The sequence below is a fragment of the Heloderma suspectum genome, chromosome 5 (genome assembly GCF_057233095.1).
Source record: "Heloderma suspectum isolate Gila_16-S chromosome 5, 16-S_ref, whole genome shotgun sequence".
Taxonomy (NCBI): Eukaryota; Metazoa; Chordata; class Lepidosauria; order Squamata; family Helodermatidae; genus Heloderma; species Heloderma suspectum.
The window spans coordinates 234,746,792-234,883,950 of NC_139462.1; the positions used below are offsets into that span (position 1 = coordinate 234,746,792).

Sequence of the window (137,159 nt, forward strand, 5' to 3'; positions counted from 1 at the left end):
TCACCACCACTACCCTTCCCTGTCCTGCGGGTCAGAGCCCGCGCTTAACGTTCCAAGCCTGTTTCAGAGCTCAGGCTCGGCCCCACCAGCAGCCCCCCCCATCTCCATCCTCATCCCTCCCCGCCACCATACTGGCGCTGTGCGCTCCCACTGGCTGCCCTGCGCGCCTTGGCTCCGCCCCAGCCAGGCTGTCCCTCCGCCCCCCACCTCACCCCCCCCCCCGACCCTCGCCGCGCCTCGCCGCCGCGCCCGGGACCAACGGAGCCGCGCCCGGTGGCATCGCACGGCCCGCGCGCCCGACCGGAGCGGCACCGCCAAGCTCCCCGCGCGCAGCCTCCTCCGCCTCCCGCCGCCGTGGCCCCTCCTCCCGCGCTGCCTGGCTGCCTGGCTCGGTCCCTCCCTCGGCTTTCTCTCGCCAGCCGCCGCCGCCGCCGCCGCCTCCCTCGCCTTTGCCTAAATAAGGGCGCTGCCGCTGCCGCCGCCGGGCCGGGCCGGGCCGGGCCGGGCCCGTCCCGTCGAGCGAGCGAGGCGCGCGCCCGGCGCGCGCAGACAGCTGGCCGGGCGGGGGCCGACCAGCCCCAGCCTGGGCAGCCTCCGCCGCCACGCCGAGGAGCCCCTGGCGCGCCGCCCCTCCCGCAGCAGCGCGTGAGCGCGAGGCCAAAGGGCTGCTCCGCCCCGGCACCTGCGGGAAGCGCGCCGCCTGCAGCAGTCGACAGCGCCCAGGCGGCGCCGGCCCCGGGCCGCGGCCTCCTCCTCCTCCTCCTCGGAAGCGCCGCGGGCCGCCCCCGCCCGACGGGCTCTCCCGCCGCCCCGCCTCCCGGCAGAGGCTGCCGGCCGGATTCCCTCGCCAGTGCCGGCGCCTCGGATGGCCCCCGCTGCCCGCTGACGGCCGCCGCCGCCCGGAGAGCCAGAGAGCTGGGCGGGCGGGGGGCGCCCCTTCGGCCGCGCCGCAAGAGGCCCAAGGCTACCGCGGCGCCTCGACCTTGCGGCTGCCCGCGGGCTGGGGGGCCCCGAGCTGGGCCGCTCCTTGGACGTGGTCGGCGCACCGCGAGGCGTGCTGGGCGCTCCCCCATGGGCTGACAGCATGCCTGTCCGGCGCGGGCACGTGGCCCCACAGAACACCTTCCTGGACACCATCATCCGCAAGTTCGAGGGACAGAGTAAGTGTCGTGGCGCCCGGCGGGCGGGGCTGCCGCCCCGGGATGCACCCCAGGCGCCGGCGGGGCCAGAGCGTGCCAGGCAAGGGGGGGTGCGAGGGGGGAGCAGAGTGGAGCCTCGCTCATGGTTTGGGAGCCTGCATGGAGGCGCGCCTGGGGGATACTGGGGAACCCCGCAGTGCGAGAGCGCGGGTGTTGCATGGCCGGGGTGAGGGGATCTGTGCAGGACTGCAGGGTTGCTCATGCCCAGGTCCTCCCCAGCGGCAGGGGGTGTGCTGAGTATGCTGGGACTGGAGGTGGCTTGTGCACTGTGCTGTGCCTGGGGTGGGGGTGGGGGTGCATAAGTGCATCAGGGAGCGTGAGTTGGCTCCAGCATGTGCCCACTAGCAAGTGTGTCTGTGATTGTTCCTGGGCACCTTTGGGGGTGGGGGAAGGACAACAAGCGCATCTGTGTTGAGAAGTGTGCGTCTATCACAGCAGTGTTTTGCACATTGGCCAGTATGGAGTGTGCATGGAGTCACAGTCTGCCTGGGGGAGGTGGGACGTGGCACTAGGGTGTGTTCATCTGCGCTGGGGACTTGTGTTCATGCTTCCAGCAGGTGCTTGCTTGCAGACGGCTGACAAGCATGGGGCTGCCCACCAATCCTGCCCTGCTGGATGTGGCCTGTCCACACCCTAAGCATGGAGGGGGGTACATAGGGGTTCCCTGGGACCATGGCTCCCCCAGCTTGCAAGGACCCATAGCGACCTCCATACAGGTGGCGATGGGCCCCGTGTCCGTCTGTCCCCCAGTGACTCAGGCTCCAGGAGGTAACTGTAGAACACAGGCCTGTGTTGGGTTGTAGGAGTCGTCAGCGTGTGACGGAGCGGGGACAGAGGAGGGCTTCTCACGTGTCTCTGGGGCATGGAAGGGGGCAGAGGGGATGCTGGCTGGGGCGGGAGAGATGACGAGTGTGCCGACATCCATGCCAGGACACTCAGAGTTGCACTGGGGGCCCTCGGGAGATGAACAGCGCTGTGGAGGAGCACATGGCACGGTGTGAGAGTGAGCGTAGTGGCGGGGCCCGGAGTGTGCCTGCCTCACGACGTTTGTGTATCTGGGAAGAAGCTGCATAGGAGGGTTGCGCAGGGTGGGAGAGCACACACGTGCTTATTCCGGTGTTTATTCGTTGCTGCTGGTGGGGCGCTGTAGGGATGATGCCAGGGGCTCGTAAGGCACAGGGCCCCTGCCAAAATGTCCCTTCTGCCATCTGCCTCTCCCGCCTTCTGCTCGCCGTGCAGCTCGTGAGACGAGAGTTTCAGACAAGGCTGTGAGAGAAACAAGCCGCGCAGACTGAGGTGACACCGTGACCTGTCTGAGTGGTGTGTGTTATTTTTCCACGTCTGCAAGCACATGAGCGCGCCAAAATCCTTGCTCCCGGCGGCCTCTCATGCGGGTCGTTCTGGCCGCGTGCCGTTTGTGTCCCGAAGCATCACGGCCGGGGTCTGGAAGGGGCCTCCGCCTCCCGCAGCCCTTCCACAAGGCCGGATTTCCCTCCCCTGAGCGAACGCACCCGTGGCTGGCAGATGCTTGGCTGACCTCTCCGTGGAAACCCCCGCGGAGCTCCTCCGCCGTCCCTGGGCAGCCCGTGCCAGGGCCGGCGCGGCTCGCGCGGCAGCTTCTCTCCGTCTCCGCGCGCTCCCCCTGCAGTGCGCTCCCGTTGCCCGGCTCTCCGTGCGGCATCGCTGCAGCGCAGCCGCCGCTTCCTCGCCCTCGCCCTCGCCCTGCGCCCTGCCCCTCTTCTTCGGGGCCGGCAGCCTTCAGCCGGCGGGCGGGACTCCTGGAGAGCGAGCGGCTGTTCTGCCCCGGCCAGGCCTCTCTTCTGCCGCGTTCAGGCCGAGGCAGACAAACGAGAGGGTCCCGGGAGAGCGAGAGAGAAGGCCGCGAGCGAGCCTGCCGCGCGAGGGAAAGCTGAACAGTTTGCGCTGGGGGTGTTTGGCCTTGAGAAGCGCGAGGAGGAGGTCGATAACCATCTCCGCATACTTCGGCAGTGGAATTTTACGGAGGAAAAACGGGCTGAATAAACATCACAGGCGAGAGCAGATCTGGGACATCAACGGGGAGCGGGATTTGGGGGTGGGGTGGGGTAAGGCCGGCAGGGTTGTAGCTCACAGGCTCGGCTCCTCTCCTGGGGACTGACGGCCGGTTCTGGCTGCTCCTGCCTTCCTTCTCTGGCCGAAATTTCAGCCAGAGCCCACAGAGTCCAACAGCCCAGGTAAAGGCTGGCTCTGGGGATATCTTGGGAGGGAGCCAGCTTGGGGTATGAGAGAGCCCCTCTTGAACTCACTGGGCCTGCCTCACTTTTTTTGGATGGGGGGGCACAGCTCAGTGGTAGAGCACATATGTCCATTAAAAAGAAGGGCCCAGAGTCAATGCAGTGCCCCCCTCCATGGCATCTCCCACGCATAGTGAGGCTGGGAAATGCCTCTGCTAGTGTGGTGTAGTGGCAAGAGTGTTGGACTGGGAGTTGGGAGATCCAGGACCTCCTTTCATCCTTCGGAAGATGTGACAAAGAAAGCTCTTCTGAGCACGTGCAGAATGCCCTTCTTCCAGGCACTGGGGGTTCTTCTCCCTCTTGCAAATTCCTGGGCTGGGAAGGAATGTCTGTCCTAGCAAGGTGGGGCTGGGGCTGGGGCTGGGGGCTGTGCTGTGCGGTGCTGTGCTGTGCGGTGCGGTGTGTTGAGCAGGAGCCTGGGCCCTGGCAGCCGTCCAGAGCTGGGCCTCCTGCGCCTTCTCACCTGAGTTGTGCAGGGAGCAGCGCGAGTGTTGACGTGCAAGAGATCCAGGTCCGAGCCGCAGGAAGAGTCATCTGTTGCCGCAAGGATGCTTTTGAGAGGCTCTGCCATGACAGAAGCCGCTGCGGGAAGGGATTGCCCCTTTGCCCCTGCGTGATATTGGGAAGGGAGTCCGATCTGGTCCAGTGGAGCCGGGGGGGGGGACGTGAGGGGCAGTGATGGGGGGTGGCCTCGCTAGTAGATCCAGGCTGGTGTTTCCACCTTGAGGCTGGGATGCCCTGGCCACCTGCTTTGCAGGCGAAATGGCTCAGGCCTGGAAGGTTTCCCAGCCACTCTGACTTGCGCCGTTGTCTTTGGGGCTCCCACCTGCATGCTGGACCTCTGCCCGTCCAGGCTCACGAATGCCAGCTGGAGGGGCCACGTGGCTGGGGTGATTAAGGCCTCATATGGGAAGGGAGGGAAGGGTGCCAAGGGGCCTTGGGTCAGTGCTCCCTTGGCCCTTGGTCAAGCCGTCTCACCTGGAGCGGAGAGAGAGCTGTGGCTGGCTGTGTGCCATGGGCCCCTTCGCGGCCTGGGTGGCAGCCTCTCCTTCCAGCATGCCGGAGTGCTCCTGGCTCTCTAGGTCCCTGGCTGCCCTGGGGTTTGGCCTGTGTGGCCTCGAAGGAGAGCCTGTGGCCTTTGGGCATGAGCGCTGCCTGTTGCCCAGGGCAAGTTCACCCCATGGCTCTTTTGGCAGACCGTTTTCCTTGCAGTCCTTGATAGCCTGGATGGCGAGGAATTCTTGGCAAGGGGCCATAGCTCAGTGGCTGAGCACCTGCTTTGCATGGAGAAGTTTCCAGGTTCGCTCCCTGGTGTGTCCAGGGAGAAGGGCTAGGTAACAGGTGATGGGGAAGCAAAAGATCATTCCCTGCTGGAGACTCTGGAGAGACAATACTGGCCCAGATGGACCAAGTCCAAGGGGCTCTTTCTCCCTCGCTGCTGTGGCAGGTATTTGGAGCATCCTTCACTGATTATGCTGATGGGTTTTGCTCATCCCTGGTGGGGCGGGGGGGGGGAGAGTGGTGAGCCAGTGCCCTCCTCCTCCCTGGCATGGACCCGGTGGAGTCCCACGTGGCTCCGTCCTCCTCCCCTGCTCCTGGTGTAATTCCCAGTTTACCGATGTGTTACTGAGGCAGAGAGAAAGGGGGGGAGAGATTTGAACCCAGATCCAAGTCCAGCTTTTTAGTCCCTGAACTACACCAGCTTGTGCCTTTGGGGACACCCCAGGGTGATCGTGCTTCTCCCCAAACCTTCCATGAGAGAGCTCCATTTGTGCTGCTGTGGGGGTCTGACCACACACCTTGCAGCCTGCCTTCAGTGTCGCAGGGCCTCACCTCGAGGGCACCCAGAGCTGTGTGGATTCATCCCTGGCCCTGTGGTAAGCTTCTCCGGCCCCATTTCTAAAATGGAGAGATGTCTGACCCACAGTCAGCCTCTCTGCCTTGGGTGCTTTGTCTCTAATCCTGGGGACATGAGGATGGGTGATGCTTATCCACTTTGCACATGCTCAGGGGCACCCTCTTCTTTATAGTTGCACCACATATGCTGTTCCTGAGCCCTAGGACTGAAGACGAATGCTGGAGCCATGGCTTCTGATCCTGGGGGAGGGGGGAGGAGGTTTCCCCGAGTTAACCCATTGGCCCCCAGCACTTCAGTCCAATTTGGAAAAGCAACAAAGTGAAATGTGTACCCAGGAAAGGGTTAAGGGTTACAAATGGCGCGCACAAAGAAAATATCAAGCGCAGACTTGCCGTGTGTCCTTTGCTGTTTCCTGAGATTTTCTGGGGGGCCTGGTTCGTGTGGTGCCTCAGTATCTTACGCTGGGCTCCCCGGCTCCTCCAGCCTGCACCCCAGGTTTCGCCTTTGGAGTCTGCCTGCATATGCTGCCATGGCCCCCCTTCTCCCCTCACTCCCCTCCTCTAGCATGGCATTTCTTCCCACCTTCTCACCCACAGCCCAGCACGCCATCCTGGCCTGGCACTGCGCTTGGCAGAGAGGCCTCCTGCTGTGCCTCCCTCTGGCGGGGGGGGGGCGTTCCTCCTGGCAAGAGAGCTGGGGAGGCGGCGAGGCTGTGGCTGCCCCAGGGTGGCCCCTGCGCTTGGGACTGGGCACCTCCTGCCAAGCCAGGCATGTGGTGCCGTCTCAGGGGACCCTGCACCAAAGTTGCCCCTGGCCTGGCGGCGGCGGGGGCTTCTCTCCAGAGACGTTGCTCCACAGGCTCCAGCCTCAGAAGCCCCAGCCTCGAGCTGCACGGAGAAGGGCCGTGTTTGGGGCACCTGGGATGTTTCCAGTCACAGGCTGATTCTGCCTAGCAGACAGGGGGGTGGTGGCTGTGCCCAAGGCTTGTGGACTGGGAGCAGGGGCACTCTTGCTTTCCCCCACCCCAGCCTATGCACCCATTGATGGCAGCTGTGTGGGGTCCTCCAGTTGGGACACATGGGGGGGACGAGCACCAGGCCCTACTTCTGCTTAAACACACGCCTCCCTTTCAGCCAGACATGCTACGGGGGCAGGCAGAGTGCAAGTGGGCCACACATGTTCAGCTGTGCAAGTGCACGATGGGGGCGGGGGGGGGGGGCAGCACTGCAGTGCATGAAGAGATGCTGCAGCCCAGTCCGTGAAAGCGGATTCCAGCTCAGGGCCTCCGGTCAATGTAAATGGGTTTAGGAGAAGGGGTGTGTGAGTGTGTGTTCAGCACACCCAGGTTCATTCAGAACCAATTAGTCATCCACAGACTCACTGCAATTACAGTGCTGTAGATGCAGCCAGGGCAGGAGGATAAGCTGGCAAAATGGGTGGCTTTTTGGCACTGAGGGATTATTGCTTTTATGTGCAGTGGGTCAGTCACAGGAGATGGTGGTTCATCTGGTTTAATTTGACATCAGAGGCAGTGATCTCATAGTCCCCCACAAGGGCCTGGGAGACAACGGGGGGCTGTCGCTCCATGGGGGAGCCCCTGCTTTGCACGCAGAAGGCCCCAGGTTCAATCCCCAGCAGCACCTGCAGGGCGGGCTGTGTGAAACCCTTGCCTGAAGCCCCAGAGAGCTGCTGCCCAGGATGGTGTCATGGGCAAGAGGGAGCAAGGTGGGCCAAGTGGCTGGCTCAGCAAGAGGCAGCTTCCAGGAGTCCCCTGCAGCCACCACCCTACCCACCACCCCCTGACTCTGCTCCTTCCCTACCTCAGGCACAGCGCTGCCTTCACCCTCTGGAGCGGCATGGGGCGCCCCGGTTCTGTCCAGGTGAGGGGGCAGAGCCCGCAGGCTCCTCCAGATGAGAGGACTGGGGCCTGTCCCAGCCCAGCCCGAGAGGCTGCTCCAGGCATCCTCCGTTGCCAGAGAACTGGAACAGATCAGCCCTTCTGCACTGCTGCTGCTGCTGGAGCAGTGGCTGCTGACGCGCATCAGCCCTTTCCCAGCCGCGGTCTCCCCACACACACACACAGAAGCCTAGTGCTGGAAGGGGCCATCGAGCCCATCTAGTTCAGTGCTCTGCTCAGTGCAGGAATCCAGTTCAAAGAACCCCTGGCAGATGGCTGAGGTTCGACCAGAATCTGCCTACCTATAACTTAAGCCCATTATTTCATGTCCTACAGCCTTGGATGATAGAGAACAGGTTGCGGCCCTCTTGTGTGCGACAGCCCTTTGGCCACTTGGAAAGTGCTATCATATCTCCCCTCACTCTTTTCTTCTCTAGGCTAAGCATACCTGGTTCCTTCAATCTTTCCTCATAAGATGTAGTTTGTTGTCCTCTGATCATCTTTGTTACCCTTCTCTGAACTTGTTCCAATTTATCTGAATCCTTCTTAAAGTGTAGTGTCTAGAACTGGACATAGCATTTGAGGTGTAGTATGACCAGCACAGAGTAGAGTGGAACTATTATTTCCCTTGATTTTGAAACTATACTTCTATTGATGCAACCTAAAATTGCATTTGCCTTTTTTGCAGCCACATAACACCGCTGACTCGTATTCAACTTGTGATCAACTAGAACACCAAGATCCTTTTCACATGTACTATTGCCCCTCTTATATCTGTGTTTTTTATTTCTTTTTCCTAAATGGAGAACTTTGCACTTGTCTCTGTTAAATTGCATTCTGTTATTTTCTGCCCAGTCATCTAAACTATCAAGATCATTTTGAATTTTGTTTCTGACTTTTAAGGTATTAGCTCTCCCTGCAAAATGTTGGGTCATCTGCAAATTTTATAAGCATTTCTTCACCTCTTCCTCCAAGTCATTAATAAAAATGTTGAAGAGTACAGGGCCCAGGACCAAGCCTGCAGCACCCCACTCAATACCACTCTCCAGTTTGATGAGGGACCATTGGTGAGCACGCTGTGAGTACGGCTCTCCAGCCCCGCTGTGGATCCACCTGGTAGCAATGCCATCCAGCTCCCACTGAACTAGCTTGCTAATCAGGATTTCATGGGGCACTTTGTCAAATGCCTTGCTGAAGTCAGGTTATGTTATGTCCCCAGCATTTCCATGATCTACTAAGGAAGTTACTTGACTGTAAAATGAAATAAGATTAGTCAGAGAGCTTTGGCTATTGGGTGGTATAGAAATGAAATGAATGAATGAATGAAAGAAAGAAAGAAAGAAAGAAAGAAAGAAAGAAAGAAAGAAAGAAAGAGTCTGGCAGGACTTGTTATGGACAAATCCATGCTGCTTTGTAGTGATCACTGCATTCGTGTCAAGGTGCCTACAGACTGAGTGTTTATAAGAACTTAAGTACCTTTAAAAAGCCATGATGGACCAGAGCAAGGTCCAGGTAGTCCAGCATTCTCTTCACACAGTAGCCAACCAGCTGCCCACAGGAAACCCACAAGGTGGGCATGAGTCCAACAGTGCCCTCCTGCCCATAATCTTCCCTAGAATCTTCCTAGGTATTGACAGTTCCCTGGATCTTCCTTTTTAAAGATAGGGACAATTTTTTCCCTCCTCTGGAACTTCACCTGTTCTCCAAGATTTTGCGAAGATAATAGACAGAGGTTCCAAGATTCCATCCACTAGCTCTTTCAACACCCTAGGATGTAATTCATCTGGACCTGGGGACTCGAACTCTTAGAACCTCTATCTATTATCTTTGTGAAAACCTGGAGAACAGGGGAAGTACCAGAGGAAGTGAGGAGGGCAAAAATTGTCCCTGTCTTTAAAAAGAAAGACATTCCCTGACTGTCTCCCTATCATCCTCAAGATCACTCCTACCCCATTAGCCAGTTTGTCAAATATGCCAGAGGGGGCACAGATCCACTTGAGCAGAAGACTGAGCCAAAATAGGGGTTGAGCAGTTTTACCTTTTCTTGTCACCTATCAGCATTTTGCCATCCAGGGCTCAGTCCTGGGCTCTGTGCTCTTCCACATTTTTATGAATGACTTGGAGGAGGAGGTGCAGGGAATGCTGATCAAATTTGCAGATGACACAAAATTGGGCAGGATAGCTAATACTTTGGAAGACAGAAACAAAATTCAAAGTGATCTGGATAGACTGGAGTGCTGAGCAGAAAACAACAGAATGACATTGAATAGGGATCAATGCCAAGTTCTGCACCTAGGAAAACGAAACCAAATGTACACTTACAAGATGGGGGATACATGGCCCAACAACACTACAAGCGAGAAGGATCTTGGAATTGTTGTCGATCACAAGCTGAATATGAGCCAACACGGTGATGTGGCTGCAAAAAAGGCAAATGCTGTTTTGGGCTGCATTCACAGAAGCATTGCTTCCAAATCCCGGGAAGTATTAGTTCCCCTCTACTCAGCACTGGTTAGGCCTCATCTGGAGCACTGTGTCCAGTTCTGGGCACCACACTTTAAGAAGGATGCAGACAAACTGGAGAGGGTTCAGAGGAGGGCAACGAAGATGATCAGGGGACTGGAAACAAAGCCCTATGAAGAGAGACTGAAAGAACTGGGCATGTTTAGCCTTGAGAAGAGAAGACTGAGGGGAGATATGATAGCACTCTTCAAGTACTTGAAAGGTTGTCACAGAGAAGAAGGCCAGGATCTCTTCTTGATCATCCCAGAGTGCAGGACACGGAATAATGGGCTCAATTTACAGGAAGCCAGATTCCAGCTGAACATCAGGAAAAACTTCCTGACTGTTAGAGCAATACAACAATGGGACCAATTAACTAGGGTGGTGGTGGGCTCTCCCACACTGGAGGCCTTCAAGACGAGGCTGGACAGCCATTTGTCAGGGATGCTCTGACTTGGATTCCTGCATTGAGCAGGGGGTTGGACTCGATGGCCTTGTAGGCCCCTTCCAAACCTACTATTCTATGATTCTATGATTCTATGATGATCAGGGGACTGGAAACAAAGCCCTATGAAGAGAAACTGAAAGAACTGGGCATGTTTAGCCCTGAGAAGAGAAGACTGAGGGGAGATATGATAGCACTGTTCAAGTACTTGCAAGGTTGTCACAGAGAGGAAGGCCAGGATCTCTTCTTGATCATCCCAGACTGCAGGACACGGAAGAATGGGCTCAAGTGACAGGAAGCCAGATTCCAGCTGAACATCAGGAAAAACTTCCTGACTGTTAGAGCAATATGACAATGGAACCAATTCCCTTGGGAGGTGGTGGGCTCTCCAACACTGGAGGCATTCAAGACGAGGCTGGAGAGCCATCTGTCAGGGATGCTCTGACTCGGATTCCTGCACTGAGCAGGGGGTTGGATTCGATGGCCTTGTAGGCCCCTTCCAACCCTACTGTTCTATGATTTTATGATTTTTGCTGAGCAGCTGATCTACCTCCTTTTGTCCTCCTCTTACTTTGAACATATCTGAAGAAACCCTTTTTGTTATTCTTAGCTTCCCTCACTAACCTCAGCTCATTCTGAACTTTATTCTTCCTGTCACCATCTTTGCAATTCTGGCTATCCACTCGCTCGTAGGCTTCCTTAGTGACTTGTCCCTCCTTCTGCCTCTGCATGTGTCCTTTTTGATTTTCAGATGATGCCTATACTTCTTCTGTAGCCATATTGACTTCTTCTGTTATCTTCCATTTTTTTCCTCATTGGGAATGTTTCTGATTGTGCCTTTAGTGCCTCCTTTTTAGGAACTCCTCTTCCCTCTTGAACTCCTCTTCCTTTAAGGTTTTCCTGCCATGGAATCCCATCTACCGTTGGTCAGAGTTTATTAAAATCAGCTTTCCTGAAGTCCAAGGCACGTGCTTGGCTACACTCAGCTGTAGTTTTCCTTAGAACCCAGAGCTCAAACACTGCGTGGTCACTTTCCCCCAGAGTTCCTGCTACTTCCACCTCATCAGCTAACGCTTCCCTGTTGGTCAGAATCCAGTCAGCACATATATTGGTGGCTGCTCTAGGGCGGCTGGGTAGCCACCCCTGTAGTCATGGGGGGAGGGGGCTGTGGATGGCTGGCAGAGGGGATGCGGCGCTGGCCACCCCAGGACAAGACCTCCTCCCCACCGCAGCACCCTGCGCCGGCTCCTCCAGTAGAGTTTCCAGGCGTGGGCTGGCGTCCACCCAGAGTGGTAGGCACGGGGCAGAGCAGCCCGCACCAGCCTAGCTAGGGAGCCCTCTGCAAAGGTTTGCCTCACAGTTTCCTTCTCTCCTCCGCCTCAGGCCGCAAATTCGTCATTGCCAACGCACGGGTGGAGAACTGCGCCATCATCTACTGCAACGATGGCTTTTGTGACCTCTGTGGCTACACCCGGGCCGAGGTCATGCAGAAGCCCTGCACCTGCGACTTCCTGTACGGGCCACGCACACAGAAGAGCTCCGTGGCACAGATCGCGCAGGCCCTGCTGGGCTCGGAGGAACGCAAGGTGGAGATCTGCTTCTATCGGAAAGACGGTAAGGCGCGCCAGCGAGGCTGGCGTCTGTACAGCCCGCTGCCCTGCTTTCAGGTGTCTGGTACCTCTGGCCGGGGCTCGTCATCCTCGGCCGTAGCGTTTCCCAGTGACTGTGTCAAGATCAGCCATGGTTTGCAACCTGGGTGAATTCTGCAAGGGAGCACGCCCATTCCGTCTCCCGCGTGAGAGCCCATCCGATGTTTGGAGACCAGCCAGCCATGTCTCCCTTTAATCTTTTCTTCTCCGGGCTAAACATGGCCTGCAATCTCAACTGCTCCCCATAGGACTTGGTTTCCAGACCCCTCACCATCTGGATGAGCTGAGGTGTCCCAGATGCCCCTGGGAGCCTTTGAACGGGGCAGCGCCCATGGGCGCCCCCTCCGCTTACTCCCTGCCCCCCAGCAACGCCAGAGGCCAACAAGATGTTCAGAGAATGGGGCTGGGCGGCGGGAGGGGTGTCTTCTGACTGTGTGGGGTGGGGGTGCTGGCCTGTTCCCTAGCTCCCTTTGCAGCATGGGTCTCACTCCAGGGCTACCAGCTGTCTTGTCTTGGAGAAACCCCACCTGGGGAATGGGGAAGTGTGGTGGGAGGGCTAAGAGGGTGAATGAGAGGGAGGCAGGTCTCCAGGAGGTGAATCCAACGCCCCCCCGCCACTATGCTTTTTGACAGTGCAAGTGCGGGGGCGGGGGAGTGTCTTTCCACACTAGGCATCTAGCATGCAGTTGCCACAATTCATTCACTCGCTTTTCATGGGGCTACCACACAATGCCCTCATCCAGTCACTGCCACCCTGGTTTTTCCCCAAGGTGCTTCCACCTGTTCTCAGACCACAGAAAGTCCAACTTTTTCCTGAAGAATGGAAGGGCAGCACATTCTGCACAGCCGTGCATGCCTCTAGCGCTGCCCTTCCACCTTTGCAAAATCGGGGGCAGGAGTCAACGTGGGCAGTGAAGTATTGGGAAAGTGACCCTGTCCCCGCTCAGCACTCATTCGTTATGACCCTTGTGGCGGGTGCCATTTTATGACCCTGTTTACCCTTTTAAATCTTTAATTAGTGCTAAAACAATTCTTTGGACAACACTATACTATGTGTGTGTGTGTGTGTGTGTACACACACACACACACACACACACACGAGAAATATAGTGTTGTAACACCATAATGCTATAACGTTACTTCCCCACACTTTTTTTTTAAAGAAAGGAATTTTAAATCCTTTTTCTGCTCACCACTATTAACCATGTTGCTAAAGTAGTGGTGACTTGAAAGTTTTTACAAAAACATTTTTTAAAATTAGCATGTATTGTATTGTAGTGTTATGGCATTATAACACCATAATACAAAAATTAACATTATAGCATTATGGTGTTACAGAACTATACCTCCTTCATTCAAAAACAAATATAGCCAGAAAAGCATTATAGAGCTAATTTAAAGACTGACTTTAAAAAATAAACAGGGTCCTAAAATAATGCCCACCACAAGAGTCATAGTGAATGTGTGCTGAGCGTCAAATGGCCCCACCCACAGAAGCTGTGTCATGCTGACTGGCATGGACAGAACTAGCAGGATGCGCACACAGGAGAAGTGTAATACTCCTGAGAGAGTGGCAAGTCAATTGCAATTCTGCTTACAATGGAAGAGCCATTATTGGTTGGCACTACAGTTTACCTGTCTGGAAGCGGCCAAGGATATAGGAGGAAACGGGATGCTGCCATCCACCAAGTCAGACCATCTCTACAGCTAGCCCAGTTCTGTCGACACTGACTGGCAGCAGTAGCTCTCCTTTCAGGCTTTCAGGCAGGAGTTTTGCCATCTGGAGATGTCAGGAACTGAACCTGGGACTGTTTCCATGCAAAGCAGGGCCTCTGTCCCTGCTCTGTGGCTTTTTGCTTATTTTGCACAACGTGCGTTGCTCTGGAAGCAGTGGTGGAGGCACACGGGACTATGCAGGGTGCTGGGCCTCTTTTGCCCAGTCCGAGGAATCCTGCTTGGTCACTCTGGTTTCTGAGATTCACCTGGCAGTGCTTACAGCCATAAGGACCAGTTTCTGCTATGTACTGAATCTGTGCACAAAGTGTTTGTTTTCCTGTACCACTGCTGTTGGTAAACAAAACAAAAAACAAAACAGCAATCACCTGTCTTACCTAGGAACTGCTTCTCTCACCACAGTTGGCATGTATTGAGTTCTGAAATTCTGAACATTTGAGTAGTATTTTGAAAGTGAGGTCGTGGTGCTAGGATTTTGCGGGCCCACAAGCTTGGTACTTCCAATGGGGCAAGTGGGGAGGAAAGCAGAGAACTAAGTCTCTCTCTCTCTCTCTCCCCTGCCCCCTCTCTCTGCACCTTTGAGCTTCTGAGGTGTCCTGTGAGAGTGGTGAGGGGGTACTGGTGACTTCAAGGGCCCAGCAAGCACCCAGCCTCACTGCCTTCTGGACAGCTGTCTATCAGGGATGCTTTAAACTGGATTCCTGCACTGAGCAGGCCTCCATGGCCCCCTCTGACTCCAGGACTCTGGAACTCTAGAGCCAGGCCTCTGGGCCATGACAACAAGAATGTTCAAATCTATGGCACAGTAAATGTGCATAATGGCTGGCTTGATTTTGATATGATAGATGGTTTATTTAAAAATGCAGCATTCCTGGGACTTGGGCAGGCAACCAGAACCTATCAAGGATGCCTGTTAACAGGAGCACCAGAAGTCTCTTTCCTAGCTAGAAGAAATATTTCAAATTCTTAGGCCCCACCAGCATGAGGGGAGGCCAGAGTCCTGTGGAAGAGTGCAGGCTTTGCATGCTTGAAGTCCCAGCCGTGGCCCCAGGCAGCGTTCCAGCCAGGCCAGCTGGGAAGTGTCCTTGGAGGGACGCTGCCAGTCAGATCAGGCAAAACAGGGCTAGGTGGACTCTGCCTGTGCAGCGCCTCTCCAGGCTCACGGCTCCGGCATTTCGGGATCCCCACTGCAGGTCAGGGCTTCAGCCCTCTAGAGGACTGGGGAGAGTTTCCATATGTCTAGGAGCCAGAAGAAAACATCCAGGAGCCCCTGTGGCACCTGGGGCCTTCTAGCCCTTGGCAGTATGGGCAGTGAAAGTGAGAGAGATTTTCTTGTCAAATGCTCAGAGGGCTGGCAGGATCCAGAGCCAGCGCGGCGTAGTGGCGAGAGTGTTGGACTGGGAGCCGGGAGATCCGGGTTCTAGTCCCCGCTCGGCCATGGAAGCTCACTGGGTGACTTTGGGCCACTCGCAGACTCTCGGCCCAACCCACCTCACAGGGCTGTTGTTGTGAAGATAAAATGGAGAGGAGGAGGATTATGTACGCCGCATTGAGTTCCTTGCAAGAGGAAAAAAGGCGGGATATAAATGCAAGCAAGCAATCCTCGTGGCAGACCGTTGGTGGTATGGAAGGCCTTTGCCTGTTCCTTGCAAGGCTGACTGATTTTGGAAACATTTCTTTCTGGCCTCTCCCTGGGCTTGATGCATCATGCGCACAGTTGCACGCTCTCTTGACTCACTTTCTGCCCATTACAGTGCAGAGGAACATTTGGGATTGTGCTGCGGGGGGGGGGGGTGGAGGAACTTGCAGGAGGGAGGGTCGTGGTGGCTAGGCAGGGCTAGCTAGTGATCTGGGTAGCTAAGCAGATGGACCTCTTTCCCATGAATTTGTTGTATTCTTTAAGAATTCATTTGGGCTAGTAACTATTGCCACATCTTGTAACAGAGAATTCCATAGTTTCACTTTGTCCTATGTGAAGAAGTCCTTTCTCTTGTCTGTCCTGAATCTCCCCCCGCCCCCTCCCCATTCAGCTTCATGGGGGGACCCCTTTGGTTTCTGGTATTGTGAGAGAGGGAGAGAAATGCCTCCCTGTGCCCTTTCTCCACACCGGACATACGTGCATGTGGCCCCATCAGGCTCCCTCTTGCTTATTTCTTGTTGCATTTTAACTGAAAAGGGCCCAAGCTCCCTCGTCCTCGCACAGATCCAAGCACCTCCTTGGGAGGAACATGTTTCTGGATTTTCCAGACTGGGGCTTCTGCCATGCCAAGTAGGATGCAACAGTGGGTGCCAGAAGTCTGGGCTGGGGGCTTTTGAGCTGCATTTTGGGATTGGGTGTCAGATTCCTTCTTACCTCTTCTACCTTCTCACAGCATCCGATGCCTCTTGCTTCCCTGCGGTGCTGGTTTCACTGCTGTGTGGAGGGTGGGATTAAGGGAGACTTGGTTGCTTGATTCCACACTCTCCCCAATGGGTGGCTTCCCAAGGGCCTTGATTTCGGAGGGTCCACAGTGCGGCAGGGCTGCAGAGGGCGATTGTGGGCCGGTGCTTCAGTGCCCTGATGAGGGCCGGGGAGCCGTTTGTGCCATTTCGAGGGTCCAGCTTTCAGAACAAAGGCATAACACAGGAGGATGTCGTTTCAGCAGAAGCCCAGCTTGGAACCTACTGGCCAGTGATGGGAACCCTGCCAGTAGCCCCTTGATCGAGACCCCTCCCACTCATCCAACCATGCTTAGTGGAGTTGCTGGACTAATATTTTGGCCATCCCCATGGAGATGCGGGTGCAGCTGGCCCACCTGCACATGGATTGCGCTTTGAGGAACACACTGAAGGGAGATCATAGAATCATAGACTAGTAGGGTTGGGAGGGGCCTACAAGGCCATCGAGTCCAACCCCCTGCTCAATGCAGGAATCCAAGTCAGAGCATCCCTGACAGATGGCTGTCCAGCCTCGTCTTGAACGCCTCCAGTGTGGAGAGCCCACCACCTCCCCAGGTAATGGGCTCCGTTGTCGTATTGCTCTAACAGTCAGGAAGTATTTCCTGGTGTTCAGCCAGAATCTGACTTCCTGTAACCTGAGCCCATGATTCCGTGTCCTGCACTCTGGGATGATCAAGAAGAGATCCTGGCCTTCCTCTCTGGGACAACCTTTCAAGTACTTGAAGAGCGCTATCCTATCTCCCCTCAGTCTTCTCTTCTCAAGGCTAAACATGCCCAGTTCTTTCAGTCTATCCTCATAGGGCTTTGTTTCCAGTCCTCTGATCATCTTTGTTGCCCTCCTCTGAACCCTCTCCGGTTTGTCTGCATCCTTCTTAAAGTGTGGTGCCCAGAACTGGACACAGTACTCCAGATGAGGCCTAACCAGTGCTGAGTAGAGGAGAACTAGTACTTCCCGGGATTTGGAAGCTATGCTTCTATGAATGCAGCCCAAAAGAGCATTTGCCTTTTTTGCAGCCACATCACCTTGTTGGCTCATATTCAGCTTGTGATCGACAACAATTCCAAGATCCTTCTCGCTTGTAGTGTTGTTGAGACATGTATCCCCCATCTTGTAAGTGTGCAGTTGGTTTCGTTTTCCTAGGTGCAGAGCGTGGCATTGATCCCTATTCAATGTCATTCTGTTGTTTTCTGCCCAGCGCTCCAGTCTATCCAGATCACTTTGAATTTTGTTTCTGTCTTCCAAAGTATTAGCTATCCTGCCCAATTTTGTGTCATCTGCCAATTTGATCAGCATTCCCTGCACCTCCTCCTCCAAGTCATTCATAAAAATGTGGAAGAGCACTGGGCCCAGGACTGAGCCCTGCGGTACCCCACTTGTTACCTCTCCCCAGTTTGAGATGGTCCCATTGATAAGCACCCTTTGAGTCCGATTCTGTAGCCAACTGTGGATCCACCGAATCGTTATTTCATCTAGCCCACTTTGAGCTAGTTTGCTCATCAGGAGATCATGGGACACTTTGTTGAAAGCTTTGCTGAAGTTGAGGTATATGATGTCTACAGCATTCCCACGGTCCACAAGGGAGGTGACTTGATCAAAAAATGAGATCAGATTTGTCTGGCAGGATTTGTTCTTGACAAATGCATGTTGGCTTCGAGTAATCACTGCATTGTTTTCAAGGTGCTTAAAGATGAATTGCTTTATCATCTGCTCCAGAATTTTCCCTGGGATTGATGTCAGACTGACTGGTCTGTAGTTCCCAGGTTCCTCCTTTTTACCCTTTTGGAAGATAGGGACCACATTAGCCCTCCTCCAGTCATCTGGCACTTCAGCTGTCCTCCATGATTTCCCTAAGAGAATACACAGTGGTTCTGAGAGTTCTTCTGCCAGTTCCTTTATTACTCTAGGATGCAGTTCATCTGGCCCTGGAGATTTGAACTCATTCCAAGTCATTAGGTGTTCCTTGACCATATGCCTATCGATCTCAAGCTGCAATCCTGCCCCTTCAGCCTGTATTTTGCCTTTGCCAGGGGGGTCATAGACCCTCTTTTGGGAGAAGACTGAGCCAAAGTAGGAACTGAGCACCTCTGCCTTTTCTTTGTCATCTATGATCATTTTGCCATCCTTATTTAATAGCTGAACCATTATGAACCATGTGCTTCATAGTCTGGCTTTCTTCCTACATGTGTCTGAACACTATTATTGGGCCCTATCAGAGCTGTTCTCTCCGTTGCAGTGCAGGCACCTACGTCCATTGTTACCCCCAACATTACATCTCCCTTCCCCGTAGGATTCAGTTTAAAGCCCTCCTGATGAAGTTCTTCATGCTGTGGCCAAACACATTCTTCCCATCCTTTGTGGGGTGCAACCCGTCCCTAGCCAACAGCCCATCTTCCAGGAAGTATAGCCCGTGATCCCAGAATCCAAATCTCTCGCGTCGGCTCCGCCTTCACAGCCAGTCATTCACCCGGAGTATTTTTTGTTCCCTTTCTATCCCTCTTCTAACCACTGGAAGGATGGATGAGAAAACTATCTGGGCCCCAAAGTTCTTGAGTTTCCTTCCCAAAGCTTCAAAGTCTGACGTGATCTCTTCGTAGCTCCGCTTGGCGGTATCATTTGTTCCCACATGGATGAGAAGAAAGGGATACCTGTCAGTGGGCTTTATAAGTGCAGGCAACCCTTCAGTCACATCTCTAATCTGTCCTCCCGGGAGACAACATACCTGGCGAGTCCACGGGTCTTCGCGACATACTTGGGTCTCGATCCCACGCAGCAAGGAGTTTCCCGCTACCACTCTTCCCTTCTTCTTGTTGTAGGCCTGGGTTTTGTCGCCTCTGTTTACTGACCTTCAGCCTCTTGCTCACTCTCGTGCGGGGTCCCCTGTGATTCTTCCTCTGCAGGCTGTCCTCCAGTCTCATCCGCAAGTACCTGGAATCGGTTCCACAGCTCCACGGCTTCCACTGGTGCATAGTGGCTTCTAGTTCTTCTGCTCCTGTCACCCTTTCCCAAGGAGTATCCTCTACTCCATTTTTCTTCACCTCAGCATTTCCCACTGCCTCCTCTTGCTGCTGCTCTTCAAGCTTCTGGTGGATGGATGATTGCCTGTGCATGTGTGAAAGCTGATACCCACGCGCGCAAACAGGCCCTGAACTTAAGAGGCTGGAGGTGGGGGGCACGTTGATCTGGTGACTTAGCACAGCCAGAGATGACTGGCTAGCATGCAGCATCCTGGCCAGCCTGCCAAACGTGCCCTGGGGCTGGCCGCCCAGTGCGGGTGTGTCTCTCCTGTGCAGGTGCATCAGAAGCTGCCTGAGACTGAGTCAGGCCACTGCCACTGTCCGCCCGGGAAGCTGCCTGAGACTGAGTCTGACCCTTGGTCCACCTAGCCCAGGACTGTTAACTCTGACTGGCAGGGGCTCTCCTGGGTTTCAGGCAGGAGTTTTTCCAGCCCTACCTGGAGATGCGGGGGATTGAACCTGGAACCTTCTGCATGCAAAGCTGGGGCTCTGCCACTGAGCTACAGTCCCTCCTGGTCTGCACTGACCACCAGCAGTGGCTCCCCAGGGTTCCAGGCAGGAGGTGCCAGGGACTGAATGAGGGACATTTTGTAGGCAAACCGCGTGCTCTGACTGCCACTGACCTACAGTCCTGCCACCTTTGTGGTCCTGCTCAGAGGATGGTGGTCCTAGCAGTAATTGATGTGGTTACCAATATTTGTTTTTATCTGTCCATAAAGATGCTTGGCATATGCCCACCAGTGTCGGTATCTAAATTTGTGCTCCAGGATACACTGAAAGCTGGAATTTGGTGTGCATGTTGACCAACAGAGCCTGATTAAGAAATGCATCTGAAAACAGGCATGAAGCCTGCCTCATAAGACTGGCACACCTCAGCACAGAGCACAGTAAGGCACAGGTGGGGAAGAAGTGGGCTTCAGTTTCTGGAGTCTCTCTTTCATGTTTATAACCACCTCAGATTGCAGGAGGAGGAGGACCCTGGCAGCGAAGCACTTCAGGCTGAAGCTGGTGCAAGCCACGGATGGCCAGGTCACCTCCCTCCGCCTGGCCTAGCAAGGCTTGGACTTGGGCAGGCGGGGTTGCCGGGGCAGTCAGCAACACCTCTCTTCTGTTTTTGTGTTTGTTTGTTTGTTTATTTATGAAACGTATATGTTGCTCAAGTGGCAGATTCCCTCAGAGTGATTTACAGTCATTAACAACAAACCCAGAACAATAACATGACAACCAAAACAATAAATACCACAGTGAAAATATCAAAATATTAAAACATTAAAAAAATTAAAGAGCTGTCTCTCAAGTCAATAACTAGAGGACCAGATTAGCAATGAAATGCCTGCTGGAAGAGGATGGTCTCAATCCCGTGTCTAGCCGTATACCGTGGAGAGGCCAGGAGGGTCTCCGTGGGAAGGGCATTGCGTGGAGGGCGTGGAGGAGGCACCCAGAGAAGGCTCTTCCCCTCCTCTTTTGCACTGTGGGCAGCAGCAGCCAGGGAAGCTGAGCCACTGGTCTGAGCCACTGGGCAGGAGCAGAGGGAAGGAGGCCCTCCTTTGGGGAGACGGGGCCTGAGCCATTTGGAGAGCAATCCTGTGGTCTCTGGGCAAGCATCCCAGGGACCATAGGGTGGCTTGTAACACCCCTTCGGGTCAGAGACAGCACCCAAGATCCCTCCCCCTCACAGCCGGCACGGAAAGAACCATGCTTCACCAAGGTCGGAAACTCAACCTCAGAGAGGGGGGAAAGGGGGCGTTTCAGTGGGTGGGGAGGGGAGGGGAGGAGATCAGAAAGGGCAGGATATGAGTTATCCTGAGCCTCCTGCAGCCCCCTTCCCTCCTCCTCTGAAGCATCCTTGCTAGATGGGCTGGAAAGCCCCCCTAGAGAAAATACTGGAGATCGGAGAACGAGGAGGCGAAGATCGCCTCTGCTGCTCCTACTGCCATGCCGGCTTCTGCCCGGCCAGGCATAGGGAGCTCGGAGGCCTCCAAGGTCGAGGGCTTCCCAGTGGCAAGGGTGCAGTTGACAGGATGGCACCCTGACGGCTTTAAAGGTCAGCACCAACACCTTGGATCAGGGCCAGAAACTGACTGGAAGCCAGTGCAGTTGACACAGCCCTGGAGTGATATGTCTGAAATGGTTATATATGGCCCGTCACCTTGGTCTTGCAAATTCACTGGGGTCTTGGTAGGTTGATTCTACAACAGATAGAAATGGTGCACATGTTGTCCAAAACGCCCTGATTACTAGCGAAGACTGAAAACGGGACATATTTTGACTCATAGCAGGCCAAATGCATGGCATGGTGCCTCCTTCATAACAACAGCTGGTGCTCCAGTGGAGAGCAACAAACCAGACCTGCAGCAGAACAGAGGACTGTGGGAAAATCTCCTTCTTTCTACCTGTGATCCAGCCTGGAATTGTGTAAGCAGCAACTTCTAGCAACAGTCTGCAGTGCATTTAAGTCTGAAGAAGGCCCACTGAGTTTATTAATAATTTATGTTAAAACATGTTTAGCATGAAAAGTGCACTTAATTATATTTGCCCTCATAAAAATGTTGTAGAGCCATTATTATACCCATTTTGCAGATTGGGGAGACTGAGGCTGGGAGTCATTCAATAAAGTTGGCCTTTAATCCAGGTCTCCCAGATGCAATTTCTGCTCTTTAGCCCTGGACCACCGCTGCAGCTATGTGAGGTTGTGACATGAATGCAACAGATGTGCTGATAGGTCTCTGGCAAGGAGATGTTATTGTCTTTCCCTGATTGCAATAGGTGTCACTCAGCATAGAATTGGGCCCTGGGGGTAGGGCCCTTGTGAGCCAAGATGGGTGGAGAAAGCATAGAAGCTGCGGTGCACCTTGAGGCTATCTAGCCATGTTTATCCCGAAAGTTTCCCTGCCACACTTCAGCTTGTTCCAACAGAATCCTCATCATAAGATATGTGAAGTGGACCAAGCTAGTGGAAGGTTTATAAACGCAAGGCTGCTGGAGGTATACTGCTTACGGATATGTGAATTCATTTAGAGTGTTTCTGTACTGTCTTTTCTGAAAACCACCAAGGAGATGTACAACAATTCACAGAACAATAACAGAAATGACAGCATAAAACATTGAAACAGTGATATCTATCATAAAATATTAAAAACAGCACTAAAAAAACCACTTAAACTATTTTTAAAAGCTACATTACAAAGAGGTGCCGTGACATCTTTTTGAAAAGCGAGAGAGTGGAGACTGAGCATAGCTCCAGGGGGAGCGTGCGTCCCACAACTTGGGAGCAACAGAGAAGAAACTCTTCTCAGGTGTGCCTGCCAAGTGCGCCTCTGTAAGTAACAGTAGCCTCAAAAGGGCTTCTCCGGCAGAACTCAGTAGCGGCACCGTTACTGAGTAACTGCATACTGACACAGCCAGGCCCTTGGACAGCCAGGCCCTAAGCCATTTGCAGCTTAAACCCAACACCCTGGCTGGAGCCCAGAAAACAATTGGCAAGACATCCACTGGCCATGATCCCTTCCTGCTGATCCATATGGGAGCAAGTGATCTTGCCAGACACAGCTTTGAATGACTTGTAAGTGACTAGAGGCCCTGCATAGGAAGGTGAAAGGACGTTGGGGCACCGGTGGTGTTTTCGTCTCTCCTTCCTGTTGAAGATCATGGCCTAAGAAGAGAGTGGAGAATTCTGCAGGTGGGTTGCACCTCAGGAGACCTGGGAAGACCTGGGGCCTTGGCAGGACTCTGGCACACCTGGCCAGGAGCAGTGAAATCCCTGAGGACAGAAGTACAAACAGAAACTGGAATGGCCACGTGGCCATCCACAAATATTGAAGAAGAAACAGGGAGGAAGGGAGGATTACGGTGTAGAATTCATGATTTCTGATGTCTCTCTGTCCCAGTGCAAAGAGTAGGGGGAAACAGGATGAACTTGAAATTTTAATACAGGAAGGCATATATGATTTAACGGGCATGACAGAAATCTGGTGGGCTAAGGCTAATGATTTCAATGTAGGGATAAATTCATTCTTACATTTATATCCTGACGTTTTTCCCCTTGCAAGGAACCCAAGGTGGATAATATAGTCCTCCTCTCCATTTTATCCTCACAACAACCCTGTGAGGTAGGTTAGGCTAAGAGTCAGTGATTGGTCCAAAATCACCCAGGGAGCTGCATGACCGAGTGGGGACTAGAACCCAGATTTTCCAAGTCCCAGTCCAACACTCTAACCACTAGGCAACACTGCTTTATAAGAACGTATGTGAAGGGAATAGGCCAAATAGGAAAAGAGCAGCCACCACAGCATGAGATATAAAGCAGGCTCCATTTGGGCCGGAACCCAGCAGCAAAGATGTCAGGGGCTGCCTGCCCGCCTCATGTCATCGTGTCACACCTGCCCTGCAGCGCCTGCACTGGTTGCCAAAATGCTTCCAGACACAATTGAAAGTGTTGGTATTGACTTGGATCCAGAACACCTGCGGGATCACCCCCTTCCATATAAGCCTGCCTCTCCCTAAGGTGAGAAGGCCACAGGTCTTTCTCCATCTCCCACTTAGGGTGGTGGCACCATGGATGCTGATGAGAGACCAGGCCTTCTCGGTGGCTGTACCTTGCGGCATGACGTGTGCTGGGGGCTCTCGCTGAATAGCTTTGTATGGTTGGTGAACACATGGCTGGTCTGGTGGCTCTTGCCTGCCAGGCATTTGTTTTGTTCAAAGGTTCCTGCCTTTGTATTTGCATTGTACTTCTCCTAGAATGTATGGTTTTGTGTTGCATTTTGGTTTTACATTGTTGCGAGCTGTTCCGGCTGGTGCATGGGGACTAACTGGGAGGGCAGGATATAAATTTCTGTAGATACTTATTTCATGATTTGGGCTTCCTCTGTCCCCACCACCCCCTGGATGATGCCTCCGAGACTGTGCTTAAAGAAGGCTACACTTCTTCCAAACTTCTCTAGCCTTCCTAGTGCCAGGTCTGTGTTAGAGTGTTCACATGGGTGCTGACAGCATCCTGCTTCTAGGTTCTCCATGTCATGGCCCAGGACTTAGACCCCCCCCCTTGCTGTCAGAGAAGGGGCATGGGGGATGGAGAGGACAGGATTCAGGCACCACCACAGGACACCACTTCTGAGGTCGCCCTTCCCAGAGACTGCAAGGGAGAGCAGTGCCTCCATCATCAGCAGCTGTGTCCCCTTCCCCAACTAAGAGGATGGGCAGGTTCATCTGCAGCATATGTGTGTGTGTGTGTGGGGGGAAGCTGCAGTCTCCCTTTTCAAGGGCTTTCCACTCGCCTTATGAAGGTTCCAGGATACAAGGGATGTGCAACAGCCTCTCATTAGTTATAGATGCGGTCTGTGCCAAGTTGGCCAAGGAAATACTAGAACATACTGCCAGCCTGTTGGCTCCATGACCCCTGCCAGACGCAAGCGTCTCCCAGCTGGCAGGGGGGGGGGGTGTCCCGAAGAAGACACAGAGAGAATATTGCATCCCACACACCCCTTTATCCTCCCCTCCCCGGGGAATTGGTGAATAATGTGATTCCTCGGCCTTAGGCTTCCTGATCTCTTTTTTGTTACTGGCCTGGTAGATCAGCGAAATGCTTAGATGGTACATCTTGATTTCAGCAAGGATTTCAACAATGTCCTTCAGTGTCTTTTTCTTGTCCTCTCCTTCTTTGCAAAGCAGATGCATAAATAAATGGCGACATCCTACAAGGGGCCAAACCAGACACACCTGCAAGAGCTGAAACTGGACCTCTTCCAGCCATTTTTTTCTTTACTTCAGAATAGCTGCGGGGGGCGGGGGGGGGTGCTAATTTGATCCATGCTGGAATGGGGCTGGGGTGTGTTAAACCTTCCCCGTGTGTTGTTTCCAAATCTGCCTCCCCCACCCCGGAACAGAACAGGAGCCTTTTCAATGTGCCATCTTGCAGCATCAGCTCAGGGCCTTCGGAGGACAGCTGACATCTCAGGTCCTGCTGTGGCCTCCCGCACAGGCCACGCCTGCAGCACGGCAGCACGAGCTCTCGCTGCGTCTCCAGGAGGCGAGTGCTGCTGCTGCAGCAGCGGCCCTGCAGCAAGAGTGCACCTCGCAGAGGGCGCTGCTGGGGATCTGCCTCCCTTGCTGCTTTGTCAGCATTGCCAATGCCATGTGCCCTAGACCCCACCGCTCTTCTTCTCTCCCCAGCCCTGGCTGCTCCTCCTCGTCATGCCTCCTCGCCATGAACTGTTGAGCATTTAGTTATTTGATTTATGTCCTGCCTTTCTACAAAAAATGGCACTCAAAGCCACCATGTTGCCACCCCTCTGTCACACAGGCACAGGCAGCCTTCGTTGCTCTGGGATTCCCCTCCTTCATTTCATCTTTTGCCTGTCAGTACGTCATCTCACTTCTCTGGCCAAACTACAGCACCTGCTTTGCATGCAGAAGATCCCAGTTTCAATCCCCAGGAAGAGCTGTTGCTGCCAGTCAGTGTCAACAATTCTGGCCTAGATGGACCAAGACTCTGACTCAGGATAAGGCCGGTTCTGTGAAACCTTTTGTGTATATGAAAACCTTTTCCACACAACCTTTAGAACAGCCCCCTAGGCCTGCACCCCACAGCAGTCAAGGCCATGAACTAAATGCATCTAGTTCCTCGGTTTCCTCCGCCTCCATCTTTCCCCTTCCCCTTAGACCTGCCAAACTTTAGACCACAAAATTTACGGTCTAAATTTACGGTCTACCCCCTACTGCGGGCAGGGATCTTTCTTTTTTACATTCTGTAAACTAAAGCACCATGCACACTGATGGTACAATAACAACAATAATAATGGGTTTTTTTATTATTTCCAGAGGGTATCCATGTTAATCTATTGCAGCAAAAAAAACCAAGAGCCTTGTAGCACCCTAAGGCTAACAAATTTAAGCCTTGTAGCACCCTAAGGCTAACAAATGGGTTGAAATAAATGGAGCAAAGAATAAAAGGAACCTGGTGGTTGGAGTCTACTACCGGCCACCCAATCAAGGAGAAGACAAGGATGAAACTTTTGAAAATCAAATAGCCAATGTTTTAAGGAAGCATGATGTAGTAGTAATGGGGGACTTCAATTTCCCCGATATTTGTTGGGAGACAAATTCTGCAAAACATGGCCCCTCCAGGAAATTCCTGACTTGTGTGGCGGATAACTTCCTCCTACAGAAAGTAGAGGAAGGAACTAGAGGATCGGCTATCCTTGACTTGATCCTAACCAACAGAGATGACTTAGTGGATAAAGTAGCAGTTACAGGAACTCTGGGGGAAAGCGACCATGTTGTACTTGAGTTCTTGGTTCTAAGGGAAGCAAAAGCCGAGTGTACTCAAACGCGTACCCTGGATTTTAGGAAAGCTGATTTTAATAAACTCAGAACAATGATCAGTAAGGTCCCATGGCAAGCAATGCTAGCGAGAAAAGGAGTCCAAGATGGGTGGGAACTTTTAAAAAAGGAAATTCTCAAGGCACAATCACAAACAATTCCAACAAGAAGAAAAGGTGGAAGACAACAGAAGAAGCCAATGTGGCTTCACAAAAAGCTTAGGGATGACCTGAAAACAAAAAAGGACACATATAGGAAGTGGAAAGAAGGCCAAGTAACAAAGGAAGAGTACAGGCAGGTAGCACAGAATTGCAGGGATGGCGTCAGGAAGGCTAAAGCGGAGAACGAGGTGAGGTTAGCGAGGGATGCTAAAAACAACAAAAAGGCTTTCTTCAGCTACGTGCATAGTAAAAGGCAGAGGAAAGAAATGGTTGTTCAGCTATTAAATAAGGATGGCAAAATGATAACAGAGGACAAAGAAAAGGCAGAGGTGCTCAATTCCTACTTTGGCTCAGTCTTCTCCCAAAAGAGGGTCTATGACCCCCCTGGCAAAGGCGAAGTACAGGCTGAAGGGGCAGGATTGCAGCTTGAGATCGACAGGCATATGGTCAAGGAACACCTCATTACTTTGAATGAGTTCAAATCTCCAGGGCCAGATGAACTGCATCCTAGAGTCATAAAGGAACTGGCAGAAGAGCTCTCAGAACCGCTGTCTATTCCCTTTGAGAAATCATGGAGGACCGGGGAAGTGCCAGATGACTGGAGGAGGGCTAACGTTGTCCCTATCTTCAAAAAGGGTAAAAAGGAGGAACCTGGGAACTACAGACCAGTCAGTCTGACATCAATCCCTGGGAAAATTCTGGAGCAGATCATAAAGCAATCCATCTGGAAGCACCTTGACAACAATGCAGTGATTACTCGAAGCCAACATGGATTTGTCAAAAACAAGTCCTGCCAGACAAATCTGATCTCATTTTTTGATCAAGTCACCTCCCTTGTAGACCGTGGGAATGCTGTAGACATCATATACCTCGACTTCAGCAAAGCTTTCGACAAAGTGCCCCATGATATCCTGATGAGCAAACTAGCTCGAAGTGGGCTAGATGAAACAACGATCATGTGGATCCACAGTTGGCTACAGAATCGGACCCAAAGAGTGCTTATCAATGGGACCTTCTCAAGCTGGGGAGAGGTAACGAGTGGGGTACCGCAGGGCTCAGTCCTGGGCCCAGTGCTCTTCAATATTTTTATTAATGACTTGGAGGAGGAGGTGCAGGGAATGCTGATCAAATTTGCAGATGACACAAAATTGGGAGGGATAGTTAATACTTTGGAAGACAGAAACAAAATTCAAAGTGATCTGGATAGACTGGAGTGCTGGGCAGAAAACAACAGAATGGCATTTAATAGGGACAAATGCCAAGTTCTGCACCTAGGAAAAAGAAACCAAATGCACAGTTACAAGATGGGGGATACGTGGCTCAACCACACTACGAGCGAGAAGGATCTTGGAATTGTCGTCGATCACAAGCTGAATATGAGCCAACAATGTGATGTGGCTGCAAAAAAGGCAAATGCTATTTTGGGCTGCATTCATAGAAGCATCGCTTCCAAATCCCGGGAAGTACTAGTTCCCCTCTACTCAGCACTGGTTAGGCCTCATCTGGAGTACTGTGTCCAGTTCTGGGCACCACACTTTAAGAAGGATGCAGACAAGCTGGAGAGGGTTCAAAGGAGGGCAACAAAGATGATCAGGGGACTGGAAACAAAGCCCTATGAAGAGAGACTGAAAGAACTGGGCATGTTTAGCCTTGAGAAGAGAAGACTGAGGGGAGATATGATAGCGCTCTTCAAGTACTTGAAAGGTTGTCACAGAGAAGAAGGCCAGGATCTCTTCTCGATCATCCCAGAGTGCAGGACACGGAATAATGGGCTCAAGTTACAGGAAGCCAGATTCCGACTGAACATCAGGAAAAACTTCCTGAGTGTCAGAGCAATACGGCAATGGAACCAATTACCTGGGGAGGTGGTGGGCTCTCCCACACTGGAGGCCTTCAAGACGAGGCTGGACAGCCATTTGTCAGGGATGCTCTGACTTGGATTCCTGCATTGAGCAGGGGGTTGGACTCGATGGCCTTGTAGGCCCCTTCCAACCCTACTATTCTATGATTCTATAAATTTATTCTGGCATAAGCTTTCATTGACTATAGCCACTGCATCAGATGCATGGAGTGTTATGAAATGTTTCAGGTTTATATACAGTACAGATGGTGGTGGTACAGGGGGAGAGTCATAAACAGTGAGGTTAGAAGGAAAGGAAATGCAGAAAGTGACAATCACCTTATTAACACTGGTCATTCACAGTGCAGTTGTTGCTGATGACACAAACATTCTGGCCCTGGGTAAGCCAAATACCACATTTGTTGTTCAGTCATTAAGTCGTGTCTGACTCTTCGTGACCCCACGGACCATAGCACGCCAGGCCTTCTTGTCCTCCGCTCTCTCCTGGAGTGTGCTCAAGTTCATATTCATTGCATCAGTGATGCTATCTAGCCATCTCATCCTCTGCCGTCCCCTTCTCCTTTTGTCTTCAATCTTTCCCAGCATCAGGGTGTTTTCCAGGGAGTTTTCTCTTCACAGTAGGTGGCCAAAATATTTGAGCTTCAGCTTCAGTACCTGTCCTTCCAATGAGCACTCAGGGTTGATTTCCTTTAGGATTGACTGATTTGACCTCCTTGCAGTCCAGGGGACTCGTAAGAGTCTTCTCCAGCACCACAGTTCGAAAGCATCAATTCTTCAGCACTCAGCCTTCCTTATAGTCCAGCTCTCACAGCCATACGTTGCTACTGGGAAAACCATAGCTTTGACTAGACGGACCTTTGTCGGCAAGGTGATGTCTCTGCTTCTTACTATGCTGTCTAGGTTTGCCATAGCTTTCCTCCCAAGGAGCAAGCGTCTTTTAATTTCATGGCTACAGTCACCGTCTGCGGTGATCTTGGAGCCCAAGAAAGTAAAATCTGTCACTGCTTCCATTTCTTCCCCTTCTATATGCCAGGAAGTGTTGAGGCCAGATGCCATGATCTTAGTTTTTTTAATGTTGAGCTTCAAACCAGCTTTTGCACTCTCCACTTTCACCCTCAACAAGAGGCTAAGATGCTCTTTGCTTTCTGCCATTAGGGTGGTATCGTCTATGTATCTGAGGTTGTTGATAATTCTCCCGGCAATCTTAATTCCAACCTGTGATTCATCCAACCCGGCGTTTCTCATGATGTACTCTGCATATAAGTTAAATAAGCAGGGAGACAATATACAGCCTTGTCGTACTCCTTTCCCAATTTTGAACCACTCGGTTGTTCCATGCCTGGTTCTTACTGTTGCTTCTTGTCCCTCGTACAGGTTTCTCAGGAGACAGGTAAGGTGGTCTGGTACTCCCATCTCTTTCAGAATTTGCCACAGTTTGTTGTGATCCACACAATTAAAGGTTTTAGCATAGTCAATGAAGCAGAAATAGACGTTTTTCTGGAATTCTCTTGCTTTCTCCATGATCCAGGGAATGTTGGCAATTTGATCTCTAGTTCCTCTGCCTCTTCGAAACCCAGCTTATAGAATCATAGAATAGTAGGGTTGGAAGGGGCCTAGTGAGAGAGAGAGAGCCTCGTGTGGCGCAGAGTGGTAGGCGGCTGTATAGCAACCAAAGCTCTCCCCACGACCTGAGTTCGATCCCAGCGGAAGCTGGGTCCCAGGTAGCCGGCTCGGGTTGACTCAGCCTTCCATCCTTCCGAGGTCGGTAAAATGAGGACCCAGCTTGCTGGGGGGAAAGGTAGTCACGACTGGGGAAGGCAATGGCAAACCACCCCGCTACAGCCTGCCACAAAAACGCTCGCGCAAGCGGCGTCCCTCTAGGGGTCAGCAATGACCCAGTGCTTGCACAGGAGGAACCTTTCCTTTTCATGGATCACTGCCTTGTTCATGGATCACTGCCTTGTTGTGGCAAAGGGGCTTGCGTAACTCAGTGAAGCCATAAGCTATGCCGTGCAGGGCCACCCAAGACGGACAGGTCATGGCAGAGGGTTCTGACAAAATGTGGTCCACTGGAGAAGGAAATGGCAACCCACTCCAGTATTCTTGCCAAGAAAACCCCATGGAACGTATCACAAGGCTAAAAGAGATGACGCCGGAAGATGAGCCCCTCAGGTCGGAAGGTGTCCAATATGCTACTGGGGAAGAGCAGAGGGTATTTCCAAGTAGCGCCAGAAAGAGTGAAGCGGCTGGGCCAAACCCGAAAGGACACTCAGCTGTGGATGTGTCTGGCGGTGAAAAGAAAATCCGATGCTGTAAAGAACAATATTGTTTAGGAACCTGGAATGTCAGATCAATGAATCAAGGTAAGCTGGAGGTGGTCAAACATGAGATGGCAAGATTGAACATCGACATCTTGGGAATCAGCGAACTAAAATGGACAGGCATGGGCGAATTTAATTCAGGTGACCATCATATCTACTATTGTGGGCAAGAATCCCTTAGAAGAAATGGAGTAGCACTCATAGTCAACAAAAGGGTGGGAAAAGCAGTACTGGGGTACAATCTGAAAAATGATAGAATGATCTCAGTACGAATCCAAGGCAAACCATTCAACATCACAGTAATTCAAGTTTATGCCCCAACCACTGAGGCCGAAGAAGCTGAGGTTGATCGGTTCTATGAAGACCTACAACACCTTCTCGAACTAACACCAAAAAAAGATGTCCTCTTCATCATAGGGGATTGGAATGCTAAAGTAGGAAGTCAAGAAATCACCGGGATAACAGGCAGGCATGGCCTTGGTGTACAAAATGAAGCAGGACAAAAGCTAATAGAGTTTTGCCAAGAGAACATGCTGATCATAGCAAACACTCTTTTCCAACAGCACAAGAGGCGACTCTACACATGGACGTCGCCAGATGGTCAATATCGAAATCAGATTGATTATGTCCTTTGCAGCCAAAGATGGAGAAGCTCCATACAGTCAGTAAAAACAAGACCTGGAGCTGACTGTGGCTCAGATCATGAGCTGCTTCTTGCAAAATTTCGGCTTAAATTGAAGAACGTCGGGAAAACCACTAAACCGTTCAGGTATGACCTCAGTCATATCCCTTCTGAATATACAGTGGAGGTGAGGAATAGATTTCAGGGATTAGACCTGATAGACAGAGTGCCTGAGGAACTATGGACGGAGGTCCGTAACATTGTTCAGGAGGCAGCAACGAAATCCGTCCCAAAGAAAAAGAAATGCAAGAAAGCCAAGTGGCTGTCTGATGAGGCTTTACAAGTAGCTCACAAAAGAAGGGAAGCGAAAAGCAAGGGAGAAAGGGGAAGATATACCCAACTGAATGCAGAGTTCCAGAGAATAGCAAGGAGAGACAAGAAGGCCTTCTTAAATGAACAATGCAAAGAAATCGAGGAAAACAACAGAATGGGAAAGACTAGAGATCTCTTCAAGAAAATTGGAGATCTCAAGGGAACGTTTTGTGCAAAGACGGGCATGATAAAGGACAAAGAAGGCAGGGACCTAACAGAAGCAGATGAGATTAAGAAGAGGTGGCAAGAATACACAGAAGAACTATACAGGAAAGATCTGAATGTCCCTGATAGCCATGATAGTGCGGTCACTGAACTTGAGCCGGACATCCTCGAGAGTGAAGTCAAGTGGGCCTTAGGAAGCATTAGTAACAACAAAGCTAGCGGAGATGACAGTATTCCAGCCGAGCTATTTAAAATCCTAAAAGATGATGCTGTTAAAGTGCTGCATTCAATATGCCAACAAATCTGGAACACTCAACAGTGGCCACAAGACTGGAAAAGGTCAGTTTACATTCCAATTCCAAAGAAGGGCAACGCCAAAGAGTGTTCAAACTACCGCACAATTGCGCTCATTTCACATGCCAGCAAGGTGATGCTCAAAATCCTACAAGCTAGGCTTCAGCAGTATGCGAACCAAGAACTACCGGAAGTACAAGCTGGGTTTAGAAGAGGCAGAGGAACTAGAGATCAAATCGCCAACATTCGCTGCATCATGGAGAAAGCAAGAGAATTCCAGAAAAACGTCTATTTCTGCTTCATTGACTACGCTAAAGCCTTTGATTGTGTGGATCACAACAAACTGTGGCAAATTCTGAAAGTGATGGGAATACCAGACCACCTTACCCGTCTCCTGAGAAACCTGTACGAGGGTCAAGAAGCAACAGTAAGAACCAGACATGGAACAACCGATTGGTTCAAAATTGGGAAAGGAGTACGACAAGGCTGCATATTGTCACCCTGCTTATTTAACTTATATGCAGAGTACATCATGAGAAATGCCGGGTTGGATGAATCACAGGTCGGAATTAAGATTGCCGGGAGAATTATCAACAACCTCCGATATGCAGACGATACCACCCTAATGGCAGAAAGCGAAGAGGATCTCAAGAGCCTCTTGTTGAGGGTGAAAGAGGAGAGTGCAAAAGCTGGTTTGAAACTCAACATTAAAAAAACTAAGATCATGTCATCTGGCCCTATCACTTCCTGGCATATAGAAGGGGAAGAAATGGAAGCAGTGACAGATTTTACTTTCTTGGGCTCCAAGATCACCGCAGACGGTGACTGTAGCCATGAAATTAAAAGACGCTTGCTCCTTGGGAGGAAAGCTATGGCAAACCTAGACGGCATAGTAAGAAGCAGAGACATCACCTTGCCGACAAAGGTCCGTCTAATCAAAGCTATGGTTTTCCCAGTAGTAATGTATGGCTGTGAGAGCTGGACTATAAGGAAGGCTGAGCGCCGAAGAATTGATGCTTTCGAACTGTGGTGCTGGAGAAGACTCTTACGAGTGCCCTGGACTGCAAGGAGGTCAAATCAGTCCATCCTAAAGGAAATCAACCCTGAGTGCTCATTGGAAGGACAGATAATGAAGCTGAAGCTCCAATATTTTGGCCACCTAATGCGAAGAGAAAACTCCCTGGAAAAGACCCTGATGCTGGGAAAGACTGAAGGCAAAAGGAGAAGGGGACGGCAGAGGATGAGATGGCTAGATAGCATCACGGATGCAATGAATATGAACTTGAGCATGCTCCGGGAGACAGCGCAGGACAGGAAGGCCTGGCGTGCTATGGTCCATGGGGTCACGAAGAGTCGGACACGACTGAACGACTGAACAACAACGACTGAACAAGGGGCCTACAAGGCCATCGAGTCAAACCCCCCGCTCAATGCAGGAATCTGAGTCAGAGCATCCCTGACAGATGGCTGTCCAGCCTCGTCTTGAATGCCTCCAGTGTGGGAGAGCCCACCACCTCCCTAGGTAATTGGTTCCATTGCCATATTGCTCTAACAGTCAGGAAGTTTTCCTGATCTTCAGCCGGAATCTGGCTTCCTGTAACTTGAGCCCATTATTCCGTGTCCTGCACTCTGGGATGACTGAGAAGAGATCCTGGCCTTCTTCTCTGTGACAACCTTTCAAGTACTTCAAGAGCGCTATCATATCTCCCCTCAGTCCTCTCTTCTCAAAGCTAAACATGCCCAGTTCTTTCAATCTCTCTTCATAGAGCTTTGTTTCCAGTCCCCTGATCATCTTTGCTGCCCTCCTCTGAACCCTCTCCAGTTTGTCTGCATCCTTCTTAAAGTGTGGTGCCCAGAACTGGACACAGTACTCCAGATGAGGCCTAACCAGTGCTGAGTAGAGGGGAACTAGTACTTCCCGGGATTTGGAAGTGATGCTTCTATTAATGCAGCCCAAAATAGCATTTGCCACATCTCATTGTTGGCTCATATTCAGCTTGTGATAGACAACAATTCCAAGATCTTTCTCGCTTGTAGTGTTGTTGAGCCACGTATCCCCCATCTTGTAACTGTGCATTTGGTTTCGTTTTCCTAGGTGCAGAACTTGGCATTGATCCCTATTCAATGTCATTCTGTTGTTTTCTGCCCAGCGCTCCAGTCTATCCAGATCATTTTGAATTTTGTTTCTGTCTTCCAAAGTATTAGCTATCCCGCCCAATTTTGTGTCATCTGCAAATTTGATCAGCATTCTCTGCACCTCCTCCTCCAAGTCATTCATAAAAATGTGGAAGAGCACTGGGCCCAGGACTGAGCCCTGCGGTACCCCATTCGTTACCTCCCCCAGTTGGAGAAGGTCCCATTGAGAAGCACTTTTTGAGTCCGATTCTGTAGCCAACTGTGGATCCACCGGATCGTTGTTTCATCTAGCCCACTTTGAGCTAGTTTGCTCATCAGGAGATCATGGAGCACTTTGTCGAAAGCTTTGCTGAAGTCGAGGTATATGATGTCTACAGCATTCCCATGGTCTACAAGGGAGGTGATTTGATCAAAAAATGAGATCAGATTTGTCTGGCAGGACTTGTTTTTGACAAATCCATGTTGGCTTTGAGTAATCACGGAATTGTTTTCAAGGTGCTTCCAGATGGATTGCTTTATCACCTGCTCCAGAATTTTCCCAGGGATTGATGTCAGACTGACTGGTCTGTAGTTCCCAGGTTCCTCCTTTTTACCCTTTTTGCAGATAGGGACCACATTAGCCCACCTCCAGTCATCTGGCACTTCCCCCGTCCTCCATGATTTCTCAAAGAGAATAGACAGCGGTTCTGAGAGTTCTTCTGCCAGTTCCTTTATTACTCTAGGATGTAGTTCATCTGGCCCTGGAGATTTGAACTCATTCCAAGTCATTAGGTGTTCCTTGACCATATGCCTATCAATCTCAAGCTGCAATCCTGCCCCTTCAGCCTGCACTTCGCCTTTGCCGGGGGGTCATAGACCCTCTTATGGGAGAAGACTGAGCCAAAGTAGGAATTGAGCACCTCTGCCTTTTCTTTGTCATCTGTTACTGTTTTGCCGTCCTTATTTAATAGCTGAACAACCATTGCTTTCCTCTGCCTTTTACTATGTACGTATCTGAAGAAAGCCTTTTTGTTGTTTTTAGCATCCCTCGCTAACCTCAGCTCGTTCTCAACTTTAGCCTTCCTGACACCATCCCTATGTACTTCCAGTAGTTCTCAGTTCACATACTGCTGAAGCCTAGCTTGTAGGATTTTGAGCATAACCCTGCTGGCATATGAAATGAGCGCAATTGTACGGTAGTTTGAACACTCTTTGGCATTGCCCTTCTTTGGAACTGGAATATAAACAGTGTGATAAAAATCTGTTATCCCGATTCAAGCCCCTGGGGATAGAATCAAATCTATTGATGAATTCTAACTCCACAGTCTCTCACTCTAATCTCCCTCTGAAGTTCCTTTGCTCCAAAATGGCCACGTTAAAGCCATGGATAGAGCATCCTGGGAGGTGGAAATGTTCTGTCACTGGTTTCTGAATATTGCCACTTCTGGTGTCAGATTTGTGTCCATGTATTCTTTTCTGTGGGGACTGGCCTATTTGCCCTGCGTAGAGCACTGCTAGTAAATGATGGCACAGTTCACACTGGAAGATGGGCAAGGGCTGAGCCCCGGATGTTGTGGGTGACATTGTTGGGTCTTGTACTGGTGCCGCCAGGGTAGACAGAGGACAGAGGTGGCATCTGGGTTTGCTGCAGGGCCTGTTCCTGGTGTTTGAATCCTTGTCATGTGGCTTGTTGTTTCAGGTTGTGGGGGGGCGGGTGTCCGTAAACAGTGCAGGCCCACCACCCCAGGCCTGGGAGACAGAAGGGTCACTGTCCAGGATGGACTGTAGATTGCTGGTATGTTCGATTGGCTTTACCTGAGAACTGTAGGGGACAACAAGTGGTGGGCTGTTGTTTTCTCTTCTGGGCCTGTCCTGCAGAAGATTGTTCCTGGGTCAGTCTGTTTTTCACTTCATTGGGTAGTACTGTAGGGCCAAACAAAGTGTTCTTCAAATTATGCCTAGGAGAGCTATGCGTTCTTGGTTTCTTTACTTCAGTGCAAGCATGCATGGCCTCAATTTGGCTTGGGACCATGGGGCTCCAGGAGGGAGGATTTCAGCTCCCCCCTTTCTGTACCGAAATTCCACACACACCACTGCGGGGCGTAAAAAAGCCAATCATGCCTCACTCCGCTGTGGATGATTTGAAGAACGTTCAGTTTGGCCCATAGTCTAAGGAATGCCTGATTTAGATCCTTAAGTTGTGAGTCTCTGTCAGACCAATCTGAGCAGATATGTTGCATCATAGGACTTGGCTGCAGGCAGTGGGTCTTGTGGTATGTTCTGGGTGGGAGCTGGAAGCACATGAGTAGGTGTTCTGGTCAGTAGTTTAGCCCCTCTTGAAGCACGATGCCATGACAGAAATTTGCTTTCCCAAGTAAAGGGCTGTTCTTACAACCACAGTGCTCTGGGCAGGTTTTGCTGTTATGTTCCAGATCACGGTCTGTGTAATTCGCCCTTTACAACTCAATAGGAGCCCTTGAGAACAGCCCACACCTATCCACACAGCCCGTCCCTTTTCTGGACAGCCACATCTTGGTTTCTGTTTTGTGTGTGTCCAGGGCTGCAACGTTCAGTAGGTTCATTGGTTAGATCGATCAGTTTAAAAGGTGTCCCTTGTTATTTGGGCAGCAGGTTTCTTTCAAAAAAATTGAGTTGCTTTTAATACAAGCCCCCAAATAAAATCCAGCTGGTGGCGCCATCTCAGAAAAGACACCCCCCCCCTGAGCAGGAGCCTCCCCTCCTCCTGCAGCGGCCCCTGCTGCTGCAACACACCAGTGCTTCTGAGGAGGAATGAAGCTGTTCGCTCGGCCCCGCCCCACCCGGGCCCTCCTGCTCCAGATGTATTGGACTACAAGTCCCAGCCTCCCCCACCCAGCCATGCCATAGCCCAACACGTCTGGATGGCATCAGGCTGGGGAAGGTTGTGTGAATTAGTTCAGGGGAATCTGATTTGCCAAGTCAGATCGAGGGTGCCAGGCTGCTGGTCATTCTGGGGTGATGAAGAGATGGTGTCCAGGAAATGGCTTGCAGCAGATCTGTACGCGCATCAAAGACGCCATGCACGCAGGTGTGCTTGGGGCACTGAAGGGCTGCAGCCCTCCCCATACTGCTTCTCCAGCTTTGGCCCTCCCTCTGCACTCCCAGAGCACCCAGCGTCCCGACCCCACCCCACCCCCGCCTTTGCAGCTTCTCCGTGTCCCGGTGAGCGCAGGGCTTGGCCCATGGCAACGGCTGAGGCCACAGCCCTGAAGCCAGCCGCTGGGCCCGAGGTGAGCAAGGTCTTCCTGGGACCTCCACCCCGCCATGCAGCAGCTCCTGACCCTCCAGAAGCCAGCACAGCAGCAGCAGCCGCACTGGGAGGCTGTGCTGAGCAGGGGCCTTGCGTGGTGTCGGGAGGGCCCACAGCGCCGTGGCTGAAGCCCTGCTTGGCTTGCAGGAGGTCCTGGGTCCAACTCCCAGCAGCATCTCCAGGGAGGGCCAGGAAACCCCCTCCTGAAACCCTGCAGAGCCATTTGCTGCCAGTCAGTGTTGACAATACTGAGCTAGATGGGCCGTGTGGGGTCTGACTCACCGCCAGGCAGCCTCCTCTGCTCCTGGGACCGGGACCCATGTGGCCTCAGCCCCCAGTCTGTTTCCCGGGGCCCTGAGTGCCCTTTGGTGCCAAGGGAAGGGTTTCCCTCCTCAACTTAATTGCCCATCAGCCTAGGGTAGGGCAGTTTTCAAGGGGGAGGGTTAACTCTTCCCTCCCCACATGCTGCTAACCTACTGACCCATCTCCAATCCACCCTAGTGGAACCCTTTTTCTTAAGCGTAACTGTGGGTGGCAGGGCTGGGGGACTCATGGAAAAATTTACAGCCCCTCTTTTTTGTGCATTTTCTCCACCTGTTCTCTGCCAAGTTAATTGAGACTGAAGAGCAACTACAGATTTAGGATTATCTGGGTGTGCAAATTAATTAAAGAATGTATTATATTTGGTGTGATTTGGATAGGAAATTAATTGGCTTGTTGTTGTTCAGTCATTAAGCCGTATCTGACTCTTCGTGACCCCACGGACCATAGCACACCAGGCCTTCCTGTCCTGCGCTCTCTCCCGGAGCATGCTCAAGTTCATATTCATTGCATCCGTGATGCTATCTAGCCATCTCATCCTCTGCCGTCCCCTTCTCCTTTTGCCTTCAGTCTTTCCCAGCATCAGGGTCTTTTCCAGGGAGTTTTCTCTTCACAGTAGGTGGCCAAAATATTTGAGCTTCAGCTTCAGTATCTGTCCTTCCAATGAGCACTCAGGGTTGATTTCCTTTAGGATGGACTGATTTGACCTCCTTGCAGTCCAGGGGACTCGTAAGAGTCTTCTCCAGCACCACAGTTCGAAAGCATCAATTCTTCGGCGCTCAGCCTTCCTTATAGTCCAGCTCTCACAGCCATACGTTGCTACTGGGAAAACCATAGCTTTGATTAGACGGACCTTTGTCGGCAAGGTGATGTCTCTGCTTCTTACTATGCTGTCTAGGTTTGCCATAGCTTTCCTCCAAGGAGCAAGCGTCTCTTAATTTCATGGCTACAGTCACCGTCTGCGGTGATCTTGGAGCCCAAGAAAGTAAAATCTGTCACTGCTTCCATTTCTTCCCCTTCCATATGCCAGGAAGTGATGGGGCCAGGTGCCATTATCTTCGTTTTTTTAATGTTGAGTTTCAAACCAGCTTTTGCACTCTCCTCTTTCACCCTCAACAAGAGGCTCTTGAGATCCTCTTCGCTTTCTGCCATTAGGGTGGTATCGTCTGCATATCTGAGGTCGTTGATCATTCTCCAGGCAAACTTAATTCCGACCTGTGATTCATCCAACCCGGCGTTTCTCATGATGTACTCTGCATATAAGTTAAATAAGCAAGGCGACAATATCCAGCCTTGTCGCACTCCTTTCCCAATTTTGAACCAATCAGTTGTTCCATGTCTGGTTCTTACTGTTGCTTCTTGACCCTGGTACAGGTTTCTCAGGAGACAGGTAAGGTGGTCCGGTACTCCCATCTCTTTCAGAATTTGCCACAGTTTGTTGTGATCCACACAATCAGAGGCTTTAGCATAGTCAATGAAGCAGAAATAAGACGTTTTTCTGGAATTCTCTTGCTTTCTCCATGATCCAGCGAATGTTGGCGATTTGATCTCTAGTTCCTCTGCCTCTTCGAAACCCAGCTTGTACTTCTGGTAGTTCTCAGTTCTCATGCTGCTGAAGCCTAGCTTGTAGGATGTTGAGCATAACCTTTGCCTAATGTGAAATTTAAATCAGCCCTAGTAATTATTTCTCCCCTTCATGGATCACTGCCTTGTTGTGGCAAAGGGGCTTGCGTAACTCAGTGAAGCCATAAGCTATGCCGTGCAGGGCCACCCAAGACGGACAGGTCATGGCAGAGAGTTCTGACAAAATGTGGTCCACTGGAGAAGGAAATGGCAACCCACTCCAGTATTCTTGCCAAGAAAACCCCATGGAACGTATCACAAGGCTAAAAGAGATGACGCCGGAAGATGAGCCCCTCAGGTCGGAAGGTGTCCAATATGCTACTGGGGAAGAGCAGAGGGTATTTCCAAGTAGCGCCAGAAAGAGTGAAGCGGCTGGGCCAAAGCCGAAAGGACACTCAGCTGTGGATGTGTCTGGTGGTGAAAAGAAAATCCGATGCTGTCAAGAACAATATTGTTTAGGAACCTGGAATGTCAGATCAATGAATCAAGGTAAGCTGGAGGTGGTCAAACATGAGATGGCAAGATTGAACATCGACATCTTGGGAATCAGAGAACTAAAATGGACAGGCATGGGCGAATTTAATTCAAGTGACCATCATATCTACTATTGTGGGCAAGAATCCCTTAGAAGAAATGGAGTAGCACTCATAGTCAACAAAAGGGTGGGAAAAGCAGTACTGGGGTACAATCTCAAAAACGATAGAATGATCTCAGTACGAATCCAAGGCAAACCATTCAACATCACAGTAATTCAAGTCTATGCCCCAACCATTGAGGCCGAAGAAGCTGAGGTTGATCGGTTCTATGAAGACCTACAACACCTTCTAGAACTAACACCAAAAAAAGATGTCCTCTTCATCATAGGGGATTGGAATGCTAAAGTAGGAAGTCAAGAAATCAAAGGGATAACAGGCAGGCATGGCCTTGGTGTACAAAATGAAGCAGGACAAAAGCTAATAGAGTTTTGCCAAGAGAACACGCTGATCATAGCAAACACTCTTTTCCAACAGCACAAGAGGCGACTCTACACATGGACGTCACCAGATGGTCAATATCGAAATCAGATTGATTATGTCCTTTGCAGCCAAAGATGGAGAAGCTCCATACAGTCAGTCAAAACAAGACCTGGAGCTGACTGTGGCTCAGATCATGAGCTGCTTCTTGCAAAATTTCGGCTTAAATTGAAGAACATCGGGAAAACCACTAAACCGTTCAGGTATGACCTAAATCATATCCCTGATGAATATACAGTGGAGGTGAGGAATAGATTTCAGGGATTAGACCTGATAGACAGAGTGCCTGAGGAACAATGGACGGAGGTCCGTAACATTGTTCAGGAGGCAGCAACTCAATCCATCCCAAAGAAAAAGAAATGCAAGAAAGCCAAGTGGCTGTCTGATGAGGCTTTACAAGTAGCTCACGAAAGAAGGGAAGCGAAAAGCAAGGGAGAAAGGGGAAGATATACCCAACTGAATGCAGAGTTCCAGAGAATAGCAAGGAGAGACAAGAAGGCCTTCTTAAATGAACAATGCAAAGAAATCGAGGAAAACAACAGAATGGGAAAGACTAGAGATCTCTTCAAGAAAATTGGAGATCTCAAGGGAACGTTTTGTACAAAGACGGGCATGATAAAGGACAAAGAAGGCAGGGACCTAACAGAAGCAGATGAGATTAAGAAGAGGTGGCAAGAATACACAGAAGAACTATACAGGAAAGATCTGAATGTCCCTGATAGCCCTGATAGCCATGATAGTGTGGTCACTGAACTTGAGCCGGACATCCTAGAGAGTGAAGTCAAGTGGGCCTTAGGAAGCATTACTAACAACAAAGCTAGCGGAGATGACAGTATTCCAGCCGAGCTATTTAAAATCCTAAAAGATGATGCTGTTAAAGTGCTGCATTCAATATGCCAACAAATCTGGAACACTCAACAGTGGCCACAAGACTGGAAAAGGTCAGTTTACATTCCAATTCCAAAGAAGGGCAACGCCAAAGAGTGTTCAAACTACCGCACAATTGCACTCATTTCACATGCCAGCAAGGTGATGCTCAAAATCCTACAACCTAGGCTTCAGCAGTATGCGAACCACGAACTACCGGAAGTACAAGCTGGGTTTCGAAGAGGCAGAGGAACGAGAGATCAAATCGCCAACATTCGCTGCATCATGGAGAAAGCAAGAGAATTCCAGAAAAACGTCTATTTATGCTTCATTGACTACGCTAAAGCCTTTGATTGTGTGGATCACAACAAACTGTGGCAAATTCTTAAAGTGATGGGAGTACCAGACCACCTTACCTGTCTCCTGAGAAACCTGTACGAAGGTCAAGAAGCAACAGTAAGAACCAGACATGGAACAACCGAGTGGTTCAAAATTGGGAAAGGAGTACGACAAGGCTGCATACTGTCACCCTGCTTATTTAACTTATATGCAGAGTACATCATGAGAAATGCCGGGTTGGATGAATCACAGGTCGGAATTAAGATTGCTGGGAGAATTATCAACAACCTCCGATATGCAGATGATACCACCCTAATGGCAGAAAGCGAAGAGGATCTCAAGAGCCTCATGCTGAGGGTGAAAGAGGAGAGTGCAAAAGCTGGTTTGAAACTCAACATTAAAAAAACTAAGATCATGGCATCTGGCCCCATCACTTCCTGGCATATAGAAGGGGAAGAAATGGAAGCAGTGACAGATTTTACTTTCTTGGGCTCCACGATCACCGCAGACGGTGACTGTAGCCATGAAATTAAAAGACGCTTGCTGCTTGGGAGGAAAGCTATGGCCAACCTAGACAGCATAGTAAGAAGCAGAGACATCACCTTGCCGACAAAGGTCCGTCTAATCAAAGCTATGGTTTTCCCAGTAGTAATGTATGGCTGTGAGAGCTGGACTATAAGGAAGGCTGAGCGCCGAAGAATTGATGCTTTCGAACTGTGGTGCTGGAGAAGACTCTTACGAGTCCCCTGGACTGCAAGGAGGTCCAATCATTCAACCCTTAAGGAAATCAACCCTGAGTGCTCATTGGAAGGACAGATCCTGAAGCTGAAGCTCCAATATTTTGGCCACCTAATGCGAAGAGAAAACTCCCTGGAAAAGACCCTGATGCTGGGAAAGACTGAAGGCAAAAGGAGAAGGGGACGGCAGAGGATGAGATGGCTAGATAGCATCACGGATGCAATGAATATGAGCTTGAGCACGCTCCGGGAGAGAGCGCAGGACAGGAAGGCCTGGCGTGCTATGGTCCGTGGGGTCACGAAGAGTCGGACACGACTGAACGACTGAACAACAACAACAACAATTATTTCTAAATTCGCATTTATAGATGTACATTAGCATATGTAAATGTTATGCAGTCCCCCCCCCCGGGCTTGGGCCCCCAATCGTTTAAGTGCCTAGAGTTCCCAGCAAGCTGCCCCCTTCCCCTCCTCCCTACTCAGTCCTGGGCTGTTAATCCTAAAGAGGAAGCGAAAAGGTGCTTTGCTGCCTGCGGTGGGACCTGCAGCCAACCACCTTTCCCGCCGCACTTGGCCAGGCGCGAAGACGGGCCCCTCCAGTCCCCAGCCTGATTCAAGGCGCCCTCATGGCCTGGAGGCGTTTTCCCGGAGGTTCGGCCTCCCGCTCTCCTGGGCTTGCAAACATCCCGGGTTCTGCTGCGGCTCTCCCCCGATTGACTCGTCTGGCGTTTGGCGCCCCCACCCGTTGCGTTTATTCTTTTGCGAGTCAAGACGTGCACGTCAGGCGTCGGGGCGATCATGTTCTGCGAACGGGCTGTGCGGCAGCGGCACCGCGGAAAAGATCCCCGCGGGCCGCGCCGAAGCCGCGGGAGGCGCCCGTCCGCAGGCGCCGCCTCGAGGTCACGCTGCCGCTCCCGTCGTCTCGGCGGCGGCGGACGGCTGGCGCGAAGGGCGGCGTTTTCCCTGCGGGGCTGGCCGTGGTTGCCCAGCGGCCAGGGGCGCTCGCCCCGCTGTGCCGCTGCTGCTCCGGGCCCTCTCGGGGCAGCCCCGGGAAAGGCCCGGCCCGGCGGTGCGGGGGGGCCGGCAGAGGAGAGGGGCGCCGCCCCGGCGGGACGCGCCTCGGGCCGGCAGGCGCCTCCTCTCTCCTGCTCTCGGGCGCCCCGTCCCTGGGCGAAGCCGGAGCCAGGGGCGGGCGGCAGCCCCGCCGGGGCCGCGCTGCCCGCCCGCCCGCGCCGCGCCCCCGGGGCCTCCCGCGCCAGGTGTCTCTTCTCCCCGGGGCCTCCGGCTGAGCCGGCCCAGTTCCGGCAAGCCGGGTAAACAAAGCCGGCTCCCAGCCGCGGCGAGCCGCCTCGCCGCCCCCGCCCGAGATGGCCTGTGCGGAGCCATCCTGCGGGGAGGAAGCCCGGGCGGGCGCCTCTGCAAGCGGGGGCCCGCGCGGCCTGGCGCGTCCATCGTGGCCAGAAGCGTCGAGGCCCGCGCCAGCGAGAGAGTGGCGCTGCCGAGCCGTTCCCGGGAAGGGCCCAGGGAAGGATCAGCGAACCGAGCCATAGAATAGCAGGGTTGGAAGGGGCCTACAAGAACCCGGGAGCGCCGAGGCGAGCTGGACCCGAATGAGCGGGGCGCTCCCGGAGGTCGTTGCGCAGGGCCGCCCTTTCCCCTCTCTCGCCCCTGTCCCCTCCACCTCCCGCAGCCCCCAGTGGCTTCTTTCCGTACCAGGCTGTGGGGAACGAGAGAGCCCCGGCTTTTTCTCCCCCAGAGCCTCGCACACCTCCTCTTCCGTGCCTGCAGACCCCCTGCAGAAGAGGCCATGCCGTATTTCACAGTGCCCCAGGGCAGAGCTGTAGTCTTGACCTGGTGAGCCCGGTCTGGACCGGGTCAGAAGCAGCTGCGTCGATGGGGCTCCTTTCTACCAGAAGAGGGGCTCGTTCTCATCCCTCCCACTCCTCCTCCTCCTCCTGTCAGACGATCTGTGCCTTTAAGAGCAGGATGACAGGCAGAAATTCAGCAGGTGCAGCACCCCAGCCTTCCCACATCCCCATCAGAAAAAGGTTTCTGTGCACATTTTTACCTCTTGTGCTGCTTTAAGGCCCTGGAGAACCTTTCCCATGAAGCTGATTGGTGGGAGATTCAGGGCAGAGAAAAGGACTTTTTCACACCGTGCATGGTTAAACTATGGAGTTTCCTACCCAGGATGTGGTGATGGCCACCCATTTGGAAGGCTTTAAAAGGGGGTTGGACCCATTCCTGCGGAGAGTAAGGCTAGGGCCACTAATCCCGATGGCTATATGTTACCTCCAGGACCAGAGGCAGAATGCCAGTTGCTCTATGCCAGTTGCTGGTGAACACGAGCAGGGAGGGGGGTGCTGTTGCACTCACGTGCTGCTTGAGAGCTTCCCAGACGCTTCTAGTTGGCCACCGTGAGAACAGAATACTGGACTAGAGAGGTTTGACCGAGCATCAGGGCGCTTATGTTCTTTTCCCTCCTCAGTCCAGAAATGTGGAGACTGGTCATGATCACTCAATGGTGGGTAAATGCACTCTACATATGTTCAGAAGCTCTCCTAATTAAAATTTCCTGTACCCCAAAGCTGAGCCTGTTCTGGAGTTGGGATGCCTGTCAGGTCTCCCAGCACAAGACAAGCAGAAACCTATCTGCTGAGGGTTTCTGCATCTCCCTCCCCCTGAGATTTCCACTAGTCACGTGGGAGTGCTCTGAGGAAAAGAGGAAAGGAAAGTTGGTAGTATGGGCTGGAGCCTTGGGGAGCCTCAGACAAAGCCACCAAATGGTGGGGGGCTATTTCAGGACCCCCAAGGGGATCTCCCTGGGGTGGGGGTGCAGCAGGGGCTCCAGGCCTGTCTCTGGTCTTGCCCTTTCCATCTTCAGGAGGGGACTTCCTGCAGCTGCTCCCCTCTTTTGGGTAGGCTCATCTGAGCCTCTGTGTCTTGGTTCCTTTGCAGTATGGTTGGCTGCTGCAGGCCCTGAGTGGTGCAGCCGCCCACCCTGGACCCCTTCTGAATCCTATTTCATTAACAACATAGGAAGAGTCCTGCTGGATCAGACCCAGGGTCCGTCTCGTCCAGCACTCTGTCCACACAGTGGCCAACCAGCTGTCGACCGGGAACCCACAAGCAGGACATGAGTGCAACAGCACTCTCCCACCCCCCACCCTGTGTTCTCCAGCAACTGGTGTACATAGGCTCACTGGTACTGAGGTACCACGTAGCCATCAAGACTAGTAGCCATTGATAGCCTTTTCCTCCAGGAATTTGTCCACCCTCCTTTTAAAGCCATCTGCATTGGTGGACGTCACTACATCCTGTGGTAGCGAGTTCCATGGTTTAACTATCCGCTGTGTGAAGAAGCCCTTCCTTTTATCTGTCCTGAATCTCCCACCAATCAGATTCATGGGATGACCCTGGGTTCTAGTCTTTTGAGAGAGGGAGAAAAATGTCTCCCTATCCACATTCTCCACACCAGGCATAACTTTGTACACCTCCAGCATGTCCCCCCTTATCCTCCTTTTTTCCAAGCTAAACAGTTCTTGCTGGCAATCTGCACATGAAGTGTGAGCAACTTGACAGTGCACGTGTGTGTGTGTGTGTGTGTGTGTTGTGTTCTCCATTGTCTGACAGGGAACCTTCTGTGCTCCTTCCTTATCTCTGGGCCGATTATCCCCACTGTGCAATTTGTGCTGCCTGCAGGTTGCCAAACAACAGATTCTGCAGTCCCAAGAGGGAGACAGGAAAAAAACAACCCATTAACCTGTTAAATGTATTCACCGTTATTATTTTTAAATCTTCCTTAAAGCAGAAGCTAAAGGTTTTTTTTTAAAAAAAATCCACCTCTGTTCAAGACAATTGCAGAAAAAGTTGGCATGGCAGGCCTGGCCGCCCCCACCCCCAGGCCCCTCCAGGCAGGCATGCTCCCTCCTGCCCATTCAAGGGGAAGCGGGGGGGGGGGGCGCTGCACTTTGCGTCCATTCAGAAAATGTTGCGCTTCAGCCCCGCCCAGCCTGGCCGCAGGCTCTGCTGCTTTGCTCTTCAAAGTCTTCAGCTGTTTGTTTATTTATTAGAGTTCCACATTGCCAGTATTGGCAGTTCCAGGCGATGCTCAAGAAGCCCCTGCATCAAAACGTGACTTTAACATCCGCACATCCGCACGGCTATCATCCTGAAATAAACGGAGGAGGCCTGGCTAGGAAAGGAGAGGCGGCGGAGTTGACCTTTCCCTTCGCCCTGGGAAGTGGGTTTGTAAAAAGAGAAGAAAAGAGGCGTGTGCATTGCCTCCAAAATAGAAGCAATCTCACATCTCCCACTTAGCTTGCTGGCAAAGGGGATAATTAGGAGTTAATCGAGCGACCGAGCCAAACCTGGGATGGCTGGTGGTGGCAGCTGCTGCGGCTAACTGAAGGCGGCACGAGATCCTGGCGGGGGCGGGGGGGAGAGAAACGCGAAAGGGTGCCCCCTCTCTCCCTCGGCTTGGATGCTGCGCATCTTGCAAAAGAGGAAGAAACCAGTGGAGCAGGCGTTGTGTGAGTACACCTTGAACTAAAGCAAGACCTGCCCCTTCAAATCGAGAGAAGCTCCCTGTGTCTGTCAATGTTTGGACAGGGACAGAATCCACACACGTTGCAGAACCCTGCCTTTGCACAGTGAAGCAAACGCCGCCTTGCTCCGTTCCAAAACGGTCCCTTTGGCTCTGGGCCGTTGTGTGTGTGTGTGTGTGTGTGTGTGAGAGAGAGAGAGAGAGAGTGAGTGAGATTGAGAGTGAGAGAGAGAGAGAGTATTTTATCACCAAAGTATTTATGGGTGCAGATAGCAAGGTCAGAGGCCAAACGGTCAACGCTGTGCTGCTTGTGGGAGGAGGTCTCCTCCTTTGTGTCGCAATTTCCTACATTTGCTGAGTGCTTTGCAGCAGCCTTCACAAGTCAACTCCCCCTGAGAGGGAGATCACCGTTATTCCAGTCTGGCAGGTAGGAAGGGGGGCCGAGAGAAAAGGGTTGTGCCCAGGGCCCACTGAGCAGTCCTAGGCAGAGGGTGGGACCCGAACTCGGGGTCCTGACATCCAGCTCAGGTGCTGCCTGCTTCTGTTGGAGGCTGGGAAGCTGCTTGGCTTGTTCTGGGTGTGTGGGGGGTGGATGTCTGGGAAGAGAAGCAGCAAGCTCAGTAGCAGTTGCCCTGGTGTCATCTGAATCAGAGGCCTGCAGTGACCGCCGCACTGCTTCATGCAGGCCGGCTCCTTCTGGGTCGTGCCAGAGGCGCCTGCCTGGAGGCCGTTGTCTTCTCCAGGCCTCTTGGCAGCCAGGCGGCCCTGCTGACAGCTGTGTACGCTTTGTGTCTCCAGGACGAAGAGGATCTGGGCTGCGTCAATGGCGAGGCCTGCAGGAGGATGTAGCAGCCCCTGCAGGAGAACCGGGGAGGGCTTTTTGGGACAGGGCCCAACCAGGCGGCAGGGGGAGGCTGTGGGTAGACACCAGCTGCTGTGGAAACAGTGGCTCCCTCCCTTGTGCATTTGTGCAGGGATGGCCTGCTTCCCAAGCCTGGGGCGGGGGGCAGACCCTCCTCAGCCAGGACACCATTGCCAGGCTCGGGGGGGGTGCTCCTTGGTTGGGCATGCCGGCCCCAGACTGGGCAGCACACAGACGGAAGGAACATGCAGGTTCTTGAGGGGTCGCTGAGGCTGATGCCAGCTGTCTAGCCTCCCTTTCTCTCCTGTCCGCCCGCACTGTCTTTGCCTCAGCCCTGCAACCGGTGGGTTGTGTGGGGCAGGCACTCTTGAGACACCCACTCCACAGTGACGGCCCTGGTGCCAAAGACAGCTGGCTGGGTGTGGCTGGTGGCCTGCCAGTTGGCTGCCCCTGGCTGGCTCCTTCGAGGATTTGGCACCTAGAGGCAAATGAAACTGCACTTCATCTTCATGGTGCCCGGCCTCACAGCAGCCATGGGGAGGCCGTTTGCTCTCACACCTGTTTCGGTGGTGGGGCCGGCCGGCAGAGAGCACGAGTGAGAGCCGAGCTGGTGGGCTTTGAACCCTGTTCTGGCAGGTCCATCTCTCTCGCCATGGAAATGCGATGGCCGACTCCTTTGGAACCACCGAGCAGGACAGGAGTGCCGAGAGCCAGTCACCAGCTCTCTGAAGTGGGCTGCTGAGGACCAAGGGCTCTGTCACCCTGCCCCCCCCCATGCAGAGCATCCGATGGCATCTCACACTTGCAGCCAGGAAGGAGATGTTCCCCAGGCTAGCTTGGCTGTGTCCCAGGGAAAGCGGGGGGTCTGAGACTTGGTGGGATGACTCTCATGACTGGAATACAGCAATGGAAGGATATCACTTGTTCAAAAAGAACAGGAGGAACAGAAAGGGAGGTGAGGTTGCACTGTATGTGAAAAAGACATATCTCTGCACAGAAATACAGACCACCAGGTTCCTTTTATTCTTTGCTCCATTTATTTTGATCCAGATGCTCTCGATGGGGCTACCAAGCTCCTCCTCCTTGGAAGCTGCTTGGCTTGTTCTGGGTGTGTGGGGTGGATGTCTGGGCAGAGAAGCAGCAAGCTCAGTAGCAGTTGCCCTGGTGTCATCTGAGTCAGAGCCCTGCAGTGACCGCCGCACTGCTTCATGCAGGCTGGCTCCTTCTGGGTCGTCCTTCTCCTCGTCCAAGGAGAGGACGAGAATGAAACTTTGGAAAAGCAAATAGCCAATGTTTTAAGGAAGCATGATGTAGTAGTAATGGGGGACTTCAATTTCCCCGATATTTGTTGGGAGACAAATTCTGCAAAACATGGCCCCTCCAGGAAAGTCCTGACTTGTGTGGCGGATAACTTCCTCCTACAGAAAGTAGATGAAGGAACTAGAGGATCGGCTATCCTTGACTTGATCCTAACCAACAGAGATAACCTAGTGGATAAAATAGCAGTTACAGGAACTCTGGGGGAAAGCGACCATGTTGTATTTGAGTTCTTGGTTTTAAGGGAAGCAAAAGCCGAGTGTAGTCAAACACATACCCTGGATTTTAGGAAAGCTGATTTTAATAAACTCAGAACCATGATCAGGAAGGTCCCATGGCAAGCGATGCTAGCGAGAGAAGGAGTCCAAGATGGGTGGGAGCTTTTAAAAAAGGAAATTCTCAAGGCACAATCACAAACAATTCCAACAAGAAGAAAAGGTGGAAGACAACAGAAGAAGCCAATGTGGCTTCACAAAAAGCTTAGGAATGACCTGAAAACAAAAAAGGACACACAGAGGTAGTGGAAAGAAGGCCAAATAACAAAGGAAGAGTACAGGCAGGTAGCACAGAATTGCAGGGATGGCGTCAGGAAGGCTAAAGCGGAGAACGAGGTGAGGTTAGCGAGGGATGCTAAAAACAACAAAAAGGCTTTCTTCAGCTACGTGCACAGTAAAAGGCAGAGGAAAGCAATGGTTGTTCAGCTATTAAATAAGGATGGCAAAACGATAACAGATGACAAAGAAAAGGCAGAGGTGCTCAGTTCCTACTTTGGCTCAGTCTTCTCCCAAAAGAGGGTCTATGACTCCCCTGGCAAAGGCGAAGTACAGGCTGAAGGGGCAGGATTGCAGCTTGAGATCGATAGGCATATGGTCAAGGAACACCTAATGACTTGGAATGAGTTCAAATCTCCAGGGCCAGATGAACTGCATCCTAGAGTCATAAAGGAACTGGCAGAAGAACTCTCAGAACCGCTGCGTATTTTCTTTGAGAAATCATGGAGGACGGGGGAAGTGCCAGATGACTGGAGGAGGGCTAATGTGGTCCCTATCTTCAAAAAGGGTAAAAAGGAGGAACCTGGGAACGACAGACCAGTCAGTCTGACATCAATCCCTGGGAAAATTCTGGAGCAGGTGACAAAGCAATCCATCTGGATGTACCTTGAAAATAATGCAGTGATTACTCGAAGCCAATATGGATTTGTCAAGAACAAATCCTGCCAGATGAATCTGATCTCATTTTTTGATCAAGTCACCTTCTCTGTGGACCATGGGAATGCTGTAGACATCATATACCTCAACTTCAGCAAAGCTTTCGACAAAGTGCCCCATGATATCCTGATGAGCAAACTAGCTCAAAGTGGGCTAGATGAAACAATGATCCGGTGGATCCACAGTTGGCTACAGAATCGGACTCAAAAAGTGCTTATCAATGGGACCTTCTCCAACTGGGGGAGGTAACGAATGGGGTACCGCAGGGCTCAGTCCTGGGCCCAGTGCTCTTCCACATTTTTATGAATGACTTGGAGGAGGAGGTGCAGGGAATGCTGATCAAATTTGCAGATGACACAAAATTGGGCAGGATAGCTAATACTTTGGAAGACAGAAACAAAATTCAAAGTGATCTGGATAGACTGGAGTGCTGAGCAGAAAACAGAATGACATTGAATAGGGATAAATGCCTAGTTCTGCACCTAGGAAAACGAAACCAAATGCACAGTTACAAGATGGGGGATACGTGGCTCAACAACACTACAAGTGAGAAGGATCTTGGAATGGTTGTTGATCACAAGCTGAATATGAGCTAACAATGTGATGTGGCTGCAAAAAAGGCAAATGCTCTTTTGGGCTGCATTAATAGAAGCATAGCTTCCAAATCCCGGGAAGTCCTAGTTCCCCTCTACTCAGCACTGGTTAGGCCTCATCTGGAGTACTGTGTCCAGTTCTGGGCACCACACTTTAAGAAGGATGCAGACAAACTGGAGAGGGTTCAGAGGAGGGCAACAAAGATGATAAGGGGACTGGAAACAAAGCCCTATGAAGAGAGACTGAAAGAACTGGGCATGTTTAGCCTTGAGAAGAGAGGACTGAGGGGAGATATGATAGCACTCTTCAAGTACTTGAAAGGTTGTCCCAGAGAAGAAGGCCAGGATCTCTTCTTGATCATCCCAGAGTGCAGGACACGGAATAATGGGCTCAAGTGACAGGAAGCCAGATTCCGGCTGAACATCAGGAAAAACTTCCTGACTGTCAGAGCAATACAACAATGGAGTCCATTACCTGGGGAGGTGGTGGGCTCTCCCACACTGGAGGCCTTCAAGACGAGGCTGGACAGCCATCTGTCAGGGATGCTCTGACTTGGATTCCTGCATTGAGCAGGGGGTTGGACTCGATGGCCTTGTAGGCCCCTTCCAACCCTACTATTCTATGATTCTATGAGTCTATGAGTCTATGATTCTTCTTCATCATCCCAGAGTGCAGGACACGGAAGAATGGGCTCAAGTGACAGGAAGCCAGATTCCGGCTGAACATCAGGAAAAACTTCCTGAGTGTCAGAGCAATACAACAATGGAGTCCATTACCTGGGGAGGTGGTGGGCTCTCCCACACTGGAGGCCTTCAAGACGAGGCTGGACAGCCATCTGTCAGGGATGCTCTGACTTGGATTCCTGCATTGAGCAGGGGGTTGGACTCGATGGCCTTGTAGGCCCCTTCCAACCCTACTATTCTATGATTCTATGAGTCTATGAGTCTATGATTCTTCTTCATCATCCCAGAGTGCAGGACACGGAAGAATGGGCTCAAGTGACAGGAAGCCAGATTTCATCTGAATATCAGGAAAAACATCCTGACTGTTAGAGCAATACGACAATGGGACCATTTCCCTCGGGAGGTAGTGGGCTCTCCCACATTGGAGGCACTGAAGAGGAAGCTGGACAGCCATCTGTCAGGGATGCTCTGACTTGGATTCCTGCACTGAGCAGGGGGTTGGACTCAATTGTCTTGTAGGCCCCTTCCAACCCTTCTATTCTATGATTCTACTCTGGGCATTAGTATATAGACATTGAAGACCATGTGCTTCATAGTCTGGCTTTATTCCCACATGTGTCTGAAGACTATTATTGGGTGCTATTAGAGATGTTCTCTCCGTTGTGGTTCATGAGCCTACATCCATTGTTACCCCCAACTTTACATCTTCCTCACCTGTAGGATTCAATTTAAAGCCCTCCTGATGAAGTTCTTCATGCTGTGGCCAAACACATTCTTCCCAGGCTTTGTGAGGAGCAACCCATCCCTTACCAACAGTCCGTCCTCCAGGAAGTATAGCCCGTGGTCCCAGAATCCAAATCTCTCACGCTGGCACCACCTTCATAGTCAGTCATTCACCTGGAGTATTTTTCTTTCCCTTTCTATCCCTCTTCTGGCTACTGGAAGGATGGATGAGAAAACTTCCTGGGCCCCAAAGTTCTTGAGTTTCCTTCCCACAGCATCAAGGTCTGACGTGATTTCTTCGTAGCTCCGCTTGGCGGTGTCATTTGTTACCACATGGATGAGAAGAAAGGGATCCCGGTCAGTGGGCTGTATTGGGGTATTTGACCCCGGCTCACCAGGGACTTGGCCCAGAGCTTGTTCTGAATGCGAAGGCTCCAACTAGGATCATGAGCAGAGTAACAAACTCAAGACTGCCACTGAGTGTGTACAGAATTCCTTTCCGCTGCTCAGGAAGCCTGGCTAGGCAGCACTATCACTGCAGCGATGACTGGACAAGTATGTGGAGTGCGGGTTGAGGAGGCAGCCTTGGAGTTTGCTTTGTTTTCCATGTGCGATGTTGAAAGGTGCTGGGGCAGCCAAGGGCAGGGTGTTGTGCAACTGAATCCCCTCAGGGTGACCCTTGAGGCCAGGGGCTTTTGCTCTGGCTTTGACCAGCCCCCATGCTGGAGACAGAAAGGCTTTAACTGGCAGGCCAGGCTGGAGCAGCTGCCAACTCGAGGGGTGAGATGTTCTTCTCTCTCCCTGGCAGCGTGCGACTTGGCTGACTTGCTTGAGCCATCTGGAGCTCTTCGTTGCATGGCACACATGCTGCTGTCTAGTTGCACAGCTTGACCTGTGTGTGTGTTGCCGGGGGGGGGACCAATCTGGGAGTCCAGGAGTGGCTCAAGCGCTTTCCAGGGGGAAATGTGACATGGGAAGGGCCCTTCGAGGGGAGGCCTCTTTGCCTCCGCATTGCGCGTGTAGCGCTGGGCTTTGCTACAGCTGGCTGGAGAGCCGCATCTGAACTGGAGCAGCAAAGAGCCCAGCAGCTCCATGGCCTTTGAGATGCCACGGTGCATTTGGAGCACTTCAACTGGGGGATCAGAAGTGCCTCTTTGCGCAGAGATTTTGGGGCCCTGCTCAGACCTTCTCCACAGGAGAGGCTGATGGGAGCATTGTGGGGCTGGCCTGGACGGGGCAGTGGCTGGCCTGGACGGGGCAGTGGCTGGCCTGGCTTCCAACTTCAGCCTGGGGCGAGGTGGTGGTGGGGGGAGTGTCCTCGGCAGTGTGGCAGGGGAAGGTCTCCTTCTGCCTTCTCTGGAGGGCTCTGAACCCGCCAGGGCCCAGGGAGGAATGCCCCAGCCAGGGCCCTGAGGGGCACCTGCAGAGGCAACACACCAGTGCCTTTAAATATTTGCTTAGCTCTGCTCGGGTCCAGCTCCCCCCACCCCCAAAGTGAGGATGGCTCCTAAAATTGGGTTTGGCTCCTAGAAATCTGAGCTGAGCCTCAGTGGCCCTGAGAAAATCCTTAAGAGTAGGGCTAGCAAAATGTAGGAACACCAGATGACCTGGATGAGACCAATGGCCTCTCTAGTCCAGCATTCTGTTCCCACAGTGGCTGACCAGAGGCCCCAATGGGAAGCCCACAAGCACAACAGGAGGGCAACGGGACCCTCCCACCCATGTTCCCCAGCAAATGGTGTACATAGGCATACTGCCCCTCATCCTGGAGGAAGCATATAGCCCTCAGGACTAACAGCCAGTGACCTGGTTCACACATCATGGCACAGATGTTTAACCCAGGAATTGCGGGGCATGAGCAAAGCGATGAATGCGCTTCCTCCTGCGCACTCATTGTTTCTGCTTTCAATTAACATTCCAGGAACACCCCATTCCTGGATTGTTTTATGACATGTGAATCCAGAACTCTGGGTTGCCTGTGGTTTGTGGCTGGGTTAACTCTGGGTTGTTTAACCCATAAACAAGCCAGAATTTCTAGGTTTGGATGGCATGAAACAACCCAGGAATGGAGTTTTCCTGGGTTGTTAATTAAAAGCAGAATCGACAAGAGCACTTTGCTCGTCCCTGCAATTCCTGGCTTAAACAACCCCAGAATTTCTGCCATGACATGCAAACCAGATTGCTGATTGCCTTATCCTCCATTTGAGCAAAAAAAAATTCAAATTCCTAGGATCCAGAAGCCCAGGTTTTAGGAGCCAGCACCAAGGAGACAGAGGAAAAGATATACATGCTCTCTCTCTCTCTCTCTCTCTCTCTCACACACACACACACACACACACACCCCACCCATAGGCGTTGTGGCTCTGTAGAGGTGTGCTCTGCATTCAGTCTATGTGCCCTGGCTGTGCACATCTGTCCTGTGCTGGTGATAGTGATCAGCCTGCCTTCCACCTGTGCTTAGTGCAGATGGCACTAAGCATCCCTACGTGCGCACATGCACCCCTTGCGGGCCTTCCGAAGAACAAACGTCTCTCCTGCAAAGCAGCAGCTTCTGGTCTGGCTCTTGCTAGCCAAGGGGGTGCAGTGCAAGGGAAGGCTGTGGGGGGTGCTCTGTTTGTTCGTGTGTCTCAGGGTGCATGTGCAGGTCCTAGGTTGTCATGCAGGAGGACCAAAGCCAACTTTTAAAAGTGGTCCTGGGTCTTCCCTTTTCATGGATGTTGCTGCCTCCAAATGGCTTGTTTTCAGACATGTGGGGACTGATTGCAGCTACTTAGTGGTGGCAAAGAGGCATTCTGTATGTGCTCAGAGACACTGTTCCTGAATTCCTGGTGTCTGGAGGTAGACTCTGGGTTTTCACCAGCAAGCAACAAAAAGGCAACTCTGCACGTGCTCAAGGCCTTCTCACTTTATGTCCCACAGGGCTGAGTCCTGGCACCGGAAACCATCCTTGCTCCAAGCAAGGCCTCGGGAGAGAAGGAGAGGGGAAAGGCTGACAGGAGCATGTCCTGCAGGCTGGCCTCTTCTCAGGCCTGCCAGCTCCAGCAGTTGGGCTGAAGAGGGCATGTGTGTTGAAGGGCGGGGGGAGGGGAGGGCTAGTTTTGTGGGGGGGTGCTGTGCCCACTGCTCAAAGAGGACGTGTCACCCACTGTGTGACGGAGCTGGAGCAGGGCACTGGGCATCTTGCAGTCAGCTCCAGCACCTGCGTTTTGTCCATGCCCCCCACCTTCCCACTTGCCCCCTCCCCCAGCCCAGCCCTCAAGAGCAGCCTGCTCATTTCTGCTCAGGATATTTATAGTGGCAGGCATGCCTGTGAGAAGCGGAGGCCATCCCGACAGTGAGAGGGCATGCCAGGGAGCAGCAACAGCACGGAGGAGCTCCTGGGAGCTCTTGGCCTGGCAGCTGCTGGGCACAGCCACCTGCCCGCCCCCAGCGGAGAGGCGCTCCGTGGCCTCCACTCCCCTTGGGGTGGCCCAGAATGGCCTCCTGCTGTGACGAAGGATGTGGGCCTGTCTCTCCACCACTCTCCCTTGCTCAGCTCCTGCTGCGCTGCGTGGCACAGCTACGAGGGTTCTGTGGGGGGAGGCGGGTCCCTGTGCCTAGGTGCCTTCACTCTGGGGCTGGGCTTCTTGTGGGGCCAGCAAGGTGCTCTGCGGCTCTGCTGAGAAAGAAAGGGCCAAGTGGGCGCCAGGCAGATCCAAGTGGAAAGTAGGGCGTGGAACCACCCGAGTGTCCAGGCGGAGTAGGGACAGGCCCGGAACCCACTGCTGGCCCCTTCAGGCCCCTGAGCCTTTCCCACTGCAGCCCTGGTCCTGAAGGCCGGAGTTATGTGGCAGTGCTCAGGCAGCTGCCCACTGCTGCCTATCTGTGCCCTCTCAGGGACTGAGAACTGTGGAGGTGTCAGGTTGCCCTGTACAGGGGACAGCTCTTCCTGGCAAGAAGGTGGTGGATGGGGATTCTGGCCTGACAGGAAGCAGATGTCCAAACTCTCTGAGGCTCATGGTTTGTGCCAAGCAGAGCCAAAATGGTTCGGTGAATGGCTCAGGGGCTGAAAACGATCCACCCTGTGGATGCCCCAGATCCCCAGCACTTTCGCAAGCCCCTGGCCAAAATGCCTTGCTGGGTGTGAGTGAAAAGGTGTGGGCAGGGCAGGGCTCTGGGGGACGCCACTGCCCTCTGTGCCCCACGCCAGCTGCTGCTGTCGCCCATGTCCCAGCTGCCCTGTTTCCCTCCGAGCAATGTCTGCACAGCCTCCCAGGGCTGGAGTGGCAGTGCAAGGGCTTTTGGGGTGGGGGAGGCGCAAAGAAAGAGGGATGGCCATGCAAGCTGCCTAGGGAGTGTGCATCAGTCCCGTGCGGCACAGAGGCCCTCTCTGCCCCCCCACCCCGTAGATGACAAGCTGTGCATAGTAAGAGGTGCATGGTGGGGTGACTGAGCCCAGTGGCGGTGGGGAGGGGCGTGATTGGACCAAGTCCTGGCGAGAGGCTCTTCCCGGTTTGGACCTGCCAAAGGACCAAGGCTTGCCTGCTCACCCCACCCCCCTTTGTCCTTGCATGACCTCCCTCCCTGCCTGTGCCTCCCAAGCACCTCTGACCCAAGGAGGAGGTGGGCAGAGGCTGCAGCTGCAGTGAGGCTGGGTTGCCGCCACCTCGGCCCCTGGAAGCAGCTGTCAGGCAGGAGGCGGCGGGGGGCACCCTCAGAACGGAGCCTTGGCAGTGATTCATGATTTCTAAAGAGAGGCACACCGGGGCTGAAGCTGGCCTGGATACCTCAGCCACTGGCATGGGAACTTTGTGAGCTCCTTGGTGGAAGGAGGGAACTCAGCACATGGTCTGGGGCTCTCTTGCTTCTTTACAGAGAAGGGCTCAAATCAAGCCTTTCAAGCATGTCTCATTCAACTGCTCTGCTGGCTTAGGTTTACTTTGTGTAGGATCAAGAGCTGCCCCTGCCCTGCCCCAATCTCTCCTGCAGAATGGAAGATGGGGGTGTCATGAATTCTGACTCCTCCCCACAATCCAGCCTGTGTGGGCCCCTTCCCGGGAGACCAGCGGCGAGCAGCAGTGACAGACAGCCCTGCCCAGAGCAGAGGACCTTTGCTCTGCCGCTGGTGCTCTGGGCTGGGCCTCCGGGGGGGGGGGGGGCTCATGGCACATGCCTGGCACGCCATCAGCTTCTGTGGGTTTCAGCTGCTAGAGACGGACGTCCCCACTCAAGGAGCCACTGCTGACATCGCAGGACTCCAATAGGGAGGAGATGCTTGGAGCCAGGATGCCTGGGTTCCACCTATCCACGGGGGGAGGCAGGAATGTAATAATATGACTCGGCGTTTATAGAGCATTTTTCAAGTGTTCGCATTTATTCTCTCCATAATGCTTATAGCAGGGGTGCTGAACCGCTTTCAGCCCAAGAGCCACATTCCAGTTTGGACAAGCTGGGGCGGGCAGTCCGGTGATGGGGGGCTGGATGGTGGATGTCCTTCAGCAGGGGCACCTCTGAGAATGACACTGCAAAAACCGTAACATCAGTTATTAAAAAGGGACCCAGGGGGATCCAGGAAATTACAGGCCGGTTAGCTTAACATCTGTTCTGGTAAGTTGTGGAAAGCAGTATTAAAGATAAAATTAGTAAGCATATAGAAGGACAAGCCCTGCTGAAAAAGAATCAACATGGCTTCTGCGAAAGTATGTCATGTCTCACTAATCTTATTAGAGTTCTTTGAGAGTGTCAGTAAACAGCTGGACAGGGGTGATTCAGTAGATATTGTTTACTTGGACTTCAAAAGACTTTTGACAAAGTCTCTCATCAAAGACTCCTGAGCAAACTGGTTAAAGAACAGAAAGTGAGAATAGGAATATTTGGTAAATTCTTGCAATGGAGGGATGTAAACAGCAGGATCCCACAAGATCTACACTGGGATCAGTACTTTTGAACTTGTCCATAAATGGTATGGAGTTGGGGGTGAACACTGAGGTGGACCCATTTTCTGATGACACCGAATTATTTCGGTTAGTTAAAAAATAATGGGGTTGTGAAGAACTTCAAGGGGATCTTTCCAAACTGGGGGAATAGGCATTAAAATGTGGTTCAGTGTAAGCAAGTGTACAGTGATGCATGTTAGAGCAAAAAATCCCAACTTCAAAAATAAGATGATGGGATCTGAGCTAGCAGTGACCGACCAAGCAAGAGATCTTGGGGCTGTGGTGGAGAGCTCGATGAAGATGTCAACCCAATGTGTGGCTGCTGTGAAAAAGGCAAACTCCATGTTAGGCACAATTAGTAAAGGAACTGAAAATTAAACTGCCAATATCCTCCTGTCTTCATACAAACGTATGGTTGGAAAGATCTAGTCACTGCACCTAAAAAAGGATATTATAGAGCTGGGAAAGGTCAACTAAAATGATCCAGAGGCTAGAGCAACTCTTCTATGAGGAAAGGTTACAACATCTGGGACCATTTAGCTTAGAAAAAAGTATGAGGAGACCATGAGAGAGGTACACAAAATTATGCATGCTGTGGAGAATGTGGGTAGGGAGACATTTCTCTCTCTCTCCCCCTCCCACAATGCTAGAACCCAGTGGGGTCCTCCATGAAGCTGATGGGTGGGAGATCCAGGACAGATCAGAGGAGGGGTTCTGCACACAGCGCAGTGTTGAACTGTGCAGTTCGCCACCTCAAGATGTAGTGATGGGCGCCAATTCGGACGGCTCTGAAAGGGGGCTGGACAAATTCCTGGAGGAGACAGCTATCGCTGGCTGCTAGTCCTGATGGATATATTAGCTCCAATATCAGAGGCATTTGCTCTTGCACTCGTATCCTACTTGCACTCGTATCCTATGGTTACCAGGGGAAGGCAGCTGGGACATTGAACCGAGGCAGGTGGGCCAACTTACCATCTTATTGGCCTGCTTGGGTCTGTGTTGCTGCCAGTGAGAAGCCACCCCCTGGCTGGAGCTGAAGAGGGAAAGGAAAGAACTCCCCCGGGCTAATTACGGGTGATTCGAGCAGGCTGGGCCCAAGCTCCTTAGGAAGACTCTTATCTGTCCAGCTCTGATGCAGGACAGCAGTGCCCTGGCGGCAGCAATGCCCATTTGGGGGGAGACGCAAGGGCAAGGGCCACCCCCTAAAACTGGGTTGATTGGTTCTTGTGGCTTCTATGTGTGGGGGTTGGTTGTTTTTTTGTTTTGTGTTTGTTTTGCTTAGGATCCTGTTATGTGCCTGGGTGAGAGGATATATGGCCAAGTCAGGGTACTTGAGGGGGGCCCAATTAGTGTGGTTACAGATCAAGGGAGATAAGGCCTTGGGAGGAGGGCTAGCCAGGCTAGGGGAACACAGGCCAGACAGTTAACAGCTGTGCCGTGCTCCAGCCCTCCCCCTGTCCGCATGTGTGGCGTTGCCCTATCAGCCTGCCCTCGCGTCCCGGATGCTGCTTTTAAATGCCAGATCAGTTCAAAATAAGACCTCCCTCACCCATGATTTCATGGTGGATGAGGTGGCTGATCTGGCATGCGTAACTGAGACCTGAGTGGGTGAGCAGGGAGGAGTGAGCCTCTCCCAGCTCTGCTCACCAGGGTACTTGGTTCGGCATCAGGGAAGACCTGAGGGCCAGGGAGGAGGGGTTGCTGTGGTCTATAGGAGTTCCATCTCCCTCTGGAAGCTCCCTGTCCATCTGACTACTGGTCGGGAGTGTTTGCACATCTTCACTGAGCTGCCCACCACAACCCCAAGATCTCTTTCCTGGTTGGTCACTGGTAGCTCAGATCCCATCAGGCTATACTTGAAGCTGGGACTTTTTGCCCCAACGTGCATCACTTTACACTTGCTTACGTTGAACCGCATTTGCCATTTGGAGGCCCTCTTGGGTCTGATTCAGCTTTGGAGCTCTTCTGCTGTTCTTATGAGGGGAAGGTGGAGGGGAGTTGGCCCTTCCCCTTGCCTTAAGTCCCTTGGGGTCTGTGTGAAAATGTGGGAATTGCTGCATCAGCTTTGAGGGGCAGTCTCTGCCCAGGACTGAAAGGAAACCTACATTTCCTTAGTGTCTGTCAGTTTGCAAAGTTCAGGTACCCTATGACAATCTCCTGGGAAGAGATTCCTGGGGTCCCTGTTTGGACTCCTTGCAGTTCCCACCTGTTTGCTCCTGTGCCTTTTACTGCAGCCTGATGCACAGAAAGTGAGGAGGTGAAGCTTTTCCTGCATGTAGATCAAACAGCCAGGGAGGCACAGGAGCAGAGCCAGAACGGAAAATGTGGCAACCGTTGTCCCAGATGCATGTCCTTCCATTCCCTGACCTCTGCTGTGCCCCCTGGCTGGGCCACTGGCAACATTAAGGCAAGAGAGCCACCTGCTGGCCACAATGCAGAATTGTTCCGCTGCAAGAAGGGAGAAGAACATCCGAGCGGATCTACTGCAGCCTTCCGCAACCTGGTGCCTTCCAGATGTGTTGAACTGGAAGGCAGCATCCCCCAACATCCCCCAGCCAGCATCCTGCTTCCCACAGTGGCCAACAGTTTTATATGGTCCAAAGCGCTGGTCCTACCTAACATCTCTACTCCTCGCACCCCTGGCAAGAAAGGAGCCCCAAAGTAAAACAAAGGCGCCCGGGAGAGACATGTATCTCTCTCGCGTCCCGGATGCTGCTTTTAAATGCCAGATCAGTTCAAAATAAGACCTCCCTCACCCATGATTTCATGGTGGATGAGGTGGCTGATCTGGCATGCGTAACTGAGACCTGAGTGGGTGAGCAGGGAGGAGTGAGCCTCTCCCAGCTCTGCTGACCAGGGTACTTGGTTCAACATCAGGGAAGACCTGAGGGCCAGGGAGGAGGGGTTGCTGTGGTCTATAGGAGTTCCATCTCCCTCTGGAAGCTCCCTGTCCATCTGACTACTGGTCGGGAGTGTTTGCACATCTTCATTGAGCTGCCCACCACAACCACGATGTACGTGGTGCATCGCTCAAGGCTGCTTTGTTGGCGTACTCTTCAGCAGGTTTCACGGGAGTGAAGACTCAGCCCAGTCATGCACGCACAGTAAAAAGACACATGCAGTCTGGGCACATGCAGTCTGCCTTCCCCTCATGGCCACTCTGGGACCAGGGAGAGGTCCTTCCTGGACAGCCGCTGTGTCTCGCTGGCCCATCTCCGGGGAGGCACTAGGCCTCATAGCAAACATGCCTGGGGAGTCAGAGCAGGACGGGAGGTGGGATCTCCCCCTGCCCATGTTTTTGGGACTGTTTGTGGGTGAAGCACATGCTCCCTGGGGTCTTTCACAGCCCTGCTTGGAGATGCTGCTGGGGACTGAACCCGTGACCTTCTGCATGCACAGCAGGCGCTCCGCCACTGAGCTGCCATGGCCCTTCCAGAAAAAATAATGCCACAGGAAACTGGAGCAGTGGGAATGAAGGGTGCCTCCACCTTGGTTGTAGTTCTGTACTTTCCCCACAGGAAGTGAGGTGTGTGGAGGGGGGGACAGGAATCCTCTCTGGGGAAGGGTCTGAGGTTCAGGATTTTCCTGGTGTGCCTTCCTTCATGCAGCCATTTTTGCTTATCTCAATCCCCCTAACATCTTGTGCCTCATCTTTGCATACCTCAGTATATTTTTTTCTGTGTGCTGATTACTTTGAGCTCAATGGTGGTCTGGTCCCTCTTGACTGACTTGACTCTTTAGGATTAAAGGAATCCTGGGGAATCCTCAGTGGGCTCAGGTCAGACATCACACTCAGCCCCTTAAGAGAAAGGTGCAGTCTTATTTCATAGAATCATAGAATAGTAGGGTTGGAAGGGGCCTATAAGACCATCAAGTCCAACCCCCTGCTCAATCTAAGGAATCTAAGTATCTAAGAATCTAAGGTGGCTGTCATTTATTTATTTATTTTATAGGTACCACTTTATTTGCTAAAAAAGCCATCAAAGTGGTGCACAGCAATTTAAAACAATAAAAACACAATACAGATAACATGAAGGGCACAAGCCTATGCTTGTTTAGGACTTTTTCTGTCCAAAAGGCATAGGGCTGCACCCTAAAACACTTAAAACATTAGGACATTAAAGCAACTACATAATTAAAAACGCTGGATTTTAAACACTGTCTTCACACCCCTTTTAAAAGCCAAGAGAGCGGGCTGGGGTGGGGGGAGAATTGTGGTTCTTGGGGGAGTGCAAAGCCAAGAGGGTGGGGTGGGGGGAGAATTGTGGTTCTTGGGGGAGCGCATTCCACAGCTTGGGAGCAACACAGGAGAAAGCCTTTTCACACATGCCTGACAAACAGGCTCTGTCTGGCAGATCTTAATACCCAGGCAGGTTCATGGTGAGAGAGGTGGTCCCTTTGATAGCCAGGCCGTAAGCCATTTAAGGCTTTAAAGCAGGGTGGACAACTTGTGACCCACCAGATGTTTTGGCCAACAACTCCCATCAGCCCTAGCCAGCACAGCCAATGGTGAGGGATCATGGGAGCTGTAGGCCAAAACATCTGGAGGACCACAAGTTGCCCACTCCTGTTTTAAAGGTTAAAACCTACACCTTCAGGGGTAGCTCCACGCAGAGTGCATTGCAGTAGTCTAACCATGATGAAACCAAAACATGGATTATTGTTGCCAAATCAGGAAGGGTTGCAGCTAGCACACCAGGCATAATTGTGCAAGTGCACTCCTTGCTACCGCCTCCTCCTGATGATCCCGGGACAGCGCAGGATCGAGGAGCACTCCCACCCCATGGACCTGATCTTCCAGGGGGAGTGCAAGCCCTTCCAGAACAGGCTGAATCAAAGTCCCCAAGCTGAGCTTTCTGCTGACCAACAGCACCTCCATCCTGGCTGGGCTTAACCTCGGCTTGTTCGTCTTCATCTAACCCAGGCCGTGCTCAAGGGTTTTGGCTGGAACAGAGCTGAGTGTCATCAGCGTATTGGTGGGACTTTGCTCCAAAGCTCTGGATGATGCCTCCCTGTGTTCTCATGTAGGCATGAAGCAACATGGGAGCCGGACAGAACCCTGTGGGGCACCCTAGGCCAAAGGCCATGGAGTCGAACCAGCACCTAGACCAGACCTGACAGAAAGGTCCAAACCACAGCAAAAGGGCGCCCCCAGGCCTGGCCCCTCCAGGCAGTTGAGAAGGGTGCCATGGCTGATGGTATCAAATGCCACTGAGCAGTCTAGGAGAACTAAGAGCGTCATGCTGCCCCCATCCAGCTCCCAGCACAAGGCAAGGCAGCTACCCAGGCGACCAAAGCAGTCTCAGCCCCATATCCTGGCTAGAACCCAGCTAAGAGGGATCCAGATAACCAGTTTCCTCCAGATGCCTCTGGGGGTCCAACACGGCCACCTTCTGGGTCACCTTGGCCAAGAGTGCTGCATTTGTCCTGTAACTGGACAGATCCTCTGGGCCAAGGGAAGGTTTCTTTAGTAAAGGCCTTATTACTGCCTCTTTTAGCAGGCGGGAACAACCCCCTCCCACAAAGGGGCCCCATTCAATCAGCTAAGAGTAGCAGGGGCTGAGTACACAGGTGGTGGCTGTCACCGCCCCAGTACCCCGTCCAAATGCTCAAGATCGACCCACTGAAAAGAGTCCAGCACAACCGGACAAGCGGCTGCCGAGGCTGCATCACCCTGGCCTACCCCAAGATCGGGGCCCACGTCAAGGCGAACCCCAGTGGCTTCCTCTGCGCGTTGCTCCCAGGGAGCATACCCGACTGCTCTGGCTCCCCTATCCAGCGCCCACAAAGGCGGCCTGGCACCGCATGGGAAAGTCTCGCTTGCTGAAGCAGGGCTGCGCTGGGCCAGCAAGCCAGATGCAGACACCAGAGGCCAGGGTGGGCTTGGAAAGCACAGTTCGTGCCAGTGACAGCTTGCCGAGGCGTCTGACCCACAAGCCAGGTTGCCGCCCGTGCTCCGCCTCCCCCGCAGCGGGGGACGGGAGGCCTGCAGAGGTGGGAGCCGGGCGCTGGCAACCGGCTGCCATCCTGGACTGGCCTTGACAGCTGGGAAGGTCCGACTGTGGCCTGGCCCCAGCACAAGCCCTCATTGGCCGTGGCATCTGAATGGAGGAGAGTGAATCCCGGGAAGAGCGCTGGCGGGGCTCCCGCAGCCCTTTGGGGAGCGGAGGCCCCCTGCAGCCGGGGGCTCAGGACCCCTCTCCCTTGGCCATGCAGCGGGGCGGTTCCAGGAACCTCTGCTCCAGGGCAGGAGCGCTGCCGAGGTGGCCTCTGCCCTCCCCTCCTGGCCCTCTTCAGCCTCTCCTGGGGTCAGGCTGCCTGCCTTGCGCTTCCGCCCGCAATGCCTGCGGGGCTCCCCACGCCAAGTTCCACAGCAGCCTCCCCAGCTTGCTACTCCGCCTGTGGCCAGGTGGCCTGCCCGGGGCCGAGATCCCAGGCCGGGGGGGTGGAGGGGCCTGGCATTGCCCGTGCCAGGCAGCGGAGCCCCGCCCCTCCTTGCCTGGAGTGCCAGAGCCGGGCAGGGCCTCGCCTTGGCCCCGCCTGGTGAGTACCGCTGCGCCAGGCCTCGTCCGGGAGCCTGCCCGCGGGGCCGAGTGCTAGCGGGCCTGGCCCCGCCCCGGAGGGCAAAAGCTACCCGGCCCAGACGGGCCCCCTTCGCTTTCCGGTGCTTGGGAGCAGCTGGCCAGGGAGGGGCCCCAGGAGAGTGGCAGATGTGCCAGGGAGGCACAAGGGAACCGGCCAGGAAGAGGCTGGGGATGAGGGTGGCGGCGGGGCAGGTGATCTGATTTCTTCCTTCTTCCAAGAGGTGCTGGGGCTCATGCAGCCCAGAAGCCCTCGCCCCCCGTTCCACACACGCAGTGCTGGCTGTGGGGAGTCAGTTGAGGAAAGACCCTCCGCGCATGCCCAGGGCTTCCCCCTTAATCTCTGCTCAGCATCATCCCAGGCTTCATCCTGCCCTTGGAAGCCGTGTCTGGAGCCAGCTCACGGGGAGTCCGGCTCCAGGGCCTTGCAGAGGCCCGTTCCGTCCCTCATGGGGGAATGGGGGCCTAGTGCGCTGCGGGGAAGCTGGCTTGGAGGGGCGCGTGGCAGAGGTGGAGTCGTTTGGGGAGGAGGAGGAGAAAAGCAGAGGGAGGAGGGGCACCAGGCGGGGGTCTCGGGCGACGCGGGAGTCCTGAGTAAGGACCGGGGGGGGGGCCTCGGGCGCTTCGTTTTGCACAGTTCTGTTCTCATCGGCTGTGACGGAAGGGCGAGGTGTTGAAGTCCACCCTCTGCCCGAGGAGAATCCCTCCCGCAGCCCCCAACGCCCTACTCCAGTGGTGAGACTGAATTACGGAAGTGCCGTCGAACCCCCCACCTTCGCCATAAGACCGCTAAGTCCAGGGCCCAAAATTACCCAGCTGATCGGACACACTCTGCCAAGTTTATGCCATAAGGACTAGAGGCTTATATTTAAAAGGGGGGGAGAAAGAGACCTCGGATTCTCAGGGTGCTGGGCTCCGTGGGTTGTCTGCGGACGTGTGCGAGGTGCGCACGGCCCTTGGGGAATTGTAAGCAGGGGCTTGAAAATAGCGCAGAGCGTGCAATCCTTGTGTGGCAAGAACGGCACCGCACCCCCTGCCATTCTCGGCGCGCTGGGGGGCTTTGGGGGCGCCTCCCTGTCCGGGCACTTTCGTCGTCCCCCGAAACAGTGGCTGGCAGGTAGCCAGCCGTTCTGCCGCGTGGAGAGTCAGCGGGGATTCGAGCCCGACTCTCCCACGCCAGGGCCGCTCCACACGTGGGTCGGGCCCCTCTGGGGGCTCTCGCTGGCCGGCTGGCGCCCGGCTGGCTCCGTTCCAGGGATCCGTAAACTGCGGCCGCCTGTCGGTGCTGCGGGCGGCGGCGGCCAAGCTGCAATCCTGGGAAGGAAGAGAGGAGACGCCGGAGTCGGGTCTTTTGGGGGCTCCCCAGCCCAGCCTGGAGCTTTCCCCACTCCAGGGTTCGAGGGCTGGCTGTGATGGGATGAGAGGTCGTCTGTGCATGCTCAGAGGTCTGCTCTTCTTGGAATGTTCTAGCCCTCAGTCCTGACGTCAAAGAAACGCTGGAGCTGAGCCTGGGATGACGCTTGAACATTCAGACCCCGCCGCCGCCGCCAGCCTGTTGGATGGGCGGGGGGCTATTCATCTCCGTGCCTGTTGGATGGGCAGGGGGCTATTCATCTCCGTGCCTGTTGGATGGGCGGGGGGCTATTCATCTCCGTGCCTGTTGGATGGGCGGGGGGCTATTCATCTCCGTGCCTGTTGGATGGGCGGGGGGCTATTCATCTCCGTGCCTGTTGGATGGGCGGGGGGCTATTCATCTCGGGGATTAAGTGGATGGGGGAAGTTCAGCATGCGGGGCGGGGCCGGTATGTGTCAGTAGCGTGTGTAGGAGTGCCCAGCTTAGCTCCAGACCCTGTTCTCAGTGCCAAGGCTGCTGCTGAGCTTGTGCAGAGTGCCTTTTCCCCACCACCGGCGAATCCCAGTCCTCCTCAGGCCCTGGGGGGCCCCTGCTGCTGGGCTTGGGGCACCGGCAGCGACAGGAGGCTGAGCTGCTCTGCCAGGGGGGGCTCCGTCCGCTCCGAGGTCCCCCGCGGGTGTGGGGGGGCTTGGCGTGCCTTTAAGCGCTTCTAGAAAGAAAGATTGCACTGCTGTGACTCCAAGTCCCTTCGAAACGAGGGCAGTGCAGCCGTGCCCCCCCCCCCCCGCTTAGGCCTCTGCCCGCCCCTTGGGGAACCAAGTTTGGACTCCTCTGCACCGTGGCTGCAAGGCCTCCCCCACCCCACGGCAGCGGGCTCTCAGCCCCACCCCAGGAGGGAGTTCCTCCTCCCCCCTTTCTTCCCTGTTTTGGGGGCAGATTTTGAGAGCTGCCTCACGAGGCTTAGTCCGCCCGGATGCCACGTACGGGGCACGAAAGAGCCGCTCCGGGGGAGGGGCTGGACTTGGGCGGAGGGTCCGCCTGCCACTGCCCGCCTTCCCCCGTCGCTGGCGAGAGTGCGAGAGAGAACCCCGCAGCTGCGGTGCCTCACCTGTGCGGGACTAGCGCAGCAGCCGTGGAAGCGGCCTGGCTCGGCGCCGGTCGCGCCCCCTCTCGTGCCGCCGCTCGGGGTGAGCGCGGCGCGGCGCGGCGCGGCGCTGCGACGGGGCTGCTCGCGGGCGGGGCGAGCGGCCGGTCTGGGGCCGCCCAGTGGGCGCGGGCGAGGCTCTTGTTCAGAGCTCAGCCTCTTGGCCCCCCCGCTAGGCCCTCAGGCACCGCGAAACAATCTTGGCTGGTGTTCCCCCTCGTGGCAGCCCTGTGGGGTAAACACCACGATTGTTCCCATTTTGCACACGGAGAACCAAGGCAGAGAGAGTGAGAGAGAGAGAGAGAGAGAGAGAGAGACTTCTCTGAGGCCCCACAGAGAGTCTGTGGCAGATGTAGGACTTGAATCCGGGTCTCTCTGAGCCACATGGAATCATATAATAGTAGGGTTGGAAGGGGTCTATAAGACCATCGAGTCCACCCCCCTGCTAAGTGCAGGAATCCAAGTCACAGCATCCCTAGCAGTTGGCTGTCCAGCCTCATCTTGAATGCCTCCGGTGTGGGAGAGCCCACCACCTCCCTAGGGAATTGGTTCCACTGTTGCATTGCTCTAACAGGAAGTTTTTCCTGAGGTTCAGCCGGAATCTGGCTTCCTGTCACTTGAGCCCATTATTCCTTGTCCTGCACTCTGGCATGATCAAGAAGAGATCCTGGCCTTCCTCTCTGTGACAGCCTTTCAGGGACTTGAAGAGCGCTATCATATCTCCCCTCAGTCTTCTCTTCTCAAGGCTAAACATGCCCAGTTCTTTCAGTCTCTCTTCATACGGCTTTGCTTCCAGTCCCCTGATCATCTTTGTTGCCCTCCTCTGAACCCTCTCTAGCTTGTCTGCATCCTCCTTAAAGTGTGGTGCCCAGAACTGGACACAGTACTCCAGGTGAGGCCTAACCAGTGCTGAGTAGAGGGGAACTAGTATTTCCCGGGATTTGGAAGCTATGCTTCTATTAATGCAGCCCAAATAGCATTTGCCTTTTCTGCAGCCTCATCACATTGTTGGCTCATATTCAGCTTGTGATCTACATGCAGCTATCTGTGCTATCCTGGCTCTCCTTGGCCCTGCCCCTCACACACTGTTTGGATACAAGGAACCACCGCCAACACTTCCCCGCCCCGCCCCCAGCTGAGGCTCCTGTGTCCCTCTTTGAGGTCAGCTGATTCCCCCCCCACCCGCCGCCTTTTCTTTGCCCCCATTGTCCAGCATCCTACTCAGACTCAGTCCCCACCAGACAGCAGGACTGATCCTATGCCGGTTGGAGAAATGCACTTTGCATCCCAGTGCAGCCAGCCAGGTTGTTCTTGTGCTGGGAATACCCAGGACTCCTGCCCTACCGGCAGCAGCTTGTCGCTTCGGAGGAGTCTCAGTTCATTTCCATTTATAACCCGCCTTCCTGGTTTAAACCGGCTCTGAGAGGGACAGCCCGGATGGGGCGGCGGGTAGAGCAGAAGGGGGGACAAGGCACTTAGCGATGTTTACGAAGGAGAAGGAAATGGCAGAGGAGCTCCCCACAAGGGGCTATGGAGGCTTGACCCATAAAAGGGGGGCTCTGCAGGGGATTTTGACCCCCGTGTTGGAGGCAGATCTGCCCATCCTCCTACCACTTTTAGTGTTCTTAAGCGAATGTCTCCAACGTGCCACAATGCGTGCTCACGCACATGCACACACTTTCCGATCAGATCTCCTACATTTGGTTTCATTCTAGTCATTTTAATCCCTCTTAAATTCCCTGAATGAGGGGCACTCTGCCCAAGAGCTGAGCATATCAAAAGTTTTACACTGCAACAGAGCTGCTTTGCAAGCTAATTAAGCCTGGCAAAGCCTGTGTTACTAGACCAAAACAGAGTTTCTACAAGAACTCAGCTCCTTTGCTAAGCCTGGGCTGCTAGCAAAGAGGTCTTGCATGCAGGAAGGTAAGGAGGAGGCCAGGTTTGCAAGGGATTTGCATAATGAGGAGTTAAGCCTCTGGTTCAGCCTTAAAGCATCTCAGTATGGAGAGCCTTAGCATTTCTACTTTCAGAATAAACTTGGGAAAGGATTGGAACAATGAATACAGATATTCAGATCTACACCTTTTTAATTATCATGAAACAAACAATTGGGCAAGGATAGGGCTTGATGGTCAAAGCGGCAGGGAGCTACCCCTTTTTTGGCATGCCTGGGCCTCCCCCGTCGCCTTCCCTCCTGCCTTATTCCTGTCCTCCTCCCTTGCAGATCGCTAGTTTTCTGCCCCCAGTTTTGTCCTGTTGCTCTTACAATGGGGAAAGTGACGCCCCCTTTTGTCTTCTCCCCCCTCCCCAGGCAGCTGCTTCCTCTGCCTCGTGGATGTGGTGCCAGTGAAGAATGAAGATGCAGCCGTTATCATGTTCATCCTCAACTTTGAAGTAGTGATGGATCGGGACCTGCTGACCAGCCCTGTCAAGAACACTAACCACTGGGTCTCGCCTGCTGCCTGGCTCCCCACAGGTAGGAAGGGTTCCTGCCTTTATTGGGAGGCTGTGCCTGGCACAGTGTCCCCTCTCCACAGCCAGAACATTCCAATGCAACTTGTATGCAGGTTAAACCTTGGGGGGGGGGACATCCCATTGGAGCAGCTATCGCCACTCTTCCCACCCCATCGCCCCAAGTGGGATGAACCCAGCTTCTTCCCAACTTCATTGTGCAAAAAATGGACACACCAGTGATCCTGGGCCCAGTTGTCTGTCTTGCTCATTCCGCAGGCTGCTGGTCAGCCCTCCATCTTTTGGAATTTGTTTGCTTTAAAGCACTGCATGTACATTTCATTATTCAATGTTCACTTGTTGCTTTAAAAAGGTCTCAGTCCCTTTTTTTTTAAAAAAAAAGTTACAGTAACATCACAAGCGCCAGCTTAGAAAAGAGGCAAGGCAGGAGACACGATAGAGGTGCACATAATTATGCAGGTGTGGAGAAAGTGGATAGGGAGACATATCTCCCTCTGTGTGTGTGTGTGTGTGTGTGTGTGTGTATACATATACATACATACATACATACATACATATATATTACTAGAACCCCAACAGGGTCATCCCATGAAGGTGAACAATGGGAGATTCACGACAGATAAAAGGAAGGGTTTCTTCACGCAGCACATAGTCAAACTATGGAATTCACTACCACACGACGTAGCGATGGCCACCAATGTGGATGGCTTTAAAGGGGGATTAGACAAATTCATGGCAGATGAGGCTATCAATGCCTACTAGTCCTGATGGCTCTATGCTACCTCAGTACTGGAGGTACTCTACATCTGTATACCAGTTCCGGGGGAACATGAATGGGAGGGGCTATGCATTACTGCCCCACTTGTTGGCATCCTACAGGCATCTGGTTGGCCTTGTGTGACGAGAATGCTGGATGAGATGAACCCTTGGTCTGATCCAGCACAGCTCCTTCTGCGTGCTTATGTTCAATCAGTGCTGCACACAGTTGGTTTATTCTACAAACATACAGAACTGGTTTCTCCAAAGCTCAGCCCTGGAGATGAAGTTGTCCGACTAGGTGGCTCTTCCATTCCAATAGTGGATGTTTGCTTGCACCCAGAGGTTGCACATGTGGCATCAGAGGGTGCCTTATGCCAAGGCTCACTCCAGCCACAGGTATAACTGACTATAAATCAGGTGTGAATTGGTCCCAACTCTGAAGATGGGGTGCAAAACTTCTGAGAAGCTGCAGACAGTCTCTCTAGAAAATTCCCGTGTTGTTTTTATTCATTGCATTTATATCCTGCCTGTTTTCCTCTTGCAAGGAACCCAAGGTGGCTTACATTCTCTCCATTATATCCTTACCACAACAACCCTGTGAGGTAGGCTGGGCTGAGAGTCTGTGACTGACCCAAAGTCACCCAGTGAGCTTCCATGGCCAAGTGGGGACTAGAACCAGGGTCTCCCGGCTTCCAGTCCAACACTCAGCTGAATGACCCAATCATTTGTGGCCAGGCATTAAGCTAGAATTGTCCACAAACATTCACCAAGAGCAAATCTCAAAATACTGTGGAGAACAAAAATATTTATGCAAATTGTTAATTAGAACAAAGGCCCAGGAAGCATCTTCAGTTAAGTAAGCATCACCTTGGCAGCTGAATTAAGAAACATATTGCAAGAGCCCGTAGCTGGAAAGCCTGTGCTGAGGTCGCATCAGGCCCTGGTCTTCCAAGGCCTGCCTGGGGTGTGTGAGGCTTTCTCTCCTGGATCACAGCGGCGCCCTTCCCTTTCTCTGCAGAGCACATGGCGAGTAGTCCCACTGTACCGTCACAGCAACCTGCGTGGCAGACCACGCTGAGGGGGCGGGCCCTAGACATCTCTTGCTGAGGCACTCCTACCCCTGTTCCCCCGCAGTTCCAGTCTGCGCTCCCTTGAATGATGGCTGGCAGCTCTCCTGGGCTCCTCTGGCCCTTTGGTGGGGCCAGGCCCCACCAACAAGGAGGGCCATGTTTGATGATGTCTCACGAGGCCCTGCCTGGGCAGCGAGGACAGCCCGGAGCAGCAGCAGCTCTGTGGGGCGGAGAGGCAGGCACCCTGTGGGAAGGGCTGCGGCAGGCTCCCTTCTGGCAAGGGCCGGAGAAGTGGGGAGGGGCCCCCTTCTCTTGGGGGCCGCTGTGCCCAGCCGCTCTCTAAGTGCCCCCCGCACTTCCCCAGGTCGCGGCAGGTCCTTCAGGCTGAAGCTGCCGGCGCTGCTGGCTCTGGCGGGGAGCAAGCAGTCCCTGCCACAGGATGACCCGGACGAGGCGGTGGTGGTGGACTTCTCCAAGCAGAGCAGCGAGTCCGTGGCACTGGATGAAGTCACCTCCTCCCTGGACCACCACTGCCTGGGCTGCAGCGAGGCAGAGGACCGGCAGGCCTTGATGGAGCGGCAGCGGGATAGCGGCTCAGAGGCCCCCATCACCCACTCCTCGCCCCGGGCCGACAAAGCCCGCCTCAACCTGGACGCCTCCTTCTCCAGCTGCAGCCTCACCCGCAGCCGCTCCCGCGAGAGCTTCCACAGCGTGCGCCGGGCCTCCTCCGTGGACGACATCGAGGCCATGAAAGGCGAGAGCGACAAGGGCTGGGCCCACAGCCGCCACGCTAGCACAGGTAGTGCCCGGGCGGGGCAGGGGGCAGCCCCTCGGCCCACGCACAGCAGAGCAGAGGATGGTGCCCACAGGCGGCTGGGCCTCTTGAGGTTGCTGTTTGCCTTGGCAGTGCAGCGGCAGGAGCGCTGCGCAGGGCACGGGCACCTCAGAGGCTGGGGCCCAGCCATGCGGTGCTCGTCCTTGGCTGCGTGGGAAGGCTTGGTGGCTTGGGACAGACCCCTCCCAGCCCCAGGAGGCCGCACTTGCAGCCCTGCACGTCGCACAGGAGGAGACGCAGGCGCTCCCTTTCGCCCTGAGAAGGCAGGAGGCCTGGGAGGTCTGCCTGCTTCTCGTGGGCCCCCGAGCTCTTGGGAGCAGCCACATGTCTCCAGGGGTCTCAAAGCCACCACAAGCCATCCAGGGACCAATGGGTTCCGCCCTGGAAAGGCTCGCGCCGCACTGGCAGTTGCAGGGCCCAGCGCAGAAGCGGCTCCGGGCCTTCCTCCCACGCAAGCCTCTTTCAAGCTGCCTGTGCCAGGCTGGGGCCTCAGGCCCTCACCGGCCCCCTTGTGCGGGACGTCCCCCGCTGGGTCCCTGGCACAGCCCTCCCCCAGGCTCCCCATGTCAGGACCCCCCTTCCCCAAGCTGTGGGCTGGACAATGGCGGGTGCTGCACATGCGCCCGGAAGGCCCCCCGGCCCCGGGCAGAGGCCTGGCCTGAGAAGTGGAAGCAAAGGGCTTTGTCTTCCTTCCTGGTTCAGGGGCAAGGTGGGCTCCACAGAAAGACCCTCTCTCCCCCCGGTGGCTCCTGTGCCCGAAATTCACCTTCTGCCCCTCGACAAACAGTCCGGTGGGGCCTCAGAGCAGGGCCTTTTCATGCAGTTCTTCCAGACCTCTTTTACTTGGGCTGCTCCTAGGCGGACAGAGGGCTCCTTGCCCCACCAGTCAAGAGGCCTGGAGTGGATATCCTGCTTTTTCCTCTTCAGCAGATTTTCTGTGGAAAGAAAAAGGATGGAAAAAGGGGAAATGCAAGAGGGTTACAAGTGGAGGACAATGTTCTCTGGAAATCCTGCCCCCCCCCTAAAATTCCACATTTGAAGTAGGATAAAAGCCTTGGCTGGAAGCACCCCATGGAAGACAACATCGCCTTCCGTGCGTAACCCTCCTGCCTTTCCTCACCGCTTCTTCTACCCTTTTCCTTACCACACAGAATCTGTTCGGGAGGGAAAGACGGATCGGCTGCGTACGGCTTTTGGGGCTAGTAGTGCTAGGAGCTCTCCATCCAGCTGTACGTGGCCTCAGTCCAAGGGCTCACCCCTACCTTTGATGGGACGTGGACTTTTGTGGGTGGGAGGTGGCGCTTGGGATTGTGCAGGGCTGGTGCTTTGGGGGGCAACCAAATCGGCTTTTGGTGAACGAATCCTTCCTAGTACACTGGAATCGCAGTAGCCAATACACTTGTGGGCATCTGCTAGTGATGAAAATGCCCGGAAGAGAGGTTTTGAGTGGGCCAGCAGCTCGCACAAATGGGTGGCCATGATCTGGCCCTATCAGTGGTCCCTTGCCCTTTTGTCGTCCAGTCTGCCTGATGCCAACATCAGGAGGATGGGAGTTGACCCAGGTGGGACCCAGGTCTCCCTGGGGCTGGGGGGTGGGGGGCTTCTGGCCACTTGGGCACCCTGGAGAGGCTATTTCCAATCTGCTGCCCCCCCCCCATCTGGCCAGTGCACCTGGGTCAGCATGGGCAGAGTGGACCAGGGAGAGAGCCAGCTGTATTCTTGCAGACCTGGGGGTAGAAGGGTGGGGAAGGACCAGGCAGCTGCCCCACACCTGCTGTCCCCTGCTCCCTCTGCTCAGCATCCACAGGAAAGACAGGGCAAAGATGGGGGGCTAGCTCTTCATGCCTGGCAAGGGAGGGGGCATGGCTGGCAGCCCCCCAGGCCAGGCTGGTGCCATGAGGGATGCCTGATCTTGAAGTGCATGGAAAACATTGGGTGAGGATCTCTCTTTCTTGAGGTGCTTGTCCTCTACATGCAGGGAGTTGAGGCGGGGAAGCACTGCTTCTGAGATGTGATAGTCCCAGCAGGGCTCCCATGCAGTCATCTCGAATGTCTGGCCCAGCCCTAAGACTGGGTCACAGCCAAAACAGTGGTGGGGGGTGGGGAGAGGGGCTGCGGCCTATTTGGGTCCTCCCACCCAGGAGGGGCTTCTTCATTGCTCTGTGTGTCCTTGCCAGGTGCCATGAACAACGCCAGGAGCCACCTGCTGAACTCCACATCCGACTCAGACCTCATGCGCTACCGGGCCATCAGCAAGATCCCCCAGATCACCCTTAACTTTGTGGACTTCAAGGCGGAGGCCTTCCTCACGTCGCCATCCAGCGAGAAGGAGATCATCGCCTCCAGCAAGCTCAAGGACCGCACTCACCACGTCACCGAGAAGGTCACCCAGGTGAGCAGGGGAGCTGCTGGGGGCCCGGGGAGGGGAGGCGGTGGCAGGTGTGCCCCACGCCGCGGCGCTGGCCAGGCCTGAGCCACCCCTCGCTCTCCAGCCTCACCCCGATCCGGTGGGGGGCTGAGCCCAGCTCTGCTCCCCTGCTGCATGGGGCCAGCTGGCGTGCCGGCCAACTTCCAGAGAGGGCTGGCTGTGCGGAGCCCCCCCCCAGCAGCTGCCTCAGGGGAGAAGTCCTGCCCGCTCAGCTCCCACCTTAGTCCAGAGCCCTCCTCTGCTGCGGCACCCCAGCACAAGTCCCCTCCTGCACTCATAGGCCCTGACTCCACTTCCGCACCGGGTGATGGCTGTGCTGCAGCAAACCCCACTTGCCGAGAAGGCCTCGTGGCCCCAGGTCTCCCTGCTGCGCTAGGGACGGTGTTTTGTGTCATGGCAGGGTTTGTTTCCGAGCGTCCTCTTTCCTTCCTTCGTCTGAGCAGCTGAGTTGGGGGGGGAGTGATCGTGGGGGGGGGGAGTGATCGTGGGGGGGGGGGGCCCGACAAGAAACCCGCTGGCTCTTGTCCCCGCACAGCATCTTCGACTGTCTATCATTCATGGTGTACTTGGGGTCCCTCCCAGGCCCCTCCCAGGCCTGACTGACAACAAGTGGGTGCTGTCAGGGCTGCCTTCCCCTGCAGCAGAGGACGTGGCTCATTTACCACGGTGGCGGTCTGGATTGCCTGAGCCCCCTGGCGAGCAGCTGGCCCTCCCTGGCTGCAGGAGCTGGAGCTGAAGGCCTGGGGCTCCCGGCCCCCTCTGGCCCCCAGGACCGGACTGGCGTGCTTTCAGGATGGCAGAGTTGGGCTCTGCCTGCTCGTAGCTCTCCTCGGCCTTTACTCGTGTCCTTGCTTGTGCTGTCTGGCTCTCCGCAGCAGTTGCTGGGGACCTGAGAGGGAGGCTGTCCAGCTTGCGGGGTTCCCCTGGGGGCCACTGGTTGGCCCCTGTGGGAAACAGGAGGTTGCAATAGAGAGGACCTCTTGGGCCAGACCCAGCTCCGGGGCTCCTCCATCCTTCAGTTGCACCCATATCTGCCGCCTGCTCCCTTCTGGGCAAGTCCACACGTTCACTTTGCACAGGGGTGAGCAACCCAGATCCTGATCTGTGCTAAGGCTCACCAAGGCTCACTTCTGGGCATCTGTTTTCAACACCAGAGCCCAGGCCAAGAACATGCACCATAACAATAGAGAGGAGTGCCTCTGCGCCATGTGCAGAGTACATTTCTCTCATCATTGACTTTCCATGGGAACCCTCCCTCCATCTAGGATTAGGGGGATAATCCTGGCTGGTTTATGCCCCAGCACCTCTTTTTCTGCTGGAGAAATCCCTGCCATTGTTCTGAGTCTTTGGGGCTCGTGTACATGCTGACTCGCATGACGGACGAGTTCTCCAGCCACAGAGGGAAGAATCATTTTAAAATGTTCAGCAGAAGAAATACTTGCTAGTGCCTGTGCGTCACTTGCCATGACTCCCCCTCACTCCCCCTCCCCGCTGCCTCCCGTGGATGACAATCCCCAGTTCTCTTGGACAGGGAAGTACGGGGAGGAGGAGGGGGCTTTTCTGCACTTTATCCATCCTAATTGTGGGATAGGGGTGGGGAAGACAAATGGGAGTTCAAATGGGGAAGGAAACTGACCTGTGAGAAGCAAGCCTGAGTTGGGGGCCAGAGTTCCTGCCCTAGCTTTGCTCATGTCACTGTGTGGTGGTATCTCTGCTGTAATTCTGGGCAGGGATCCTGGCTATGTTGGGGATGGGAGGGAGGGAGGGAGGGAGGGAGGGAGAGTTGATGTTGGGGAGGGATGGTGGTGCTGCCCTTCACGAGGCATGGACTCAATTCACCTTCATGTTCAGCTGGCAGGTGCATCTCTGGGAAGGGGGATGATCCAGAACACTGAGCTGGCTGTGTGGCTGCACTGATCACATGGGTGAGGGGAGCTGCTTTGCTGGGGACTGCTCTGCACAAAGGCAGGCGGTGAGATCATCCTGCAAGGAAGTGGGGCTCCAGGTGCTTTGGGCCGAGGGGCCGAGGCTGCATGAGTGGAGGATGGTGTCCCAGCTGCCCCGGGGAGCCTTGAAAAGGGGCAGTGTCCATGGCTGCCCCCTTCCCTTGCTCCCAGAGGCAAGCTAGAGAGTCAGAGGCTGGGGCGGGGGGATGGGGGTCCTTTTGCATGTGTGTGGAGGGGGAGGGGGCAAGGGGAGGGGCTGCTGGCTTCTTCACATTCTGGGGCCTCCAGCTGCCTCGTCCTGGAGAAGCCCCCCTTGCAGGGGCGGGGATGCTGGGTGACAGGGAAGGCTGGTCCCAAGGAGGTGAAGTCCGTCTTGTCTCCTGTATTTGGCAACATTTCTCAAGGGTCTCCACAAAGAGCCCCTTCCCAGCCTTGCCCAGCACCCAGGACCCTCCTCAGGCCCAAGACATGCCTTGCCTCTGAGCAGCGCCCCTTCCCAGCCTAGACTCTTTCCCGCTGCTAATGAGGACAGAGCTGCCCCCATTTGAGGGTGGGGCAGAGGAGGGCTGGAAGTACAAGCTGGGTTTTGAAGAGGCAGAGGAACTAGAGATCAAATCGCCAACTTTCGCTGGATCATGGAGAAAGCAAGAGAATTCCAGAAAAACGTCTATTTCTACTTCATTGACTACGCTAAAGCCTTTGATTGTGTGGATCACAACAAACTGTGGCAAATTCTTAAAGAGATGGGAGTACCACCTTACCTGTCTCCTGAGAAACCTGTACCAGGGTCAAGAAGTAACAGTAAGAACCAGACATGGAACAACCGATTGCTTCAAAATTGGGAAAGGAGTACGACAAGGCTGCATATTGTCGCCCTGCTTATTTAACTTATATGCAGAGTACATCATGAGAAATGCTGGGTTGGATGAATCACAGGTCGGAATTAAGATTGCTGGGAGAATTATCAACAACCTCCGATATGCAGACGATACCACCCTAATGGCAGAAAGCGAAGAGGATTTCAAGAGCCTCTTGTTGAGGGTGAAAGAGGAGAGTGCAAAAGCTGGTTTGAAACTCAACATTAAAAAAACGAAGATCATGGCATCTGGCCCCATCACTTCCTGGCATACAGAAGGGGAAGAAATGGAAGCAATGACAGATTTTACTTTCTTGGGCTCCAAGATCACCACAGACAGTGACTGTAGCCATGAAATTAAAAGACGCTTGCTCCTTGGGAGGAAAGCTATGGCAAACCTAGACAGCATAGTAAGAAGCAGAGACATCACCTTGCCGACAAAGGTCTGTCTAATCAAAGCTATGGTTTTCCCAGTAGTAATGTATGGCTGTGAGAGCTGGACTATAAGGAGGGCTGAGCGCCGAAGAATTGATGCTTTCGAACTGTGGTGCTGGAGAAGACTCTTACGAGTCCCCTGGACTGCAAGGAGGTCAAATCAGTCCATCCTAGAGGAAATCAACCCTGAGTGCTCATTGGAAGGACAGACCCTGAAGCTGAAGCTCAAATATTTTGGCCACCTAATGCGAAGAAAAAACTCCCTGGAAAAGACCTTGATGCTGGGAAAGACTGAAGGCAAAAGGAGAAGGCGACGGCAGAGGATGAGATGGCTAGATAGCATCACGGATGCAATGAATATGAACTTGAGCATGCTTCGGGAGAGAGTGCAGGACAGGAAGGCCTGGCATGCTATGGTCCATGGGGTCACGAAGAGTCGGACACGACTGAACAACTGAACAACAACAACAACAACAGAGGAGGGCACTTCCTTCTTTGAAGGGGGAGGGCAGTTGGGGGAGATGACATCCACACTGATGGGCTGTCCAAAAAGCTGGGAGGAAGTAAGGCCCCATGGCAAGCAACGCTAACGAGAAAAGGAGTCCAAGCTTTTAAAAAAGGAAATTCTCAAGGCACAATTACAGACAATTCCAACAAGAAGAAAAGGTGGAAGATAACAGAAGACGCCAATGTGGCTTCACAAAAAGCTTAGAGATGCCCTGAAAACAAAAAAGGACACATATAGGAAGTGGAAAGAAGGCCAAGTGACAAAGGAAGAGTACATGCAGGTAGCACAGAATTGCAGGGATGGTGTCAGGAAGGCTAAAGCTGAGAACAAGCTGAGGTTAGCGAGGGATGCTAAAAGCAACAAAAAGGCTTTCTTCAGCTACATGCATAGTAAAAGGCAGAGGAAAGCAATGGTTGTTCAGCTATTAAATAAGGATGGCAAGACGATAACAGATGACAAAGAAAAGGCAGAGGTGCTCCATTCCTACTTTCGCTCAGTCTTCTCTCAAAAGAGGGTCTATTGGCCCCCTGGCAAAGGCAAAATACAGGCTGAAGGGGCAGGATTGCAGCTTGAGATCGATAGGCATATGGTCAAGGAACACCTAATGACTTGGAATGAGTTCACATCTCCAGGGCCAGATGAACTGCATCCTAGAGTAATAAAGGAACTGGCAGAAGAACTCTGAGAACCGCTGTCTATTCTCTTTGAGAAATCATGGAGGACGGGTGAAGTGCCAGATGACTGGAGGAGGGCTAATGTGGTCCCTATCTTCAAAAAGGGTAAAAAGGAGGAACCTGGGAACTACAGGCCAGTCAGTCTGACATCACTCCCTGGGAAAATTCTGGAGCAGATGATAAAGCAATCCATCTGGACGCACCTTAATGCAATGATTACTCGAAGCCAACATGGATTTGTCAAAAACAAGTCCCGCCAGATGAATCTGATCTCATTTTTTGATCAAGTAACCTACCTTGTGGACTGTGGGAATGCTGTAGACATCATATACCTCGACTTCAGCAAAGCTTTCGGCAAAGTGCCCATGATCTCCTGATGAGCAAACTAGCTCAAAGTGGGCTAGATGAAACAACGATCCGGTGGATCCACAGTTGGCTACAGAATCGGACTCAAAGAGTGCTTCTCAATGGGAACTTCTCAAACTGGGGAGAGGTAACGAGTGGGGTACCGCAGGGCTCAGTCCTGGGCCTGGTGCTCTTCCACATTTTTATGAATGACTTGGAGGAGGAGGTGCAGGGAATGCTGATCAGATTTGCAGATGACACCAAATTGGGCGGGATAGCTAATACTTTGGAAGACAGAAACAAAATTCAAAGTGATCTGGATAGACTGGAGCACTGGGCAGAAAACAACAGAATGACATTGAATAGGGATCAATGCCAAGTTCTGCACCTAGGAAAAAGAAACCAAATGCACACTTACAAGATGGGGGATACGTGGCTCAACAACACCACAAGCAAGAAGGATCCCTTGGAATTGTTGTCGATCACAAGCTGAATATGAGCCAACAATGTGATGTGGCTGCAAAAAAGGCAAATGCTATTTTGTGCTGCATTAATAAAAGCTTAGCTTCCAAATCCAGGGAAGTACTAGTTCCCCTCTACTCAGCACTGGTTAGGCCTCATCTGGAGCACTGTGTCCAGTTCTGGGCACCACACTTTAAGAAGGATGTAGACAAACTGGAGAGGGCTCAGAGGAGGGCAATGAAGATGATCAGGAGACTGGAAACAAAGCCCTATGAAGAGAGACTGAAAGAACTGGGCATGTTTAGCCTTGAGAAGAGAAGACTGAGGGGAGATATGATAGTGCTTTTCAAGTACTTCAAAGGCTTTCACAGAGTGGAAGGCCAGGATCTCTTCTCGATCATCCCAGAGTGCAGGACACGGAAAGATGGGCTCAAGTGACAGGAAGCCAGATTCCGGCTGAACATCAGGAAAAACTTCCTGACTGTTAGAGCAATACAACAATGGAGTCCATTACCTGGGGAGGTGTTGGGTCTCCCACACTGGAGGCCTTCAAGACGGGGCTGGACAGCATCTGTCAGGGATGCTCTGACTTGGATTCCTGCATTGAGCAGGGGGTTGGACTCGATGGCCTTGTAGGCCCCTTCCAACCCTACTATTCTATGACTCTATGAAGCCCCTCCCATTTCCCTTCCTCTTCCTCCATCCCCAAGCCAGCCACTCCAGGCCTCTTTCCTCTTGTCCTGGGTTCTTTGTGTACCCCCAACTCCCACATCCTGTGGTGAGCACTGTCCAGACAGAATGAGGCCACCTCTCACTCTGCCAGAGTGGTGGTGTGTGTGCACAAGTGAAAGCACCTCTGTGCTCACAGCATCAAGGGCTCAGTTCACGTTGGCCTGATGAGGGTGGGAGATACCGCCAGGGGCTCACTTCCCCACACAGGTGTGGCTCTCTCATCTACCTATGCACACATGTGCATAAATAACCATGAGCCTAAAGAAGTGAACACTTATATGAAGAAAGAAAGATACTCATGCACAGTATTGTCACAGCACTCCATTCCCACACAGGCGCAGTGTGGAGGCACATGATGTGTCCACAGATGTGTTATGTTACTATGTGGCACAATCACACAATCTTCCCAGCATAAGCACACCAGCCCATTACACGTCTGCATACTCTCTTGCACACCCAGTACAGATACACTCTGCATGCTGTCCTGAGTTGTCTTGGTCATGGGAGCTGCACAAGAAAGTGCATGAATGCTGCTGACATTACTGACACACTGCCACTCTGGCTTTTGCAAAAATTCCTGCACACAGTTCTGCAGGCTTGCACACCCAGGAACACATGTCCAGTACGCGTGTCTGTGTGAGGACTCAGCGCTGCGCTTGCCTCTGGTTGTACCGTCACCCCTCTTGCCTGCTGGTGCGAGGGTGGGGCACGTGGACAGCCCACATTGCACAGGAGCACTGGCATCCCCCGCGTGCCTGTCCTGCCCATGGGAACCACCACAGCCAGCTGCTCCTTCAGGGGCAAAGCACCAAAGCCGTTTGTCAGGATTCTCCCCCCACCCCGCTTCCTCTGGGAGCTGCCTGGAGCACAAGAGCAGCACGAGAGGGGCACAAAGTTTGGCAGACACAGGTAAATCACACCACGGATCCCACTCGGGATGTCCCACCGATATGTCTTTGTCTCCAATGCACAGCCAGACATAGAGACCCATCCCGACCCGCCCGCCCGGATCCTGTGTCTCGCTTGCTCACTGCCTGGAGGGCTTCCTGCCTAGTTCTAAATGTATAGAGGAGGGTTGGGTGGGATGCAGGACACATGCACCCTCCCACACCACCACATTTGGCTGAAGCAGGGGGCACAATGGCACCCACAGTGTTGTGGAGTGCTGCAAGGATAAAAGCTAGCTTGTTCGCAAGCTACCCGCAATGGTTGAGGTGCTCCGAAGCGGCTCCAGAGTGCTGCAAGTGCCACATTTAGTTTGCAAACAAGCTACATTTAATCCTCAGAATGCTCTGGAGTGGTTTACTGCTGAATTTCAGTGGCAAATCATGAATTCTTTGGATTCCCCCCCACACACATACACACATGGCCCTGAAACCTCCCACAGTTCCCTGGCCATGGTCTAGGGGCTGGGTGTGGATTCTGGTAAGGGAACGGCATTGGGTGGGGGAGCCCCTCCTTTGCATGCACAAAGCCCCAGTTCGATCCCCAGCAGCATCTCCAGGCAGGGCTGGGAAGGAGTCCTGCCTGAAACCCAGGAGGGTGGGCCATGGCTGCTGCCAGTCAGTGTCAGCAGTTCTGGGCTAGATGGGCCAAGGGTGGTGGGTCTGACTCAGAATAAGGCAGCTACCTATGTTCCTGCATACCTCTTCCATCTTTTCCTCTGTAATGGATTGTATGTAGTCAGAAAACAGATGGCAGAAGCAGTGGGAAAAACCTGGGAGCGTAGTGAGTGGGAGACATCATCGTCTAACCACCCCTGGGAACATTCCGTGGCTGAGGCTGGGCAATGGCTCTGTACCAGCCCCATCTGGAAGTGGCCCTGGTCTAATTGGGGCTGCTGTGCTCTTCTCTCACCAACAGCTGCTTCTCATAGAATCATAGAATAGTAGGGTTGGAAGGTTCCTATAAGACCATCGAGTCCAACCCCTTGCTCAGTGCAGGAATCCAAGTCAGAGCATCCCTGACAGATGGCTCTCCAGCCTCGTCTCAGATGCCTCCAGTGCCTTCTGTACCTGGCATTAGCCAAGTGCGTAATCGATCCGGTGGTGGAGCAGGTACACTGAAGGGGGGCTGCCCAGGGGTCATGCCAAGGACACCCACTGAAGGCCAGGGCCTGGGGGCCAGTGAAGCATCACCCTTCCCCAAAGGCTCCAGTGAGGCAGGCAAGGTATGACAGGAGACTGATGGAGCAGGGTCCCACTCCAGGGCGTCTCCGGGGACCCTCAGAACTGTGGGAGGCTCAAGGGCGGATTGCTGCTGAGGTGGCTCCTGCCAGTCACTCCCCCAGGCTGCCCTCGCATGCTGAGAGCTCCTCTTGGTTTTCCAGCAAAAGCTGCTCCATAGGAGGGCAAGAGAGTGAGCAAACTTTCGAGTTCTCCAGAACTCTTCAAGCTGGATGCTAAACAAAGCGACACCAACGAGGGGGGGGGGGTCCTGTGGGCGGGGGGAAAACGAAGCCACAGTCTTAAGATGGAAAGTGGGGCGGGGGCGGGGGCGGACATTCACAGCAGGCTGCCCAGGTGCTGTGAGGGTTTCAGGTTGCGCCTGGAGCTGTCTCTAGGACTGCGGGGGGGGGGGGGGGGGCGCGCGCGGGCGCGCGCGCGAAAAAACAAGCAAACAGTGGTTCATCCTCCGTTGCTGAGTTATAACATGCAGCTGTGCATACGAGCGGCTCGTCAGCAGGCAAAGCACACAAGTTTCCTGGTAGGTGGAAAAGAGAAGTGGAGAGAAACTCGGCAGTTTTCTGCCAACCAAGCTGGAGACGAATGCTTGGTAGTGCGAGTCGGTAGCGGAGAGAGGCGGCATTCGCGGTGCGCGTCCTTGGGGGCCATCGTTAAAACTGCCCTTCTGGCTCCCCTCCTTGGGACGTGGCCCCTGCTGTGACAGACACACCCATGCGCGCGCGGGTGGAGCGGTGACATCGAGAGCGGGCTGGGATGCGGCTGGGTGCGAGACCCTCGCCCAGATGCGAGACACGGGAACGAGGCCAATCGAGGCAGGGACGGGCCTTTCTCGGGGAGGACGGGGGGCTCCTAGGAGGGCTGCCCGGTGCCCGCAGTGCCGGCGGAGGGAGCGCTCCGTGCCCTCGGCGATGTCGCGGGACAGTTGCGCATTTCCCCGCCGCAGGCGGGGTGCGCGAGCGGCGGCGGGGGGCGGGGGCTGTTCTGCCACTGGGACAACGCAAGCGGCTTTATGGCCCCGTAATTCGTGGCGGGCTGGCGAGGCCGTCGCAGGAGGTGCGCGAGGGACGGGGCTGCTGCCGCGGCCCTGTGCTTCACCCGCCTCGAGCCTCCAGCACGCAGCGCCCCCGTCTCCATGCGCGCGCCCGAGGTGACCGCGCCGCAGCAGGGGTGCCGCTCCCGCGCCTTCAGCCAGGCCCTGGGCAGCAGCGCAGGGAGCGGACCCGGGGCTGAGCCCGGGCCAGGAGAGCCCTCTTGTCGGAGCGGAGGGGTGTGCTCGAGGCAGCGTGTGGCCCCCTCCCCGTGGGGGCAGGATTGTCCTCAGAAGAGGGAGGGGGCGGCCCTGCCTTCTCCTGGATTCTGCCTGCCCCCGAGTGACCTTTGCCTGCTCCTCGTTTTCTGCATGCCTCAGTTTCCCCACTAGCGCGGGGCTTAACGCGGGGGGGGGGCTGGAACACCACGACCCCCGCAGCTGAGTGGTGGCGTTGACTGTTTCAGGAGCCAGGGAGGAAGCGGGGCTGAGGAATGGCGAGATGCCCCCCTCCTCCCCATCGCCGTTCCCAGCCGGGGCTTGGAGCTGGCTTGCCTCCCTCCGAGCGCCCATTACTGGCCGCAGCAGATGGACCCGTGCGTGATGCTCTGAGAGCAAGGGGGAGCCCGCGGGGACGGCGCGGGGCGAGGAGGGCAGCGAGTGGGCGGGGGCCAGCCAGGGCCTCCCCCTGGGCGGGCGCACTCAGCGGGGAGAGGCCCTGGCGGCGGCTCCATCGGTCGAGCCGCGGCCGTGGAGTCCTGCCAGATGTAGCTGCATGGCTGTCCGTGGGCCCGTCCCTCGCCGCCGCCGCCGCCGCCTCGTCTCCACGCCGGGCGGCGGAGCTCGGAGCCTGGGCAGGGGCCTCCGGGAGCGCCCCCCTCTTGGGCACCATGCCCTGAGGGAGCCTCTTCCCTCCAGCTGGCGGCCGGCATGTCTCAAGGCAGGAGGGGCAGTGGCGGACTGCAGGAGGGCAAGAACGCTCGCGTGCGCCGGGCCGTCCGCATCTCCAGCCTGGTGGCTCAGGAGGTAGGGGCGCTCGGGGGGGGGGCAGATGCTGGGGAGGGGGCAGCCTGAGCTGGAGGGGGCTGCAGAGCGGTGCAGTAAACAGGATGGCTTTCTAAACAAGTGCTGGGCAGCTCTTGGATGGGCTGGATCTGGATTCCAGATATGTGGATGGGGTAGGGAGGGGCGCTCTGGACATGCTCAGAGGCACCCTCTTTTTGCTGCTCTCTCAAGAGTTGTGGGACTGGTCCTGAGCCTCGGGAAGCTGGGCAAAGTTCCAACAAGGAGACCTTCTCCTGTGAGGTTGAGTTGGTGGGGCGCCCAGCCCAGCCCTTTCTTTTTCCCCCGTCTCCTGGAGCTTGGCAAGTGGTCAGCTGCTTTGCACCATCAGACTGTTGCTTCTCAACATTTTTGTGGTGCCAGCCTTGCACTCGGTGCTGTACAGAGCATGACAACGGCTCAGCCCCCACCACAAGGACCCACAGTGGCACTTCTCCAGCAGCCGGCTAGGGGCGAGTGACATCTTAGCCAGGAGAACTGCTTGGGGGGTTGCAGAGCAGAGGGGGCAGCAGGACATGATCCAGAGCTGGGGGTGCAGGGGGGCTGGAGGTGGGAGTTGGAGGGTCCCCTGGGGAGGGAGGGCGCAGCTTGCCTCATCTGTGCAGGAGACAGGGGCTTCAGTCACTGGCATCTCTCCGGTATCCACATGGAGGGGGCACATGGGCCCCTTGTCTGCCTTGTGGCAGGCGGCGGGACCGATCCCTCCAGAGCAAGGGCCACTCTCCACGTCTGCTGATGGGCTGGGACCAGGGGAAGGGAGGGTGGGGGCAGGCCGTTGGCCCCCTTTGAGCCGGCATGGTGTTTATCATGATGCTTTTCCAGTCCAAATGTGCCACTGTCTGGATTCACTGAAATGGCCCTCTTCCTTCCCTGGGCACGACTGTAGGGTTGGAAGGACCCCAAAGGTCCTCCAGTCCCACCCCCTGCCCTTGCAGTAAGCCCACTCCGATAGCACCCTCCCTCGCTGGCCCTACAGCCTCTGCTTAAAAACCTCTCACACAGCAGCTGTCAAACAGCTTGTACTGACAGGGCGCTTTCCCTAACGTCTAGAACCTTTTTCTTGCAACTTAAACCCATTGTGTGTGTGTGTGGGGGGGCAATAGCGCCATCATCTCTGTGTTGCCCCTTTGGTGTCTCTTCTCCGGACTAAGCGTCCCGACTGGGTCTCCAGGCACCACGGTCCCTGTGCCCTCCTCTGGACAGTCTCCCATTCACTGATGTCTTCCTCAAACTGCAGTGCCTAGAACTGGACGCCGCACGGTCTTGCTGTCTAGCAGAACCATGTGCACACCTCGCCCACCCCGAAAGCTTTGCAGCTGGAGCTCTTCCTTGATCTTCGCTTGTCTGCTGCATATTCTCAGCACCTGCAGGCATCACAAAGCCTACTCAGATGGCTGCCCTGCTATGTTCGGTGCAGGTGGGAGCCTGTGGAGGTGCGGGCTCCCTCCGCGGGCCTTGCTAGGCCCGATGCCCTTTCTTGAACAGCACGGGGGGAGGTGGAGACCTGCCTTCCCAAGTGGAGCCCCTCCCTAGGCTGGGAAGTGGCTGCCTCCCACCTGGCCCGCATGTGTGTATGCCAGAGAGGGCGGTCGTGCATCTGTGGGTGCCCCCACCCATCCACCCACCACTCCTCAGCAAAGGGTGAGGTGTTTGCCAGCCCCGCAGGCGCCCGCATGGGGCTGCCTCTGCCCTCGCTCTGTTTCCAAGCTGAAAGGGGGGTCGCAGGCCTGGGGCTCCCGGTGCAAGCCATCCACAGGCCTTGGGCAACTCTTGCTCCCAGTGCAAGCCATCCCGGTGCAAGCTCTTGCTCCCGGTGCAAGCCATCCACAGGCCTTGGGCAGCTCTTCTGCGTTTTTTTCCGGTAGTGGGTTTTTTCTGGTATCAAAAAAGGTGGAAGAAGTGGCAGGAAAAAGCAGGAGGGTTACATATGGAAGGCAGAGGCTTCTGGCCTCCCTGTGAAACTCCGCGAAGGCAGCAGGTCGATGGCACAAGAGGAGCCCTGCCTGGATGAGCCCGACCGGGTGTTTGTCCACTTGCACCCAGGGCCAGCAGAGGTAACACCACTGTGGCATCTCTTCTGACCATAAAAAGACTTGCAGCCCCCAGCGTTGGCGTCACCATAACCTCTTTCTAAGTGCTGTTTCCCCATATGACCAAGGGCCAGAATGGAGCAGAGCTGAAGGGCCCTCCGTTTTGGCCCTTCCATTAGGACTGCAAACATGAAAATGTTCAGAGTGTCCGAAGGTGCTGGGGAAGAAAACAAAAAAGGTGGCCTCTGCATTCAGGAAGGAGCAATGGCTTTGGTTTCAGGAATGCACCCCCAGGCACCTCCCCCTCCCCCATGGAAAAGACCCCAGGCCCACCTTCAAGACCCTCAGAAACCATCTGCCGGGGAGCCTTGCGATCTGCGCATGGAGTCAGTGGCGGGCCCGCCCTCTGTTTGTTTCCTAGGCCGTTTCGAGTGGCAGCTCCAGGATGCGGCCCATTGTGTGGTCCCTCCCGTGGCCGCCGGCGCTTGGGTGCTGGGCTGGCAAGGGCCGAAGGGCAAAGCCCTCCCTCCTTTGGGGGCTGGGGCAGACTAGGCTCTGGGGTTCCCAGCCTGGTACAGGGGCTGCACAGCCCCTTGCACACTTTCTCCCGCCCAGCCCCTGGGGTCAGCGAAGAGGTCAGGCACCCCGCTGACACTTCGCCTGACTTGCAAAGCCTGGAATTGCCCGGCAGTGTCCAGCTGCAGTGGAGGAGGGGCGACTTCAGACTTGGCACAGCAAACCTCTTTTCCATGTGTGGTCACTTTGACGCATGACTTCAAGTGCTCACTGAGCAGCCCTGCCAATCTCATCCCCCCCCCCCAAGTTTGTAGCCATAGGTGGTTCCCCTTTAGGCATTATTTCACAGCAAGACATGTGATGGACAGGCTCAAACTGTGTGTAGCGCACATGCAAAATGGACCTGAGTATTGCTCACTTCCCTTGTGTCGCTCGTCCTGCAGCCCCCCCATAACCACAGAGTGCTGCCCCGCATGAGAAGCCCCCCTCCCCCCGTCCCAGAGGCCTGTGGCAGGGCACTGTGCTTTCTCAGGAAATCCACTCTGCTTGCGCTCGGAGGAACACTCTTCTTTCCTGGCTGAGCTCTTGCATTGAAAGCCAGTTCTGCAGCTGAGCCTTGCACCATCCCAGCACCCGTGCCAGGGCAGAAGTGAGCCAAGCCCCAGCTGCCTGCTGGTTGAAGCAAATGGGCCCAACAGAGGGGTTGTCCCCCCTCACTGGCTTCCTCATCAGGCCAGATTGCTCATTTGTCGAAGCCTGCAGGAGGAGCCTTCCCTCTGGAAAGACGGCTCTCTGCTCCTGCCCCGGACTGGGGTCCTTCACTCCCTCTCCCACCATCCTCCCCTTTCCCTGGTGAGGGGGAATTCAAAATGCCGCCTGCTCCCTACCCAGCATCTGGTGCTGCAGGTGCTAAGAGCGCTTGGGCCACAGAGCAAGTAAAAAGGAGAGAAAAGAGCAGGACGTGTGCATTGCAGAGAGGACCCCCCCGCCCCATGTAGAGCATCATTCCTCCCCCCTGCCAACTTTTCACTGCTGTGACGTGAGCCAGAGCATCCCAATTCCCAACCAGGATGGATAGAAATTAATAATTAAAAAAATACAGCACATACGTTTAAGCATTCCTTAAAAATAGCCAGTTTTACAATTAAATCTAAATCTAATGCAAAACGTGTTACAGTCTACACTCATAATCTCTTGACACTGAATCAGTGGCCTTCTGTCAAGCACGCAGAATTAAAGTCTGCTTTTCCAAGTTGACAGATTAGATGTTCCCTGTGCAATCCATGATCAGGCCTCTTTTTCTTTGCCCAAAAGCAGCTGCATGCCGCCCCTAGTGGATCGGGGTGGGGAGGGGGTGGAGGTGGGGGTTAAACCTTCCCACTGTACTGAAATAGCTGTCTCCCAAAGCTGCTTTTTGTTGTTGTTGCTCCCTTTGGTGGAGGGCACTTTCCTGCAGAGAACAAGCACACAGTGTGGGGAGGGGGGAGCAGGGCAGAGGGGGCCCTAATCCAAGGTTTCATTGCATAGGTTTGATAAGACACTCTCCTCCTCAGTTCCTACATCTGTAAAATGGGAATAATAGTGGCCTGGCTTGTGTTGCCAGGGAAAGCATGATAAAGATTGCATGCTCAAGAGACACAAAAATGGGAAATAATGATATTAACAATGAATAATTCTAGCTGTGTGTGTGGGGCGGGCAGCTGGTGTTTAGGTCTTCTCACCGCCAGGGAGGGTTAGATGAGGCTTATTCATATTCTGGGTCGCCCACATACACATTTTGCAACTAGAACCCCCCCCATCTTTCTTTCTTTCTTTCTTTCTTTCTTTCTTTCTTTCTTTCTCCAGTGCTACCCCAGTTCAGGCATTTGCTTAATTTGGAATTCTGCTGCAACACTGAACGGCGGGGAGGGAACACTCTGTCCGCCTGAGTGGAGACTTTTCTTGCTTTCTCTTTGAAAGTTTGATGGCTGGAAAGGTGCCTTTAAAAACAAAATCTGTGTTGTGCATGATGGCTGCGCCTGGGGATGCTTCCAGACATGGCTTTCATCCTGCAGTTCACACACAGCATTTTACGGAAGGTCCAGATGTCATTGTCATCTTCCATTTGTAGCCCTCCCATGTTTTCCCACCATTTCTTCTGTCTGTTTTCTTACCAGGGAAAGACAAAATAGTGACATAATGCCTTTGGATTGGTAGCACTAGGAGGCTCCTTCTGGAAGTGCTCTGGGTGACAGCAGTGAGGAGGAGGGGCAGGGTGGCAGTCAGAACAGCTGGCTCTGCTGTGGGCATTGGCCTGGCATGCACACTCCCCCCCTCACACACACACAAGTCGAGGGAAAGAATGGTGGATTAACCTCCCTGGCCAATAAGTGAACCCGGCTTTGACTTACAGTGGGGGAGGGGAGAGGCCCCTGGCTTGCAGGCTGGAGGCGTTTGGGTGGGCAGCCTGGGTGCCAGATGGACTTTGCCATCTTTGGTGGGGAGGGGACACCTGTGTTTAGGATGGGGAAAGTTCTGTAAGGGAGGCTGCAGTCCCAGTATTTGGTATGGGCCTGATTTGGAACGTGCAGCCCTTTGTCTGGAGGAAAACAGGCCTGCATTGAAAGTGGGCTGAGAGAAGCATCATTGCCCACAGTGGGCAAATGCTGCCCATGCATTGCCCACACAGTTGCCCCACCGTCTTCTCAGGCCAAAGGGTTTAGGGAACCAAACCAAACCTGCTGAACCCATTTCCCAGAGGCAGAAGTGTTCATGCCATGGGCAGTAGTGACACATGCACACAGAGTCAACCTGCTTTCAGCCCTCTGGAAAAAGCAATGGTGCACCTCCAGCCATAGCAGGGGAGGCTGGAGGTGCACCATTGCAGGGGCCATAGCTCAGTGGTCAAACCCCTGCTTTGCACGTAGAAGGTCCTATGTTCGATCCCCAGGTTCTCCAGGTAGGGCTAGGGAAAAAATCCTGCCTGAAACCCTGAAGAGCTGCTGCCAGTCAGTGTCAACAGTACTGGGATAGATGGACCAAGGGTTTGACTCAGTATAAGGCAGCTTTCTGTGTTCCTGTGTTCCACAGCAAAGTCACCAGCTAAGAGCATGCAATCTCTCCAGGTGCTGTTGACACTCCTGGGGCCTCTCTGAACTGCCTTCCAGTCTGGCACAGGGTGGGGGGCATAGAGGGGTCCCTCAAAATCTGTGTTCCAAAGTGGACTGCATATCAGTGCTGGGGAAGAGAGGAGGCACCCAGCACCCCTCCCCTTAGCCCCAGCCAGAGGCTGCCTCCTCTCCCTTTGCCCACCCATCTCTTGCAGAGAGAAGACACATCTCTCTGTCCTGCCCGCACGTCCCCCTTTGCTGGCCCATCCAGCCCTGCCTGGCTTTTCTAGCAAAGGAAAAGATTTTGTCCCAATTTGGTGCCCAGCAGAAGCTGGTTAATTTTAGCACCAGACCCAGTTGCATGGTTAGTTCCTAGGTAACCAGCCTAGCCCCCTCCCATCCACTGGATGTCTGCCCCCCGCCCAGCTAAAAATGGAACAAGGGGACAGAGAAAATGTTGCTAACTCTTAAAGAGGCAGCCCAGAACAGAGCAGGACCGTCCCATCCACCCCCTTCCCTCTCCTCTTCCCCGGTGCCCCTCCTGTTTGTGGGGAGGACAGCTTTGAGAGGCAGGGAGGGGTCTCTGTCCCCCTACTCAGTCCTGGAATCAGTATTAAGGGATGTCAGTATTAAGGGCTCCTTTCACTTTACAATATCACTAAGTGTATTTGCATTATTTCAGAGAGCTTGGGAGAAAAATGTGGCTCTGATCATGTGCAGAATGCAGAACTTCTCAGTACAGAATAACCTCAGGGTGTGAGTCAGTCCTCACACACACTGGAGCAGTATCTCCCTTCCACCACCCTGTACCCATCCACATTCTCCAAATGGTGGGCAGCCCCTCTGCTACTTGAGACCCAAAGAAGCAAGCCCTGATCATATTTCCTTGGCCAATGCAGGTCTTCAGGCCCCAAGAAGCAACCGATAGTTACTACTCTCTCGATATCTACCGCAGGGCTCAGTCCTGGGCCAGTCCTCTTCAAAATTTTATTAATGACTTGGAGGAAGAGGTGCAGGGAATGCTGATCATTTAATGCAGAATGACATTTAATAGGGATAAATGCCAAGTTCTGCACCTAGGAAAAAGAAACCAAATGCACACTTACAAGATGGGGGATACGTGGCTCAACCACACTACAAGTGAGAAGGATCTTGGAATTGTTGTTGATCACAAGCTGAATATGAGCCAACAAGGTGATGTGGCTGCAAAAAAGGCAAATGCTCTTTTGGGCTGCATTCATAGAAGCATCACTTCCAAATCCCGGGAAGTACTAGTTCCCCTCTACTCAGCACTGGTTAGGCCTCATCTGGAGTACTATGTCCAGTTCTGGGCACCACACTTGAAGAAGGATGCAGACAAACTGGAGAGGGTTCAGAGGAGGGCAACAACGATGATCAGGGGACTGGAAACAAAGCCCTGTGAGGAGAGACTGAAAGAACTGGGCATGTTTAGCCTTGAGAAGAGAAGACTGAGGGGAGATAGGATAGCGCTCTTCAAATCCTAGGAAGGTTGTCCCAGAGATGAAGGCCGGGATCTCTCCTCGATCATCCCAGAGTGCAGGACACGGAATAATGTGCCCAAGTGACAGGAAGCCAGATTCCAGCTGAAGATCAGGAGAAACGTCCTGACTGTTAGAGCAATACGGCAATGGAACTAATTCCCTAGGGAGGTGGAGGGCTCTCCCCCACTGGAGGCATTCAAGACGAGGCTGGACAGCCATCTGCCAGGGATGCTCTGACTTGGATTCCTGCACTGAGCAGGGGGTTGGACTCGATGGCCTTGTAGGCCCCTTCCAACCCTACTATTCTATGATTCTATGCTGCTGGTTCCACCACTGGTTCCCTGCAGTGGACAGCGTGCCCCGAGCCCTGATTCTAACTTTGGAGGGAGACGCAGCACGAATGCAAGAGAGGCACCAGCCACCTGTTCTGCTGTATATCATGCTGACAGCACTTTTCATCCACAAAGTAGCTTTGGGGTTTAGTTGTGGTTATTCTTTACAACCCTGCAAGGCAGGTCACTATAGCTGGCTCCTCTTTCATTCCTCCCATCGGAGAACTGAGGCTGAGAAATGGGGATGTTACACACACACACAGCTGAAGACCCGCATGCCTCAGAATATTTTTCTATCTATTTGACCTTTTTAGGCTGCCTTTAAGGGTGTACGCATCTTTGGGCACAGACTCAGGGCCAAATTCCGAGAGTGATTCAGTTTGCTGAAAAAGGTCTGCTGAAGTGACTGATACTGTTTGCTGCTAAACTGGGCACACGGAGAGTGAGGATGCTGGTTGGGTGGGGGGTTGTGCGGGGGCGGGGAGGAACGTGCTGTTGGGAGGACAGTTCACACGATCACCGTGGGGGGAAATAAGCAATGGTGGCTTATTTCCCCCACCGTGCATGCTGGTGGAATTTGTTTAATTACCCTCACTGGCACAATGCTGTATTGTGTGAACCCAAGTGGCCTGGCTTGTTGGAGGGGCAGCAACCCCCAAATAAGCCATGGACTGTTGTTGGGTTGCTGCCCACTCCGAACAAGCCATGCTGCCTGGGTTCCCATGACACAGGTGACTGGCTACCATGTTGGAGGTTTGGAGGGACTTTTCACTCAGGTCATGTTGACTTTTGTTGACTTTTCACTCAGGCCGTTGGATTCCTGCACTGAGCAAGGGGTTGGACTCGATGGCCTTGTAGGCCCCTTCCAACCCTACTATTCTATGACTCTGCTTTTGGGGGGGAAGCATGCCTTCCCTTGCTGCATGCCCCTTGGCTCACTTGCTTGAGTGACCTGGAGCTGTTTGCTTTACAGGCTTCTTTCTGCACTGTGTGAACTTTCTGCTTGTTGGGGCTACTGATTTGCAGGGGGGAAGGGGGTTGGATGGTCTTGCTTTTATATGAAGGGTTGGACTACGTGGCCTTTGGGCTTCCCACGCTCTGCTCAGATCTCCCCCCCCCCCGCCCACCCATCTTGGTCTTGGCGTTCTTACACACACGCCAGCCTGTCTGGTACCAAAATAACTGCACACACACACAGAAAGATGCTCTCTGCACCTTGGCCGCTGGCGAAGGAGAGGGCCTGCGCTTGCCCGGCGGGGGGCCTGGGGACCCGCCCACAGGGCCGCCCGGGTGGCCCTCCTCGGAAAGGCCCCGCCCTCACCAGCGGTCTCGGGCCGGGGCTGCCCCCGGCTGGGGAGCCACGCCAGCCCATCCCGCCAGGCGAATTGTTAGCGGGAGGGACGGGCGGCGGCGGCCAAGGCGGGCGCCTTTTGGGGCTCCGAGAGCAGGCCAGGCGGGTGACTTCCCGCCCCAAGAATGTCGCCTCGCGCGGCTGCTGCGCTGGCCGCGCTCCCTCCCGCAGGGGCGACCTGCCTCGCGCTCTCGGCATGCCCGGGCGCCGCGTGCCGGGGGCCCCGCCCACGCCCCTTGGGCGCCCGGGCGCGCAGCCGGGCCTGAGCGCCTGCCCCGTGCGGAGCCGCCGCGAGGGCCCCGCCGCCGCGCCGGGACCGCTCTGCCCCGGCCCAGCGCGCTCCCCCTGCCCGGCGCCTCCCGGCGCGGCGCCTGCTTGCGCCTGGACAGCGACGCCCGCGCCAGAGCGCGAGGCCCGCGCGGCGCGGACGAGGAGGGCCCGCCGCTCCCTGGGGCGGCGGCGGGGGCGAGCAGCCGCGAAGCCGGGGAGGGTCTGGGCAGAGGGCCGAGAGCCGCGTGGCTCCGGGAGTGCCGAGGAGCGGGAAGGGCGGGCTGAGCCTCCCCTCCCTCGGGCGCAGCTCCCTTGCTGGCGCTGATGGCGAGCGGGGCGCTTCCCCTCCGGCTCCTTTCTGGAGCAGCGGCGCTGGGCCTGATGCCTCCCGGGAAGCCTGCCGTGGCTGAACTGGGCTGCGTGGGGCACGCTGAACGGGGGGCTGCGCTCCTGGTATGCTCAGAGGCAGTCGCTTCGTTGCTACTTCCTCGGCGCCTGGGCTGAGCCCTGGCGTGGAAAGCAGGGTCGTTCTGGGGGCTCAGGCACCCGCTGCCCTGGGCTGCAGCCTGTTTCCGGGGGCCATGAGCGAGGCAAGAGGAGCTTGGCGGGCCCCAGCCACTGCCACGGGTTCAAACGCCGGCTGTTTCCCGGTGTTGCGTGCGCCCCACTGAGGGCCCTCTGGGGAGGCCGGGCAGGGGGAGCAAGAGGTGTGTGCAGAGGATGAGCGCCCCTCCCTGAGGCAGGGTGGCTCTGGCAGCCCCTGGGCCCCGCAGGGATGCCGAGTCCTGAAGCCCCTCTCCTCTGTGCCACCAGGTCCTGTCGCTGGGCGCCGACGTCCTTCCGGAGTACAAGCTGCAAGCGCCACGGATCCACAGGTGGACGATTCTCCACTACAGCCCCTTCAAGGCAGTCTGGGATTGGCTGATCCTGCTGCTCGTCATCTACACAGCCATCTTCACACCCTACTCGGCGGCTTTCCTGCTCAACGACCGGGGGGAGCAGGCCCACCGCTCCTGCGGCTACTGCAGCCCCCTCAGCGTGGTGGACCTCATCGTGGACATCATGTTCATCATTGACATCCTGATCAACTTCCGCACCACCTACGTCAACTCCAATGAGGAAGTGGTCAGCCACCCAGCCAAGATCGCCATCCATTACTTCAAGGGCTGGTTCCTCATCGACATGGTTGCCGCCATCCCCTTCGACCTGCTGATCTTCGGCTCTGGATCTGAGGAGGTAGGCTCACCCCAGCCTTTGACACACCCATACTCATGCTGCCTGAGCTCTGGCTATTATTTCCACCTGTTTGAAAAGCTGGCTGACAGTGGCTCGGTTCTGTGGTGTCGTGGAATGTTCGCAAACATTCTACCTCTTAGCACTGAAGTAATCAGGGAAAGAATGAGGATGCTTTTGATTCTGTGAGTAAGATATTTTATTCCTGACAGACTTGTTGCCTTCAATGACCGCAACGCAGGCAGAAATTCAACAAGTGTAAATATACCCATCACAACAGATTTAGATTGCAGACAGAACCACCCCACCTGTTGGATTTCCTTCTGTCAGGGGAAAAGTTGGAACTCTGCCTGTGAGGGAAGTAGGGGGTTAGTCTGGCTGGAAGCTATGGGAAGGAGGGAGGAGAGGCAGATCTAGGCATCCAGGCCAGACAGAGTGGCCGGGAGACAGGGAAGTGAGGCAAAAGGCGCTGAAGGGAAAAGGCCTTTTCCCTCCCCGTCCCTCCCCCCCTGCTTTCCAGAACTCAGGCGCTCATTTGCGGAGCAGGGGGTGCTTGTGGCCTGGGAGAGGTTCTGCTTTTGTTGCAAGGCTGGAGTCTTTGCACCATAAAGAGCTGCTGCTGCTCCCCACCGGCACATATTTACCAGCACGTGGGAAGAAATTTGGTCTGGTCCTGAGGGAGACACCAGGTCTCACATGCCAGGTGCGTGGAGTGGGAGGAGGCAGTCGGAGGCCTCAGGTGTGCAGGCAGGGCTAGAACTGCTTCGGCGGAGCAGCAAAGGACCAAGAACTCCAGCTTGCAGAGAATGCATGGGAGGAGTCTGTGTGGCTCCTGGACCCAGTCACAGCCGCTGTGCTGGGCCCCCTGATGCCCTGGGCTGGCCCGCTCAGGCTGTTCCCAGGGGCTGCCTTACTCATCTGAGCCACGTGGAAAGGAGAACCGAGACAGGAGCAGTAGCTCCCCTGCTCCAAAATGCCATCACTTCAGCGTCACCAGGCTGGATTTGGCCAATGCCTCATCCCCCCCCCCCCGAAATGCGCAGGGTCCAAACGACTGTCCCCAGGCCAGGATACAGAAGGAGCGGGAACCGATGCCTGAGCAGAGAGGTGCTGGGGCTCAGACCTGCCTGGGGGCCACATCCTGTGACTTGAAATTCGTTCCCTGTAGCCGCAGGAGTGTGAGAGGGCCAGGATAGCAGTCACTCAGTATATGGATGTGTGGGAGGGCTACTTTGTACATGCCCAGAGAAGCTCTTCTCATTAGATTGACCTGCCAGGCTTCAAGGCTGCGCTCTTTTAGAGGAGTTGGGTGCTAATGAGGCCTTTTGTGTGACATCTCCCAAAGCGGACCCCCCCCCCCCCGCGCTGCCTTTTCACAGAAGTTAGGAAAGGACATCGATGGTGAAATGGGCAGGGTGGGGATTGGAGCAGAAAAGGAGGAAGAAAGGGCCAGCAGGAGAGGAGAGGGAAGGAGGTAGAATTGGGGGGGGGATCCTTCTCAGGAGGTTTGCCAAGGGACGTCTGGGCCTGCATCTGCCCTGGACATCTCTTGTCCTGCATTAGAGCAGGCAGGGAGTTCAGCTAGCTGGCCTCCTGGAATCTCCCTTCCTCTTAAGAAATAGCCACCTGTTTCAGGCTGGGGGGCTGCTGCCTCCTTGCTTGGAGACCCAAATAGTTCCCCTCCCCTGCCCTCCTTCTCCACAGACCACCACCCTGATAGGGCTGCTGAAAACGGCCCGACTGCTGCGGCTGGTGCGCGTGGCCCGCAAGCTGGACCGCTACTCGGAGTACGGTGCAGCAGTCCTGTTCTTGCTGATGTGCACCTTTGCGCTGATCGCCCACTGGCTGGCCTGCATCTGGTACGCCATCGGGAACATGGAGGGCAAGGACATCGGCTGGCTGCACTCGCTGGGCAGCCAGATTGGCAAGCCCTTCAACGAGAGCACCCCCCACCTGGGCCCCTCCATCAAGGACAAGTACATCACCGCCCTCTACTTCACCTTCAGCAGCCTCACCAGCGTTGGCTTCGGGAACGTCTCCCCCAACACCAACCCGGAAAAGATCTTCTCCATCTGCGTCATGCTCATCGGCTGTGAGTCCCCGGCTGGGGCGGGGGGCCCTGCACGGCCTGGCCCAGGAGCGCGCTCTCGCTCTCTCTCACGCGCGCGCGCACGCACACCTGCACGCCCATCCACGCCTGGTCTCGCGGCACGAGTGGCGTCTGTTTAGGTTTGCATCTCTGGGCGGAGGCAGAGCACCCGGGGCTTGAGGGCATCTCCACGCCGGAGCCTTACAGCCTTGTATTACGAACCACCACCATCGGTCGTTAAGCTCTGGATTTCCTGCTAGGCCTGTCTCAGAGGCAGTGCACAATATGTGAAGAGTGCTTATCGTGCATCTTGTTCACATGGGATGAAAACAGCCAGGACACAAGCAGTGATCATGCCGCGGCCCATGGCCCGGCCCCACCTCACTCCCGAGGAAGTCCTTCAGCTCCAGGGTGCAGAACCAGAGGGCCAGGGGCCAGGCCCCCCAGAGGCCCCTCCCCCACCCCTGGCCTACCTCCTCTCCCCCAGCCACCAGTCGTTCAGCGTTCCCTGGCCTTTGTGCAGCGTTTTCCCCAATCTGAAAGGCTGAGTCGCTGGCGGGAAGAGCTTTGAGCTGCACCATGCTGGGTTTTTGTGTGTTTGGCCCCACCTCCTTTCCCTTTGGCCCCACCCAGCACTGGGACATGGCCCCTGAGATCGTCTCCAAAACAGAATTCAGCCCTCAAGCTGCAAGAGGTTCTGCACCCCTGGTTTAGCTGCAGATGTCAGCAACCAGACCTGGGACCTTCTGAGTACTAGCATGTGTTCTGCCTGCTCCTGGGTTGGCCTGGTGCATGCGCGTACCTCACACATGCCCTTCCCACTGTGCACACCAAGCGGCAGCCCCAGGCAGCTGCCTGGCCCGAGGCCTGGGAGAGAGTTCTGTGGGAGCTAGGGCTCCCCTGAGAATGCCTCTCTCCGTCTCCCACCTGTCCTGACTTGGCACACGGCCGGGAGCCTGGCATGAGAGCTTTTGATCTGGCAGGCATTGGCGGGTGTGAGCGTGGCAAAAGTGGGGGTGCAAAGAGTTCAGGCAAGCAGGAGTGCATGGCTCGGGGGCAGAGGGTGTGCAGCACACGCTCGGGAAATGCTCAACACCGGGCAGGAGGAGCTGAGGCTGGGGACGGCAGGGCTCCAGGGAGAGCAGGCCCTGCCCTCTGCCAGCGCTCATCGGCCAGGGTCCGGGCAGGAGGCGGATTCTCACCCGGCCCCCTGCCTTCTCCCCTCCCCAGCGCTGATGTACGCCAGCATCTTTGGGAACGTCTCGGCCATCATTCAGCGGCTCTACTCTGGGACAGCCCGCTACCACACCCAAATGCTGCGGGTGCGCGAATTCATCCGCTTCCACCAGATCCCCAACCCGCTGCGGCAGCGCCTGGAGGAGTATTTCCAGCACGCCTGGTCTTACACCAATGGCATTGACATGAACGCGGTGAGCGGGCAGAGGCTGCGCCGGGGCTTTGCCAGGGCGAGACCCAAAGGAGCCTTGCTCCCCAGGGCGGGGGGGAGCCCAAGGAGAGCGGGGGAGTGTTGCAGGGGCCCGGGGGAAGCTGCTGCTCACAGGGTCCCTGGGGCCAGCCGCATCCTCTCCGCCTGACCTACCTCACAGGATTCTTTTGAAGATACAACGGGTTGGGGGAAGAGGACCAGCTTGTTGCAGGAAGGGCAGGAGAAAAATGCAAGGAATAGAAAAGAAATCCCATAGAGAAAGCAAATCCCTGCCTCCCGCCCATTCTCAGAGGGGGCTTGAAAGGCCAGCCAGGAAGAAGGCTCCCTAGGGCGTCCCATGGGCCCAGCCACTTCTCCCTGGTGCCGATCCCAATCCCCATCTCCCCGCCCCGCAGGTGCTGAAGGGCTTCCCGGAGTGCCTGCAAGCTGACATCTGCCTGCACCTCAACCGCAGCCTGCTGCAGAGCTGCCGGCCCTTCAAGGGGGCCACCAAGGGCTGCCTGCGGGCCCTGGCCATGAAGTTCAAGACCACCCATGCCCCCCCGGGGGACACGCTGGTCCACGCGGGCGACGTCCTCACCGCCCTCTACTTCATCTCCCGTGGCTCCATCGAGATCCTGCGTGGTGACGTGGTGGTGGCCATCCTTGGTGAGGAGGGGATAAAAGGGGGCGGGGGAGTGGAAAGGAGAACGCAGGGTTGCGTTTAGCAGCACATGCCCTGCCCCTGGCTGCAGTGCCTGCACAGCTGCTCCCCACGAAGGCCACCTCGCCCGGCCCTGTGGGGGGCTGGACACCCCCACTCTGCGCCTGCTGCCACGTGGGATGTTTGGAGACGGTGAATGCCACTGGATAAACTGCAGGGGGCTGCTGCCCCCTGCCCTCCTCGTGGGCTTCCCAGGGGATCTGGCTGCCCACTGTCACCAGGGTGCTGGACTAGCTGGACCTTCCTGGGTCTGGTCTTGCTGCAGGGCTCATCTGTGGTCCAGAGCACAGACAGGGTGCAGCTGTTGGCCTCACAGCTGTGTCGGATGGATCAGGCCCCGGAAGTTCTGCCTCCCCCTCGCCCTAGCATTCTGTTCCCAACAGGGGCCAGCCCGGTGCTTCTGAGCAGCTCGCCAGCAGAGTGTGACGATGCCCCCCCCCCGTGACTTGTCCCCCTTTGACCTCGGAGCTTGCATGGGGCTGGCAGCCATGGGGAAGCCCAGCCTGCCTCTCATCTGGCTTTCGTGCCAGCCCCGCCCTGTCACTTGCGGCAGTGAGTCCCCCAAGTGCCTCTCGTCAGCCCTGGAGCCCCTGCTGAGCGGCTTCATCCAGCGGCCCACCTGTGTTCCAGTCTCATGCAGGGGAGCAGCCTCTTTCTCCCTGTCCACTCTCCTGGCACAGTTCAGCACTTCGGGGGTGGGGTGGGGCACTTGGAAGCATCCGGTGCGCCTGCATGCTCCTGCCCCCCCCCCCCGCCTTTGTAGCGGAGATACGTTACAGGGAGTGACACGGATAAGAATGTTTGTATCCTGTAGACATGCCAAGCACCAAGCACCCCCCTTTCTTGATGCTTTGAAAAAAAGAGCTGAAAAGGCCCCCATGGTTAGCTCTTTCCACTCCAGCCCCCGTTTCACACAGTTGCCTTTCCTGGGACCGTGGCCCGCTCTTTTCTGAAAGGAAGGAGTCCCAGAATTGGGCCAGCCTGGGGATTTCCTTTCCCCACCATTCATCCTAGGGGCTGGGGCCAGCATTCAGCTGGCATGGCTCCAGCCCAGCTGGGGCAGGCAGAGGTTTGAATCTCCCTCTTGGCCTCCTGGTCCGGGACAGCTGAGCCCCGCCTTCCATGGGGGAGCCGTCAGCAGCCACAGCCTTGGGCTGCAGACAGCCATGTTTTTAAGAGAGTCAAGAGTGGCGCGGAAGAAGCGTCCCTCCCTACATTCATTTTGCCCCGCTGTCGCCTCTCGGCATGCAACCTGCAGGTTTTGAGGCGGTCCCAAATGTCTGCCCAGTGTGTTGAGCAGAGGTGATAGAGAGGTGCTGGCTGGGGGATGATGGGAGTTGTAGTCCAACACATCCAGAGGGTGCCAGGTTGCGGAAGCCTGGTGCATGCCACGAAACATGATGCCTTGCAGGGGCAGGAGGGGCTCCCACCCTGGCATCAGTCTGGAGCCACATTGGCAGCAGCTGCTCCAGCCAGCAGCCGGAGAGAGTCCTCTGGCCACTCTCCCGCCTTTGCCCCCCTCCCAGTCCTCTTTCTCGTCCTGATGCGGGCAGCCATGAGTGCACTTATGCTCTTGGGCAGCCAAAAAGCAGAGCAAGCTGCTCCAGCTGGTCCAGGGACTACAGAAGCAAGCGAGTGACCAGAGCGAGCAAACAGGGGGAGCAAACAGGAGTTGGCCAGGGGAGATGCAGTGGTAGAAGAGACAAAGGAGACAGAGGCTAAGAGGTAAGTGGGCTGCAGGAAGCCCAGGGGGCTGCCCTTTATCCTTCTGAGTGGCTGTGAGCTCACCAGGTGCTTCTGAGAGCTCCAACTGAATTGGGGGGTGGGGTGGCCTGAGTACTCCCAGCAGACGAGTGGGCGGGAAGCTTCAGTCTGTTTCCCACCTCCCAGCTGAGCAAAGCAGAGCAGAACAGAGCAAGCTGCTCCAGCTGGTCCTGGGACTACAGAAGCAAGCAAGCTCCCAGAGAGCGAGCGAACAGGGGGAGCAAACAGGAGTTGGCCAGGGGAGTTCGGCGGAGGAGGTCAAGGGGGAGGCCCCTAACATTTTTTTTTCATTTTTTCATATTTTTTTTTACTAACTTTTTCATTTATTTTTCTTGTAACACATGCTTCCACACCAGTGGGACTCTGCTTTTAACCTCTACTGAGTAGAGGAGCAGGCACAGGCTAGTCTAGAACAATCACAAAGCTAGACACAAAAAGGGAAAAGAGGCAATGGAAGGACAGGACTCTCCAGTGGTGGTGACCTGCAAGGTGTGTGCAATGTTTGTTTTCTTGCCTGAGAACAACATGGCCTACACCTGCAACAAGTGCAAGTTGATCACGCTGCTGGAGGAAAAAGTAAGTGGACTGGAGCGGCAACTGTCAACCCTCCGGGGAATAAGAGAACACGAAGAGTTCTTGGACAGAATGAGGGAAGCAGCAAAGCGAAGACCAGAAGCTTGAAGAGCAACAGCAAGATGAGGCAGTGGGAAATGCTGAGGTGAAGAAAAATGGAGTAGAGGATACTCCTTGGAAAAAGGTGACAGGAGAAGAAGAACTAGACGCCACTCTGCACCAGTGGAAGCAGTGGAGCTGTGGAACCGATTCCAGGTACTTAAGGATGAGACTGGAGGCCAGCCTGCAGAGGAAGAATCACAGGGGAACCTGCATGAGAGTGAGCAAGAGGCTGAAGGTCAGTCAAACAGAGGCGATGAAACCCAGGCCTACAACAAGAAGAAGGGAAGAGTGGTAGTAGTGGGAGACTCCTTGCTGCGTGGGATCGAGACCCAAGTATGTTGCGAAGACCCGTGGACTCGCCAGGTATGTTGTCTCCCGGGAGAACAGATTAGAGACGTGACTGAAAGGTTGCCTGCACTCATAAAGCCCACTGACAGGGATCCCTTTCTTCTCATCCATGTGGGAACAAATGATACCGCCAAGCGGAGCTACGAAGAGATCACGTCAGACTTTGAAGCTCTGGGAAGGAAACTCAAGAACTTTGGGGCCCAGATAGTTTTCTCATCCATCCTTCCAGTAGTTAGAAGAGGGATAGAAAGGGAACGAAAAATACTCTGGGTGAATGACTGGCTACGAAGGTGGTGCCGACGAGAGAGATTTGGATTCTGGGACCACTATACTTCCTGGAAGATGGGCTGCTGGCAAGGGACGGGTTGCGCCTCACAAAGGCTGGGAAGAATATGTTTGGCCACAGCATGAAGAACTTCATCAGGAGGGCTTTAAACTGAATCCTACGGGGAAGGGAGATGTAATGTTGGTGGTAACAATGGACCTAGGCGCATGCACTGCAACGGAGAGAACAGCTCTGATAGGGCCCAATAATAGTCTTCAGACACATGTAGGTAGAAAGCCAGACTATGAAGCACATGGTCTTCGATGTCTATATACTAATGCCCAGAGTATGGGAAACAAACAGAACGAACTTGAACTCTTAATACAGGAGGGAAATTATGACTTGATAGGTATAACTGAGACTTGGTGGGATGACTCTTATGACTGGAATACAGCAATTGAAGGATATAACTTGTTCCAAAAGAACAGGAGGAACAGAAAAGGAAGTGGGGTTGCACTGTATGTGAAAAAGACATATATCTGCACAGAAATACAAGAGGATGAGCTTGGTAGCCCCATCGAGAGCATCTCGATCAAAATAAATGGAGCAAAGAATAAAAGGAACCTGGTGGTCGGAGTCTACTACCGGCCACCCAACCAAGGAGAAGACGAGGATGAAATTTTTGAAAAGCAAATTGCCAATGTTTTAAGGAAGCATGATGTAGTAGTAATGGGGGACTTCAATTTCCCCAATATTTGTTGGGAGACAGATTCTGCAAAACATGGCCCCTCCAGGACATTCCTGACTTGTGTGGCGGATAACTTCCTCCTACAGAAAGTAGAGGAAGGAACTAGAGGATCGGCTATCCTTGACTTGATCCTAACCAACAGAGATGACTTAGTGGATAAAGTAGCAGTTACAAGAACTCTGGGGGAAAGCGACCATGTTGTACTTGAGTCCTTGGTTCTAAGGGAAGCAAAAGCCGAGCGTAGTGAAACGCGTACCCTGGATTTTAGGAAAGCTGATTTTCATAAACTCAGAACCATGATCAGGAAGGTCCCATGGCAAGCGACGCTAACGAGAAAAGGAGTCCAAGATGGGTGGGAGCTTTTAAAAAAGGAAATTCTCAAGGCACAATCACAAGCAATTCCAACAAGAAGAAAAGGTGGGAGACAACAGAAGAAGCCAATGTGGCTTCACAAAAAGCTTAGGGATGACCTGAAAACAAAAAAGGACACATATAGGAAGTGGAAAGAAGGCAAAGTAACAAAGGAAGAATACAGGCAGGTAGCACAGAATTGCAGGGATGGCGTCAGGAAGGCTAAAGCTGAGAACGAGCTGAGGTTAGCAAGGGATGCTAAAAACAACAAAAAGGCTTTTTTCAGCTACATGCATAGTAAAAGGCAGAGGAAAGAAATGGTGGTTCAGCTGTTAAATAAGGATGGCAAAACGATAACAGATGACAAAGAAAAGGCAGAGGTGCTCAATTCCTACTTTGGCTCAGTCTTCTCCCAAAAGAGGGTCTATGACCCCCCTGGCAAAGGCGAAGTGCAGGCTGAAGGGGCAGGATTGCAGCTTGAGATAGAAAGGCATATGGTCAAGGAACACCTAATGACTTGGAATTAGTTCAAATCTCCAGGGCCAGATGAACTGCATCCTAGAGTAATAAAGGAACTGGCAGGAGAACTCTCAGAACCGCTCTCTATTCTCTTTGAGAAATCATAGAGGACAGAGGAAGTGCCAGATGACTGGAGGAGGGCTAATGTCCCTATCTTCAAAAAGGGTAAAAAGGAGGAACCTGGGAACTACAGGCCAGTCAGTCTGACATCAGTCCCAGGGACAATTCTGGAGCAGATGATAAAGCAATCCATCTGGAAGCACCTTGGGGACAATGCTGTGATTACTCAAAGCCAACATGGATTTGTCAAGGACAAGTCCTGCCAGTTGAATCTGATCTCATTTTTTGATCAAGTCACCTCCCTTGTAGACCGTGGGAATGCTGTAGACATCATATACCTCGACTTCAGCAAAGCTTTCAAAAAAGTGCCCCATGATATCCTGAGAGCAAACTAGCTCAAAGTGGGCTAGATGAAACAACGATCCGGTGGATCCACAGTTGGCTACAGAAATGGACTCAAAGAGTGCTTTGCAATGGGACCTTCTCCAACTGGGGAGAGGTAATGAGTGGGGTACCGCAGGCCTCAGTCCTGGGCCCAGTGCTCTTCCACATTTTTATGAATGACTTGGAGGAGGAGGTGCAGGGAATGCTGATCAAATTTGCAGATGACACAAAATTGGGCAGTATAGCTAATAACCTGGAAGACAGAAACAAAATTCTGTTTTGGGGCTGGACAGCCATCTGTCAGGGATGCTCTGACTTGGATTCCTGCATTGAGCAGGGGGTCGGACTTGATGGCCTTGTAGGCCCCCTCCAACCCTACTATTGTATGATTCTATGATTCCCCCTCCTCTGCACTGCATGCACATTGTGGAGCTGGAACTGGGACCCCAGCAGCCACTGCAAGCAGGAACAGAGGAACAGAGTAAGTTGCCATGTACCGCATCAGGCCGCCTTGGTCCATCTGGCCCAGGGCTGTCGACACTGACTGGCAGCAGCGGCTCTCCCCCTAGGGCCTCAGGCAGGATTCCTTCCCAGCCCGGTCTGGAGGGAATCAAACCGGGGACCATCTGCATGCAAAGCAGGGGCTCCTCCGCTGAACCATCGAGATCTCAGGGAACCAGGAGCAGTGAGAGAGACAGTCGGCCCACTGGGAAGGCCAGGGGGGGGCACCATGAAGTGCGCTGCAAGCCACCAATCCCAGAGCACTGGTGACCCGTGCAGTCATAGAATCATAGAATAGTAGGATTCAGTCGATGGATTGCACCTTCAGTCGATGGATTGCACCTCACGTCTCGTTTTTGAGGCCTTGCTATTTTCAAAGTGAATTATCAAATGTGTCCCTCCCCCACCCCTGTCGCTACATGAGGAGGATTGAGCAGGATGCAGACACCGCCTCCCAGTTATTTCTAGGGGTACACAGAACCCGGCGCAAGGGAGGCAGTGGGCCGCCGTCTCCCGGCTCGACCCGTGGTTGGGGCACCTCTGCCATGCCTCAGGTCATGCAAGGGCAACTCCACCAGCTGGCAGCTTTTGCTTTCAGTGCAGCATCCGCCAGATCCACTGGTGCTGCGTGTGTGAGATCCTTAGGGAATGTGAAAGCTGAGCTTGGAATCCCAGCAGCAGAGAGGGATGTGGGAACTACGGGGGGGCATGGGGGTGATGCTGGGTCCTGGGAGGGGTCCCCACAGGACTCCTTCCGCTGCTCTCCCTACTTCTAGTGAGTCACTCATGGACCAAAAGGAGATCATAGAATCATAGAATAGTAGGGTTGGAAGGGGCCTACAAGGCCATCGAGCCCAACCCCCCGCTCAGTGCAGGAATCCAAGTCAGAGCATCCCTGACAAATGGCTGTCCAGCCTCGTCTTGAATGCCTCCAGTGTGGGAGAGCCCACCACCTCCCTAGGGAATTGGTGCCATTGTCGTATTGCTCTCACAGTCAGGAAGTTTTTCTTGATGTTCAGACGGAATCTGGCTTCCTGTCACTTGAGCCCATTATTCCGTGTCCTGCACTCTGGGATGAGCGAGAAGAGATCCTGGCCTTCCTCTCTGTGACAACCTTTGAAGTACTTGAAGAGCGCTATCATATCTCCCCTCAGTCTTCTCTTTTCATGGCTAAACATGCCCAGTTCTTTCAGTCTCTCTTCATAGGGCTTTTTTTCCAGTCACCTGATCATCTTTGTTGCCCTCCTCCGAACCCTCTCCAGTTTGTCTGCATCCTTCTTAAAGTGTGGTGCCCAGAACTGGACACAGTACTCCTGATGAGGCCTAACCAGTGCTGAGTAGAGGGGAACTAGTACTTCCCGGGATTTGGAAGCTATGCTTCTATGAATGCAGCTCCAAATAGCATTTGCCTTTTTTGCAGCCACATCACCTTGTTGGCTCATATTCAGCTTGTGATCGACAACAATTCCAAGATCCTTCTCGCTTGTAGTGTTGTTGAGCCATGTATCCCCCATCTTGTAAGTGTGCATTTGGTTTCTTTTTCCTAGGTGCAGAACTTGGCATTGATCCCTATTCAATGTCATTCTGTTTTCTGCCCAGCACTCCAGTCTATCCCGATCACTTTGAATTTTGTTTCTGTCTTCCAGGGTATTAGCTATCCCGCCCAATTTTGTGACATCTGCAAATTTGATTAGCATTCCCTGCACCTCCTCCTCCAAGTCAGTCATAAAAATGTGGAAGAGCACTGGGCCCAGGACTGAGCTCTGTGGTACCCCACTCGTGACCTCTTCCCAGTTTGGGAAGGTCCCATTGAGAAGCACTCTTTGAGTCCAATTCTGTAGCCAACTGTGGATCCACCGGATCGTTGTTTCATCTAGCCCACTTTGAGCTAGTTTGCTTATCAGGAGATCATGGGGCACTTTTTTGAAAGCTTTGCTGAAATCGAGGTATATGATGTCTACTGCATTCCCACGGTCCACAAGGGAGGTGACCTGATCCAAAAATGAGATCAGATTCGTCTGGCAGGACTTGTTCTTGACAAATCCATGTTGGCTTCGAGTAATCACTGCATTGTTTTCAAGGTATCCTGACCGTGACCTTATAAAACCTGTCGTCGCCCCCCCCCCCCCCGCCCTATCTGCAAGGGCTTATTTTGCCACCTCCTCTTCCACCCAGGGAAGAACGACATCTTTGGGGAGCCGCTCAACCTGTATGCGCGGCCTGGCAAGTCAAACGCCGACGTGCGAGCGCTCACTTACTGCGACCTGCACAAGATCCACCGCGAAGACCTGCTGGAGGTGCTGGACATGTACCCAGAGTTCTCTGACCACTTCTGGTCCAACCTGGAGATCACCTTCAACTTGCGAGATGTGAGTTTTGCTCCTGGAGAGTCTCCACCCTGTCATCCAAGGATGCCCCCTACCCCGGTGTGCTGCTGACCAGCTCAGGGTAGACACGGTGGCCCGGGGGGACCCCAGGAGACCCTGCTTGCCTTGCCACAGCCCTCCCCCTCCTACAGAGTCCCATCAGCCACCGAGCTAATGAGCTCTCCTTGCATGGCAGACAAACATGATTCCAGGCTCGCCAAGCAGCGATGGGGTGAACGGCAGCTTCAGCCGGTTGCGCCGCCGCAAACTCTCCTTCCGGCGGCGCGCCGAGAAAGGTAAGGACAGCACCGAGCTGGGCTCCCGTGTGCCACAGGTCCTGTGGTCCCAAGGATCATTCAGGGAACACCCTTTCTCTGGGAAGCCCTTCCTTGGGGGCCATTTTTCTAATCAAAATTGCTGCCCCCTCAGCTGCTTCCCCAACAGGGCCAGGAAATAGGTGTGGGGGGGGCAGTTTCGATAAAGCAAGCAGTTGATGCGTTGGGCAGCACCCCTGTCAGGACCAGCCTCAGGCATGCCCATTAAAATGTAAGCGAAGAGCAGCAAGGGAAAAGTCTCCGGCAGGCCTCCCGCATCATGGCAGGCCTGGCCCTGACACAAACATTGTTTGCAAAGCACAGAGCCAGAAAAACCTGGGAGCCAGAAAGTGGCAGAAGCGTCTCCACCCGCTAGAGAGTCTGTGGCCATTCCAGAGCACTGCTCTCTGGTGGAGATATCTCCCACCCCCCAGATCATCTCAAGCCCCTGGCAGCAGCCAAGACCCAAAGGACAGGGGGCATTTTGCTGGGGTTGACCAGCTGTAGGAGGTCCTTCTCTTGCATTTGTGGATCCTTCAGAATGAGAAGGGGGACTGCGGCTCTACAGGGAGGGGCTAATGTGGGGGGGGCTCTCACTCCCTCCCTCTGGTAGCCACCCCCTGGAAGGAGCGGGGGATCAGGATCGACTGGCAAATGGTCTCTGGGTCTGGGAGTAAGTGAAATAAGACGTAATTATCTGAAACAGTTCCTGCTCATGGCATCCTCTGTAGCAGAATTTTGCAAACAGGACACCCACTGCCTGGAGTCCTTCATGGGGGCCTACAGGACGCCCTTTCTGTCTCCCCATTCTCACTCCTGCAAACCCCCTCACTCTCCCAGCTTGGGTTCCCAGGGTCCTAGAGGCAGCTGTTCTGGTGAGGGGGGGGTACAGCCAAAGGCCCCTGCCCCACTTCCTCTTGCCAGGGTCTGCTGATGACTTTTTCTGACTCTCCCCACAGATGAGGAGAATCTAGGGGAACTGAAAGCCCAGCAGAAGGTGCTGCAAGTGGGGCAGAACTACCAAGCGCCAGGGGCTCCACATGGCCTGCCCAAATGGGACCCATGCCGCAGCAGCTCCGTGGCATCCAGTCCCCCCTCCAGCGACGAGGAGGAGCCCCCCCTCCAGATCTCCAGTGCCACAGGATTGTCGCCTTTCCACCCCACGGTGCCCCCTGGCAATCCCACCTCCCCTGCGCCTCTGGAGCACAAAGGCAGTGATGCCTGCACCCCGCTGGCAGGTAGGGCAGGGGCAGGGTGTCCACGCACCATGGTCCCCGAGCGGCAGCCCAGACAGGCAAAAGCCTGGAATCCCAGCTGCATCCTATGCAGAGGTTAGGGAGGGGGTTGAGGCCTGGTGCAAAGCTGGAGATCTTGCATTTTGAATGAAGCAAGTTTTCTGACCCTATGGCTGCAGAGGGACAGGGCTGCACATCTTCAGAACCCCGAAGATGCTGAATAAGACTTCTGGTGCTCAGGGTATGGCTCCCCTTCCCTGTTGCAGGGCGAAAGGGCAGTCACCTGGGAGCCTTTTTTCAGAACTGGGCTTTTCCTGGCACAGAGTGTGGGCACAGAGTGTCTCTGTCCCCCTGGATGTAAGGTCATTTAAGGCAGGGTGTGCATGTGTGTGTATGAGGGGTCCAGTTCCCAGGCTAAAGTCCGAAATCCTGCACATGCTGCCTCCAAACCTTGTCCAGCCAGGCGAGTCCAGTTGTGCTTCTGCCACCGCTGCCTCTCCTCGTCCAGTCGCCGTGGCTGGCATTTCCCGCAGTGGCTGCAGCCACACTAGCCTAGGACAGACACGATTCACTCGCTCAGTTCCTCCTGGAGACGCTTGTTCTCAGTCACGGCATTTCCATGTTTCCCCCGCTGCTTTTGCATTTCCCACCAAGTTCTGATCCATTGTGATTTTTAAACATCCTCCCTGCAATTGCAGCACAGCCCTTTCTGGTTGTGCTGCAATTGCACAACTGATTGCAGTGGGATTGGCTCACCTGGGTTGGACACGTGGTCCGTGGCTTTGTGGGCAGTTGTTGGTAGTCCTGCCTCAGCAGCGCCCATCTGGCCCCAACATCACCGTTCGTCCTAGAATCATGGAATAGTAGGGTTGGAAGGGGCCTCGGTCACGGCCCTGACCGAGTCTCTCTCCCAGCGGAGCACAGGAGCAGCCTGCTCAGCCTGGGGAGGCTCGGTCAGCGTTGCCAAACTTCTCCAGACTAGCTGCTGAAGCCAACGTAAGAGGCGTCCTTCCGATTTGCAAGAGGCTAGCTAAAGTGTGGTCGCCCTGGGCACCGCAAGAGCGAGCAGGCCCAAACGAGCTGCTTTTGGGCTGCCCTCTGGAAGCACCAAAGTCCAGCCAGCTGTGTGCCCCAGGGAAACCATCGCATCCCCTCGGCGTGCCCTGCAGTGACTGGCACATGGTTGTTACTCCATGAAGCCTGAGCCTCGGCAGAGGGACAGCCCAAGAGCTGCTACCCCCCGGGTGCCTTACCTGATGGTTGCCCTGGCCAGGGGTTGTTCTGCCCCGTCTCCAGGGGCCTGGATTTTAGCTGGACTGGGCTGCTCCTGGAGCCTTTTCCTGCACCCCAAGGTCAGCCCCCAGGCAAGGGCCACCCGCGTCTCTCACTCTTCCTGGCTTGGCCTGGAGCTCTCCTTGCCCCACTGAAGCTGGGGGTCCAATCCAGCCCCAGCCCTTCCCAGCTCCGTGGGGCAAGCTCTTGTGACCTGGCGTGACGGCACCAGGTCTGGCGCGGCGACTGCTGGCTCCCCCGGCTGAGCACCGGGGATACAGGTTCCCCCAGGAGTCTGCTCCTTTCTTGGAACAGTCATCCGAGCTGGTGGTTCTCAGACAGCCCAGAGCAGGGAACGCTTCCCGTCCGCGTGGCCCTGCAGCAGAGGCCGGGGTGCCGGCGGGAGCATGGCCCCGACTCCTCCGACTCCTCCTCTCCCTCCTGTGCCACGCAGGGGCCTTTTCAAGCATGTCCAACATCTTCAGCTTCTGGGGGGAGAGCCGGGAGCGGCAGTGCCGGGAGCTGCCCCACTGCACTGTTCCTGCCCACACCACCCTCAGCATCCCCCTGGGGGGCGGCGCCCCGCTGAGCCGACAGCATCGCACTGAGCTGGAGGGCCGCCTGGACCTGCTGCAGAAGCAGCTCAACAGGTACTGTGGGGAGAGGGGCACGGGGGTTGCTGCGCAGCAGCTGCCACAACTCCCCTTTGGCGCCTGCTGTCTGTGCAGTCAGGCGTGTCTTTTCCTGGTGGTTAAATATTTGAGAGAGAGAGAGAGAGATGCCAGGGCTCAAACCTGGGACCCTTGCCCCTGTAGGGCGGCTTGCACAATGTGGGGGAAGCGCACTCCGTACATTCTAAGAGCTGCCTTGCTGCTGTTGCTTCATGTTTTCCTTCTGGGACTGACCTGGCCCCAAGGGGTCTTGCTTCTAGATACATGGAGGCAACTGAGGAAGTTTCAGCAGGCAGAGGGGACAGCATGGCCTCTTGGACACCCAGGAACAGACCCCCCTCTGCCCCCAGAAATGGGGGAGATTAAATGAGGGAGGGCAGAGAGCCTTCCTTATGGAAGGAGCGAATTTTGACCGCTGGGCTGGGCTAGGTGATCTCACTGAGACCAGCGTTTAATATGTGTTTGCTCAGGCTCAGCTGTGGGATACATGAAGGAGAGGGTGCCTCTGAGGAAGCACAGAGTGCCGGCCAGAACCAGCATCCTGGCAGCTGCAATGAAAAGCCAAGTGTCAGAACGCAGCTTTGAGGCTGGCTGCAGCCCTGGCCACTCCCCGGCGAGAGCAGAGCCACCAGCCGGCTGTCCCCATGTCATGGCTGCCTTCTGGCCTGGGCCTTTCCTCATGGTCCAGTCATTCTGGAACATGAGGAAAGCCCCCAGGCCCCCTCCCCTACCAAGGCACTTCCACAAACACGCTGGGTGTTCCCGGAGTCTTAAAGGGCTAGGAGCCCCCACCCCGCACCTTCTCACACTCTCTTCTTTCCCCCACAGGCTGGAGAGCCGCCTGACCGCGGATGTGGCAGCCATCTTGCAGCTCCTGCAGAGGCAAGCGGTGCTGGTGCCGCCGGCCTACAGCACAGTCTCATCTCCACAGCTGCCACCACCACCAGGCCCTGAGCCGGCCCCAGGGGAACGGCCCCTGCCTGTCACCCTACCCCAGGCCCAGGTGAGACTCCTGTCCAACAGCCCAGGCCCAGACGCCCTTCAGCTGCCCCTCTCTGGCAGTCTCCCCTTCGGCACACGGGGCTGCTTCCACGCCAGAGCCCTTCAGCGCCGCTGCGCCATTGCTGTCCCGCAGTTCACCCGAAGCAGAACGCAAACTCAGGTTCCCGACACACTTCGTAGAGTCCCTTGCTGTTCAGCAAGGCCCTTCCCCATGATCAAGAGCTGTCTGTCGTGTCCACTCACAAGTAAGATTGATGGATGGCTTGACTGAGGAATTTGTATCCTGAGTTTCCCCTCCAAAATGGAGATGCACAAAATAGCTAAGAATGTGTAATAACTACCTAAAACCAACAAAAACCAACACAAGAAAAATATCAATAACAATATGAATAAAACTATAAAAGAGCAAAAGTCCTTTCTACTGTTAACTGGGAACTTCTCTTTTCTTTCAATTCTAGTGAAATAGAACTATTTTGCTATAATGGAGAGAAAAGATTTAAAAAGCATGGATAGAACCAGGTAATTTCCTTCTCTCTAGCAGGGAATGAAAGCTGGCTAAATAAGGGGCAGTTCAGTTTCCCCATTCACACTAGATAGGCTGGTGCTCCTGCCCTCATGAGGGCTACCACATGAAGTTCTACTCCTTCACACAGCACATTGCCATACTATGGGGTTTGCTAGCACAAGATGTAAGAACATCAGAACAGCCCTGATGCTGGATCAGGCCAAGGGTCCATCTAGTTCAGCATTCTGGTCACAGAGCGGCCAACCAGCTGCCCACAGGAAACCCACAAGCAGGACACAAGTGCCACAGCACCTTCCTGCACATGTCCCCCAGCAACTGCTGTCCACAGACCAACTGCCTCAGATACTGGAGGGAGCACAGAGCCATCAGGACTAGTAGCCACTGACAGCCTTCTCTTCCAGGAATTTGTCCAATCCCCTTTTAAAGCCATCCAAATTGGTGGCCATCACCACATCCTAGGTGATGGCCACCAATGCCATCAGTGAACTATGTGCTGTGTGAAGAAGCTCTTCCTTTTGTCTCTCCTGAATCTCCCCATTCAGTGTTCCAGGTGTGAAGTTTTCATGCCCTGCATCATTATGAGCACTATCTTTTGGCAGAAAGGCTGTACATTAATTAATTAATTAATTACTGGTCTGCCACTTCCTGATGGGCTCTTGTTCTTTGCCCTCAAACATCACTGGCCCAGATCACTTCCGCAAAGGTTGTTCTCTCCCTCTGGTGAGACGGGGGGCGGGGGGGCTTCCTTTCTGCCACTGTGCATGTGAACCTGAGCCAGGGAAACGTTTGCTGCTTGATGGGAAAATCTCTTTAGCCCAAGTGGATCAGTTTCCCAGACTGAATCATAGAATCATAGAATAGTAGGGTTGGAAGGGGCCTACAAGGCCATCGAGTCCAACCCCCTGCTCAATGCAGGAATCCAAGTCAGCGCATCCCTGACAGAGGGCTGTCCAGCCTCATCTTAAATGCCTCCAGCATGGGAGAGCCCACCACCGCCCTAGGTAATTGGTTCCATTGTCGTATTGCTCTAACAGGACGTTTTTCCTGATGTTCAGCCAGAATCTGGCTTCCTGTAACTTGAGCCCATTATTCCGTGTCCTGCACTCTGGGATGATCAAGAAGAGATGCTGGCCTTCCTCTCTCTGACAACCTTTCAAGGACTTGAAGAGCACTATCCTGTCTCCCCTCAGTCTTCTCTTCACAAGGCTAAACATGCCCAGTTCTTTCAGTCTCTCTTCATAGGGCTTTGTTTCCAGTCCCCTGATCATCTTTGTTGCCCTCCTCTGACCCCCCCCAGTTTGTCTGCATCCTTCTTAAAGTGTGGTGCCCAGAACTAGACACAGTACTCCAGATGAGGCCTAACCAGTGCTGAGTAGAGGGGAACTAGTACTTCCCGGGATTTGGAAGCTATGCTTCTATGAATGCAGCCCAAAAGAGCATTTGCCTTTTTTGCAGCCACATCACCTTGTTGGCTCATATTCAGCTTGTGATCGACAACAATTCCAAGATCCTTCTCGCTTGTAGTGTTGTTGAGCCACGTATCCCCCGTCTTGTAAGTGTGCATTTGGTTTCTTTTTCCTAGGTGCAGAACTTGGCATTGATCCCTATTCAATGTCATTCTGTTGTCTTCTGCCCAGCGCTCCAGTCTATCCAGATTACTTTGAATTTTGTTTCTGTCTTCCAGGGTATTAGCTATCCCGCCCAATTTTGTGTCATCTGCAAATTTGATCAGCATTCCCTGCACCTCCTCCTCCAAGTCATTCATAAAAATGTTGAAGAGCACTGGGCCCAGGACTGAGGCCTGCGGTACCCCGCTTGTTACCTCTCCCCAGTTTGAGAAGGTCCCACTGAGAAGCACTCTTTGAGTCCGATTCTGTAGCCAACTGTGGATCCACCGGATCGTTGTTTCATCTAGCCCACTTTGAGCTAGTTTGCTCATCAGGAGATCATGGGGCACTTTGTCGAAAGCTTTGCTGAAGTCAAGGTATATGATGTCTACAGCATTCCCACGGTCCACAAGGGAGGTGACTTGATCAAAAACTGAGATTTGTCTGACAGGACTTGTTTTTGACAAATCCATGTTGGCTTTGAGTAATCACTGCATTGTTGTCAAGGTGCTTCCAGATGGATTCCTTTATCATCTGCTCCAGAATTTTCCCAGGGATTGATGTCAGACTGACTGGTCTGTAGTTCCCAGGTTCCTCCTTTTTACCCTTTTTGAAGATAGGGACAACGTTAGCCCTCCTCCAGTCATCTGGCACTTCCCCCGTCCTCCATGATTTCCCTAAGAGAATAGACAGAGGTTCTGAGAGTTCTCCTGCCAGTTCCTTTATGACTCTAGGATGCAGTTCATCTGGCCCTGGAGATTTGAACTCATTCAAAGTCATTAGGTGTTCCTTGACCATATGCCTTTCTATCTCAAGCTGCAATCCTGCCCCTTCAGCCTGCACTTCGCCTTTGCCAGGGGGGTCATAGACCCTCTTTTGGGAGAAGACTGAGCCAAAGTAGGAATTGAGCACCTCTGCCTTTTCTTTGTCATCTGTTATTGTTTTGCCATCCTTATTTAATAGCTGAACAACCATTTCTTTCCTCTGCCTTTTACTGTGCACGTAGCTGAAGAAAGCCTTTTTGTTGTTTTTAGCATCCCTCGCTAACCTCAGCTTGTTCTCAGCTTTAGCCTTCCTGATGCCATCCCTGCAATTCCTTGCTACCTGCCTGTACTCTTCCTACACTGTGTAGGAATGATACTGTGAGAAGCCCATCTTCTCTTCATTTTGCAGGCTGTTTTTAAAGAACGAAGCTGTGTCCAAAACAGCCCTCAGCCTTAAGGAAACATCACATAAAACTCACTGTCAATTTGCTTGATGATTATCCTGGGTTTAGCAGCATTTCGGGTGGGATGGCACATGCAGCTTCCATCCTAGCTGTAGCCCCTGGTTTGTTGGGGAGGGGGATGCCAAGTGGCCCCAGGTTTTCCAATCCTTTTTCTCCCAGCCCACCTGTGCTGATTCTGTCCTCTTACTCCCTTGCAGGTTCCTGACTGCCCGGCCCCGTGTTTGGACTACACCCGTCCCCCCAGCGACGAGGTGGTGCTGCTGGTGGAGCCCTCGCTGCCCGCCCCACGGCGACTTTCCCTCCCCGGGCAGCTGGCTTTGGCCTCCCAGGGCTTGTCCACAGACTTGCACAGACACTGCTCAGACCCCGGCAGTTAATGGACTGTTGACCGAGGCCCCGGCGGAGGGTCTTCCTGAGAGTTGGGCCCTGGACCCCTGTTCTGATCGGCGGCATTGTGAGCTCCACAGAGGCCCCGGGGGTGATGGCTGCCCCGGGGCATGGCCAGGGCCGGACCAGCCACACCACCCACTACGCTGTTAGCTGGTCTGACAGGGGTGGGGCAGTCGCCACGGGGACCACCGGCTGATTGGCTGACAGGGACTGCTCATGGGCAGATGGGCTGCTTGCCGGAATAGTGGTAATAATTAATAATAATGAACAATATGAATGCTGATAAGGGTTAGAAGAATCTCCCCCGCGACCCCAAACATATCACTCAAGACCAGCAGGACATGCACAGTTGCCCATGGATGGGGTGGGGGGAAGAAGGGGCTGGGGTCTCTTAGGACCCAGGATGTGGCCTGCAGGGCGGGGGCTCCTCCTGCTCGTGCCTGTGCCTGCCCCCCGGGCGCTCGGAGCCTGTGTCACGCCCAGTCCACCTGTGCGTGCGCATGGACAAGAGGGGGGCATCTGTGGGTGCTAGCGCCCTTCCCTTGTGCATGCCAGGAGCGCGCCCTCGCTGGCGGAGGTCCCCACCAGGGTTGTCCTCCTCCCATGTCGCTTCTGGATGCCTTTCCCATTGAGCCCTGTCTGTCTTATCTGTCCAGGGCTCCCATCAGCCACCCCTGTTGGATGGGTGCCTGTGTGTGTGTGCGGGGGGGAGGGGTGCCTCCAGCTCACTCTCCAGTAGCCACAGCCTTGTGCACGTTTGCACTCTGTGCTCTCCTCCACCCCAGTCCATCTGGGCACATCCTGCAAGGAGGCTGCAGGGACGCAAATGTAGTTGCAGAGGACATGAGATGCATTCCAGGTGAGCGGCTCCTGGAAGGGGCGAGGAGGAGATCGAGCATGGAAGCCGGAGGAAGAACTGAGCAGACACGTGTGGGTGCACGCACACGCGAGTGCAGGGACTGTGGAAGGCTCAGGGAGGGCCTGAGGGCAGGGCGGCACATCTCAGGTCACGACACATAGTGCCCCCAAGCCTGGTGCGGGGCCAGTCAGTCAGTCCTCTGACCTGCCAAAGTCTTTTCTTGCCACGGCAACCGTGGAGAGTGGCAAAGGGTGAGCTCTGGGGCAGTCCCATGGCCTTGGCCTGTGTGTGGACATCTGTGCATGATAATCTCCAGTTCTCTCAACAGTGTCTTTATTCTTTGTGCACTGCCCACTCTCTTGTAAACAGGCAAGGGGAGTAACGTGGGCACCCTGGGGGGCCCCTTGCCCCGCTTCCCCCACCTGGCAAAACAGCCCCGGCACTCCAGAAGTATGCGCTGGGAGGCACTGTGCTGGATGCAGCACCCCCCCCATGGGTTCATCTCCCCTCCAATTCAGAATGGCTGAGCAATGGGTTACACTCCTTCCCCTCTCCTGGGTGCCTCACTGGGGCAGTTGGACAGGGGGCAGGGGGAGCTTGTTCCATCAAAGGGCCTCTGGAAGCCCTGTTTCTTTGCACACCATAGATGCTCTAAGGGGCAACAAGACCTCATGCTCTGCTGGCCCTTCATGTCTGAATGTTCGTGACAACCCCCCCACTCCCCCCCCCGCATGCTGTACTCAGCATTAGCAACTGACACCCAATAAACTCCAGGTTGGATGCCTGCCTTGCGTGGTGTGTTTGATCTACTTGCATCGGTGGGGCAGGGCAGTCAGTCAATGCACTTGGTGCAAAGAATGCCTGGATGAGGCAGCCACAGCATGGGATCTGCCTGAGTGTCGCGCATGGGCTGCATTCTGCCAGGGATGTCTGAAATGGACGGGGGGGGGGGGAGGTAATGAGCTGTGCATGCAGATTGATAGGGACTAATTCAGGCCAGGGTGATCACGAAAGAGATCAAAAATAAAACAGGCAGCATTGTCATGCCATTAGGGAGCATCTGTAGCGCAGCCCCACTTAGGACCATGTGAACAGTTCTGGTCACCACATTTCAAAAAGGACATTGGAGGGAAGGAAAAGGTGCAGAGAAGGACAACCAAAATGATCAGTTTCCAGAGTGTTAGCAGCCGTGGTCATCTGTTGCTGCAAAAGCAGCGAAGGGTCTTGTGGCACTTTAAAGCCACCTGTCAGGGATGCTCTGACTTGGATTCCTGTGTTGAGCAGAGGGTTGGACTCGATGGTCTTGTAGGCCCCTTCCAACCCTGCTGTTCTATGATTCTATGAAAGACCAGCACATTCATTATGGCTGGAGCTTTCATGGGCTGCAGCCTAGTTCATGGGAGTCATGAACTGTTATCTTGAGTTGCAGGTAGATATATACATGTTTGAGGAGGGTGAGGGTGGATTGTAAACAGGGAAGTCAGGGAAATGAAATGCAGAAAGTACAGACGATGACAATTGCATTAGTGACAGTGGCCAGTCACAAAAAAATCCTTGGTGATAACATGGACAATCTGGCATTGGTAGGCATATTAACACCTGTAGTGTGATTTTTTAAACACAAGAAACAGTTACAATGTTTGGGGCTATTTTGTTTAGAGAAAAGGGTGACAAGGGGCAGGGGGAGGATAATATAGAGGTGTAGAATAATATGTAGGGAAAGTGGATGGAGAGAAGCTTTTCTCCCTCATAAACCTAGAAGCCAGAGTCATTCCATGAAGCTGATCAGTGGGAGATTCACGACAGACAAAAGGAAGGACCTCTTCACACAGCGCAGAGTTAAATTGCGGTATTTGCTATTACAAGATGTAGTGTTGGCCACCAACTTGGATGACAGCACAGGATATCAGATAAATTAACACAGGATATCAATAGCTACCAGTAAGGATGTAGCCCCTTCATGGATCACTGCCTTGTTGTGGCGAAGGGGCTTGCGTAACTCAGTGAAGCCATAAGCTATGCCATGCAGGGCCACCCAAGACGGACAGATCACGGCAGAGAGTTCTGACAAAATGTGGTCCACTGGAGAAGGAAATGGCAACCCACTCCAGTATTCTTGCCAAGAAAACTCCATGGAACTTATCACAAGGCTAAAAGATATGACGCCGGAAGATGAGCCCCTCAGGTTGGAAGGTGTCCAATATACTACTGGGGAAGAGCAGAGGGTATTTCCAAGTAGCGCCAGAAAGAGTGAAGCGGCTGGGCCAAAGCCGAAAGGACACTCAGCTGTGGATGTGCCTGGTGGTGAAAAGAAAATCCGATGCTGTCAAGAACAATATTGTTTAGGAACCTGGAATGTAAGATCAGTGAATCAAGGTAAGCTGGAGGTGGTCAAACATGAGATGGCAAGATTGAACATCGACATCTTGGGAATCAGCGAACTAAAATGGACAAGCGTGGGCGAATTTAATTCAGGTGACCATCACCTGTCTATCTACTACTGTGGGCAAGAATCCCTTAGAAGAAATGGAGTAGCACTCATAGTCAACAAAAGGGTGGGAAAAGCAGTTGTTGTTCAGTCGTTCAGTCATGTCCGACTCTTCGTGACCCCATGGACCAGAGCACGCCAGGGCTTCCTGTCCTGCGCTCTCTCCCGGAGTGTTCTCAAGTTCATATTCATTGCATCGGTGATGCTATCTAGCCATCTCATCCTCTGTCGTCCCCTTCTCCTTTTGCCTTCAGTCTTTCCCAGCATCAGGGTGTTTTCCAGAGAGTTTTCTCTTCGCATTAGGTGGCCAAAATATTGGAGCTTCAGCTTCAGTATCTATCCTTCCAATGAGCACTCAGGGTTTATTTCCTCTAGGATTGACTGATTTGACCTCCTTGCAGTCCAGGGGACTCGTAAGAGTCTTCTCCAGCACCACAGTTCGAAAGCATCAATTCTTCGGCGCTCGGCCTTCCTTATAGTCCAGCTCTCACAGCCATACATTACTACTGGGAAAACCATAGCTTTGATTAGACGGACCTTTGTCGGCAAGGTGATGTCTCTGCTTCTTACTATGCTGTCTAGGTTTGCCATAGCTTTCCTCCCAAGGAGCAAGCGTCTTTTAATTTCATGGCTACAGTCACCGTCTGCGGTGTTCTTGGAGCCCAAGAAAGTAAAATCTGTCACTGCTTCCATTTCTTCCCCTTCGATATGCCAGGAAGTGATGGGGCCAGATGCCATGATCTTAGTGTTTTTAATGTTGAGTTTCAAACCAGCTTTTGCACTCTCCTCTTTCACCCTCAACAAGAGGCTCTTGAGATCTTCTTCGCTTTCTGCCATTAGGGTGGTATCGTCTGCATATCGGAGGTTGTTGATAATTCTCCCAGCAATCTTAATTCCGACCTGTGATTCATCCAACCCAGCGTTTCTCATGATGTACTCTGCATATAAGTTAAATAAGCAGGGCGACAATATGCAGCCTTGTCATACTCCTTTCCCAATTTTGAACCACTCGGTTGTTCCATGTCTGGTTCTTACTGTTGCTTCTTGACCCTGGTACAGGTTTCTCAGGAGACAGGTAAGGTGGTCTGGTATTCCCATCACTTTATGAATTTGCCACAGTTTGTTGTGATCCACACAATCAAAGGCTTTAGCGTAGTCAATGAAGCAGAAATAGACGTTTTTCTGGAATTCTCTTGCTTTCTCCGTGATCCAGCGAACATTGGCGATTTGATCTCTAGTTCCTCTGCCTCTTCGAAACCCAGCTTGTACTTCCGGTAGTTCTCGGTTCGCATACTGCTGAAGCCTAGCTTGTAGGATTTTGAGCATCACCTTGCTGGCATGTGAAATGAGCGCAATTGTGCGGTAGTTTGAACACTCTTTGGCATTGCCCATCTTTGGAATTGGAATGTAAACTGACCTTTTCCAGTCTTGCGGCCATTGTTGAGTGTTCCAAATTTGTTGGCATATTGAATGCAGCACTTTAACAGCATAATCTTTTAGGATTTTAAATAGCTCAACTGGAAGACTGTCATCTCCGCTAGCTTTGTTGTTACTAATGCTTCCTAAGGCCCACTTGACTTCACTCTCGAGGATGTCCGGCTCAAGTTCAGTGACCGCACTATCATGGCTATCAAGGACATTAAGATCTTTTCTGTATAGTTCTTCTGTGTATTCTTGCCACCTCTTCTTAATCTCATCTGCTTCTGTTAGGTCCCTGCCTTCTTTGTCCTTTATCATGTCCATCTTTGCACAAAACGTTCCCTTGAGATCTCCAATTTTCTTGAAGAGATCTCTAGTCTTCCAGTCTTCCAGCTGAGCTATTTAAAATCCTAAAAGATGATGCTGTTAAAGTGCTGCACTCAATATGCCAACAAATTTGGAACACTCAACAGTGGCCACAAGACTGGAAAAGGTCAGTTTACATTCCAATTCCAAAGAAGTGCAACGCCAAAGAGTGTTCAAACTACCGTACAATTGCGCTCATTTCACATGCCAGCAAGGTTATGCTCAAAATCCTACAAGCTAGGCTTCAGCAGTATGCGAACCGAGAACTACCAGAAGTACAAGCTGGGTTTAGAAGAGGCAGAGGAACTAGAGATCAAATTGCCAACTTTCGCTGGATCATGGAGAAAGCAAGAGAATTCCAGAAAAATTTCTATTTCTGCTTCATTGACTACGCTAAAGCCTTTGATTGTGTGGATCACAACAAACTGGCAAATTCTTAAAGTGATGGGAGTACCAGACCACCTTGCCTGTTTCCTGAGAAAACTGTACAAGGGTCAAGAAGCAACAGTAAGAACCGGACATGGAATAACCAATTGGTTCAAAATTAGGAAAGGAGTACGACAAGGCTGCATATTGTCGCCCTGCTTATTTAACTTATATGCAGAGTACATCATGAGAAATGCTGGGTTGGATGAATCACAGGTCGGAATTAAGATTGCCGGGAGAATGATCAACAACCTCAGATACGCAGACGATACCACCCTAGTGGCAGAAAGCGAAGAGGATCTAAAGAGCCTCTTGTTGAGGGTGAAAGTGGAGAGTGCAAAAGCTGGTTTGAAACTCAACATTAAAAAAACTAAGATCATGGCATCTGGCCCCATCACTTCCTGGCATATGGAAGGGGAAGAAAAGGAAGCAGTGACAGATTGTATTTTCTTGGGCTCCAAGATCACCGCAGATGGTGACTGTAGCCATGAAATTAAAAGACACTTGCTCCTTGGAAGGAAAGCTATGGCAAACCTAGACAGCATAGTAAGAAGCAGAGACATCACCTTGCCGACAAAGGTCCGTCTAATCAAAGCTATGGTTTTCCCAGTAGTAACGTATGGCTGTGAGAGCTGGACTATAAGGAAGGCTGAGCGCCGAAGAATTTATGCTTTTGAACTGTGGTGCTGGAGAAGACTCTTACGAGTCCCCTGGACTGCAAGGAGGTCAAATCAGTCCATCCTAAAGGAAATCAACCCTGAGTGCTCATTGGAAGGACAGATCCTGAAGCTGAAGCTCCAATATTTTGGCCACCTAATGCGAAGAGAAAACTCTCTGGAAAAGACCCTGATGTTGGGAAAGACTGAAGGCAAAAGGAGAAGGGGACAGCAGAGGATGAGATGGCTAGATAAGCATCACTGATGCAATGAATATGGACTTGAGCATGCTCCGGGAGAGAGTGCAGGACAGTAAGGCCTGGCATGCTATGGTCCATGGGGTCACGAAGAGTCGGACACGACTGAACGACTGAACAACAACAGAGGATGTAGAGATTTTCATAGAATCATAGAATAGTAGGGTTGGAAGGGGCCTACAAGGCCATCGAGTCCAACCCCCTGCTCAATGCAGGAATCCAAGTCAGATGCAGGAATCCAAGTCAGGATTTTGGATTTTGTTTAATCCATTCCATCTGTGTTTTGTGGATTGCATCTTCTGTTCTGGCATCTGCTCATTGATGGAATCAGATCCCCCCCCCCTTGGAAACATCCGTCGCCATGTATGAAGCTGTTGTTGCCACGCAACATTTTGTGTATGTTTCTTAGCTCAGCATACAATCAGTGAGCGGAGCGCACGAAAAAAGAGTGCTCGCAGTGGATACTGGAGAGAGACCAGAGACTTATCAAAAGTGTTGTTCTTTTTAATGGCATATATATTAGTTATTTTCCAGTGGCTTTCATACTTTTGTAAGACTGCATTTGTGTACAATTCCAGAAAATGAAAAATCCGTATGACTCAGAAGATGCCTGTCCGCTGCAGAATATGTGGGTTGGATCCATAGAAGTCTGAAGTCATTTGAATCTGTTTTGGATATTTCCAACATCCCTAGCTGCTAAGCATACCCATTGCTGGGGAGCAACTGTTATGGAGAGATAGAGCTGTTGAGCACACGTCCTGCTTGTGGGCTTCCCACTGGGGCAACTGGTTGGCCACAGTGGCAACAGAATGCTGGACTAGATGGACCCCTTGGGTCTGATTCAGCATCAGGGCTCTCTGTATATTCTTATGCTTACACATTCAAGCGGCCACAACTAATAAACAGGTAGAGACCTCTGAAAATTGATGCATGCTGAATTGTGGCAGGTTCTCTCTGCCCGTTCCCTACACACCCCCAAGCTGTTTCTCAGCAAACATACCACATAGCACATCCCATTTCCAGACAGGCCACTCAGGATGGCTCCTTCTCATTCACACCTTCTGACTTCCACCACAGCAACAGCGCTGCCTCCTGCTTCTCTGCACATCCTCCCCACAGCACTGCACATGTAGCAGCTTCATTCCACAGCACTTTGCAGGATCATCCCATGATACGACAGCAGCTAGACCAGGGATGGGTAGAAAGGAGGTTGGGGGTCTACTGCTGGATCTCTGGGTGATCTGTCATAGAAGACTGAGGGTTTCTGACTCCCCCTTGTTTAACAACAGTAACAACAAAAGACTTCCCCCCTTTTAAATTAGGCTGCTGAGATGAAAAAAGCTGGTGGGGTGGAGCAGGGGGGAATCGGGAATAGGTTTTGTTTGTGTGAAAGGACTGAAAGCTCAGTTCCAGAACTGAAAAACAAATTCCTGGACTGAGTTTGTGCTCAGAGGCACCCTTGCTCCCTAATTCTGAGCGCATGTCCCCTCCCCCCGCCCACGGTCCCTGGCCAGGCTTCTGCACCTGGCTCCGGTTGGCTGACCCAGGTGTCTTCTAGCAAAGACCAAGCAGGTCCCGCAAGGCCGAAACCTGCCTGTTCCGGAGCTACACTGATGGCAGAGGAGCTGGTTTCCGTCAGCTGAAGCCACCCCATGCAGTTCAGCAGCGCTGGGGAAGTTTCAAAGACGGTGGGTGGCGTCTATTTTCCGTAGGTGTTGCTGTTTTCACATTCCTGTGGCCTTTCGCAAAGCGAGCAAAACAGCAATATTCTGGTGAACTGATGCATTCTGTGTTTTAATTCATACCTCCACAACTGAGGCACGCCCGCTTGCCCGCATGCCTGCCCAACAGCTCATGGGCGCTTGCAGCGATGACGAAGGAAACTTTACAGTCAGTGTTGATGACTTACATATGGAAAACGGTTCCACAAAAAGTATTATCAAGCGCCATACAGATGGGGGCTGCTTGTTAATGGGCTACATGGCTGGCCCTCCCGTGAGGCAGGGTGAGGTGTTGGGCCCAGAGGGGTGGCAGATCACACACACCCTGTCCACAGCCTGGTGGGCACTCCTTGCCACAAGCCACGCTCCCCTAGCTGCCGCTGCTGCTGCCGCCGGCCCACCATGGAGGGCCTGCCAGGCCCAGTGCCCTGCGCTGCGGAAGGAGCCCTCCAGGCAAGGCACGGGAGGCTGCAAAGCGCTGCCCGGGCCCGGAAAGCAGCTGCGCAGCTCTCCAGCACACCCAGGCAGCCTAATGCATGGCAGCGGGGGGGTCTCTGCGGCCATCTCGCCCACCATGCCTTGCTTCGAAGAAGGGCCCCCCCAAGCACGCAGCCAAGGCCAAGAGTGCCCGTGCTGCTGCAGCGGACGCTATCAGTAGTATCATCATCACCACCACCACCACATCCCTTAGAGCTCAGCAATGTTAAGATGTCAAAAGCCGCCTGGATGCTTCGCGCAGGGCAGCTGGGGTGGGGGTGGGGAGTCCAGCTGGAGCCGGCCCTGATGCCGTCCTCACTTGGGCCCCCATCTCCTGGAGTCGGGCCATCCAGATAGGGGGAGCTGAGGGCCGGAGAGGTGGTGAACTCTGGCCAGAGGAGGGCCTGTCCCCCACGTCTCCTGAGGAGACGCCCTTCTAGCCTGGGCCATGCCGCTGTCTGGCCTTGCTCAGTTTCCTTGTCACTGCACAGAGGGCAGGAGCTGAGAGGCTTGGCGGGCGAGAGGAAGACAGCCTGGAGGGGTCTTAGTGCTGTGCTCCTCCCCGGAGTTGCCAGGGGGGAGAAGTGGGACATTGGGGCCCGGGGAGGGGAGGGGAGGGGCTGCATGAGTCGGCTGGCCAGCATTCCGGCCTGAGCGGAAGCAGGCCCTGTCTGCAGTCGGACTGCACCGCCACGTGGATGCGGCTGAACGGTTCACTCGTTGTGGGTTCCCAGGGCTCTCCGGTGTCCTGTGCTGGAGACTGGCCCCACCTTCAGGTTCGAGAGCCGCCACTGCAGATGGCACCAACGGCTGCTCCACCAAAGGGGCTGAAGGGTCCCAGGTAGAAACAAGCAGTACTTATTTGTTTATGTAGAATATGGACATCCCACCCCTCATTAACCGCCCTACACCGTGACGCTGCACTGTGGCGCCCAGAGGAGGGCCCTTCTGAGCCAAGCTAGTGTAAGTCCTGCCTGGCATTTCTAGGGGGCCAAAAGCTCCACCAGGAAGCCCTTGGCCGGGGGGGACTGCCCCCCCCCGCTTGTCTGGCTGGAGCCCCAGTTCCGGGCAGCTCCTTGGGAAGCCCTGGTCAGGCCCCAGTTCTTCTGGGGTCAGGTTGGAGAAAATGGGTGCCGTTTCCTGGGACTGTAAAAGAGGGCTGGAGTCAGCTGTGGCCAGGAAGCAGAGCATCCCTGCCACAGGGACCGCTGAGAGCCACGCCTTGACAGCAGAGCCTGTTCCGGACGGGGCTCTGATTGCGCAATCGCCCTGCCTCAGTCACAACATTTGCGGGGGGGGGGGTCTAGACGATGATGGCTTCTGCTTGCGATGATGGCAGCAACAATATGGGCTGTGGGTCCTGCCTGGACACGGGTCCACCTAATTACCTTTCAGCCAAGACTGGGCGTGCTGGAGTGGGACGGGGCAGCAAGCTCCCCGCTGGGCAGCCCAGCCAGAAGCAGGGCACCAGCCCCCTCCAGATGAAGACAGTGGTGCGTGAGCGGCTCTGTGGCGCTCACCGCAAGAAGCCCCGCACTTTCTCTCCCCTGAGGCAGCAGCCCTGTCACACCAGACAGGCCTGGAGTGCCGCAATGCGCGGGTGCGCTGTGCCCAGCCCCAGCCTGCCCCTGCCCACCTGCCCCTGCCCGCCTGCCCCCACTTCGTGGCTCAGCTCTGCGCCTGAGGCTGACAGGGGAGCGAATGGGGGCGACAGTGACGATGGAGACGACCCAAAGGGCACCCGAGAGGTTTGAGGCAGCCAAGGAACCTCCTCCAGGCCCTTCACGCAGGCAGGCCCCGGGCCGGCCAACCAGGCAAATTGCTGCAATACTTCCCAAGTCTTCCTCTCACACAGCCCTACAATGCTGTGGAGACAGGATTCTTTCTACTGGAGGCTCCCTCCACTACCTGTAGTTAGCTGACCAGGGGCCTGTCTTCCCTCCCTCCCCCAGGAATGGCGGAGGGGCATCATCCTCTCCTGCAGCTGAGCTCCACTCACTGGTTCTGAGAGTTCTTGTGCCAGTTCCTTTATTACTCTAGGATGCAGTTCATCTGGCCCTGGAGATTTGAACTCATTCCAAGTCATTAGGTGTTCCTTGACCATATGCCTATCGATCTCAAGCTGCAATCCTGCCCCTTCAGCCTGTACTTCGCCTTTGCCAGGGGGCCCATAGACCCTCTTTTGGGAGAAGATTGAGCCAAAGTAGGAATTGAGCACCTTTGCCTTTTCTTTGTCATCTATTATCGTTTTGCCATCCTTATTTAATAGCTGAACAACCATTTCTTTCCTCTGCCTTTTACTATGCATGTAGCTGAAGAAAGCCTTTTTGTTGCTTTTAGCATCCCTCGCTTACCTCAGCTCATTCTCAGCTTTAGCCTTCCTGACGTCATCCCTGCAATTCTGTGCTACCTGCCTGTACTCTTCCTTTGTTACTTGGCCTTCTTTCCACTTCCTATGTGTGTCCTTTTTTGTTTTCAGGGCATCTCTAAGCTTTTTGTGAAGCCACATTGGCTTCTTCTGTTGTCTTCCACCTTTTTTTCTTGTTGGAATTGTTTGTGATTATGCCTTGAGAATTTCCTTTTTTAAAAGCTCCCACCCATCTTGGACTCCTTTTCCCGTTAGTGTCGCTTGCCATGGGACCTTCCTGATCATTGTTCTGAGTTTATGAAAATCAGCTTTCCAAAAATCCAGGGTACGTGTTTGATTACACTCGGCTTTTGCTTCCCTTAGAACCAAGAACTCAAGTACAACATGGTCGCTTTCCCCCAGAGTTCCTGTAACTGCTACTTTATCCACTAAGTCATCTCTGTTGGTTAGGATCAAGTCAGGGATAGCTGATCCTCTAGTTCCTTCCTCTACTTTCTGTAGGAGGAAGTTATCCGCCACACAAGTCAGGAATTTCCTGGAGGGGCCATGTTTTGCAGAATTTGTCTCCCAACAAATATTGGGGAAATTGAAGTCCCCCATTACTACTACATCATGCTTCCTTGAAACTTTGGCAATTTCCTCCTCAAAAGTTTCATCCTCATCTTCTCCATGATTGGGTGGCCGGTAGTAGACTCCGACCACCAGGTTCCTTTTATTCTTTGCTCCATTTATTTTTACCCAGATGCTCTTGATGGGGCTTCCAAGCTCATCCTCTTGTATTTCTGTGCGGAGAGAGATATTTTTAACGTATAGTGCAACTCCACCTCCCTTTCTGTTCCTTCTCTTCTTTTTGAACAAGTTATATCCTTGCTGTATTCCAGTCATGGGAGTCATCCCACCAAGTTTCAGTTACACCTATCAAGTCCTAATTTCCCTCCTGTATTAAGAGTTCAAGATTGTTCTGTTTGTTTCCCATACTGGGCGTTAGTGTATAGACATTGAAGACCATGTGCTTTATAGTCTGGCTTTCTTTCTACTTGTTTGAGAAGACTATTATTGGGCACTATTAGAGCTGTTCTCTCCGTTGCGGTGCATGAGCCTAGTCCATGGTTACGCCCAACTTTACGTCTCCCTCCCCTGTAGGATTCAGTTTAAAGCCCTCCTGATGAAGTTCTTCATGCTGTGGCCAAACACATTCTTCCCATCCTTTGTGAGGTGCAGCCCATCCCTTGCCAACCATCCATCTTCCAGGACGTATAGCCCGTGATCCCAGAATCCAAATCTCTCATGCTGGCACCACCTTCATAGCCAGTTATTCACCTGGAATATTTTTCGTTCCCTTTCTGTCCCTCTTCTAACTACTGGAAGGATGGATGAGAAAACTATTTGGGTCCCAAAGTTCTTGAGTTTCCTTCCCAAAGCGTCAAAGTCTGACATGATTTCTTCATAGCTCCACTTTGTGGTATCATTTGTTCCCACATGGATGAGAAGAAAGGGATCCCTGTCAGTGGGCTTTAATGAGTGCAGGCAACCCTTGAGTCACATCTCTAATCCGTCCTCCTGGGAGACAGCATACCTGGCAAGTCCATGGGTCTTTGCGACATACTTGGGTTTCGATCCCACACAGCAAGGAGTCTCCCACAACTATTACTCTTCTCTTCTTGTTGTTGCAGGCCTTGGTTTCATTGCCTCTGCTTCACTGACCTTCAGCCTCTTTCTCGCTCTCCTGCAGGGTCCCCTGTAACTCTTCCTCTGCAGGCTGTCCTCCAGCCTCATCCTCCGGTACCTGGAAACGGTTCCATAGTCCTACTGCTTCCACTGGTGCAGTGTGGCTTCTAGTTCTTCTGCTCCGAACTGTCACCCTTTTCCAAGGAGTATCCTGTACTTCATTTTTCCTCACCTCAGCATTTTCCTCTTCTCCCTCAGCTTGCTGTTGCTCTTCTAGCTTCTGTTCTTCTCTTTGCTGCTGTAGTTCCACTGTTCTGTCCAAGCACTCCTCGTGTTCTCTTATTCCCTGGAGGGTCACCACTCACCACTCCAGTCCTCTTACTTTTTCTTCCAGCAGCGTGATCAACTTGCACTTGTTGCAGGTGTAGCCCGTGTTGTTCTCAGGCAAGAAAGCAAACATGGCACACACCTTGCAGGTCACCACCACTGGAGAGTCTTGTCCTTCCATAGCCTCTATTCCGTTTTTGTGTCTAGCTTTCTGATTGTTCTAGAGTAGCCTGTGCCTGGTCCTCTACGCACTGGAGGTTAAAAACACCGGCCCACTGGTATGGAAGTGTGTGTTACAAGAAAAAGAAATTTTAAAAAATGAAAAAGAAATGAAAATAAATGATAAAAAATGTTAGAGGCCTCCCCTTTGGCCTCCCCTGCCAAACTCCCTTGGCCAACTCCTGTTTGCTGTCCCTGAGCAATCATTCTGATTGCTCCCTCTCTGGGAGCTTGCTTGCTTCTATAGTCCCCGGACCAGCTGGAGCAGCTTCCTCTGCTCTGCTCAGCTGGGAGCTTTAAATCTTACTTAGAAGCGTGTATCGAATTAGTTGGCCAGGGTTTTCCTGTGGTGAACAAGGAACTACAGACTATCATCACAGAGGAGGAAAGCTCCATTTCAAAGGTTTCTTTGGACAAATTCTCCTCTTGTTTGCAGGAGATTGCCCCCCTGCTGCCTCATCTGAGTGCCCTTGTCTAGGAGGTGGGCTGGTTGGTTCCTAAAGCAGAGAAGACATGTGTTAACGACTCAAAATACAACTCAGTCAGGGTTTTAAAGAGCAGTCAAAATCCTGGTAATAGGTTCCCCAAGAGGAGGAACCTAAGGACAACTAAATGTACATTTAACAAAAGATTGGGAGTAAGAGCTGGAAAATTGTCAGCATATAGAGTAAATGTCCGCAAGAAGGCAAAAGGGTTAAAGTTTAATTCACTATTAACAGTACCAGGTGACAGTCAGGATGCTGAAATGAAGGACAAGCCAGTAAGGCAGGTCAAGCATCTCAAAAGGGAGAAAATACAAATGAACTCCCCCAGCCCACAGTCCAAAATTACTCAGGAATCCAGTATGCAGACAGACCCCATTGGCCTAGCTTTGAAACAGGAGCAAACAGGAGCCATTGCTTATCTTCCACAGGAGCAATCTCTCGCATGTCAAAGATCCCCACTATTTGATAGAGTCCAGTCCTGCCTGATTTTAATGAGAAGCCATTTAGTCTTCTCAAATTTGGTTCTGCCCAAAGCTTATTCAACTCATAGAAATAAGGCAGAAGACCTTTTGCAGGCACTGAGACATTATGGCCTTAAGGACCTTACTTCCCCAGATATAATATGCTCTTCCACATTTTTATTAATGACTTGGAGGAGGAGGTGCAGGGAATGCTGATCAAATTTGCAGATGACACAAAACTGGGCGGGATAGCTAAGACTTTGGAAGACAGAAACAAAGTTCAAGGTGATCTTGATATGCTGGAATTATCCATTAGGGGTCTCCTTTTTTTTGCAAGATTCTCTGTTCTCCCTCATGAGAGATGACTCATGAGAGGGGTGTTCCTACTTCACCACTGGCGCACTCCCATTCAGGGGTAATTCCTCCTCTGGACATTTGCTCTACCCCTTGATGTCCCCCCCAGTCTCTTTAAACTGTGGACTAAGTGGCAGACAGGTTGAGAAAACATACTTAGATTTAAAGATTCTGTCTTGGAATCCGGATGGCATGGCCAGATAGTGGACAAAGAGGTCATTACATATTTACAACAGTTCAGATAATTTTCTTACAAGTAACGTGGGTGGAGGATGTTTCCTCTCTGCAATTGCAGGGTGGCGGGGCATTCTCTAAAGCCGCTGTCAGGCGTCACAAAAGGGGCCGCTGCTGTGGTGGGTTGGCAGTGTTTGTTTCGGTAGAACTAGATGGTAGCTGCCAAATGATAGGACCCCAGTTGCATAATAACATCCTGATGTTACAGATTATCACTAATGGTACCTCCCTGTATTAATGTTTATGTTCCTCCAGAGAACTCATCACTGTCACCCCAAGATGTGTGGTTATCTTTGGAATCTGCTTTGGGAAATTACAAGTGCCAGTCTGACAACTCCCACATTATTTTGGGAGGTGACCTAAATGCTTGGATAGGACAAACTAATTCAGAGCTGTTTAATCATTAGGAGGAGAAATACATGGGAGCCCCACTGAATACAGTGGGGCTGACTTTGGAATAAAGAACTCTAGGATTGCACTATTAGACTCGGTCCACCCGCTTTTGCCCCAGTATCAGCTCTGTGGTGATAGTCCTGTGGTGTCATATCTTGATTTTACATTAGCCCTTTTCCTTGATCGGTGCTACTCTACTGTGCGTTTACAGACAGATGCTTCAGCACCACCTAATGTTTAATGTAGGCCCTGCCTTGCCTGACTGCAATGCTATTCCCTCCTAAGATGTACAATCCAGAGACAGGCACAAAGGGTTGTAAATACTCTATTGCTGTAGAAGGGCCAAGGAGCTATTTTACTGCTGACCTCTCCTGTGAGCTTGGAGAGGACTCCATTTCGGAGGAACAGCAGCAGGATTATAAAGAGCCAGGAAAAGACTTTCAGCCCCATTGGTTCCAGACATATGGGAAAGGGCTGTCACCACCAGTTAACTAAATGTGAGTGGATTCATCCTATGGCTTTTAACTGAGTTGTTGACTGGTTAATTGAATGCCTTTTCATATGAATAAAACCAGCTTTCATACTAGCAGGGCCTGCTTTGCTTTCCAGTCCTGTTTGAGGTGTCCACATTGCAGGACCAGGGACCTTGCCTGAGAGAGGCAGCCCCTTGGGGGCAGGGAGGAGGGAATTACTGCCTCCTCTAGTAATTCAAGCAAATTTAAAGCTGCTGCCCAATCAATGGTTGGGGGGAGGATGCTTTTGAAGTATTTAATTCATGTGTCTGACTGGTTGGCTAAGCACTGCTTTGTTGTTCAGTCGTTCAGTCGTGTCCGACTCTTCGTGACCCCATGGACCATAGCACGCCAGGCCTTCCTGTCCTGCGCTCTCTCCCGAAGCATGCTCAAGTTCATATTCATTGCATCGGTGATGCTATCTAGCCATCTCATCCTCTGCCGTCCCCTTCTCCTTTTGCCTTCAGTCTTTCCCAGCATCAGGGTGTTTTCCAGAGAGTTTTCTCTTCGCATTAGGTGGCCAAAATATTTCAGCTTCAGCTTCAGGATCTGTCCTTCCAATGAGCACTCAGGGTTGATTTCCTCTAGGATTGACTGATTTGACCTCCTTGCAGTCCAGGGGACTCGTAAGAGTCTTCTCCAGCACCACAGTTCGAAAGCATCAATTCTTCGGCGCTCGGCCTTCCTTATAGTCCAGCTCTCACAGCCATACATTACTACTGGGAAAACCATAGCTTTGATTAGACGGACCTTTGTCGGCAAGGTGATGTCTCTGCTTCTTACTATGCTGTCTAGGTTTGCCATAGCTTTCCTCCCAAGGAGCAAGCGTCTTTTAATTTCATGGCTACAGTCACCGTCTGCGGTGTTCTTGGAGCCCAAGAAAGTAAAATCTGTCACTGCTTCCATTTCTTCCCCTTCTATATGCCAGGAAGTGATAGGGCCAGATGCCATGATCTTAGTTTTTTTAAAGTTGAGTTTCAAACCAGCTGTTGCACTCTCCTCTTTCACCCTCAACAAGAGGCTCTTGAGATCTTCTTCACTTTCTGCCATTAGGGTGGTATCGTCTGCATATCGGAGGTTGTTGATAATTCTCCCGGCAATCTTAATTCCGACCTGTGATTCATCCAACCCAGCATTTCTCATGATGTACTCTGCATATAAGTTAAATAAGCAGGGCGACAATATGCAGCCTTGTCGTACTCCTTTCCCAGTTTTGAACCACTCGGTTGTTCCATGTCTGGTTCTTACTGTTGCTTCTTGACCCTCGTACAGGTTTCTCAGGAGACACGTAAGGTGGTCTGGTATTCCCATCACTTTAAGAATTTGCCACAGTTTGTTGTGATCCACACAATCAAAGGCTTTAGCGTAGTCAATGAAGCAGAAATAGACGTTTTTCTGGAATTCTCTTGCTTTCTCCATGATGCAGCGAATGTTGGCGATTTGATCTCTCGTTCCTCTGCCTCTTCGAAACCCAGCTTGTACTTCCGGTAGTTCTCGGTTCGCATACTGCTGAAGCCTAGCTTGTAGGATTTTGAGCATCACCTTGCTGGCATGTGAAATGAGCGCAATTGTGCGGTAGTTTGAACCCTCTTTGGCATTGCCCTTCTTTGGAATTGGAATGTAAACTGACCTTTTCCAGTCTTGCGGCCATTGCTGAGTGTTCCAAATTTGTTGGCATATTGAATGCAGCACTTTAACAGCATCATCTTTTAGGATTTTAAATAGCTCAACTGGAAGACTGTCATCTCCGCTAGCTTTGTTGTTACTAATGCTTCCTAAGGCCCACTTGACTTCACTCTCGAGGATGTCCGGCTCAAGTTCAGTGACCGCACTATCATGGCTATCAAGGACATTAAGATCTTTCCTATATAGTTCTTCTGTGTATTCTTTCCACCTCTTCTTAATCTCATCTGTTTCTGTGAGGTCCCTGCCTTCTTTGTCCTTTATCATGACCGTCTTTGCACAAAATGTTCCCTTGAGATCTCCAATTTTCTTGAAGAGATCTCTAGTCTTTCCCATTCTGTTCTTTTCCTCGATTTCTTTGCATTGTTCATTTAAGAAGGCCTTCTTGTCTCTCCTTGCTATTCTCTGGAACTCTGCATTCAGTTGGATAGATCTTCCCCTTTCTCCCTTGCTTTTTGCTTCCCTTCTTTCCTCAGCTATTTGTAAAGCCTCATCAGACAGCCACTTTGCTTTCTTGCATTTCTTTTTCTTTGGGATGGATTGAGTTGCTGCCTCCTGAACAATGTTACGGACCTCTGTCCATAGTTCCTCAGGCACTCTGTCTATCAGGTCTAATCCCTGAAATCTATTCCTCACCTCCACTGTATATTCATAAGGGATATGATTTAGGTCATACCTGAACGGTTTAGTGGTTTTCCCTACATTCTTCAATTTAAGCCGAAATTTTGCAAGAAGCAGCTCATGATCTGAGCCACAGTCAGCTCCAGGTCTTGTTTTGACTGACTGTATGGAACTTCTCCATCTTTGGCTGCAAAGGACATAATCAATCTGATTTCGATATTGACCATCTGGTGATGTCCATGTGTAGAGTCGTCTCTTGTGCTGTTGGAAAAGAGTGTTTGCTATGATCAGCATGTTCTCTTGGCAAAACTCTATTAGTTTTTGCCCTGCTTCATTTTGTACACCAAGGCCATGCTTGCCTGTTATCCTGGTGATTTCTTGACTTCCTACTTTAGCATTCCAATCCCCTATGATGAAGAGGACATCTTTTTTTGGTGTTAGTTCTAGAAGGTGTTGTAGGTCTTCATAGAACCGATCGACCTCAGCTTCTTCGGCATCAGTGGTTGGGGCATAGACTTGAATTACTGTGATGTTGAATGGTTTGCCTTGGATTCGTACCGAGATCATTCTATCGTTTTTGAGATTGTACCCCAGTACTGCTTTTCCCACCCTTTTATTGACTTTGAGAGCTACTCCATTTCTTCTAAGGGATTCTTGCCCACAGTAGGAGATATAATGGTCACCTGAATTAAATTCGCCCATGCCTGTCCATTTTAGCTCGCTGATTCCCAAGATGTCGATGTTCAATCTTGCCATCTCATGTTTGACCACCTCCAGCTTACCTTGATTCATTGATCTGACATTCCAGGTTCCGAAACAATATTGTTCTTGACAGCATCGGATTTTCTTTTCACCACCAGACACATCCACAGCTGAGTGTCCTTTCGGCTTTGGCCCAGCCGCTTCACTCTTTCTGGCGCTACTTGGAAATACCCTCTGCTCTTCCCCAGTAGTATATTGGACACCTTCCGACCTGAGGGGCTCATCTTCCGGCGTCATCTCTTTTAGCCTTGTGATACGTTCCATGGGGTTTTCTTGGCAAGAATACTGGAGTGGGTTGCCATTTCCTTCTCCAGTGGACCACATTTTGTCAGAACTCTCTGCCATGACCTGTCCGTCTTGGGTGGCCCTGCACGGCATAGCTTATGGCTTCACTGAGTTACGCAAACCCCTTCGCCACAACAAGGCAGTGATCCATGAAGGGGCTAAGCACTGCAGTCCTGGTTAAAAGAAACCAGAGTTATAGGTAGAGATGGGGATTCTTGGTGGAAAATGTGCCTGTTTTGGATCTGTTTACTGTAAGTGTTTCCTCTCCTCCCTACGAAGGCAATTATCAGAAAGGAGAAGGCAGAAGCTGCATGGGGCGGTGGGTAGGGGAGTGTGATCTGGGGCCAGATTGAGAGACAAACTCCACGTGGCATCCCAGGGAAACCTTGAAGAAGGGCAAGACTGGAATCAAGACACAGCGGGGGGGGGGGGTTGCTCCTGGCAGCCCGCCATTTCACAGGCCATGCAAAGACCCAAGCATTCCCACCCACAAGGGAGCCTGCTCCCTTGCTTGGCTCCTGTATTTGTGGAGACATTTCATCAAACACCCCCCCACCTCCCTGCCTGCCGCCACTGCCACTGCCACTGCCACCAACCCACCCGCCAGCCAGCCAGCCAGCCAGGAGGGTTCAGTCCTTTCTCCTCCTGGATGGGGCCTGGACACCTGCTCTCCTCCCAGCAAGCCCTGGAACTTCTCATCCGCCCTCTGGCTGCAGCACCAGTAAGCTGCCCTACTTCGGGGCTTGGTCACCAGCAACAGATGCTCTTTCGGCGCCCACTGGGGGCAGCCAGCCAGGTGCGGCCACTCCTGGCCTGTGGGGCTAGACCCTCGGCAGGGTGAAAGCCTGTGTTTCCCCATGGGCATTCGGGACCTTCCTATGGGCAAGTACTGTCATTTCTCTTAGTATGTCCCAAGATAAAGCACTTGGATGTTCCATTCTGGATGAGCATTGGAGCGCTGCCCTTGGCTGACGCGCTCCAAGGCCGCCCTGGACCCTTGCAAGGCAGGAATGGCGGGCAGGGCATCCGGCCTGACGCAGGGACTGGGGGGGCAGGCAGCTGGGGGGCGCGCTCGCTCTGCTCCCCCAGGTTCCCTGCCTGGGCCCAGGGTGCGCAGCGGGGGCTGATGGCAGGGTGTGTGAGGCGGCCAGGTGGGGGCGCAGGGGGACGGGGCAGCGAGTCCTGCTTGGAGGCTCCTTGGCGAGGCCGCCTCTCAGCCAGAAGAGCTGGGGTGGAGGAAGCTGCCTCACACGGAGCCAGACCCGCCTCCGTCCATCTAGCCCAGCATTCTCAACGCCCACCGGCAGCAACGGCTCTCCAGGGATCCAGCCAGGTGAGAGTCTCCCCTAGCCCTCCCTGGAGATGCTGCCGGGCATCGAGCCTGGGACCTTCTGTGCGCAAAGCAGGGGCATGCCACCGCGATACGGCCCCTGGGCGGCGGGGGGGAGGGTTAGTTACAGGGGCGGGGGGCTGCGGGCCAAAAGCTGCCTTGAGTGCTGCTTTCGGTAGGAAGGCAGGGTTAAATCAAATCAAAGGAGCCTTGGACCTCGCAGGAGCCAGGTGGTCAGTCCAGGAAGCGCTCCTCCTGACTGGCTCAGCTGTGGCTGCATTGGGGGGCTCCCCCCCAGCCGGGGAGGGGGGCGATACCTGGCTGCTCAGACCTGGGGCTTCCTGCATGTGAAATGAAGCCGCCCCACCCGGCGGGGGCTCCTCCTGCAGCCCCCGGGACCCCGGCTGGGGAGGCCAATGCCCGGGTGCTCTGCGGCCACGTGGTTAGGGAGCTGTTCTGTGGGGTTTGCCCACGGGGTCGGGTCCAGGGGGCTCCCTCTCTTTTGCACCAGGCAGAGACTCTCCCATGGCCAAGGGTGAGATATTGGCCCTGGCGGGGCTCGAGCGCCCATCTCCTGCTTCCCTTTCCGCTGGCCCTTGCGAGTGAGCTGCCGGAGACGGCGGTGACAGCAGCTCTCCATGGTGGCTGCGGCCGCCTTCTTGCCTGTCCTGGCCCCTCCGTTGGGCTGCCACCTGGCAAAAGCACCTCGCGCCCCTGGGTGGGCCTCAAACCCTTGTCACAGGAGGGCTGGCTGCCTCCCTGTGGGCCTCCTGCACAGGGAGCTGTGAGGTAGGGGCTCTCTCGCGGGGATCCTCCTCTCTCCCCTTTGTGCATGGTAGGCCCTG

General features: G+C 53.7%; 2 protein-coding genes across 3 annotated transcripts; one reads left to right on the plus strand and one right to left on the minus strand.

Annotated features, from left to right (window-relative positions):
* The first annotated feature begins 950 nt into the window (after positions 1-950).
* Positions 951-115,930, plus strand: KCNH2 (potassium voltage-gated channel subfamily H member 2). Of its 2 annotated transcripts, XM_084859694.1 has the most exons (16): positions 951-1,160; positions 11,558-11,788; positions 69,670-69,834; positions 72,024-72,458; positions 74,672-74,886; positions 95,059-95,481; positions 97,183-97,570; positions 98,798-98,997; positions 99,410-99,662; positions 107,508-107,701; positions 107,895-107,994; positions 108,972-109,250; positions 110,974-111,169; positions 112,019-112,193; positions 115,162-115,172; positions 115,738-115,930. In XM_084859694.1, the coding sequence occupies exons 1-16, from the start codon at positions 1,085-1,087 to the stop codon at positions 115,928-115,930; spliced, it is 3,534 nt and encodes a 1,177-aa protein (XP_084715820.1). In that variant the 5' UTR covers positions 951-1,084. The 2 variants fall into 2 exon arrangements, with proteins under 2 accessions (XP_084715820.1, XP_084715819.1); XM_084859693.1 differs by lacking the exon at positions 115,162-115,172 and having other exon boundaries at positions 112,019-112,197; positions 115,728-115,930.
* LOC146345404 (uncharacterized) lies at positions 65,695-69,068 on the minus strand. The gene is made up of 3 exons (XM_084856070.1): positions 69,037-69,068; positions 67,323-67,467; positions 65,695-66,174 (listed from the first exon to the last, which is right to left on the minus strand). Exons 1-3 carry the CDS (start codon positions 69,066-69,068, stop codon positions 65,761-65,763), a joined length of 591 nt encoding a protein of 196 aa, XP_084712196.1. The 3' UTR covers positions 65,695-65,760.
* Positions 115,931-137,159: the final 21,229 nt, after the last annotated feature.

Excerpts from the sequence above, each read along its gene's own strand:
- KCNH2 (XM_084859693.1), top strand. The coding sequence starts at position 1,085 with ATGCCTGTCCGGCGCGGGCACGTGGCCCCACAGAACACCTTCCTGGAC. Across the intron at positions 74,887-95,058 it reads TCACCGAGAAGGTCACCCAG|GTCCTGTCGCTGGGCGCCGA; the intron begins GTGAGCAGGGGA and ends CTGTGCCACCAG. Across the intron at positions 95,482-97,182 it reads TCGGCTCTGGATCTGAGGAG|ACCACCACCCTGATAGGGCT; the intron begins GTAGGCTCACCC and ends CCTTCTCCACAG.
- LOC146345404 (XM_084856070.1), bottom strand. The coding sequence starts at position 69,068 with ATGAAACCAAATGTAGGAGATCTGATCGGAAA. Across the intron at positions 67,468-69,036 it reads GTAGGAGATCTGATCGGAAA|ACCGGCCGCTCGCCCCGCCC; the intron begins GTGTGTGCATGT and ends GGGCGGCCCCAG. Across the intron at positions 66,175-67,322 it reads GCTGCGCTAGTCCCGCACAG|GATTGCAGCTTGGCCGCCGC; the intron begins GTGAGGCACCGC and ends CTTCCTTCCCAG.